This window comes from Chenopodium album, chromosome 26 (genome assembly GCF_948465745.1).
Source record: "Chenopodium album chromosome 26, dcCheAlbu1.1, whole genome shotgun sequence".
Lineage (NCBI taxonomy): Eukaryota > Viridiplantae > Streptophyta > Magnoliopsida > Caryophyllales > Amaranthaceae > Chenopodium > Chenopodium album.
Window position 1 is genome coordinate 2292695 of NC_137859.1, and position 142177 is coordinate 2434871.

At 33.9% G+C, this 142177-nt stretch overlaps 16 protein-coding genes, 1 long non-coding RNA gene and 1 pseudogene across 20 annotated transcripts; 10 read left to right on the forward strand and 8 right to left on the reverse strand.

Moving 5' to 3' along the window:
* Positions 1-4093: 4093 nt before the first annotated feature.
* On the reverse strand, positions 4094-6334 carry LOC145616146 (patellin-3-like). Its single transcript, XM_081670843.1, has 4 exons — positions 5888-6334; positions 5080-5171; positions 4614-4755; positions 4094-4483 (listed from the first exon to the last, which is right to left on the reverse strand). The coding sequence occupies exons 1-4, from the start codon at positions 6332-6334 to the stop codon at positions 4094-4096; spliced, it is 1071 nt and encodes a 356-aa protein (XP_081526969.1).
* A 2226-nt stretch (positions 6335-8560) lies between these two features.
* On the reverse strand, positions 8561-10420 carry LOC145617582 (fasciclin-like arabinogalactan protein 4 pseudogene; annotated as a pseudogene).
* A 2030-nt stretch (positions 10421-12450) lies between these two features.
* LOC145618435 (protein STRICTOSIDINE SYNTHASE-LIKE 10-like) lies at positions 12451-14071 on the forward strand. The gene is made up of 3 exons (XM_081673204.1): positions 12451-12797; positions 13231-13497; positions 13601-14071. Exons 1-3 carry the CDS (start codon positions 12514-12516, stop codon positions 14037-14039), a joined length of 990 nt encoding a protein of 329 aa, XP_081529330.1. The 5' UTR covers positions 12451-12513; the 3' UTR covers positions 14040-14071.
* Positions 14072-15727: 1656 nt separating this feature from the next.
* Positions 15728-18731, forward strand: LOC145617528 (protein TRM32-like). Of its 2 annotated transcripts, none has more exons than XM_081672236.1 (4): positions 15728-16162; positions 16235-16350; positions 16836-17823; positions 17929-18731. In XM_081672236.1, the coding sequence occupies exons 1-4, from the start codon at positions 15997-15999 to the stop codon at positions 18519-18521; spliced, it is 1863 nt and encodes a 620-aa protein (XP_081528362.1). In that variant the 5' UTR covers positions 15728-15996; the 3' UTR covers positions 18522-18731. The 2 variants fall into 2 exon arrangements, with proteins under 2 accessions (XP_081528362.1, XP_081528363.1); XM_081672237.1 differs by having other exon boundaries at positions 16265-16350.
* A 558-nt stretch (positions 18732-19289) lies between these two features.
* LOC145617653 (putative GTP-binding protein OBGM, mitochondrial) lies at positions 19290-22782 on the forward strand. The gene is made up of 6 exons (XM_081672377.1): positions 19290-19471; positions 20471-20637; positions 20760-20868; positions 20990-21072; positions 21183-21245; positions 21348-22782. Exons 2-6 carry the CDS (start codon positions 20488-20490, stop codon positions 22593-22595), a joined length of 1653 nt encoding a protein of 550 aa, XP_081528503.1. The 5' UTR covers positions 19290-19471; positions 20471-20487; the 3' UTR covers positions 22596-22782.
* A 5611-nt stretch (positions 22783-28393) lies between these two features.
* Positions 28394-29718, forward strand: LOC145616239 (uncharacterized). Its single transcript, XM_081670932.1, has 2 exons — positions 28394-28926; positions 29015-29718. Exons 1-2 carry the CDS (start codon positions 28531-28533, stop codon positions 29597-29599), a joined length of 981 nt encoding a protein of 326 aa, XP_081527058.1. The 5' UTR covers positions 28394-28530; the 3' UTR covers positions 29600-29718.
* A 4868-nt stretch (positions 29719-34586) lies between these two features.
* LOC145618320 (uncharacterized) lies at positions 34587-35828 on the forward strand. The gene is made up of 2 exons (XR_014107895.1): positions 34587-35007; positions 35495-35828. It is a non-coding gene; the product is annotated as an uncharacterized LOC145618320 (long non-coding RNA).
* Positions 35829-42062: 6234 nt separating this feature from the next.
* Positions 42063-46275, forward strand: LOC145617978 (pentatricopeptide repeat-containing protein At1g07590, mitochondrial-like). Its single transcript, XM_081672753.1, has 3 exons — positions 42063-42521; positions 43649-45059; positions 45711-46275. The coding sequence occupies exons 1-2, from the start codon at positions 42186-42188 to the stop codon at positions 44897-44899; spliced, it is 1587 nt and encodes a 528-aa protein (XP_081528879.1). The 5' UTR covers positions 42063-42185; the 3' UTR covers positions 44900-45059; positions 45711-46275.
* Positions 46276-54863: 8588 nt separating this feature from the next.
* LOC145616147 (protein FAR1-RELATED SEQUENCE 7-like) lies at positions 54864-55701 on the reverse strand. The gene is made up of 3 exons (XM_081670844.1): positions 55681-55701; positions 55332-55596; positions 54864-55126 (listed from the first exon to the last, which is right to left on the reverse strand). Exons 1-3 carry the CDS (start codon positions 55699-55701, stop codon positions 54864-54866), a joined length of 549 nt encoding a protein of 182 aa, XP_081526970.1.
* A 33-nt stretch (positions 55702-55734) lies between these two features.
* LOC145616148 (protein FAR1-RELATED SEQUENCE 5-like) lies at positions 55735-58398 on the reverse strand. Its single transcript, XM_081670846.1, has 2 exons — positions 58239-58398; positions 55735-56693 (listed from the first exon to the last, which is right to left on the reverse strand). Exons 1-2 carry the CDS (start codon positions 58396-58398, stop codon positions 55735-55737), a joined length of 1119 nt encoding a protein of 372 aa, XP_081526972.1.
* Positions 58399-60546: 2148 nt separating this feature from the next.
* Positions 60547-63909, reverse strand: LOC145616331 (glucan endo-1,3-beta-glucosidase-like). Its single transcript, XM_081671030.1, has 3 exons — positions 62780-63909; positions 61080-61368; positions 60547-60817 (listed from the first exon to the last, which is right to left on the reverse strand). The coding sequence occupies exons 1-3, from the start codon at positions 63812-63814 to the stop codon at positions 60789-60791; spliced, it is 1353 nt and encodes a 450-aa protein (XP_081527156.1). The 5' UTR covers positions 63815-63909; the 3' UTR covers positions 60547-60788.
* A 492-nt stretch (positions 63910-64401) lies between these two features.
* On the reverse strand, positions 64402-68564 carry LOC145616332 (bifunctional protein FolD 2-like). 3 transcript variants are annotated; one of them, XM_081671032.1, is made up of 6 exons: positions 68261-68564; positions 66748-67067; positions 65997-66233; positions 65737-65904; positions 65122-65293; positions 64402-64939 (listed from the first exon to the last, which is right to left on the reverse strand). In XM_081671032.1, the coding sequence occupies exons 1-5, from the start codon at positions 68439-68441 to the stop codon at positions 65123-65125; spliced, it is 1077 nt and encodes a 358-aa protein (XP_081527158.1). In that variant the 5' UTR covers positions 68442-68564; the 3' UTR covers positions 64402-64939; position 65122. The 3 variants fall into 3 exon arrangements, with proteins under 3 accessions (XP_081527158.1, XP_081527157.1, XP_081527159.1); XM_081671031.1 differs by having other exon boundaries at positions 64403-64939; positions 65113-65293; XM_081671033.1 differs by having other exon boundaries at positions 64404-64939; positions 65113-65293; positions 66748-67064.
* Positions 68565-70746: 2182 nt separating this feature from the next.
* On the forward strand, positions 70747-75797 carry LOC145617974 (methyl-CpG-binding domain-containing protein 6-like). Its single transcript, XM_081672750.1, has 3 exons — positions 70747-71273; positions 75107-75220; positions 75359-75797. Exons 1-3 carry the CDS (start codon positions 70950-70952, stop codon positions 75602-75604), a joined length of 684 nt encoding a protein of 227 aa, XP_081528876.1. The 5' UTR covers positions 70747-70949; the 3' UTR covers positions 75605-75797.
* A 28319-nt stretch (positions 75798-104116) lies between these two features.
* Positions 104117-108813, forward strand: LOC145616560 (triosephosphate isomerase, cytosolic-like). The gene is made up of 9 exons (XM_081671308.1): positions 104117-104265; positions 104859-104934; positions 105958-106081; positions 107253-107337; positions 107452-107584; positions 107712-107806; positions 108049-108127; positions 108400-108482; positions 108583-108813. Exons 1-9 carry the CDS (start codon positions 104227-104229, stop codon positions 108631-108633), a joined length of 765 nt encoding a protein of 254 aa, XP_081527434.1. The 5' UTR covers positions 104117-104226; the 3' UTR covers positions 108634-108813.
* Positions 108814-120101: 11288 nt separating this feature from the next.
* Positions 120102-123516, forward strand: LOC145618447 (putative serine/threonine-protein kinase PBL10). The gene is made up of 7 exons (XM_081673216.1): positions 120102-120257; positions 120432-120568; positions 121055-121353; positions 121652-121787; positions 121881-122023; positions 122151-122274; positions 122858-123516. Exons 2-7 carry the CDS (start codon positions 120517-120519, stop codon positions 123271-123273), a joined length of 1170 nt encoding a protein of 389 aa, XP_081529342.1. The 5' UTR covers positions 120102-120257; positions 120432-120516; the 3' UTR covers positions 123274-123516.
* Positions 123517-125457: 1941 nt separating this feature from the next.
* On the reverse strand, positions 125458-129956 carry LOC145617235 (serine/threonine-protein kinase PCRK1-like). The gene is made up of 5 exons (XM_081671926.1): positions 129813-129956; positions 129116-129773; positions 128063-128323; positions 126932-127054; positions 125458-126302 (listed from the first exon to the last, which is right to left on the reverse strand). The coding sequence occupies exons 2-5, from the start codon at positions 129557-129559 to the stop codon at positions 125742-125744; spliced, it is 1389 nt and encodes a 462-aa protein (XP_081528052.1). The 5' UTR covers positions 129560-129773; positions 129813-129956; the 3' UTR covers positions 125458-125741.
* A 2952-nt stretch (positions 129957-132908) lies between these two features.
* Positions 132909-136078, forward strand: LOC145616149 (protein INVOLVED IN DE NOVO 2-like). Its single transcript, XM_081670847.1, has 7 exons — positions 132909-133152; positions 133270-133935; positions 134086-134267; positions 134503-134571; positions 134686-134967; positions 135054-135266; positions 135830-136078. The coding sequence occupies exons 1-7, from the start codon at positions 132909-132911 to the stop codon at positions 136076-136078; spliced, it is 1905 nt and encodes a 634-aa protein (XP_081526973.1).
* Positions 136079-138130: 2052 nt separating this feature from the next.
* Positions 138131-141420, reverse strand: LOC145618507 (expansin-A4-like). The gene is made up of 3 exons (XM_081673282.1): positions 141162-141420; positions 140619-140937; positions 138131-139014 (listed from the first exon to the last, which is right to left on the reverse strand). The coding sequence occupies exons 1-3, from the start codon at positions 141319-141321 to the stop codon at positions 138705-138707; spliced, it is 789 nt and encodes a 262-aa protein (XP_081529408.1). The 5' UTR covers positions 141322-141420; the 3' UTR covers positions 138131-138704.
* Between the last annotated feature and the right edge of the window lie 757 nt (positions 141421-142177).

The window sequence follows — 142177 nt, forward strand, 5'->3', positions numbered from 1 at the left end:
TATAAATAAAATGGTGTATCTCTAATCTCTGTCTCAGATCTTTTGCCTCCTAATTCACGTTAGTACGTTACATACTGCTCAAAGAATAGATACACTGCTTATACTCCGTATTAATAATTTAATACTCCATACTTCATTACATCTTCTCTTTATTTTTATATTATTATTATTATTGACGGTTACCATTATTATCTGATAGATATTATTTTCGAGATAATATTTGTCGGATATATTTGTATATATTTTGTATAATTATCTTATTAGATTCCTAACGTAATTAGGAATCGCCTTGTAACATTATATAAAGTGATCAATGGTACACACTCCAATTTAAGGAGTTTTCCCGAAATCTAACATTATTATTACAAACTATTAACATTATTATTTGGGTCAAATTTTAATACTCCCTCCATCCCTTATTAATGGTCACTTTTGCCATTTTTGGTGACTCACAATGTTAGTCACATTTGCTTTTTTCAAGTATCATTAATATTATTTTTTTTACCAAAATTCTCTAACATTTGTAAAAATATTTGTGCAAATTTAACTTTCCCATGTACTTTAATTACTTTCTCTCTCTCTCTCTACTTTTTTGCATATCCAATGTAAATTTATTTTTTTAATTTACTTTCTTTATTTCTCCTTAATTCCCGTGATTTTTTAGCAAAAGTGACCATCAATAGGGGACGGAGGGAGTAGTTTTGACTATGGTTTGTACTTAAAATAAAAAATATATGCTCCATACATTGTAAATACAAAGTATGTTAGAGGCTTAGAGCCCAAAAAAAACTCAAATAAAACAAAAATAGATAAGGACATAAGGAGCATTTACTACGGAGTACTTACATTATTTAGGATTTAAACAATTGTACTTTTTTTTCATAATAAATTATGGTTTATCCCTTATTTATGTATTGATAGTAGCCCTTTTATAACTTTGGTAAAACTTTATATTTTCTAGCGCATATAAGTATACAAGTAAGGGCCTGTTCACATTTACTTAATTTCAGTTTAGTTCAGCTCAGTTCAGCTCCAATCAGTTCAGTTCAGCTCCAATCAGTTCAGTTCAGTTCAGCTCTTAATTCCCTTCTCACATAAAATATTCATTTCAGTTCAATTCAGTTCAGTTCCAATCAGTTCAGTTCAGTTCGGTTCAGCTCAGCTCAGTTCAGTAAATATGAACAGGCCCTAAATCAACTGGTAGGCTATGGTAATACCTGCTACCCTACTTCGTATAACTGTATAACTCAAGATATAATTTTTTTTTTAATTGAAATAAACCTTTGGATGTATTTGTGCTTAAGTGGAAATATAATAGTTGTACATTGCACTTATTTGTTGTCAAAATTAATTAAATCTCACTTGTTAAAAAAAAAAGTAAGATTTGTACACGCATAATGAAATATGAACAAAGGAACACGATATACCGATTAGATGAATGCACACTTATTTGTATTTTATTATTACTTTGGAATATTTTATATCTTACTAATAGTACCGACCCTAAAGTTACTACTCCGTAATAATTTGGACCGGAGGTAGTATATATACTTGTACTTCGTAAATATTAAAAAATGGAGCTCCAAGATAACTAGAACCTACAAGTCTAAAACCTCGGTAGATTGTTAGATACGCTATACACATCTAAGTTACAGTGCTACAGAGTAGGCATGCAACTTAATTAAATAATTTTCATCAAGTGTTGTTATAACAAGCTATTATTGTTTTGAATGATATACGAATTTGAGGCTTTGAGCCTTCTGCTCGTGGGACCTATGCAACCACCCCTAGGGATGTCAGTGGAGTGGGTTAAGTAGGAGACCCGTCCCATTGGGAGGCGATGGGTTTCAGTTTGGCGGGTGGTGGGGCGGTGATGGGGATAAAATCTAGAGTTGTTCATCGATTATCCGACTAGCTAGGCTCGGCTCATCTGGCTCGTTAAAATTTGGGCTTGGACACCTTTATTAAAAACAAATAAATTGATGAACGGCTAAGCCCGCCTTGTTTTTTGAAATGGGTGGGCATGGACAATGGTAAATATATTACGGGCCGGCCCATCTGGCCCGTTTTGTAAATTAATAAATAATATTTTGATTACGAAGTAGTAGGTACTAGATATCTTGAAGAGTCTTTATATATATGATTGTCATTTATCTTTCTCCACAACATAAACAAAAATACCCTTAAATCTAACATGTTCAATTTTTGATTACTTCTTAGTTCATATCATACATACTTTTTATATTTTGAGATTTTAAACCATCAATAATTATAGGTTGTAATTTTTTAAGAAATAAATATACCAAATATAACAAAAGTCATTAGGGCTGTTACATACTTACATTTAAGCGTTTTGTTGTCCTTTTTTTTACTCCCAAATGACGTAATTAGTGATTTTTTGGTTGTTTCAACAGTAATCTCTTACGTTGAAATTCAGTTCAGCTCCTGATTTCCTTCTATTATAAAATATTTATTTCAGTTCAGTTTAGTTAAGTTCAGGGAGTTCAGTCAATGAGAACAGGCCCTAAGAACTACTTCGTATTTAACTAATTAGATTTGACATGTGCAAGATGTAAGTTGATCGGTTAGAGAAAATATGAAAAATAGGCTAGTAAGTTCACATTAAGGCCTTTTTAGTCCTTTGTGGCTTTGTGCTCCCAAAATGCATAACTGGAGTATTTAATTTGTGGCTATTTTAACACTTACTCACTTAGGCATATTTTGATTTATTGAACTGAACTGAGATGAAATGAATTATATTTTATGAGATAAGAAAATTAGGAACTAAACTGAACTGAACTGGAATGAAATTTAGCTGAAAGGAACATGTCCTTAGACGCTTAGACCTCATAACTTATTATATTTGACATATTTTAGGTATTAGCTGATTCATTTGAAAGAGAATATGAAAGTAAGTTGACATTTATGCTATCTTATGTTAAAAAAGAAGTTGACATTTATGCTTTTTTTCAATCCTTTTTATCCCAAAATAACATAACTAGTGCATTTTTAGTTGGTTCAATAATTATAAGCGGTATATTTATAGCTAGTATATTTGACATAGTTTTGGTGTTAGTTGATTGATTTAAAAGAAAATATGAAAATTAGGCTAAGCCAACAAATTGATAGTTAGCCTTTTTTTTAGTCCTTTTTGCTCCAAAAATGACATAGTTATTAGTGGCATAATATTTTTTTTTCTCCTTCACTAATTAACGAGGGATCACATAACAAGCTAAGTAGGAAGTACTATTTATTACTACTTATTAGTAACGGTTTTTAGGTCGCTTTATCAGGAAATAGCAATATTTGCATCACTTTGAGTGACTGTAGTTATTACTTATTAGTGACTGATGAACACCAGTAATTAGCGAATGTTAAGCCGTCTTTAATTAGCGATTGATTGTGTAGCACTCACTAATTAGTGACGAATAAACCATCAATAATTATTGACATGGCTCCATAATCCACCTATTGTGACGGTTGTTGGAAGCATGGTAAACACAGAAATATATTTCAGGCGACAGTATAGAGAGGAAAACAAATGCACTAAACAATAACTCTTACAGTCTTACTCCATCCGTATTATCTTTCATAAATTGTGTGTCTTACTTTTTTTTTTCTTTCTTAGAATAAAATTAATTACTTATTTCATTTATATAATATTGTATGTTGAGCCTATTTTAGGTTGTTTAGCTTGTGGGCTGATGTTACGAGCCCTACTCTCTTTAGGTTGTATATACACACACTTGAATGAGGTACGGAAACATTATTCTCTCTATTTTGACATTGTATGCTAATAAATGAATGTTTCTCCTTAACATTTTCTCTTCCTCTTATAAAATGATGATCACATATATCCAATACATAGTATGAGATCCACTCATCATTATACAGGTGATAAATTGATAATGCACAGAAAAATACTTGGTACGGAGTAATATTAAGAGAATATTACTATGTATTATTTTCAATTTCAAATAAAAAAAATGAAATTCGCAAACCAAGTTTTTACCACAACATACTATACGTATTAGAAAATTTCACTAAAATGTATCAAGTAGAAGAATTCAGATAGGCGAATACGAAAACCATATCAAGTGTACTTGTATATTGCATCAGGCTCCACTACTTTCACTCGATTATAAATCTGAATCGCCTTCTTTTGAAGTCCTTGTAGATCGTTTAGCCCCTCTTTTCCTTTCCCTTTCTCTATTTTTATTTCCTTCAAGGAACCTTGTGATGAAAACCAAGTCAAAAGGTAGACTAGTGTCTTCTTTGAAAATAAGCTGTTATTATAAACACTAAGAAAAAGTATCCCATCTTCTTGGAGATTTTTTATCTTGAATTCATCATATGCTTTCTTAGACCAATACACTCGCTTAAGAGCCCAATATGTTTGTTGTGTGCTTTCACCAAAAAAGTTGACGCCATATAACACATCATCCCATTCTGTAATCTTTACTCGCAATGTCATTTCACTCTCCTACCAAAGAAAAAAAAATAGTAATTAAATGACATATGTTGCAATTTTAAGATAAATTTAAATGATAAGTATATAAAATATACACAAACTATATTATCTTAAACATATAGCATGAGGCATTATTGCTAACCTTATAACAGTAGAACACCACATCTTGTCGTGATGATGAAGATGAAATGTCTATATGGCGTGCTATAGTTTCATAACTTTTATCTTGTACAATTGGGGGGATGCCACCATATTCAACAGGAACATGCACAATAGGTACATACCTGCAACATACATATTTCACTATTTAATCATTTTTGTAAGATTATAAAGCCAACATTTACAGTCATTTAACCTTGGTAGATATTAATTACAAATAAAAGCATCAAGTAAGTATTTTTATTTTTTAACACAAGTATGTAAGAATAATTTAGACTCACTATTCGCAAAAATAAGGTGAAATTATAGAGATTTAAAACTTTATAGTATATGAATCAAAACAATTGATTCAAACATGAATTTTTTTCTTGGGTAAAATAGATTTCACAATTTACTCCTAGCTTAGAAGCCAAATTAAATACTTCGTAGATAGGAAGGAGTATACTCACTTGAAAATCTCTCGATGAGCAACTGATTTAAATACACAAGGGCTTCTTTTTCGGATACAGCGGGGAATGTTGAAGAATCCTCTTATGTAAATCTTAACGAAACAAAACATAAAATTTGTAAAATTAGTATAAGAAAGAAATTAAATACTAAAAAAAATATTAAAAATTAAATATAAAATATAAAATGTACTCCTTTCGTTAAAATCATACTGTATTATAAAGTTCTTTTCTCAATAGTTAGTGAAAAGTGGAATTATTTAATTTTAGGTTGGAGAAAAAAAATACTACGTATATTATTTACAAACATTAATATTAGCATATTGCAGTTTACTCTGTCAAAAAAAAAAAGAAATGTTAAAGATACTCTTAAATTAATCAACTTACAATAAAATTAACCTAAGGCCACCTTATCCAATAAATTTATTTGTCAAATTGTGATTTTTTTCACTATTTACGTACACAATAGCCTTTGACTAATGTTAGGGTTCTTTTTTATTTTTATTTTTATTTTATTTTATTTTTTATTTTTTTTTTTATAATAAAATTGGTAAGGAAAACTTAGACCAAACCTCAACCTCACAGTTTTTTAGTTTACTTTGACCAAGAATAAATAGATTTAGACCAAAGATTAAAAAAGTCAAATGACTATGTGATTACATATTGTAATTGTCACAGTAAATAATTTTCGAATATTAATTTTGTATAATATATTAAAAATTAAGACAATATTGATTAAATTAGCGCATCGACAACAAAACGAGTAGTATTATAAACTTAAATAAAGTAGTGGGTAGTCGAATATACGTACCTCATCCTTGACGATATTAGGGTAATATTGATCGGTGATTTGAAAAGCATGAAAAATAGATCGCTGTTGAGCCTTGGAAGATTGGCTAACATCAACAATCCTAAAGACAGTTGAATGTGTTTTCGAAAAAGTAAGAGTTCGAACTGCCCTTTCTAGCAATTGAACCCAACAACCAAAAATAGACAACATGTTCATGTTATCATCACACCAATCTGAAAGGGTAACATAGCAAACTGGTTGATCTTTGTAGTCCACACCATACACCTGAAACCCTGATTCCGATTTTCTATTAACCAAATTTTCGACCTCGATTTCTTCTCTCCATTCAATTGTTGACACTATTTTTTGCATTGTCTGATGAACCTTGAAATCTTCCGACTCTAAAAACTTGATCAATACTCCATCAGATTTTTCATTCTTGTCTAACACATTTACTCCCCATATCATAACTTTATCTCTACCTTGGTAACGTAGTTGAATACTCACCCTAAAATTTGAGACGAATTTTTTTGGGTTTAGTGTAAAAAGATTTTTGGACATGTTCATCATTATGAATGGTGTTGAATGAATGCGAAAAATTATGTAGGTTTTTTTTTTTTGTTTTTGTTTTTTGGTTGTGTTTAGTTCGTTGTTAGGTTAAGCTCACACACTTATCATTGTAGATTATATAAAATATTAATATAGTATACAAATTCAGGATAGAAATCTTACAAGATTACGAATTACCTAAACAAAGGATATTCCTTGTGAAACAAGGAATTTTATTTCCATAAATTAGACTCCAGATTTTTAATTTTTTTTTATAAAAATTATTAAGGATATAATTATGTCACACAAAATTAATGTTATTTTAATTATAATTGTCAATAATAAAGATAACAAATATATAACCTATTATTCAATAGACTGTAGATTCAAACCCATATTACGAGTTAAAATTTTAATAAATTTTATTACTTAGTAATTTTTAAAGGTGCCCCTTCTTAAGTCTAAGCTGAGAAGTGGTGAAGTTACAAGTATGAAAAAACTGTATAAATTAATAATTGACGATAAAACACACTTTCAAAGTTAAAAATGTAAAATTTGTATCATTTGTACCTTTGTATAACTTAGAATTTGGTAGAGTTGATCAATATCGGCCCGAAAATAGGGCGGGTTTGAACGAGCCTAAAAACACAAACATCCGAACCCAACCCGAAAAAGTCCACTTACGCCCGACAAGACTGCTACTTTTTTACTGGTTTGGCCATCTGGCCATGACATATGAATATATGATGTTAGGCCTAGCTCGGCTCGAAAGTTTAATTACTTCTAGATTTTGGAAAGGCATATGTGATAAGATAAGAAGTCTTTACTAGAAAACCATAGTCTCAAGATGGGCTTGAACAAAAGGGGAATGAAGCCTCATTCATGGGTCATGGCCCAAATATTTTGGGCTAATCTAACAAAGTTATTCCAGTAGTAATTGTTTTTCTTTTTCCTCAAAGAAGCAAGCCAAAAGAGTTTGTTTGATTATATATATATCCTTCATATATGTGGCATCCATGTCAAAAAAGATCTGGAAATTTGAACTAAACATGCATGTCACAAAACAAATTATTCAAATTGATTGGTAACAGCTGACAAATTTCCAAGTATTAACATAATCTCTTTGAACCGTGCTCCCAACAAGATTTGGAATACGGAGTAGATGATTAATTCTTAATTGTAATAAAAAAAATATATAGGAATCATATTATCACATTAGTCCATATGGTTTGCGTACAAAAAGTGTATATGTCCTAATTTCCAAAATATAGAAGATGAATTAATAAGTTTAAAAATCATATTATGACATTACAAGTATGAAAAACCGTATAATTTGATACTTGTCGATAAAATACATTCTAGAGTTAAAAATAAAAATTTCACTCCCTCCGTCCTAAAATTACATTCCTATTTCTAGCATATATTCCTCACATTATAGAGATAAACAGGAATGTAATTTAGGGACGGAGGGAGTAGGATTTTGAAAAGGCATATGTGACATTGTGACAAGGTGAGAAGTGATAAAATACAACTATACAAGTCTCAAGATGGGCTAAACAAAAGAGGATGAAGCCTCATTCATGGGCCATAGCCCAAATACCTTGGGCTAACCTAACAAAGCTACTCCCGTGGTAGGGCTTCTGCAACAAGTTAGTTGATGAACTGAACTCCTCATGTTGGCTATTAATCATTAACAACTTGTCCATTATCACCTCAGGCACACATCCATACTTCCATTCGAGTTCCATACGCCCATGTCAACCGTACACACAAGTAACACTAACACTAAACAAATTTGTTCGAGACGGGTGGAGAAACAATAATCCTCGTTTTAGTACACCGGAATGTATAATACAATTAGAACTTAAACGTACCGTACTAATCATACTTGTATATTTTACCAGAACCAAAATCTAATGAAAGATTTATACGAGTACTTTCGCATGTGTGAAGCCAAATGACATGAAAATTTTGTTGGGGTTACTGTACCTCAGGTGATACTGGGTGCCAGCAACAGCATCACCAAATGTAGTACTCATTTTTTAGAAAGAGAGAGACACCAAACACAAACACAAGGACATCGAAAATATAGTACAGTACTTGTACAATTTAGTGTCTCAAAGTCTTCATTCTTAAAAGCTGTCAACTTACAACATTTAAGATCCAACCTGTTCTTCCACTCTATCTATACACAAACACCCACTTTCTTAACCACCAAAATCAGCACCAGATTATCCCCAACTCAATTTGCATACATTGTGATCAATTTCATCATAATTCACTACTTAAATTACAGTACGTATAACAACAATAGTATGATAAGAATTTGAAATTGATTTCTCATGCTTTTATACAATCTCAATAACAAAGAATACAACAAAAATTGGAAGAAAATTCTTACCTGGGTTAATTAACAATTCTCAATAGAAATTGCTCCAACTTCCCCCAAATTTTATGCTACCTAAGCTATTATATCAACTCACATAATGTATATTGAAAAATAAATATAGTATCAAATCAAATAAATTATACTTGTATATAATTTACCAAGAAATGAAGGAGCCAAGGAGGATCAAAATCAATCAACCAAATTTCTTATGATATCAATACACACAACAATGCTATACAAAACATCATCCAACTCCAACTCCTTCCACTTCCTCCTTCCGATGTAAACCCGGGCGGCGACGACAAATGGCTCGGCCCACCATACCCATCACCGGGCGAATTCTCCGGTGCAGGTCCAACCACCGGCGGTTGGGCCCCCATATACGGCCCACTCCCACTTCCACCTCTCAAATTTACCTCTTTACCCTTTCCATCATCCCCAAAGATTTCCTTAGGCAACAATACACTAGAAACCCCAAAAATAGCAACAGGGTTCTGATCAAACACGGTTCGAGTCACCACAGCTTGAATTATCCCCGTGTTAATCGCAACCGAGCCGTTAACCCGGGATATATTAAGAGTAAAACTACCAGCACCGTTATCTTCCGTGGCTAGAGTGGGTTGAACCGGGTTCACAATCGACTCGAGCGAACCCAGAGGATAGTACGAATGTAGCACATGAAATTTGAGAATCAAAGCTTTCTTATCAGCCGATAATGCTTGCAATTGAACAGTCGGTGGAAGGTCAGCAAAGGCTTCATCAGTAGGGACAAAAAGGGTAATTCCAGCACCACCTTCATCATCTTCAAATTCCTGAACTACCCCTGAAGCTAGAAGCATCGAAGCTGCGACGTTAAAATCATGGCCGTCGAATAATGCCTTGGTGATGTTCAACCCCGGCGGAGGAGGGCGAGTCTCCGACGCCATCAGATCGAATCCGTACGGGACGAGGAGGGAATCAACGGTGAAGATTGAGAGATTATACGGCACCGTTTTGAGGAGAGAGAGAATGTTACAGGAAACAGAGTTGTTGTTAGGAGGGTGAAATGAAATGCCGCCATTAGAAGGGTTGAAGGTAGCGTTGAGAGATCCGAGGTTATCGGGGGCTCTTCCGGTGGTTTGGAGGAGGGTGGTCACTAGGGTTCCGGCGGGTTGGATTCGCCGGAGATCGGAGAAGGTGAGGTATTGGAGTAAGATGTGGTAGCGGATGACGTCAGCGAGGGTGGAGGGGGAATCGGAGGGGAGGTTAGGGGAGGAAGAGCGGAGGAAGGAGTTAGGGACGGCGAGGATAGTGAGGGAAGTGCGGCGGTTGAGGTCGGAGGAGATGCCGGAGTTTGAAAGAAGGGAGGTGAAATCGGAGAGATCTGGGTAATGAGAGAGAATCTGGGTGATGTTGAAGCTGTAAATTGGGAGGATGAAGAAGAAGATGATGAAGATGAATGTGGTGAGGGTAAAATTGGAAATTAGTGGGGGTTTAGGGAGTGATACCATTTTTTTGAGATTTTTAGTGGGAGTGAAGTGGAGAAGAGAGAGGAGAAAGAGTGAAAATGGATGAACAAAAGAAGATGTGATGATGATGATGGATGATGTTCATGAATGATGATGATGATGGTAAAACATCAAACTTGTAAAAAATATTATTATTAATAATTTATTATTATTGTTATGACTTATGAGTAATTATTAATTTGTTATTTTATGATTATAAATGAAATGAGTGGTGTGATTTGGTGCAAGTTGTAATAATATTAGAAGATTTAAGTTAATTAAATTATTACGATAGTGTGGAGGAGGAGGATAGAATGTGAGATGCTGTGCATGTGGTATGGACAATTGGACACCAGTCAATTTGGTGTTGATTGAGGACAAATATAAAGTACTTCCTAGAATATTTTTTGCCCCCTTTTTTTTATTTTTATTTTATGGAATGCTATTTTTTATTTTATGATCTTCACAATTAATTCAATGGCATGGTGCATAGTTTTTTTTTTTTTACAAAACTATGTAACTATGTAAGAGGTTGAAATTATTTTAAAGGATGTCTTTGGAATTGAATTACTAGTAGTAAGTCTTTATAATTAAGTTGTGGGAAAATCTTGAGACATCGATCTATTATTAAAATGGTGTGAAAATTTTAGAACATGATGTTGTCAATATTATAAACAAGTCTTAAGTTGGTATAGTGGTATGTAAATGAATGTTGTAAAGGTGTAGGGGAGGAAGGGCATGATCCGAGTGAAATAACAATTGGTTAATTTAAAACAAAATAAGTTAAATACAAAGTCAGATTTTAACTTTGATCATCTGAGAACTTCAACCTTGTACCTGGATCAAATTGTGTTATACATTGTTGTATTACTTGTATACAGATTTTAACTTTTTTTCAAAACAGTTTAGATCATTGAGACTACACTTAGAATCAAGAACATGTTCTCTTCTCATGAAATAGTTAAAACTTACAAGTAATACAGAGTATGTTTTAGTATGATTTTACTTAGTATTAAATAGGATTTGAAGTACTATCTGATATGAGTCCTATGACATTTTCTTCTCTAGCATACTATGATTCTAGTTAAATGTCCTACTCTTATACTTTGAGATCATTTTAGACACGCATTATATATTTCAGATCAAGATATTTCATTATTGACCTATAATTAAATATATTAAGCAAACAAGAGTAAGAAATACTATTATATTTAATTAGAATATTTATTTACACAACAAAAATAGGCAGTGTATGTTCTAAAATAGCTTGCGAAGAATAAGTTCTTAGCTAATGTGTCATCCATATTGTAGTTCGTTAATGAATCATCGTCATTTTCATGCTTGTTATAGTCCTCTTCTAATACGTAATACTTTGATAGTTTTTGTGGAAGGAGACATAGGGGAGGTAGGATGTGCGCTTAAATTATCCTTTTAAATCCGATTCTTCCAATATACTTCATACGTAATGTGATGTCATTAAAAGAGAAGGAAAATTAACTCATCTAATTCTATTACAAGTATTAGAATATCGTTAAACGAATTGGATCAAGTCAAACAAGAGCTTATGTGTAGGCTTTTTTTTTTTTTTTTTTTTTTTTTTTTTTTTGGATTTGGACAATAGTTAAACCACAGTTAAGTATTTGTAAAAGAAACTGAATTAATCTACAGAAGTTAGCTACTTGATGAGTAGGCATGAGTAGGCTCATTGAAGATCTAATGATACTTAATTCAATGATGTACATTTGTACTGGACTAATGGCTGTTGGTTATTGCTTTAATATAGGTTTTTGTGAAATTAAAAAACAGATTTTTTTTTTTAAAAAAAAAAAACATATTTTTGAACTATGGTTTCCACTTACAATAGAACATAGCTAATACTTCGTAGGACCTATTTCTTTAAAACTCGTTCTCAACCCTCAACCAATTTGGAATTGGGTCAAAAAATTCCAATTTTAGCTTTAATTGAAGGTAAGTCGTGCAAGACACTATTTCCTAAATAATGCATGCATAATTGCATACAAGTCGTATTATCTTAATTCGCCAATTGCTATATATAATTAGCCTTTACACTGCACAACATTTTATTGTTAGTTGTTAGCAATTAATGCTTTTTGAACAAAAATTAATGCACTTTCTTTGTTTATAAACTCTTCAGACGTTCGAGTTAAAATGCATAAAAACATAGTATATGTACCCCAATCTCATAGTTAAAATTAGCTATTATGAAGTTGCAACGTACAACAATTTGGGTCCTTTTATTCATACATTTTACTTGTCAACACATCTTCTTGGCTCAAGCAATCTTTCCCTTTACGGGACATTTGTTTGGATCGCAACCTCGTACGAGACATTATCATCGACTTCCTCTAGGACTCAATGCAGTTGGACCCGAGTCCATAGCATTCGATTGCCAAGGTACGGGTCCATACGTGGGAGTCTCTGATGGTCGAATACTCAAATGGGAAGGACGTAGTTGGAGTGTCTTTGCTATAACCAATTCAAACAGGTATGCCTAGCTATCTTCTTTGAAAATACTTTTCCCTTGGTTATTAACGATATATTTTTTTTTTTTTTTTGGTGAATATTAACGATATATTTAACACTAATTAATTTAAATGTCGGTTTTAATAGTTTTAATAATCTATACTACAGGATAATAATCATGCTAATTTAGACTTAATAGTTAATTCTATATTTGGTGCTAGCTGGCCTTATTATACAAGAGATGTTTGACAGGAAACTATAAACCTTTTTGCATGCAGTAACTAATTACTTTTGCTTAGTCTTTAAACTTTTTTCTTTTGTGTAATTATTTTGTTGCCGTGTAATTATTCAATTCCACTTTTGCATTGAAAAATAGTCTAATGACGTTGTATGTTTCTTTTTCTTTGTAATTTATTTTTTTTTAATACTTTGTATGTGTTATGATTTATCTATAGGTCAAATTTGTGTGACGGGACTAACAATTCACCAAATGAGCAAACTTGTGGCAGACCATTAGGCCTAAAGTTCGATATGGTAACATGTGAATTGTATATTGTGGACTCTAGTTATGGCTTGGTCAAGGTAAATCGTAATGGTGGTGTAGCCATTTCACTTGCAACTAGTGCCGAGGAGATTCCATTCAAATTTTTAAATGACCTAGACATAGACTCTGAGAATGGAGTTATTTATTTTACCGATACAAGTTCTACTTATCATCGATGGTATGCCTTTTCATGAACTTATAAAGTTAATATTTTCAAATCACCCATATTATTGTTCAACTTACATTTATTTATTTATTTTTTTTAAAAATGTATGTCACAGGGAATATCCGAAGGCAATAGCTACATTTGAGCGAAGTGGAAGATTGATAAAATATGATATGAAGACTAAAGCCTTGACAGTTTTGCTGAAAGATCTATATTTTGCAAATGGGGTAGCATTAAGCAGAAACAAGGATTTTATTCTTGTAGCTGAAACAAGTGCTTGCCGCATTTTAAGGTATTGGCTCAAGGGTCCTAAAGCTGGAATTAATGAGATTTTTCTCCAAGTTACTGGGCTACCTGATAATATTAACAGAAATGCCAATGGACAATTTTGGATTGCAAAAAATCCAACTAAACCAATTAAAGTTGATGAGTCTGGAATGATATTAGAAAGTTTGGATACATTTGAGATAGTAGATTCGAGTGAGGTTACAGAAATTCATGGTAATGTATGGATCGCTTCTGTTAATCAACCTTATGTTTTATACACCAGATGATGAGTTGTGTATTTAGGTGCGAACATTGTAGTTTTTGAAATTCATTTTCATGTATGTGTTAGTGTTCAATTCTCTTGTAATTGTACGAAGTAGTGATTTATGAATTTAAAATTTTGATCTGTAATCATATTCAAATCGAATGGTTAGTATTCGAGGTATGATTAAATTGAGGTTTTGCGCCTAAAAAGTTCTAATTTGGGCTTTGCAATGAGTCTAATTCAAAGCAAGCCATGAACGAACCAACATCTATTCTTGGTCATCATTTGTAAAATGAACAACTCTTAAAACTCTATAATCCCAAGCCCAAATTTATTCATATTCCATCTTTTCAAGAGAACTTGAATTTGGGCCAAATATATAGGCAGGGTCGGGTCGGAGTATCCCTCAGCCCGTTGAGCACGTCTAAAATATGTTGGGTTTGGTTGGTCAACTGAAGTAAGCAGTTCAACAATGAGATTCAGATAATGCACTTTCACCTTAATGCTATATCAATTACAAATGCATAACATAGTACCTGTAATATGTTACTTTATTGGTATGCATACTACTGTAATATAATATGAAGTAGAGTATAACAGTTACATTATACCTACTATTTGGCTTTTAGTCAAGATTATACACCATTCTTAATTAATCATATACTCAAATTTGCTACTTGAAAGAAGATTCTCTCTTTTTAATTACTGAAGTAGTTGAACAAATTGGCTTTCCAACAATCCAACTAATGTACAAATAAAGAGGTAGATGGGTAATTAGAAGCTAAGAGTAGTTAGTATTAGTATGACTGAGTAGTTAGTAATTAGTATGACTGTATGTGTGGTTTATTTAGAAATGTTTTTTGTGAAATAAATTGTTTAGCGAGCATAATGGATTGTAACGATAAAGGTAAGCATGTTCAACACTAGCTTTTGAGTAGTTTTTAATAGTTTGACTACTTAGATTTAAGTGTTTTGCAATATAAAGGTGAGAATATTACACCAAGGTAGAGCTAGCTTTTATTAAAAGCTAAAATAATTATGACAGTAAAAAAAAAAAAAAATTATTCTTACAACCTCTAATCAACAACTACTATATTGATAAACACTATTCATACTTTAATTACAAAGTATATATTTTTACAAGTAACAATTTGTTGATAGTTAGCTACTACCACAATTAATAGTTACTCTCATATTGACGTTTTTGACGAACATGGGTGCAGCTATAATCTATACAAGTATATCTTTAATTTACATGCGATTAGTTTGATTCTCAAGAGAAGAGAATCTGACTAATCTATAACGTCGTTAAATGTAACATTAGTTTTATTAACTTGAAAATTACCCATCACAAAAAAAAAAAAAAAAAAAAAAACACACAAAAAAACATTTGTTGGAAATCTAGCAATAAAAATAGGAACTTGGATGCCAAATAACAAAAAAAAGAAAAAAAAAAAGACTGACTTGGCAATGGCGCGTAAAAAAGGAAAGCCCCCCAACCCCAACTAACTTTTCTGGCGGGTCTTCGCTGGTAAATCTTAGTACTACTACTAGCTTTGAAGCAATAAAACAAAAACAAAAAACAAACCCAAAAAAAAAAAAGAGCAGACAAAGAAGACCTGGAGTCTCGTCTTCAATCTCCAACAAATCCTTCTTCTCTTTCAAAGATGAAGAATTGTTGAAGATTAACTTTTTCTCAGGTCAACCCTATTTACGTTAAAGCAACGTTTTTTTAATTATTTATTTTTATTTTCTAATGTTACCAACTCATTTCTTTTATTTTTATTTCTTCATTTAATTATAACATTAATTCCCTTTTTTCTCTCTCCTCTTAAACCCCCTCACAACTTCTTCACCATATTATTTCGATCAGGTTTCTTATTTATTCTCATTCTCTGATTATTATTGTTATATCCTCTGTTTTTCTTCCCAAATTTCATAATCCAATTTTCTTTTCCCGAAATTTATGATTTAAGAAGATGAGAAAATATATATGGCGAAAACATTCGTATGTAAAAGTAGAGGATGATCATCCAGGATGTATTTGGACCGTATTCCAAATGTTTAATTATCATCCTTGGCATAACGTCAAAAAATTGCTTCCTTACAACAAGCATAAATCCCATGATAATAAATCAACCAAAAGTAAGCCCCCTTTTTTTTTTTTTTTTTAATCTATTTATTTGTAATAGATATTGAAATAATTGAAATAAATAGCAAAGTATATGTGGTTTTTATTTTATGTAGGTAAAGGAATAAAGTCAGATGTCGAGCATGAAATCAACCTATCACAAGAATTGGAGGAGGATATGATGTTAAAGTACTCTGCTTCTGTAAGTTTTTCTTATTCAAATGATTATGTTTTGATTACAAATGAAAATTCTCATTTTGACATTATGTAGCTTCATAAATTAGTCGTATCCCCACGAGTACTCGTTAGAATTTCCTGTACTCTTAGATTATCACATCGTCTCAACCCTTATTTATTATTGGTGTTTATATGACATGGTTTTTTTTACAAAGAATAATTGTTCGACAATTTCAAGCTAATGGTTGGGCCCAAGAATACAACACAGGTCCACCCATACATGGTGCGAATTAATTCCACTTTTAAAGGAGGGATGGATGAGATTTGAACTCTGTTAGAGGACCATCTCAATTCTCAACCAAAAGCTTAAGCTTAAGCTAATGGTTGAGGTCCAGAATTATGTTACATACTCTATCAATTACGAATATCAATTACGAATTTGAATGGTTTGGATTGTTGTTATTACACTTTTCACAAGAGTATTTAAGTTGTAAATTGAATTATGAACAGGTGAATTCGGGCTCTTCAAGAAATGGTTCGGCTAGTAAGAGGTCTATCAAATCTAGAATCAGAGGTTTAATGAAAGAAAAAAACAACTCAAGAGAATTGGATTTGCCTGATCAAGAGACTGAATTATCCCAAGGAGACCTTAAGGATAAGTCATGTAATGATGATGATTATGCTCCAACTTTAATGTCTCTTCTTAAGGCAAACCCGAAGCTGATCAAAAGCATTAATCGCGTTGATGAATCGGGTAATATGAAACCGGAAACAAAGGTTAAGCACAAGGACTCGAAGATGGAAAATGATTATGTGGGTGTATTGGAGTTGTATAAAGTTGATCATGAGTTGTTCTTAAGAATTATGCAGAATAGTCCTCCAAAAAATATGAAGTTGGTTAAGTGTGGGACATTTCCTTCCTTAAATTCTTCGAATTCTGAAAGAGAAAGAAGACCTGCCAAAGTTGAACATAAGTACAATGAAGTTTGGCCTGTGTCTGGCACTGCGCGTCAGCTGAAGAAGGCAAAGTCACAGAACATTGCAAGATCATTATCTGTAACGGAGCACTCCTTGGATAAATATGGTTATTTGTTTGATAGTAGTAGTAATAAAGCGATTAAGAGTCATCTATCTAAGAGCTTGAGGTTAAGAAATGAGAAGGAATTCGGAACATTGAGTGATCTTCAAGGGCAGAGATCTTTTAAAGAGGGACTCTATATGTCTGAGATTGAATCTTCTTTGGTCACTACGAATGAACCATCTCGAGCTAGTCTTGAAAGATGGTACACCATGAATTATGGAGAAGCTAGAGGAATAAGGCTTGATTCCCCTACAGAAAATGTGAGTTTAGCCAAATTGCTTTCAAGAGGAAAGGAAAATAGGTTCATTGAGGAACAGTTTGATGCTATGGCAATAGCTAGCAGTTGCGAAATTAATCTAGAAATTTGTACTCAGAATGATGAGATTGAACATGTGGATTGGCCAATTTCATCAGAAGGTAATTTCTCAAAAGATTCAAGTACTAAAATTTCTGTTAGAAGTATATGTATTTTACTGAATTTAACAAGTTACAAGGTTATAACATTAGTCAATTTCTTTTCAGGATCACCATTGGAGTTAAACCGCCTGTCTACATTCTCTAAAAAAACGGAGGATGACACTCAAGACTTATACTTCAACGAGGACTTACAGTATGTGAAATATGTACTTGATATAGCAGGCTTGGCTACAGCAGAAAACCAACGCGAAGAATGGCATTCGCAAACTCAGCCACTTGATCCTGCACTATTTGATGGAATTGAGGTTTGCTGTCCTTTTGAGTCCAAATCATTAGACAAAGATGAAATTTTCATGTCAAGCTATCATCGCAAGCTCGTGTTTGATTTAATCAATGAGGCCTTGATTGATATTAATGAACGATCCTATGTATGCTACCCCAGATCTTTATCATTTTGGTGCCATGTTAGTCCTACAACAAAAGGAAAAAGGCGCGGTGTTGGGGAAGTTTGGAAATTTGTTAGGGAGTACTTAAGTTGGATGCCGGAGTTAGACCCTTCACTTGATGTTGCAGTGGCTCATGACTTATCAAAGGACAAAAATGGTTGGGTCAATCTTCAAATATATACTGAAGGTCTTGCTCTTGAATTGGAGGACTTGGTTTTCAATGAGTTGTTGGATGAAATTGTTAGTTATTGATTGTTATGCTTCTCGGTTGGCTCACCACTCACCTGCAATAATACTTCATGCAGGATGTATATTGTACTTGTATAAAGTAATGTGCCTTATTCTTTTGTTTATCATTGATTAGTTACTCCGTATATACTTAAGGTATAGGAGAACCGGAAGAGTGTAAGTTGTTATTAGATGTTACGTATCATAATTAATATAAAAGTATTACTTGTATTATATTCTAACTTACTTCATAATTGCAAATTTATTGAAATGCCTGATAGAGTACGCGCTTTTTCTTTGATAAATATGAAATTGTATACTAAAAAACATATCCGTCAAAAAAAAAAAATTAAAAAAACATAGATAAGGCAAAACTTTACACATACTATCAATCACTTTTTCTATCTCGCCCATTGTCCCACAAAATTTTCAAAGATCTAAAGCCCAAGTCATAATAACAATCCCAAATGGCTGGCATCGCCAATCAACCATCCGCACCAAGAGGCTTTGAATGTTTTCAATTAGGGACTTAACAAGGCTAGGTTAGGGTTACTTCCTTGCAATTGTGCTCCATTCACAACAATTAGTTAGATTGTTTTAGATTAAGCATAAAGCACATGACCAATGACTTTACTCGAGATTTAAAATAGGATAATTTTTTGTTTAAAGGAGGATGATACGTACAACTCTAAAAGTTACCTTTTTTTTTTTTGACAAAGTTTGAAATTTAAAAGCTTTTATAAGTGATTTCCAAGAGTAAAAACTCGATAATACACTAAAGAAAATCAGAAAATAAACAAGAAAACAAGCTATTCAAAAAGAGAGAGAACCTGTCAAAAAATAAAAAATAAAAAAAAAAAAAGAGAAAGAAAAACGGTGGAGCAGAGCAAAGGCTACACTTACAGTCATACACCATTTCAGCTGCCGAAGCCGAGCCCGAGTTTCCAATCACTAATCACAAGTTGCCCAGAAAAGTATGATTCTTGAATTTCTAATTATAATCGCAGTAACAAAGTTCTATAATAATCCCCCCTTTTTCCCTCTTTTCAATATATGTCTATATGATTGTGCTTTTCGACAATAGTTAGTTCTTTCAAATGTTCAAATTTAGTTAATTTATGATATTTTGATGATATAAAATTTGAATATCATTTGATTTAATCTGTTGGGGTATACCTTAATGTCATATTACTTATGCATACCACCTGTTTGATGAAATGCCTATGTTTATGTTTTCATCATCTTTGCAAGATTTGATTTAGTTTATTACTGAATGACATTAGCTTTAAACTTGCATTAACTGAATCTTATTTGTGACGGAGGCAAAAATTGAAATGTAATTCAATTGAATTAGAGGATAACTGTATTTTTTAACTTCTGTTGTGCACCATTATTAAGATGACATTTGTGGGTGTAAGGACTGTAAGCTAGCTTAAGGGTTTTATTTATTCTTGTTAAAAGTTTCTCAATTTATCTTTTTTATGACAAAGATTGGTCGATTGAAATGAATGTATAAATTGTGAGTTTGAACCTCTCAGAGGGAAGACATACTACTACTACTGAATGTCTTCAATCAATTAATTGTAAATAGAGGATTAGAGGCAAAAACATATATTCCGAGGCGAGAATTAATTTTAGTAGTCGTTGAATCACCTAAATATCTCTGTACATATGTGGGATTTGGAAGTTGGAATAGAGTAGAGAAAAAGTGATGAATGATAATTTATTGAAGAATTTTGACACCAATGGAAAAGTGCAATGCTTTTCTTAGTGTATGCCATTTTCTTAGGTTATTTGTTGTTCTTTGAGGTTTTAGAATCCTTTTGTATGTGTTAAAGAAAGGATGGATCTTTATGTCAAATTTAGTTTCTTGCTCTTATATGTTTTCTTTATCTAGTTTGAAGCAAGCTACCAAAAAGTCAGTACAAAAAAGATTGATATGTGGCATTGTTTATGTGTTATTGTTAATGCAGGGAGAGTGAAGACCAATATGTTAGCTTCGAGGACATTGTTATGCAAGACAAGATGCCTTCATCAGGAAGAATCTTTAAGGAAACTTTTTACATCACCGAGGCTTCTTTGGTCATTTGCTTTATATTCTAATGATTCTGGAAAGAATTTTAAAGCTACTCCTTTGCAGGTTTGTAACTTATATCCATAGGTATTTATTTCATTGTATGCTGAAGCTCATAGAAAAGAGTGGTTGCTCATCTTATTGTTCTATTAGGCATAGAGTTGAATTGAGGTTCTGATTTATTTCAGGAGAGGAGAATGATTGACCGATTTAGATTGCATGTTAAAGGAGGTGATGGTGGAAGTGGAAATGGCAGCTTGCGCCGTAGTCGAACTGATCGCTATGGCAGGCCTGATGGTGGGTTTGACTCTATCATGAGTTCTGAACCCTTGGTGATAGCAATTTTAGTTGAACATTTTCTAGTTAGAAGCATACTTTGACTAAATTACACACTCTATATACTCCTATATTTTTACAGGCGGAAATGGTGGAAGAGGTGGTGATGTGATTTTACGGTGCACCTCTGCAGTTTGGGACTTCCGTGGTCTGCAGCATCACATTGTATGTATCTGCTATTTGCTATAATTTGGGTCATTGAACAGTTAAATGCTGAAAAAATTAGTTTAGTCTAATTGTTTTACTTTTGATGATATCATCGTGGCTGATGGCAGACTGGAGGATATGGTGGGCATGGAGCCTCAAAGAATAAGATCGGCAGCCGTGGAGAAGACAAGGTTATGATCTATGGACTTTTTAATTTCTTATTGGTCATATCTGTTTATTAGTATTGGTGTGTTTGTGTATGGTCAATTGATTGCTCAAATCTTGTTCCACAGGTTGTGCAAGTACCTGTTGGTACTGTTATCCATCTGGTGGAGGGTGAAATCCCTTCAGCTGTGGAGAAACCGTCCTCTGTGACTCATCCTTGGGATCTTCCAGGTACTGTTACTTCTGATTTCCTTGAATCTGATCAGTTATCCACTTCTAGTTTGCGGGGTCCGGATATGGATCTGGTGGAGAGTGGTGCTCAAGTCTCACCTTCTTGTACTAATGATACTGCTAAGAGTTCGGCTTATATCAAGTCACCCTCTCTTGTATCACCTCTTCCTCCTTGTTCTCCACCTTCTCATAGTCGTGGTAAATCGACATATCGTGAGAATGTACATATTTTCCACTATGAGAATACAAGTGATTGTGAAAGTACATTGGCTGACGACAGTGATCTGGAAATTGATAGTGGTATGCTTGAAGAGGAGTTTCAAGAAGACGTGGAAGAAATACAATATAATGTTGCTGAATTGACTGAAGAGGGTCAGCAATTAATTGTTGCTCATGGGGGAGAAGGGGGTTTAGGCAGTGTGTCAGCTGGGAAGCGTCATCTAAAGAACTTAAAAAATGAGAGTCTTGTTATTGATAAAAATGATAACGTTGAAAGTTCTGATGATGATAATCAACCTAACATAAGAATTGGTTTGCCTGGGTCACAGGCCACTATAATACTGGAGCTAAAGAGTATTGCTGATGTAGGGCTAGTGGGAATGCCTAATGCAGGAAAATCCACTATTTTGGGTGCTATTTCTAGGGCCAAACCTGCTGTAGGACATTATGCTTTTACAACATTGAGACCTAATATAGGGAAGTTAAACTTTGATGAACTCTCTATATCAGTGGCTGACATTCCAGGACTCATTAAGGGTGCTCATGAGAATCGTGGTCTAGGACATGCTTTCTTGCGACACATAGAAAGGACAAAAATCCTGGCATATGTGGTTGACCTGGCTGCTGCACTTGATGGCCGCAAAGGAATTCCACCGTGGGAGCAGCTCAGAGATTTGGTCTTAGAGTTGGAGCATTATCAAGAAGGCTTATCTGACCGTCCTTCTATAGTGGTGGCAAATAAAACTGATGAGGCAGGGGCTGAATGTGTTTTGGAGGAGCTACAGAGAAGGGTGCGCGGTATTCCTATCTACCCAGTTTGTGCAGTTTTGGAGGAGGGGATACCAGATCTGAAAGCTGGGTTAAGAGTGCTTGTTAATGGTGGGGAACCTGCCAGTCTGAGACTAGATAATATCTTAGTTGATTAAACTTTTTATAATTAAGTCACCAAGGGGAGAGTTGGGAGTTGGGTTGGGATTAGGAAGAGGAAGAAAAGAATGTCTTAGTTGATATTAAGCCTAATTTCTGGTATTTAGAACTTTAGAACATAGCCTTCATATCTTTTACTATTATTCTTGGGATCGAATTGAATATATTGGCTAGCTCTTTTGAAAATTCATGTCAACACACCAAGTTTACTCCTTTCCCTAATTCCCTGCGGCGAGGAGCCTGGGGGCAGGGGCTCTTTCTTTCCAATTGTCTGACATGGTGGTTATTTCTGGTAGGCAGTGCTTAGATTTCTTATATAGTGCCATTCTGTTGGTATGGCTAGAGATTTGGATTTTGCTTCATCTTGAAGTCAATTGTCATTATATGATTCAGCTAATAAGACATGTTTTCCAGAAGTCTTTCTTCTTAGCTTTGATGCTTTAAACTACCAAATTTTCAATGTCAACTTGTAAAGAAGCAAGCTTCATGCTGTTTTAATATGTTGAAATTGCAGCATAAGGTCTTGTTGGGATAAGTCAATCTGGACTATGATTAGCTTTGAAAAAATCATCGTTAGCTATTCTTATAGTTATTTCAATCTAAAACTATATCATGACATAGGATGTTTCTGCACCTGAAATGTTAGGTGTCTGAAAGGCTCGCTCTGTCAGACATAGTCAATTGCTTCAGTTTATCTCTTAATTGCTTCATGACAGAAATCATCTAATATTCTGATCTTTGTGAAAATTAAAAGAAAAAAGGAGGGTAATTTTGGCTGCTTTGACAAAGCTTTAAACTTGTGAATGTATGTGATGCGTAATGATGATACGTGGTTGAATATGATCTTTGGAGCTACACCCCCAGAGTTTGCTCCAAATAAGTAGTCTATCTTTTCAAGATGAATGCGATCTCTTTTTAAAAATGAATATGATAGGTATTGTACTCAAAATGAGTATGCTATATACTCTGTATTTTTAATAGACATGCTGAATGTTAATCATTGATATCGATTTTGTTCATTTCAGATTTTTATTTTTATTTTATTTTATTTTTTTATTTTGTGTGTGTGTGTGGATTGTGTGTGTGTATATCTCTGAGCTTGACTTCATTTCTGTGTTATTTGTGCTTCATGCTCATTGGACACTCCATTTTCCCACCTCCCTCATTTGATTGAAAGAATCAAAATTAGAAATGTGGCTAAAATTCATTGACTTGTAAGTTGCTGCACTTGAGACGTATTCATCTTTCATTTGAGGTTTTATGTGTGTACAGAGTGTTTAATAAAGAGTGAAAGACTTGATGCAATGAGTGGTTGTCATTGATTTATTATGCAAGACGAAACATGTATTATATGAGAAATTAAAGTCTTATATGTAATTTTCAGCCGCCATGACCATATCATCCACCAATATATATATATATATATATATATATATATATATATATATATATATATATATATATATATATATATATATATTTTTAATATTATCAAGATCTTTGCTTACATTTCTTAGAGCTGAGATGTATGTGGGGTAGAGTTGACATGGTGAAGGGCCAAGATATTAGATATCAGACGTGTATGATTGGGATTTTTGCTAGGTACCTTCAAGGTTCTATATAAAGGTTTTTGCTCATCAATTCTGAATCATCCACATATTCATTTCTCTTTACAACATTTTCTTACAATCATTCTTTCCAAACGCTATTATTATTCACTGAGAAAGAAGATGGCCCGTAAAACCTGTGGCTGTGGCGACAACTGCAGCTGTGGTGACGACTGCAACTGCAACAGGTATATTTACTTCTTCATAAGTTCAATCTTGCTTTTGTAATCTAATATTGGAGTAAAGCTACGATATTTGTCTTACCGCTTTCCCCTATCTGTTAGTATCCTTAATGCCCTTAGACCTCTTCAGTTCATAAATTTGACTTAAACTGGTGCTCTTTTATATTTGTTGTATATCAATCGTTGTTCTCTGTGTCCATTATTAGGGGAAATTGGTTGCAACTTGCAAGAGTACATCATGACATGCTTTAAATTTTAATTTTTTTTCAGGATGTATTCAAGGACTGAGTGTGGTTGTGGAGATGACTGCAGCTGCGACCCATGCACTTGTGATTAAAGACGAGCAATTGTCTCATCTGTATTATGAACTAATTGTATGTGGTTTGCTAAGCTGTCAAAATCTACAATCAATCAATCAATCAATCAAAGCCTTAATCCCAAAAGTGGGGTCGGCTAACATGAACCAAATTTGATTATTCCGTGTAGTCATCAACATAAATCTTTCTCCTCCATCCCTTACGATCCAAAACTTCATCCTCACGTAAATCCATGCACTTCATATCCTTCCTCACTCCTTCCAACCAAGTCATCTTTGGTCTCCCTCTTCCTCGTTTAATCCCTCCATGATCCCACTCTTCCACTCTTCGCACCGGTGCACCCTCGGGTCTCCGTCAAAATCTACAAGAAAAGAAAAAAAATATGAGTGTCTTGTGAGTTGAATAAAAAGGCCATGGCGGCATGGCTTTTTCTGGTCCGGTGTATATCTATATTTGTAGATGTTTATGGCTTGCGTGACTGTCTATGTAATACTTCGTATTAATTTGTGACTTGAAAAAGGAAAAAGAAATACAGTTAAGTATATACAAGTATTTTCTAGTCTGCTTTGGTTTTTGAATTGTTGATGTTGTGATTTTGTGGAACTTTTTCCAATTTGGATGACCTTTGAAATGAAGTGGAAGAGGAGTTAGTTTTTTCCCGTTTGGCACCTCAATGATTAGGATTTTGGGTCTACCCGTGTCTTAGATTTTAGTGGTGCTCCCTTCTTCCCAAGTGCTCGGTTGCAGAGTTCGGATCGATCCTTGTTGACAACAGGAATTGGAAACTTGTTTGCATTTTGCCATCTCATTCCCAAAACCCATGGAATTTATGTGGTTTGGTGTCTATATAAATTCTATGGTGTATAAAAGGAAATCCCAACAACATTATAAATGAATAAGGAAAGGGAATTCAAGTTGTCTAAATGTCCCGTCAAAAAAAAAAAAAAAAAAAAAAAGTTGTCTAAATGGCACAACCAGCCCACAAGACACATATGACATATACTTTGTTTATTCATATTTGGTGCATCTAGTACACATATCAATATATCATTCAAATTCAATTTTGAAATTCATGTTAATAAATCTTGATTTGTAGAGGCTCATTAATTAATGAACCTAAAAGTGGCAGCAACATACTTAGACGGTTTTGGATGCATAATATAACTTACCACTATTAGGAAACAATCACCTTAACTCCTCGTATTTAGTTTTAGTCAATAATCAAATTAATTCAATACCAACGCAGAGATAGTTTGATACAACAAATGAAGTTGACAGAATCGGATTGTATATGATTGATCAACAAAGCTAATTTAAACTCTACTTAAAATAACAAGATTTGATATTGGCCTAAAACACAAGTTAATGTGTACAATACTAATGATTTACACTACTCTATATAATGAATAATATCACATAGTGCTGGATCGACCAAATCCAAAACCAAAACCAAACCAAACCAAACCAAACCAAATAACTCATCACCCATGTATAATACGATTTGAAATAGCCCTACCCAAAAATTACAAGTGTGTAAGTGTGTCACCTTGGAACCGTTTGGTTGACTATTGTTGTTAATTCCATTTCCCCAATTCTTTTTTTGAGTTCCCCCAAACCCTTGTATCGTACAGCGTAATTCCAACGCCCCAGACTTGAATTCCCTCATTCGCCTCAATTCGACAACCTCAAACTCTCACTCAAACCCTAGCCGTCGTCCTCACCTCCGGCAGTTCTCCGGCGATTTTCGCGGCGGTACGTAACTCTCACCTAATAATCCCAATCTTCTTTCATACAACATTTCTTTCTCTTAACTCCTTTTCTATTTCTCTTCTCGTATCTTCAGGTAAAACTTGGCGGTTTCCGGCAGAATTCCGGTGAACTTGTGATATCCTCTGCAAATTGTTCAAGGTATAAAATTTTGTCCCTTTTTTGTTGATTAACCTTGATGCTCATCTACTCATGCCATATACTTTGATTTCTATTTTTTTGGTGTTATTATTTTGACAATTATTGTGGAAAAGTTCGAATCTTTACCCTTTTTTTTCTTCCTATCTTTATTTGGTTTAAGTAATGCTTCTGAGAAATCTCTCTCTTTTTTTTTTTTTTTAGATTGATGAGTGTATTTAAGGAAAGAAATTTTTATTGCTGTGTACGTAGCATATGGTTAGGATTTAGGACCCTATATGTATCTCATTATTTTCATTTTACAGCAATGTAATGTGGTTTTTGCATGATGTAATTTATAATATATGTACAGAAATGGCTCGTCGTGGTCTTTCCTTGAAAAGGAGAAGAGAATTGGAGTTCCTTCAATATGTTATACTCATGATAAATGTTGTGGTTTTGGTTTATATGATGTGGTACTCGATGAAAGAGGCATCGAATAGTTCACAACGATTGGAAGGAAAGAAGAGGATGAGAAGGAGATTGAGATTGAGTAATTTAAATAGGTTTATAGGAGAGAGTGATGATTTGTGTAGGAAACATCTTCGTATGGATCGCTTTACTTTTAATAAGCTTTGTGAGATGGTTAAGGGGATTGGTGGTTTGAGTCGGACAAGACACATGAGTGTGGAGGAGATAGTTGCGATTTTCTTGTATATATTAGCACACCACAAGACGAATAGATATATTGGTGCTTACTTTTACAGAAGTGGTGAAACTGTGAGTAGGCAGTTTCATTTGTGCTTAAAGGCTGTGTTAAAGTTGCACACTGAGTTGCTTAAGAAACCTTCACCTATAACAGAAGATTGCTGTGATGATAAGTGGAAGTATTTTAAGGTACCACTAATGCAACCTCACTTTTAGATCACAACAATACCGCCATCACGCCATCTAAAGTTTTTTATTTGTTTTGTAGAATTGTGTAGGTGCAGTTGATTGCACATTGGTTAGTGTAAGTGTACCTCCTGAGGATCGATCTAAATATCGAACACGAAAAGGTAGCATTGCAATGAACGTTTTAGGAGCATGCTCACCTGATATGGAATTTGTTTATGTGTTACCCGGATGGGAGGGTTCAGTAGATGATGGTCGAGTACTATGTGATGCTATTTCTAGGCCTAATGGGTTAGTTGCTCCGCAAGGTAAAGTAATTGAAAGTAATTTTTTTTTTTAAGTCAAATACTTAATAGATGAGTACGTAATAAATGCATTTTTTTAATTCATTTTTTATGTGCAAAGGTTGTTACTATCTGTGTAACGCTGGATATAGTGGAGAGGGATTCCTTGCACCATTTAGAGGACATCCTTATAATCTTAGTGAGTGGAACAATGGATCTCGCCAACCACAAAGCGTGGAAGAGAATTTCAACTTAAGACATGCAATGGCTAGAAACGTGACGAAACAATGCTTCAGGTTACTTAAGGGAAGATGGAAGATTCTTAGAAGCCCTTCTTGGTTTAGTTTAAAAACTCATGGTCGTATTGTTTTGGCATTATGTTTATTGCATAACTTAATAAAGAGATACATGCCTCCTGGTTCTATTTATGAAGACATATCTGATGATGAGAATGGTGATGGTGATGGTGATGGTGATGGTGGTGGTGATGATGATGAAGACAGTGAGGTTGAATATATAAGTTCTATTGATACATTAATTCCGTGGACCAATTTTAGAAATTCATTGGCTCAAACTATGTTCAACAGTTGGCAAGCTGGAGGCCATGGAGAGTGACTATACTATTTTCATATTTTGTATTGGATGCTCTTGGCTTAAACTTGTAGTAGTGTGTTGTTTTATTGATGCCTTATTTTGATTATCATGTTTTATTGGATGTTATATTGTGCTATTTGAACTATGGCCTTTGGCTTTTTTCTGTTTGATTATGTTGGATTTTGCACATTTCATTATCTTTGATTCATATAATAGGATGGATGAAAGTACTAGTGCAATTGGTAGTCGAAGGGGTAGAAACAAGCGATTTTGGAATAGTGAAGAAGACAAGGCTCTCATTGACGCATTGCATGAATTATCCACCGATCCACGTTGGAAATGTGATTATGGATTTAGAAATGGCTATATGATTCGCTTGGAGGAGATGATAGGAAAGTCAGTTCCAGGGTGTGGGCTTAAAGCTTCGCCTCACATTGATTCTAGATTAAAAACTCTTGTGGGCAAATTTAGAGCTATCCTTCAAATGTTGGCAACAGAGGGATTTAAATGGGATGAGAAGAAGCACATGATATGTGTGGAGAGATCAGTGTATGAAGAATATTGCAAGGTAAACTTTCTTAATTTACTTTTTTGTATAGGCATGAATCTAATCTCAACTTTTCTTCTAATATATATGCTGTCTTTCTCTCCCATAGGCGCATCCTACTTGCAAAAATTTGTATGGAGTGTCTTTCCCTCACTTGCATGTTATGATGGAGATCTATGGTAAGGATTTTGCTACTGGAAAGCCTGCCGAGGGTTTTCTAGATGCTGTAGACAACATGGATAAAGAGGAAGTTGCGCAAGTTAACGTTGAATCAAGTGATGATGATGTGGGTGGTAGTGGAATCCTAACTACGGAATCTGCTCCTCCATTGAAGAAGGTGAAAAGAGACAAGACTTCTAAGAAAAAAGGAAGTGATAATGTGGCTCAGTGCTCCAGTGGTTTAGAGTTAGCATGCTTGCAGAATTTCATGAAAGATATGAATGCCCATCTTTCTACCATGGCTAATGTTTGGTCTCGTGCTGATGACCGTGAGCAAGATATAGCGGATAAGTGTAACAAAGTCTTGGGTGAACTATTACAGTTAGATGGCTTAACCCCAGCCGAGGCTTTGGAAGCAGCAAATATTTTAACCGCTCAACCAAATAAGCTCAATATTTTTTTTAATTGTCCCACCTATTTGAAAAAGCAGTATGTCAAAAGTCTCCTTGGCTCTAGTGATAATGGTAGTTCCTGAACTCTGTTGCAGACTTGCAGCTACCTTGTAGGAGAGAGGTCCTATGTATTTTCAAAATGATCTTGTAAATTTAAATTATATTCCTTCCATTTAATACAAAGTACATGTATAATTTATTACTTTTGCTTTCAGTTTTGCAGTTTGACTATTAATAACATTATTAAAGCATGCTAGGTGATAGTGATGTGGAGGTTGATAAGAGTTGCAGGAGACTGGGGGAAAAAAATTTACTGTATAATGTTTGAACATTTGATGAAGAGCAGCAAATAATTGCTGCTGACTGATGATGTAATTGTAGATGCTTTACGTAGTGTGTCGGTTAGGAGACACCTGATATGATTGGAATGGCTACTTTGAAAGTTTAAAGGTCCCTATGAGTTGGTTTGTCTGAGTCGGAGACCAGCTTCATGGTTGTGGTTGAAAGGGTTCAATGTGGGCTTTGTGGGAATGCTAGAGCTAGCAAAAGCACTATTTTGGGTGCTATATCCAGAGGCAACCTTAAATTTGGTCACTATGGTCTCTATGCCTATACATCCTCAAGGCTAAATGTAACTATGATGAGTTATGACTTATGAGGCTGAGGTTTAAGGCCATGGCTTCTGGGACTGGATCGATGTAAAGGAGACTACATGGCCTACTGTTTCTGTTCTGTTTTCTTTGTTCAACGTTGTTCTGGATTGAAGCTTTAGGTACCTACTGTTTCTGTTCTGTTTTCTTCTATCAATGTTGTTCTGGATTGATACTTAGGTACCTACTGTTTCTGTTCTGTTTTCTTTTATCAATGTTGTTGTGTTGATTCTGCCATCAACCTTACTTAATACGAAGTAGAAGTTTTTTTACTGTGCCTAGTTGTAGTATCAGTAGCATGGCCCTTCTCTTTTTGTGTATGCAGATGTCTGGTGTTCAGTATATGCTGTGTAATTCATATGTTAACTTCTAAATAATATCATTAAACATGTTAACCAACACGTTATTTCCCAATTAATCCAGTTTATCCAAAAAAACTGACACACGTTATATTATTATAAATTAGTTTATTTAGGGCTGTAACACCTGTTATGAATTATGGTAATCTTTATTTCAAGGCACATTGTTCCAAAAGAAATAAGACAGGTTGTAGCTCATATTTGTTTACAATGTTTATTTGATGCACTGAATAATTCTTTGATTGTAGGATCCAGACAGGGAATGTGGATTCCACTTAACGGGTGATGTATGTTTTGAAGAAGCTGTAAAGGTGGCATCTATAATCACCCCTGTTCCGGGTGGGCTGGGACCTGTAACAATCTCCATGCTGCTCTCCAATACTCTTGATTCAGCTAAACGTGCTTACAAATTTGTCTAATTTCTTAGGTATGTATCCTTAATAGTATCTCTCGCTCCTTCCTATAACGTCTGCTACCTGTCATATGGAATTCATTTAGCTCAACACACTTCTTAATTATTTGCAGTTGTAGTTTCTCTTGGATGTTGAAGGCTAATTTATTTGAACTGACCCGCAGCAGCTGAGGTTCTAATCTCCATGCAAATGTGATTTACTGTATTATGTTCTTTGTTTGGGTAGTAATACCAAATTAAAAACTGTAAAAATACTATTTGTGTTTCCTTAGTTGTGTATACCAAGGTTTTTAGTATGCATTGTCTATAAATTGTGAAAATACAAACCATCTCATTAGGGACAATATCCTTTTTTAGCATTAAGCTGTGTTTTCTTTCAATAACCTTGTGGAGTTGTGATAATCCATGGTGTAATTGTGATTCAGTACAACTTGTAAAGGTAGATTCAAACACGGCCAAATGGTTAAAGGTGGGTGTGCTAGAATAGAAGTATGTATACAAATTCGATTCAGGATTTTGAGCTTCTGAATTTATGTAGATTATGTAGTGATCCAATACTAAAATAAATAAATTTTAAATAAATCTTCTGAAAAGATTAACCAAATGATAGTTTTCAGCTCTTCAAAGTACAAGGTTATATAGGTTTGGTGAGGAGTTCCCATTATCATGGGCACAAACTAGTACACTAAGCACTACTGCAATATCAATCAATTTTTGATGGAATGACACCATGCTAGCTAGCTTGTAGCTGCCTTTTGTTTCCTGTTCTTATTGAAGTCCTCTTCTTGGGGGTTTTTTTTTTTTATTTTTTTTTTACTCTTCAGCAACTAATTACACCCTGTTTTGGTTAAGCTGAAAAATGCAGCTCATGGGATGGTGAAAGTCATTATTTTAGTCTTGCTCTAAAACCAGTACTTTGATAGTTAAACCTCGAGTAGCTAACGTATCTAAAATCTAGGCGTTAGTGTATGTATGATAGCTAACAAATGCTATAACAACTACTGCTGTCTTATGTTTGTTTTAATACTAGTTTTAGATATTGTACTTGCTTGATGAGCCTGATTAAAAGTTCAATTGCTTGCCTGATATAGGACTTATAGGGAATTTCTCACCATTTTGACATATTGTTTTTTCATATTGTTACCGTATCTATTTGTATATTTTTTAAGAGTGATCAATTAATGTGGAAGTTTTTGTCTGTAGACTAAAATTAAACACTTGATCATAACAATCCTTTTACATTGAGTTTCTTATGTTTGAGTTTATTATTTGTTGTTTTCTTGGTTGTCAATAAAAAATAAAGTTTTGGATTTGTTGAATCAGAACTCAGAAGCATATTGTAGTGAACATTAGGTGAATCTTGAGATTTCATGACTGAGAAGTCATACAAATGCCATATCAGTATGATGGAAAACTGTTTCGCCATGATTCCGTTGACTCATGAACAATGTATTGTAATAAGTGCTAGGATGGAGTGACTGATTAATCAGGTTTTAGTATGTGTAAATTATGAAATGAGAGTATGAGAGCACCCATTTCCCACCCGGTGTTCTGCTGGCTCATTATTTGTTATCATCTCTTAGACACAAGACAACGTTCTTCACATTTGTTGCTCGAATGAAAGCCTTACTCAACATTCCTTAACCTTCACCACACTCTTGAATGATGGACATTAGATAATGATCATAATGGTAGACTAAAATAAAGAAATGAAGTAGACTAATATTGAGGACATGGAGCCTTAAAGACTTACCCTGTTGCTGTGACAAAGTATTACATAAGCTCTTTTTCTTTTTTTTTTGGTTCACTTTTTCAAAGTGATGATTCTTTTTTTTTTTTTTAACTAGGGTCATTATATTGGTGATGTGGTTGATTCATCAAGTGAGTCAAGTCTTGTGCTGCAGGTTGTATTTACTCATATCTGTCAAGTAGAAAGTGAAATTTCTTTGGAAGCAGAGACTCCCTTGTTCTGGGGCTCTTTCTGGAGGTAATCCAATTGATTGCTGATGATTGTTGGGGTAGCATGTATATATGGTTTTGATAAGAATGACTATTAAATCCCATGATGAATATTAGCCTAACCTAAGAGTTGATTTGTATGAGACAGCCATTTTTACTTTGATTACTTTCATTAACAAATTACAACCTTGAGACTGTGCATGAAAATTTTAACTATGATGAGTTATGGCTGACACCGTAAGGCTATTGTGGCAGTGGGTAGGTACCACATCCAGCCCTTGTGGATTTGGTCTCATCTTGAGAGTCTGGATATGATACTTTTGCACCTGATAGATCTAGAATGGTTCTGCTTATGTTTCTTATACATAGTTCATCAGAATCATCACATTTGATTTTTTTTTTTTTTTGGTGTGTGTCACAGTGTCAGTGTGTGTGTGTGTGGTGTAGTGTGTGGGGCAAAGGTTTTGCAGTGATCATAATGCAATTTTTGGGAGTTTTGATTGACACATACTAATGAAACAGTGCCTGTTCTAGTAATTGGTGATTATGCCAGAAGTTTTTGTTCAGGTTTGTAAAATCTCATTATGTACTCTGGAACAAATATTCTAGTTATACGCCTATATTGTTGTATCAGGTCATGTTTCTGATGTTTACCATAATACGTGTATAAAATTATAAAATTGTAATTGCTGTACAGGACTACATAGCCTTACAAGAAGCAGCACTATAGCTTCTGATCTTAATTTTTAGTGTGCTTACTTATGATGAGATTCATGATTTTTATATGCATTTTCTAGCAAAGGACCAAAATTGGCATATGTGGCTGCTGCTCTTAAAGACAGCAAAAAAAAAAAACCAAAAAAAACTCTGCATTGAGCACAGCTCAAAAATTTGTTTCTGTACAAATAGGCGAAAGCCAAGTCTAGGATGAGATGGTCACACACTAACATATTGGGAGAGAGGCTGACTCTAACTATATTATGGTATATTGTGAAATAGGTTCACCAACAACAAGCTCATAGAGGAATTGCCCTGCTTAAACAAAGTAGTTTAGTTGATCATGTAACTTGTTTAGAGGAGAAGGGGCAGATCTGTTATATACCTCTCTTTCTTTCTTTCTTTTGTGCATTTTTTTAAATGAAAGATATTTAATTGCCACATTAAACCAATTATTTATGACAAGTTTACTAGTAATGGATAAAAGCATTTCAAAATTTTCTTATATTTGGGGCTTGTATCCAGAACTTTCCATCACAAATTGCAAAGAAGCATGTTTCATGCTGTTTTATGACAGTTACGTTGTATCAGAATTCAGAAGATTGAGTTAGAATATTTCAATGTTTTGACTTTGATTATTTTAAAAGCAATCAACATCACTTCATATTATATTCTTATAATTGAGTTTATCAATCTGGATACTACTTCTGTGGGATACTTAGCTTATTCAATTCGTAATAATTGTGCTGCACTGGTGCAAAAGATTCTGGTTGTATTAGAGTAAAAAACTAGAAATTTAGCTGCAAATGACTGATGTGCACCACTTCAGACTTATCTGCCTTTCAGCTGAGGGTTATATGTGGGTAAAACAAGAAGCTATCATTACGATATATATCTTCTGATTGGTATTTAATTGTCACATTGAAAATGTAATTTGAACTAGTAATGTGACAACAAAAGAATCCGGTCTTAGGTTGTATGACAGAAAAAGAAACATACATATATGGTAAGAAATGTGTACGACAGATTAATCTGTTAGAATCTTTTTAGCTCTGCAGACCATTTCTTCCCCTACTTTGTATAATATTTTAAGACTTACCCTTCATTACTTGTGCGACATTGATGTATGAAAGGTGACATCTTGGGGTCAGTTGACATTTTGAAAGGCCAGGATTCTTAGACGTGTATGATTGAAATTTTCAAATGTTGCCTCCTACATTCTATATATAGTTGTCAATGTTCATCATTCTGAATCATCTACAAATTGCATTGCTCTCATACCAATCCTTTGCAACATCTCTTCCCAATTGTAATCAGCAACTTCCAAGAAAGAAAATGGCCCAAAACTGTGGATGTGGTGACAACTGCAGCTGTGATGACTGCAACTGCAACAGGTATATTCCCTACTTGATGATTGGATTCTGAAGACTCTGAACATTCATACTAAAAAACTTTCAAGTATTAGTAACTTCTCGTGATTGTTATCTTTTCGTTGCTCTCTCCTTGTATCATTGTACACCTAGGCCTTTAACTTAATTGCTTTGTAGGCTTACATGAGTTAATACTCGTGTGATTTTTCTTTAAAGGATGAGCAAATTTTCATAAGCTTGATGGAATGCTGCACAAAGTCTGACCTGGTTTAATTGGGTTGGGTTTGGACATTAGGTCTCCAGCCTGAACTCCATTGGTCAGATTGTTTGTGTATGCTGCTTCCTAGCCAGCGAGAACTGATTAGCTCTAGCTCGTTGATATACTTGTCACGTATCTTGATTGGCCACTCAGTTTAGGTTGTGGATAATGATGTTCTTCTAAGAAAGTTGAATGTCTAAGAAACAAAATTTGCTTGTGTGAATAATATGCTGATTCATATTCATGTTGCAGGATGTACGGAAGGACTGAGTGTGGCTGTGGAGACGACTGCAGCTGTGACCCATGCAACTGCGATTAAACTTGCCTATCATCCTGTGCTACGATTATGTGTGATTTGCTTACTTGTCAAAAATGATTGTGCTGTGAGCTGAATAAATGGGCCATGGCATAATCAGATCCGGTGTATAACTAAATCTGTTGATGTTTCATGGTCCATGGATTTCTTACTGTGTGTAATACTGATTGCTGAATTAAAAGAAAGATCTAATTTGAATTTGTATTTTGCCTGTTCTGTTTCATAAACTATTGGCATGAATTTATAAAACTTCTACTGTTTGTGTGATTATTTCCTTCCTTCCTTCTAGTCTTTAAACTTTGATCCAAATTAATACAAGTATACAACAGATGATTATGTGGCCAAGAGACAATTTCAGTGAAGCCATATCCATACTTTATGATCAGAATCGTTTGACTATTTCACATCACTAAAATTCACTAAAAAATTTGGGGGCTACCAAATCATAATTGAACAAAAAGAAAAAATACAGTAATTTAAGTATATCATTGAGTTTGAGTTTAATTATTTAATTAGGTGGCTAAAGGGAGTAAAGGCTAACCAAATTAGCTTTAGTCAATAGTCAATACACTTGTTTATGCCAATACTTGTACAAAAATAAAAATAATTTCGCTGATTTAGTTGGTTAAACATAGTGACAAACAAAGTAGATACAAATATAATACACGAAATCAGAGAGATTTAAGAGGTGTCGGGAGCTGGTGTTGGAATTTCACAGAACATTACGGGATAAAATCCAAGATCGTATAATATTGTGTGGCCCCATATTGACCAATATCCGGCAACGTAAAGGCCCTGTTAGAGCTTATAGCCAATACAACTGACATGTATGAAAACGGGTAAATGGCCATTTAAAGGCAAATGGGATGGTTCCACCCACCCAATTAAACTTTCGGAGGGTATTAGGGACCATGGTAAACATTTCGGCAATTATTATTTTCGGGCCAAAAAAGGTAAATAAATTACAAATTGAAGGCTATTATCCAAAGTTTTTTAGGAAATTTTGAGGCATCAGGGCCCGGTGGCCAAAAGTGTTAAGACCCTAAAGCCGTAAAAAATTGACCCGACCCAAGGACCCGACCTTAATTGACAATGATCTTAACCCAGCCTGTACTCGAACAATGGGGTGGATTATAGCATTCAATTTTGCCACTTTTCACCACCGGGCCCCAAAACCTCAAGATTTCCTCCAAAAGCGTGGATTATAGCCTTTAATTTTGTAATTTTTTGACCTTTTTTCGCCTGGAAAAAAAAATTAACGAGATTTTTTCCATGGTCCATAATACCCTCCGGGAGTCCAATTAGGTCGGTAGAAACCCCAATATGCCCTTAAACGATAATTTTACCTGTTCACAACTTGTAGTGATTTCGTAAACTCAAGCCTACCACGGACATTTTTGACAATATATAATGATCATATATGGTTTCAAACGGCATTATATGACCCCGAGATATATCCCTTAGGGTCGCAAAGCTTTTCTCCACCAAGCCCCTGAACCTCAAAATTTCCTTAATAAATGTGGATTATAGCCTTCAATTTTGTAATTTTTTGACCTTTTTTGTCCGGAAATAAAAATTGTCGAGATGTTTACCATGATCCCTAATACCCCTCAAGAGTCCAATTGGGTCAGTGGGACCATCCAATATGTCCTGAAACAGTCATTTTACCCGTTCGCAACTTGCACCGATTTCGTAAATTAACTCAAGCCTACCACGGACGTTTATGACAACTTATAATGATCATATATGGTTTCAAACGGCATTATATGACCCCGAGATGTATCTCTTAGGGTCTCAAGTCTTTTCGCCACCGGACCCCAAAACCTCAAGACTTCCTCAAAAAACGTGGATTATAGCCTTCAATTTTGTATTTTTTTTTACCTTTTATCGCCCAAAAATAAAAATTTCCGAGATGTTTACCATAGTCCTGAATATCCTCCGGGGGTGCGATAGGGTCGGTGGAACCATCCAATATGCGTTTAAACGGTCATTTTACCCGTTCACAACTTGTAGTGATTTGGTAAACTCAAGACTACCACGGACGTTTTTGACAACATATAATGATTATATATGGTTTCAAACCGCATTATATGACCTCGAGATGGATCCATTAGGGTCTTAAGGCTTTTCGCCTCGAGGCCCTGAAACCTCAAAATTTCCTCTAAAAGCGTGGATTATAACCTTCAATTTTGAAAATTTTTGACCTTTTTTTCGCCAGAAAATAAAAATTGTCGAGATGTTTTCCATGGTACCTAATACCCTCTGGGAGTCCAATTGGGTCGGTGGAACTATCCAATATGCCTTTAAACGGTCATTTTACCCGTTCACAACTTGCAGTTATTTCGTAAACTCAAGCCTACCACGGACGTTTATGACAACATATAAATGATTATATATGGTTTCATACGGCATTATATGACACCGTGATGTATCCATTAGTGTCTCAAGGTTGTTCGCCACCGGGCCCTAAAACCTCAAATTTCCTTAAAAAGCGTGGATTATAGCCTTCTATTTTGTAATTTTTTTCACCTTTTTTCGCCCGGAAATAAAAATTAACGAGATTTTTACCATGATCCCTAATATTCTCTGGGAGTCTAATTGGGTCGGTAGAACCATCCAACATGCCCTTAAACGGTCATTTTACCTATTCACAACTTGTAGTGATTTCGTAAACCCAAGCCTACCACGGACGTTTATGACAACATATAATGATCATATATGGTTTCAAAACGGCATTATATGCCCCGAGATGTATTCCTTAGGGTTTCAAGGCTTTTCTCCACCAGTCCCTAAACCTCAAAATTTCCTTTAAAAATGTGAATTATAGCCTTCAATTTTGTAATTTTTTGACCTATTTTTGTCCGGATATAAAAATTTCCAAAATGTTTACCATGGTCGTCCCTAATACCCCCTAGGAGTCCAATTGGGTCGATGGAAGCATCCAATATGTTCTGAAACGGTCATTTACCCATTCGCAACTTGTATCGATTTCGTAAACTCAAGCCTACCACGGACGTTTATGACAACATATAATGATCGTAAATGGTTTCAAACGGCATTATATGATCTCGAGATGTATCCCTTAGGGTCTCCAGGGTTTTTCGCCACCGGGCCTCGAAACCTCAAGATTTCTTCAAAAAGCGTGGATTATAGCCTTCAATTTTGTAATTTTTTGACCTTTTATTCCCCGAAAATAAAAATATACGAGATGTTTACCATGGTCCCTAATACCCTCCGGGAGTCCAATAGGGTCGGTGGAACCATACAATATGCGCTTAAACGGTCATTTTACCCGTTCACAACTTGCACCGATTTTGTAAACTCAAGCCTACCATGGACGTTTATGACAACATATAATGATTATATATGATTTCAAATGTCATTATATTACCCCGAGATGTATCCCTAGGGTCTCAAGACTTTTCGTCACCGGGCCCCAAAACCTCAAAATTTTCTCAAAAAGCGTGGATTATAGCCTTCTAATTTGTAATTTTTGACCTTTTTTCGCCCAGAAATAAAAATTCCCGAGATGTTTACCATGGTCTCTAATACCCTTCGGGTGTCCAATTGGCTCGGTGGAACCATCTAATATGCCCTTAAACGGTCATTTTGCCTGTTCACAACTTGTTGTGATTTCGTAAACTCAAGCCTACCACGGACGTTTATGAAAACATATAATGATCATATATAGTTTAAAATGGTATTATATGACCCCGAGATGTATCCCTTAGGGTCTCAAGGCTTTTCTCCACCGGCCCCTAAACCTCAAAATTTCCTTAAAAAATGTGGATTATAACCTTCAATTTTGTAATTTTTTGACTTATTTTATTTTTTCCAGAAATAAAAATTGTTGAGATGTTTACCATGGTCCCTAATACCCCCAGGAGTCCAATTGGGTCGATGGAACCATCCAAAATATCCTGAAACGGTCATTTTACCCATTCGCAACTTGCACCGATTTCGTAAAATCAAGCCTACCACGGACGTTTATGACAACATATAATGATTATATATGGTTTCAAACGGCATTACATGACCCCGAGATGTATCCCTTAGTGTCTCAAGGCTTTTCGCCACCGGGCCCCGAAACCTCGAGATTTCCTTAAAAAGCGTGGATTATAGTCTTCAATTTTGTAATTTTTTGACCTTTTATCGCCCGGAAATAAAAATTGCCGAGATGTTTACCATGGTCCCTAATACCCTCCAGGTGTCTAATTGGGTCGGTGGAACCATCCATTATGCCCTTAAACGGTTATTTTACCTGTTCATAACTTGTAGTGATTTCGTAAACTCAAGCCTACCACGGACGTTGACAACATATAATGATCATATATATATAGTTTAAAACGGCATTATATGACCCCGAGATGTATCCCTTAGGGTGTAAAGGCTTTTCTCCACCGACCCCTAAACCTCAAAATTTCCTTAAAAAATGTGGATTATAACCTTCAATTTTGTAAATTTTTGACCTATTTTTGTCCGGAAATAAAAATTGCCAAGATATTTACCATGGTTTCTAATACACCTTAGGAGTCCAATTAAGTCGATGGAACCATCCAATATGTCCTGAAACGGTCATTTTACCCGTTCTCAAATTGCACCGATTTGTAAACTCAAGCCTACCACGGACGTTTATGACAATAAAAAATGATCATATATGGTTTCAAACGGCATGATATGACCCCGAGATGTATCCCTTAATAACTCAAGGCTTTTCGCCACCGGGCCCGAAACCTCAAGATTTTCTCAAAAAACGTGGATTATAGCCTTCAATTTTGTAATTGTTTGACCTTTTATCGCCGGTAAATAAAAATTGCCGAGATGTTTACCATGGTCCCTAATATCCTCCGGGGGGGTCCAATAGGGTCGGTGGAACCATCCAATATGCGCTTAAACGGTCAATTTACCCGTTCACAACTTACACCGATTTCGTAAACTCAAGCCTACCACGGAAGTTTATGACAACATATAATGATTATATATGGTTTCAAATGGCATTATATTACCCCGAGATATATCCCTTAGAGTCTCAAGGCTTTTCGCCACCGGACCCTAAAACCTCTAAATTTTCTCAAAAAGCGTGGATTATAGCCTTCTATTTTGTAATTTTTGACCTTTTTTCGCCCGGAAATAAAAATTGCCGAGATGTTTACCATGGTCTCTAATACCCTCCGGGTGTCCAATTGGGTCGGTGGAATCATTCAATATGCCCTTAAACGGTTATTTTACTAGTTCACAACATGCAGTGATACTCAAGCCTACCACGTACGTTTATAGCAATATATAATGATCATATATGGTTTCAAACAGCATTATATGACCCTGATATATAAAACCTAGGGTCTCAACACTTTTTACCATCGGGCTTCGAAACTTCAAAATTTCCTCAAAAAATGTGGATTATAGGCATACAATACCACTCAAAAAAAAATTAAATAAATAAAAATAAAAATAAAAGTAGATACAATACCAATAAGCAGAGTTTGAAGGACTACTTAGGGCCTGTTCATATTTACTGAACTGATTGGAGCTGAACTGAACTGAACTGAACTGATTGGAACTGAACTGAACTGAACTGAATTGAGCTGAAATGAATATTTTATGTGAGAGGGAAATTAAGAGCTGAACTGAACTGAACTGATTGGAACTGAACTGAACTGAGCTGAACTGAACTGATTGGAGCTGAACTGAACTAAACTGAACTGAAATTAAGTAAATATGAACATGCCCTTAGTGATTTTGAAAATTGACTTTACATACAAGTAACCAAACCTTGAAGAAAAACTATGGCAAAAAATATTACTAACTTTACTTAGTAATTTTGATTTAAGTTGTAATGTTGTATTGGGTTATATTTAAAAATCTTGTCTTATACTTAGTATAACTTATAATGCATTATTGATCTAAGTTATACGATAATTTATCATGTTAGAATGTTATAATTACATTCTGTTATAATTGTGCACATCGTGCTTAAATCCTGAATACACCACTAATTAGTTGTCTTTTTCTACAAGTTATCCTTCTAGAATTGGTAGTGGTCTTGAACTATACAAATAATTTACATTCAAATTTACAAAGAAACAAATGAAAAGTTTCACAATATTTTCGTAAAATGTTTTGTCACTTGGAACCTAATTAGGCTTGACTTTTAAACTTCAAACATAAAAAAATTGACTATGTGACTACGTCTACGCTACGGGAAACTGATTTTGGTAACCTTAGATTGATTTTGGCACACCTCTATGTGAGAAGAGCATAGAAATCAATTTGTGCTCTCACATAGGAGTGTGCCAAAATCAATTTAGGGTGTGCCAAAATCATTTCCCCTGCTCTATGCTCGCAGTTAGGCCCAGCACACTACAGTACTTCTTTGAATCTATGATTTGACCAACTAATCAAATTGGCTTCACATTTTGGTGGGATTTTATTCATTTAATCATCAAGATTTTATTAATTTAAGCATCAGCTTCTCTTTTTCACATTCACTTCTCACAAGTCAAGCTCAAAAAGAAAGAAGGCTAAAAACACATTAAACAAAAAACAAGGCGTTAATGCTGGTTAAATTTCTGTAGAAATCCTGAAACACCTCTCCAATGAACTGGGTTGGTCTTACATCTAACAAATATGAGAGCAATAGCCCTTGCTTTAGGGCGTTCGCTCACTGCGGCATTTCATCGAACAGGTGGTGTGCCTCTAAAAACAAGTAACAAACTAGCCCCATTTACATTCTGTACTCAAACAATCAGTGAGCAATCTGAATTGGGTTTGAAGAATTCGAGCTCTAATGGCGAAGAACCACCCAAGATGTTGTCTTTAAGAATAGAGAGGCTTCCGAGAGGAGAACCAATTGGGTATGTATTTCAGAAATGGATGGGTGAAGGTTTTCCTGTTCATAGGGGTGATATTTTTCATGCCATTAATCGTTTAAGGAAGCTCCAGTTGCATAAACGCGCTCTTGAGGTCGCTTCTCTCTTTCCCTCTTGCTTAATTTTATTGGGTTTATATCTTGCATTATTATTATGTGATATTCATTGTTAAAATTGGTTGAATTTCAGTTATTGAACTGGCATAAATTTGCTTAATTTTATTGGGTTTATATCTTGTAATATAATTATGTGATATTCATTGTTGAAATTGGTTGAACTTTAGTTATTGAACTTGCTTAAATTTGCTTGAATAGAGGTTTCCTGAATAGATGCTCAGATATTATGAGTAGTCAAGCATTGATTGAATGATAGCCGCCTTCGTGCAGACCATAGAGCTGGGTATTTTGATTGTGTTATTGAAATAACCATTTGTAAACTTACTTCTTAGTAAAAGTAAGGTGTGATAGGCAGCAGTATTTTCAGCCCAGAACCACATAGATTATCTATACATATGTCTAAGATAACCATCAACCTCTTAAGGCTTGAAATTATTCTTAAGGAGCTGAATCTGGATAGGCTCTTTTACTTAGAAACACATTATGCTACTCTAAGATGGCAAAGTAATCGTAAAAGGCATTGGAATTTGGAAAGGATCTTGGTATAACTGAAAGGGCTATTTAGACCCTTGCTGGTTTTCTGTATAGAATTCAAAAGTTTATTGGCTAAATCATGGGATGCTACTTCTGCTTTCTTTTATCATCATCTCGAGTGAGAAAATATCATATGACTTGCTTCTTTTCTGACAAACCATTTAAATCATACTACATCAGGATTGAATGTAATCACTCATCCTAGAGTGTTAAATCATACTTGCTGAGACATCAAGAATGTATAAATGAAGGATTATTTTGGCTGTTTACTTCTTTTCTGAACTGCTTTGTTCATGTGGGAAAATGACCATTGTTCAACATGTTTCCTCAGAGATCTGGCCTTGGGATTAATATAGTGCATGCGTTTTCAACAAGTTGCTAATGTCTGCGTGTTTGATTATCCCTCCAATTAGTAAAAAATTAATACAAATAGTAGAAGTAAATTCTGCCATCTGACATTGATTTGATTTTCTTATGATTTTGATAATTGCTGGTAATTAGTTAAGTAGAAAAAATCGTAGAAGTACCTTCTGCCGACTGTCATAAATGTAAGTTTTCTTATGTTTGACAGGTAATGGAGTGGGTGATTAGAGAGAAGCCATATAGGCCAAAGGAGTTGGATTATTCATATCTGCTGGAATTTACCATTAAACTTCACGGTATATCTCATGGTGAGAGACTGTTTACTAATATTCCTGTTGAATTCCAGAATGATTTACTCTACAACAATCTTGTAATTGCATGCTTGGATAAAGGGGTGGTCAGGCTCTCTTTAGAGTACATGAAGAAAATGAGAGAATTAGGCCATCCTATCTCTCACTTGATCTTCAACCGTCTCATTATTCTTCACTCCTCTCCTAGGCGTAGGAAAATGATCCCCAAAATCCTTGCTCAAATGAGGGCAGATAAGGTTTCCCCTCATGTCTCAACGTTCAACATTCTTTTGAAGATTGAAGCTAATGATCATAACATAGAAGGACTGATGAAAGTTTTTGGGGATATGAAGCGGGCAAACATTGAACCAAATGAAGTTACATATTGCATTCTAGCAACTGCACATGCAGTTGCAAGGTTGTACTGTGGATGTGAAACATATGTAGAGGCTGTTGAGAAGTCGAAAACAGGCAATAATTGGTCAACATTCGATGTCCTCATCATTTTGTATGGATATATGGGGAAGGCAAAGGAGATTGATCGGATCTGGCACATTGTGCAAGGCTTTCCTCATGTAAGGTCAAAGAGCTTTTTGCTGGCAATAGAGGCATTTGGTAGGATTGGACAGCTGAATCGTGCTGAAGAACTTTGGGAGGAGATAAAGTCGCGGGAGGGTATGAAATCAACCGAACATTATAACTCCATGGTATCTGTTTATGCCCAGAATGGATTTATTGATAAGGTTTCGGGTCTTTTTAAAGAGATGAAGATGAATGGATGCAAACCTAATGCCATAACCTATAGGCATCTTACTTTGGGCTGCTTAAAAGCTGGATTGACCAAGGAAGCATTGAAAACAATAGAAATGGGCTCGAAGCAATTCACCAGTAGCAAGGTGAAAAAATCAACCCCATGGCTGGAGACTACCTTGTCCATACTTGAGATGTTTGCCGAGAACGGAGATGTAGAGACTGCTGAGAATTTGTTTGAAGAGCTTAAGCAGGCTAACTATACTAGGTATACATTTGTGTACAACAGCTTAATAAAAGCTTATGTTCGTGCTAAGATTTATAATTCCAACCTTTTAAGAAGAATGATTCTCGGAGGGGCTAGGCCAGATGCTGAGACCTACAGCTTGATTAAGCTTGTTGAACAGTTTAAGACTTGAGTGGAAACTGCATCCTTTGCTTGGTTGTAGAATAACAAGCCACAATGATAAACCCTAATCATATGTTGGAATTATGCAGTAAATCAAATGGAAGAGGGGCTGGTGGAAGATTTGAATGATCTGGCCGATAGAAGATGACATCTTTGATCTTTAACTTCAGGTCTGTCCTAATTTCTTGAATCTTTAGGTTTGCACTTGTGAAGTAATTCTTGTTACAGGTTAAAGAATATTTGAAAAGGCAAATTTTTAAGACTTGTCAGCTTAATTCACTAATTTAATCAGTCAAATCATTGTAGTATTTTTTTTAAAATTGAATTCCTTCTAGGTTTTGTTTTCTCTGTTCTATTCAAACTAATGCTGGTTGATATTGAATTGTTATCATTATTCTTTGCATTTGAAAGATGGGTGTTGTATTTAGTTAAGTTTTGTGCCTTCAAGATTTTATTTGATGGTACATTGTTACTTTAAATATCAAGGAAATTTTGTTAATAGATACTGTATCTTATAAAACGTGAGAAAATTACCTTGTTTAGAATATGAACTGTAAAATTAAGTCCGGACCGAAAAGGGTTTTATAGGCTGAAGCCTGAAAAAGTTTATCCTAATTTTAAAGGAAATTAAATACTCCTTGTTCTATTAGAACTCTTAAAAAGGTGATTACCTTCAAGATTAAAAACTCTTAAGCATATGCGAAAATCATGTATCAGGAGATGAGTGTCGGCCCGGAAGTTGTCTCTTTTTTTTATTATTTAACGTTAGGCATGTTCAGCGCTATCGGTATCTCCTATCTCATATGTTCCTGCTTTTACAGATGCTGCATCCAGAATCGTTCCTACCGTGGTGTTGTTCATGTGTCTCCCAACCCAACACAACCTCAAGGTCGAGTCGTTCGGGAAGCCCAAAGTATATCAGTCAACCCAGGACAGCCTCGACGTCTAGGGGAAGTCCAACTGGAGGCCAAGCAAGATGTGGAGTCAATAATGTTAGACGTGGAGAAAATCTTGCGAAATTCTCAGAGTTGCAGTGATTGTGTAATATGTTTGGATAGTTTTGACGTTGTAAAAAACGACCATGATGTTGACAACGGTGGTGTTAAGGTATTGGAGCAATGTGGGCATAGGTTTCACAGTTTTTGTATTCAGAGATGGCTAACAAAGCACCAAACATGTCCTCTTTGTCGCATTTGTATATAGAATACAATCTAATGTACTTCCTCCGTTCACTTTTAAATGCAACATTTTGACTTTTACACTATTTATATAGTTTTTCCAATTTATAGTTAAGGAAAAATATTGTTACTTAAATAATGCATTGGCACACGTGTAATAGAAGTATCGTAGTAGGGTTTTTTTTTTTTTTTTATCAATTTTATTCTTTACAGTAGACGTGAATAGTTGTAGTTTTACCTAATTCTTATATGTGGCTGGCCACACCATGTGGCCAGCCATCATATAAGCCCAACTCGCTAGCCCAGTCCGTTCCGTATAACGGGCTCCGTTCCACCAAACGGTTCCGTTATTTTAATTTAAAAAAAAAAAAAAAAAAACAAAAAAAAACACGCGCCTTTCTTTTTTTTATTTTTTTATTTTATTACATCAAAACCTTCTTCTTGCCCAAACTTTTCTCATTTCTCTGTTTTCATTTTCTCTCTCCTCAAATTGTTCTTCCATTTTCTCTCTCCTCCAAATTCTGTTGCTCTAATTCTCTCTGTTCTTCAGATTTCTCTGTGAATTTCTTCATTTTTTCACATTCTCGTTCAATTTCGCTTGTTCGCTACTTGATAAAATGTGGTTCTCGTACTGAAGGATCGACTTCTACCAATTCAATTGTTGCTTCAGGTAGTTTCTAAACCCTAGATTTTGAATTTTTAATCACTTTAGACCTAAATTATGGTGTTTTTTTTGCTTTTTTGAACTTAAATTATGATTAACTGTTTGTTGAAACCCTAGATTTTCATTTTATGTTCTTATATTGATGAGCTTTGTTCTCGATTATATTTATTTTTCATTTTGATGTATTATTTGTCTTATTTTATTTTTGTTTTTAATTTATTGAACTATTTTTCATTTTTATGTCTTATTGCTTTTCATTTTCATTTCTCTATTCTTATTTTGCTTAATTTTGTTCTCGATTCATGTTGCTGTTTAATTTTGTCTTTTTTTGATGTATTTTCATGACTTTTGTGTCATTTTTCTTTCCTTATGAATCGATTATATGTATTTTCATTTGCATGTGTAATTATTCTCGATTTTATTTTTTGTTTATGTTTTATTTTGATGAATTTTGTGTTATTTTAATTTCTTATGAATCGATTATCATTTGCATGTGTAATTGATCTCATTTTTATGTTTGATTTTAGAGTTCTTATTTGATTAGTTAACTCTGAGTTACTTTATTCATTATGTAGGAGTTATTTCATTGATAATGATTGTAGGATCTACTATACTAGATTCATTATGTAGGATTTACTTATTAATTGAGTAGTTGTTACTTGATTCACTATGTAGGTGTTACTTGATTCATTCTGTAGGAGTTACTTGATGTATATTGTAGGTGTTACTTGCTGTATATTGTAGGTGTTACTTTATTCATTCTGTAGGTGTTACTTAGTGTATATTGTAGGTGTTACTTAATAAATTAAGTAGGAGTTACTTGATTCATTATGTATGAGTTACTTTATTGATAATGTACTAGTCACTTGTTTTATATTTTAGGATTTACTATACTTGATTTAATTAGTAGGTGTTACTTGATTTATTATGTAGGATTTACTTGCTTTATATTTGTAGGAGTTACTTAATATATTAAGTAGGAGTTACTTGATTGATTATGTAGAGTTACTTCTTTTATATTATAGGAGTTAGTTGATTGATTCCATAGGATTTATTTACTTAATTATGTAGCATGTATTTGTTTTATATTGTTGTAGTTATTTGTAGTAGCATGTATCGTGTAGTTGTTTTATATTGTTCCTTATGTTTCATGTAGTTGTTTTATATTAGAAGTTGCTTGTTTATTACATGATGTTGCTTCAGTGACTATTTAATTATCTTACTATATAATGTATGAGTGAGTTAATTGTATGATTATTTTGTTGTTTCATTATATGTTTTTATCAGTTTGTTTGTATGTCTATTATATTTATATTTTTTTTTTCATTGAAAAAGGTACTGCAAATCAGTTACAAAAGGAAGAAGTGGCTCCTAAAGAAGCAATAAGATATGTACTTGATGGTTCAGGGGCTATTGTTTCTGTAGAAAATGTATCCCAGTCAGAAATTGAAGCATCAAAGGCAGAACATATAGCATCAAATAAAAATGTTCTGGAACAGCTTGAAAATAATGATGAAAATAGTATAAATGATAATGATAAAGAATTTGTTGGGAGGCAGGGTGACATCAATGTTGCTGCTGATGATGGTGAAGATCCTGTTTCCTCTGTTCGACCAGAGGAAAATTTAATTGAAGTTCAATTATGTGATAAGGGTGGTAATGTTCTTCAAACTGAAGAGGAGGAGGAGGATGTGAAGCCATTGAAAAAGAAGAGGAAATTGATCATTCAAGAAGATGATGATGATTTGGAGGATGTTAAACCAGCTATTAGAAGAGGAAGATTGCCTAGATCTTCTAAAGCTGTTGCTGAAGTTGTTGAAGTTTTGAATGTGGATGAGGGGTAAATATCTCTTGTTCCCTTTCTTTTTATTTGTTATTTTTACGCTATATTCTTTTAATATCTTTTCTAATTTATTATAACTTTTGGTTTTAATAGGGATGAAGTTGTTCTTCGATGTAGACCTTCGGGTATTGTTCAGTTGATGAAACGTTTAACTGAGGAACAATTAAAAGCTGTAGAAGATATTGGCTTTGGCAGCTTGAGTTTGATACAATTAAATGAGTTCCCAAAGGAGATGATTAGGTGGTTGTGTGGCTGTTTTGTTCCCAGCAGTCGCATGTTTGTTATGCCGACGGGAAAGAAGTTTCAGTTAACTGCAAATGATGTTCATGATGTTTTTCAAATTCCAATTGGTCCTCTACCTGTTCCTATTTCTAGTGCTCATGCAGACAGTGAGTTGAAGAACACTTGGAAGGATTTATATGGGGGTGCAAAGCATGAAGTAACGGTTCCTCAATTGGTTGAAGTTATGACAAGTCAAGAAGGAATGCGAATGGGGAATGATGAGTTCAAGAAGTGCTTTGTAATGTATTCTATGATAACTTTGCTTGCTCCAACGTCAAATAGAAAAGCTTATTTCAAGTTGGTCTTGGCTTTGGAAAATGTTCATTTATTTCGAGAGTACAATTGGTGCCAATATGTTTTGGATGACTTGGCTGAAAAATTGTCAAGCTATTCTGCAAATCAAAAATATGTTCCTGGTTGTTTGTTGCTGTTGCAAATATGCTATTTTCATAGACTGCGATTTCGGGGTAATGTTTTACCTTCTACTTTGCCCCTAATTCAGCATTGGAGTGATAAGGATTTTAGGAGTCGATTGGCTGATGAAGATAAAGTCTATGGTATGGCAGATCTTGATAAAGTTACTTATCCTGTAACGAAGATATCCAATAAAAATTCAAAGGTTTTTGCTATTGAAGGTAAAAAGACAGAGGAAAAGATAGAAGAGATGAAATTGTTGGAAAATAAGAAATCTGCTGTTGAGGACAAGTCTGTCAATGATTTTCCTCGGGTTGTCACATTCAATTTGCCTGCTGGGATTGAATCAAATGAAGAGATTCATATGCTAGCAAAGAATGTGAGTACTCTTTTTTAATCATTATCATTTATCAATTTTTCTTTTACAAACAAAATACTTTAGTTTGTTATCATTTTAGCATATATGTTTTTTCCTTTTATGATATATATGTATTTATATAGCTGTAATTTGTACTATAAGGGTTACATGATGGTGGGTTAGGGGTTACTTGATGCCATATATAGGGGTTACTTGTTGGTTATATTTGTTGTTACTTGATGCCACATATAGGGGTTACTTGCTTTTATAAACTATGGTTACTTTCTTTTATAGGTGTTACTTGAAATTATATATGTGCATTTATACATGGGGATTACTTGATGAATTATTTATGGGTTACTTTCTGTTATATTTGTACTATAAGGGTTACCTGATGGTGTGCTAGGGGTTACTTGATGCCATATATAGGGGTTACTTGTTGATTATATTTGTTGTTACTTGATGCCATATATAGGGGTTACTTGCTTTTATAAACTGTGGTTACTTTCTTTTATACATGGGGATTACTTGATGAATTATTTATGGGTTACTTTCTGTTATATTTAGGGGTTACTTATGACATGTATAGATGTTACTTGCTGGTATATATTTATGGTTACTTGATGGTGTTTTAGGGGTTACTTGATGCCTATATAGGATTACTTGAAGACATGTATAGTTGTTAATTGTCATTATATATGGGGGTTAATTGATGAAACATTTATGGGTTACTTGCTATTATATATTGGGATTACTTGATGACTTGTATAGGTGTTACTTGGTTTGATATATGGGGGTTAATTGATGAGACATTCATGGGATATTTGTTGGTATGTATTGAGGTTACTTGATGACATGTATCGGTGTTACTTGATTATATATACTGTGATTAATTGGTGATATATATAGGGGTTCGTTGCTGGTATATATGTTGATTAAATTCTTTTACTTTAAATGATTTTAGGATGTTGAAGAGAAGTACATGCTGATCAAAAGAGATTTAAAGCTATTTTCTCACCAATTTGAACAACATATTCAGTCTGTAAGGTCACAATCTGAAGCTGTTCAAATTGATTCAAAGCTTCCAGAAAAAGAAAGGTCTCCTGTTTTAAGTCAGTTGGATCCAATCTTTAATGATTCGTCGTTTTGGGATCAAATTGACAAGATTACAAATCATGTTATTGCAATGAAGAAGTTAGAAGATGAATTGCCTTCTTTTGCTCTGTTTTCTTATACTAATCCTGATCTGGAGATGCCTATATCTCCAATACTGGGTCAGAACAAGGACATTTTTACTGAAATTAGTGCTCAACCAGTTCCAGATATTGATATGAGTTTGGGTGTTGATCCCAATTTAGTTGTGAATGATACATTGAAACTTGTTGAGCCTAATGCTGAAGGTTGTTCAGAGAAGCAATTGTTGCTTCTCTTGCTGATGTTTCTGAGAAGTCTGCTTCTAAGAAAGAACAAGTATGGATGGTTTCTTCTAAGAAGCAGGATGTTGGGAAAACAGAAAAGAAAGGAACAAAGGAAATGCTTCTGTCTTTTTCAAAGTTGAAAGTTCTGCATTCTGATTGTTTAAGTGATGGTGAGGAGTCTTCTAAAGATAATGAATGTAGTACTAGTTCTGAAGATCATTTAATATGTGATATTGATTGTGGTGCTGCTGGAGGTTATTCTTTACAGTTAATATCAAGGTTTTTGAGAGTTTATAATCCAAAAGCTAAGAGGATGAAGAGTTTAAGGCTTCAAGTTGCTGATTATTGCTTTGGTGACAATTATGAAGGTGTTGATATGATGTAAGTTTTAGGGTTCTAAAAGTGAATATATAGATTTTTTTTGAATTTTTCTTATTAAATAATTTTTTTAATTCTGTGAAACAGGGAAGTTTTGGTGTTTTTTTCTGAATTTTATAATTTGCCGCGTGAAGAATTAATGACATTGATTGAGGAAGAGCTTATTTCAAGTCGGGTTATGGACTGTTTTTTTGTGTTGATGAATTATCTTCAGTGTCAAAAAACAGCAACTGTTGCCAAGTTATATTTTGGTGGTGAACATATGGTAATTGCAATGTTATGCTTTGTTGAATTTTGTTATATTATTTAATATTTTATCTATTATTTTAACTTATTTCTATTTGTTCAGTTACCTCTTTTGCGCTGTATATTCAATGGAGAAGGATGCTCCTTTGAACAAGAAATTTTCGGGGCATGGGATCAATGGCTTGATGCTGTTAAAACTATTGCATTTTTTGATGCAAAGTTGGTATGTCATTTAATTTTATAACTCCAAGTTACTAGATAGCATATTTGCATTACTTGATATTATGTATAATGGTTAATTGATATTGTTTACTGTGCTTGCTTACTTGTGGTTACTTGATAGTATTCCTTCTTGTTATGTATTAGGGTTACTTCTTATGATTTATATGGGTTTTTCTTGTGATAAAAGTTACTTAGTTGTTGGTATGTATAGAGGTTACTTCTATTATTTATAGGGGTTACTTGATGGTATATAAGGGGTTACTTGATATTTATTAGGGTTCTTATTTATTGGGCTTATGTGTTGGTATATACAGGGTTACTTGTTGGTACACACAGGGGTTATTTCCTGTAATTTATTTGTGTTAATTGATGTTGTATATAGGGGTTTATTTATTATTACTTGTTTGCATATCATTAGTATGTATATAGGTTACTTCTGTCATTTATTGGGGTTACTTGATATTTATTAGGGTTACTTATTATTTATTGGGCTTATTTGTTGGTATATACAGGGGTTACTTGTTGGTACATACTGGGGTTACTCCTGTAATTTATTGGTGTTGATTGTTGTTATATATAGGGGTTTATTTATTATTACTTGTTTTCATATCATTAGTCATTAATTTAATGTTTCTTTTATGCAGATTTTTATTCCCATCTACTATTTCGATCATTATTCTGTTGTTGTGATAAACTTCATCAACAACTCTGTTGATTATCTCGACAACAGAAGGTATTTCTTGGGAGTTGGAAGGAATATCACTAGGACTTTTGATGAACATCACACATGTTATTATACTCTTGTTTGGTATTTGGTAAGTTTATTAATTAAGCATTATAGATTTGTTTATTCATACTTCGTTGTTTAACTGACCTCTTTTTATTGTTTATTTCAGAGACACTACTTTTCAAAATATCTGGTTTTAAAGAATCATGATCAAGGGGAACTTGTCAACAACTTCCCTATTAGAATGATTCCAATTGATTCTCAGCAGTGTTCAAAGAACAATGATTGTGGGGTTTTCTGTTTATATCATTGTTCTGTATACGAAGGCGAAGAATTTTATTGTAAAAATTTGACAAAGGTATTGCATGGTCATTTTGATATAATTATTAAAATTTTGTGTTTTTTTTTATTTGGGGTATATTGTTTATATTGTTTTCTTTGTTGGCATTGCAGTCATCAAATCGTCTTCGTTACAGAGCTGAAATCTGTGCATCATTGGTCCTATGTAATTTGAATCAATTACGGCTAGATGTTCTGGAGAAGATTAAAGTTTTTCTAGCCAACCATGATGCAATTTATGATGAAGTAATAATTAATGAAGAGGTTGATAAAGAAGAGCTTCGTGCCTTGGCTAAAGCTGAAAAGGAACAAAAGGCTAAAGAGAAATTGGCCAAAAAAGAAGCAAAACAGAAAGAAACTGAAGAAAAAGAAAAGGAAAAGTTGGTTAAAAAACCAGCCAAAAAAAGTTGATGAAGAAAAAGGAACAAAAAAGTTGTCTAAAGAAGAATCAAAAAACAAGGGAAATGAAGAAGCATCACTGGCATCAATTATGGCGGAAACTAAGGCAACTAAGGCAAAGTTGTCAAAGGTCAAAGCAGCAAGTCAATCAAAGCTCTAATCTCGTCAAAAGTAAGAAGTTTTTCAACAGATTCCTTAAAGGTATTCTTTTGAACTAAATATATAATGTTTCTTTATTTTGTTCAAATTGTGTTTTGATATATGTGAATATTTGTTAGTGTACTTTGCTTTATTGCTTTTTTTTTTTTATTAAAAGTGGTTACTTTTTTGATGACATAATAATATAGAAGTGGTTAATTCTGTAGTATTTTAGGGGTTTTTTGGATTAGTAATAAGGGTTACCTATTTATTGTTAGAGTAATTACTTGTATAGTATAATAGGTGTTACTTGTATAGTATAAAGGGGTTACTTCTTTTTATTTATTTGGTTAATTGATTGTATATATACAGGTGTTACTTGCATAGGATAATAAGGGTTACTTGAATAGGATAATAAGGGTTACTTCATTTTATTTATTGGGTAACTTGATGGTATATATAGGTGTTACTTGTATAGAATTATAGGGGTTACTTCATTTTATTTATTGGGTTACTTGATGGTATATATAGGTGTTACTTGTATAGAATTATAGGGGCTACTTATATGAGGGGTTACTGTTATAGGATAATAAGGGTTACCTGTCTGTATTAATTAGTGTTACTAGTTTGTATAATAGAAGTTACCTGTATACAATAAATATCATAAAAGAGATCTTAGCATAATATTAGAGTTTAATTACTTAGCATAATAAGGTTACTGAAAGCAAAAATGTCATTACATAGTTATATATTAAAGTAAAACTACATATGTGTTTTATTAAAACAATTTTGGATTTTGAATCGGTGTGGTTGTTCCAAATTCTCTGCTGTCTCCTTTAGCTTGCATTGCTTTTGTTTTTTTTTTGTGTTCTTTCCTTTCTCGAAATGCCCCTTTATTCTCTTGCTTCTTCCCTTTGTGTTTGCTCTGTCTGGATCCATTACTGTAGGAATTTGATTTTCTGTTTCCTTTCTTTTTTCTCCTGTTGATGAATTTTTGTTTTGTTGTTGTACTTCTCCTTCTGTGCCTTCTTGTTCCTGCCAAAAAAAAAAATTATAAATTTGTCTCTAATTGTCCCTGACATGTATAGTTAGGGGAGAAACATATTGTTACCCTTTCCAATTTTCTTTTTATTTCAACAGCTTGTGTTTCAATTTTTTTAAACTCTTCCTCTACCAACTTCCTTGTCTCTGAGTGTTCCTGACATGTTAATATCAAATTGTATCCTTTTCTTGCCATAATTTGTCTCCAAGGAATGTATTTTACTGGTACTCTTTCATTTGCTTCTGCTGTTTCATCTCTTTGTTTCCATAAATGTGTTTTTGCAAACTTTGTCCACCTTGTTGAGATATACTGTTCTGGTATTCTGGTTACAAAATGTTGCTGTAGCAGTGTAGCACACGTATAGCATGATAACATAACCACCCCACTTCCTCAAAATTTTTGCAAGAACATGCTACACTGTTGTCTGCTGAGTTGTATGTAACTTTCTGTTTTGATGCTTCATCATTCTCTATCTGCACTTCATAAAAGAAGTAACCTTGAGCTTCCAAATGAAGAAGTGTTATGCACCCAATTGAGTATGCAAATTCTGTTTCAAAATCTCTGAAAATTGTTTGTGTATAAACTTCTGCTGCATGTTTTAGCATTCCATAGAATGGTAAATGTGAATAAGGGTGAGAGTTTGAGCATTTGAAATCTGCATCAGATTCATTTTGCCTCCATCTTTTTATTGTCTGGTTGAATATCTTGAAAAAATCTGTCAAGCTTGTGTTTTTTTGTGGCTTTAAAACCTACAACATTATTGGTACTCTCACTTCTTTGAGAAGAGAGTATACCAGCTGAAAAGAAGTCTTTGCTTAGAGCTGTGCACCATTTCTCCCTTAGGTTGTAGAGTCTTTTGAACCAACTATTTTTCTCAAGCTTGTATGTTTTAATCATATTTTCCCAGCAAGTTTCAAACTCTTCTATTGTTACACAACCAGATAAACACTTGTTGAATGCATCCTTGAAAGTTGTGTCTCTTTTTAGGGCTCCAAACCTTGACACTGCATTCTTAATCAAGTGCCAAATGCAAAGCCTGTGTCTTGATTCAGGGAATACCTGCATACATTAACTTGTTAGGTTTTGTCATTTAATATAGACATAGGTATTTTACAGTGATATAATAGAAACATTAGCATTTACCTTATGAATTGCTATTGACATTGCCAGGTCTTGGTCTGTAAATATAGAAATAGGCTATGTTCCACCCATAGATTTCTTAAAAGTTTGCAACAACCACTCAAATGTATCAGCTGTTTCATCAGCAATAAATGCACATCCGAACATTACATTCAACCAATGATTGTTGATACCAACTATTGGAGCACAAATCAAGTTATATTTGTTCGTTCTATAAGTGATATAAAAAACAACTACATCTCCATAGATGCTATAGTCTTCTCTCATTTGTGAGTCCCTCCAAAAAATTGCTGTAAGTTTGCTTGAATTATCTCCACCGCCTACTTTGAATCTGTAAAAGAAACCAGGTTCATTTTCTTGTCTTTGGTATAGCCTGTCTATTACTGTCTGTGCATCACCTCCTTCAATTTCTTTCATTTTATTTCTTGTTATATAGTTGAAGTGATCTTTCATTGTGTGTGCTAACACGTTGTCACCACCAGCTTCATGAGACATTAGACGATAAGATTCTGCTGGCTTTAATCCACTTTCTGCCATCATGTCTATAACTTGTGTTTTTTCTTTTGTTATTTTTCTTTCTGATCTATGTAAATGCTGCCATTCTAGTCTTGTTAGTTCATGGTTGTGTTTCATCATATGCTCTTCAACTTCAAACATACCATCACTATTTTTTTTGGCTCTAATGAATGTTTTGCAGCCAGTTCTAGTAATAGGCACTTGCTTCACTCTCTTCTGTTTTTGGTCTGGTGGAGGTGGAGTTTTTCTCACTTTTGGTTTAACTCTGAATCCTTCCTTTGAACAAACAAAGTCTTTCCCTTTGATGGTTTTGGGTTCTCCTTGTGTGTATCTGGTTGTTGATTGTCTTACCCCAAATCCAATAGCGAAAGCATGTTTTTGATATACTTCATATATTTCATTCAAAGTTTTTGCAGTAAAGCCAACAAGGCAACCAGTGTAGTCCAATTCATGCTGGTCATCATGTTTACTTTCTTCTGTGAGAGTGCTTTTACTTGATTCTGTAAGAAAAAACAATCAAATGAGTGAGGGTTACTTCTTGTTGTTTATTTGAGTTACTTGTTGTTATAATGTAGGGTTACTTCTTGTTGTTTATTTGAGTTACTTGTTTATAATGTAGCTGTTTGATTATATGTTTGGTTACTGAATTTTCATAGGATGGGTTACCTGTTTATTGCTATAGGGGTTACTTGCTGTATATTCTAGTTGTTACTTGCTTTATATTGTAGGAGTTACTTGTTTTATATTGTAGGTGTTACTTAATAAATTACTGTGTGTATAGTAGAAGTTACTTGCATCAGCATAGTAGGGGTTACTGTGTGTTACTTGGATAGAATAGTGGGTATTACTTGTTTAAAATGGGGTTAATTACTTACATAGTATAGTAGGGGTTACTTGTATTACTTGAATAGTATACTGGGTGTTACTTGAAAAATATACTGTGTTACTTGTTTTATATTGGAGTTACTTGCATAGTATAGTAGGGGTTACCAATATTACTTGAATAGTATACTAGGTGTTACTTGAATAGAATACTAGGTATTACTTTTTTAAAATTGGGGTTACTTACATAGTATTGTAAGAGCTACCTGTATTACTTGAATAGTATATTGGGTGTTACTTAAAAATGTACTGTGTTATTTGTTTTAAATTGGAGTTACTTGCATAGTATAGAAGGGGTTACTGGGTGTTACTTGAATAGAATACTTGGTGTTACTTGAATAGAATAATGGGTGTTACTTGAATAGTATAGTAGGGGTTACTGTGTGTTACTTGAATAGAATAGTGGGTATTACTTGTTTAAAATAGGGTTACTTACATAGTATAGTAGGGGTTACTTGTATTACTTGAATAGTATACTGGGTGTTACTTGAAAAATATACTGTGTTACTTGTTTTTATATTGGAGTTACTTGCATAGTATAGTAGGGGTTACTGGGTGTTACTTCAATAGTATACTGGGTGTTACTTGAATAGAATACTGGGGTTACTTGTTTTAAATTGGGGATACTTGCATAGTATTGTAGGGGTTAACAATATTACTTAAATAGTATACTAAGTGTTACTTGAATAGAATACTAGGTATTACTTTTTTTAAATTAGGGTTACTTACATAGTATTGTAAGGTTTACCTGTATTACTTGAATAGTATATTGGGTGTTACTTAAAAATGTACTGTGTTACTTGTTTTAAATTGGAGTTACTTGCATAGTATAGTAGTGGTTACTGGGTGTTACTTGAATAGAATACTGGGTGTTACTTGAATAGAATACTGGGTGTTACTTGTTTTAAACTGCAATAGGGGGTACTTTTTATGTGGGTACTTGTTTTGACAATAGGGGTTACATGTGTTACTTTTATACGTAAGAGAGGTTACCTGCATGTGTAATAGGGGTTACTTAAATATTATGCTGTGTGATAGCTGTTTTTCTGTTGTACCTGATTTTCTAGTGGTTAATTTAACAGAAAAATAGGGGTTACTTTTATACTTAATAAGGGTTACTTGTATGAAATAGATGATTACTTGTTAAATTAGATGATTGTTACCTGGTAATTCATTGTTGTTTCTGTTATCTATACCCAGGTTCATTAATGAATCACCTATTTCTTCGATCTCCATACTTTCTTGTGAATCTGGAAAAATTTCTAACATAGGTTGAAAATTTTCTGATTCTTCAGGTTGAAATTTTTTTGATGATTCTGCCATGGAAGCTTCAAATTTGAAGGTCTGGAAGAAAATGATGGAAGCTTCAAGTTTGCAGGTCTGGAAGAAAATGTTAAAATTTGTGTAAATTTTTGTAAAGATCTGTAAATTTTTAGATGTAAATGGCGGCTTTTGTTTAGGGATTTGTGTAAATGTGGGTTTTTTATTATGTCAGCATTAGTCTTAATTTTGGCAACTGGATTATGTTATTTTTGGGAACTGGATCCCGTTATTTTTGATATGGCAGCTGGCCACATGGTGTGGCCAGCCATACCAGAGACCGGCTGAAGTTGATTACTTATGTGTTTCTAATAAAAAGCTAAGTGCTAATTAAAATTCTTCTCATAGGTTTATGATAATTTTTACCTAAATATCTTTAAAATTTTAAGATAATATTTTAGAAAAATAGTTAGGATTATCATTGTAATTTTTTTTTTTTTTTTTGAAGGAGCCGTTAGTCAGGATCATTGTAATTGTTAGTATTATTTTATTTTTAAGATCCACTAATTACCAACAATCTTCTTATTCTAAGTAGCGTAGGATCTCGAGGGAGGACGTTCAAGGTGTGGCTTTCCCACGCTTTGTTCCTCCTTGATAGGTTGCTAATTGTTTTGTTTTGTTTAGTTGTTTTTTCTATTTTTTTGCTTTCTTGGTCTTGTACCTCATCTGCATAAAAAAAATAAAAAATAAAAAAAAAAACTAATTACCGACTCTAACATCTTCCCTGTGTCTTAATTATTTTTAAGATATACCAAGTACAAGATAAATACTCCAAAACTATCTAACACTTTCCAAAGTTTCAAATTATATCCTGCTTTAAAATTAATATCTGAATAGGGAGGATTTTGATTGTGTTACAGAGATATATGTTGAATAGGGGACTTGTTTGTTCATATAAAAAATTATCGAGAAAGTGTCAAGGTTGAACATCTATATAATATGTGTCGTATATATAGATGGTGGAGAGACCTAGCATCTTAGCACACAACAATGGAACTAGTGAATTTCTTTTTCTTTGGTGCTTTAGTCTTCGTAGTAATTATAATAATCCGTGATTGTTGTAGCAAATGTTTTTTCCTTGGGGCGGCCCATAACAATCAGGATCAAAACCAAGCTATGCCTACTTTGCGTGCAATGCCTACAACCAACACAACACAACACAAATTCAAACCGACTACTTTTTCGAGGATGATCCAGTAATTTTACAAATTGATGAAGAGAGAATGAATGAAGTTACTCAAAATTGTTTGGATTATGCGATTTGTTTAGATAGTTTTGAATCATTTGACACAGAGCCGATAGAAGGAGATAGTGAAGTTATATGTAATAGTTTTCCTATAACAATTTTGAGTCATTGTGGACATAGATTTCACACTTATTGTATAAACAGATGGTTTTTAATGACGCATACTACTTGTCCTACTTGTCGCGGTCCTATAACATATAATGATTTAATTTCAGGAAACAACCCTATGAAGAACGAAGCATCTAGACTTTGCAACTGATATGAGCACCGTGGTTTTGTATTTTGTATGTATAGATTTAATGTTGAACAAGATGTTTATTATGGCATTTAAGGTATAGGGATATAGAATTGGTACTTTTTCTATGTTTAAATTCTATATGATGCAACATTGAACTTTGTTTGACACAATACACTAGGCTATAGAAATTTGATCACATTCCAATTCACTATACAGCTATAAAACTTTATATAAAACAATCTTAAATAGATTAAGATCTATACTTTACCATTTATTTTAATGGCGCTACTTGATATTTTTATTATATAATGATAATGATATATCTCTCATATTGAACCGATTAAGTCTGGTACATCACAAAGTCTTACATGTGGCTGGCCACACCGTGTGGCAGGGGTTACTTTATTAGTGTAATAGGGGTTACTTGATCAGTGTTAAAGGGGTTACTTCGTCAGTGCTATAGAGTTACTCAGTTAGTGTTATAGGGGTTACTCAATTAGTATTACAGGGGTTACTTGGTCATTTTTATATGGGTTACTTTGTTATTTTATAAGTGGTCACACGGTGTGGCTGGCCACACACAAGACGGGCTGCTTATACATAGCATTAGTCATAAAAAAAACCACACACATTATAACAAACACAAATCAAATCGTAGCATAACCATGCTAAAATTACTTTTTTATACATTTAAAGTAACATTCACAACAACATAATGTATCATCTGCAAGAATATTGCAGGGATACTCTCTCCGCTAACTACAACACATCCAACTCATCTTAAAGTACTAATTACTGACATTTTATGATTAACTAATAAAGATTAATGAACTACTAACCTAAATAATTTGAATATTATTAATAATATAATTCTGGAGCTCCCACGAATCCACGATCCCACCAATGTCGTTATGTCACATACTGACATGCTTCGTAGCCTTCATTAGAGGAAAAACAAATTAAATTAGAGTTTGAAATAAAATATTAAAAGATAATTTTACTAGCACTATTTGTACTAAAAAGATAATTTTAAATTTCTCATTAGATGATCCTCAATAAGTACCAATTTTTAAAATATTACTCGCAATTTCTAAAAACATACACGGTTAAAGTTATGCATAGACACTAGACACGATTCAAATAATGAAAGGGAAAAGGAACAGGAACGCGACTATAAGTAAAGAGTAGAGGAGGTCATACTAGGGTCACTGGAGGTGACAACACCGGTGCCATCAAAGAAACAATCGGAATCCAGCTGACCGTTAACATGGTAGTAAGCGTTCATCGCGTATGATGCGTGAGATCTAACGGTATTGGGATCGAAACAAGGTCCACCATCCTGTATTGGCTTACAGTCGATCCCTAAGCTACAAACATAATCTAAGTTCCCTTGTAATTTATCATCAGTTGCATCTGGTTTTGCCACGCACCATTTTCCACCTGATCCCGAGGGTGATTGAGCTGTTGGTGCCGTTGTGGGTCCTCCCGCCTAAAATTGTTTAAAAAACAATTGAATTGGTCAACATTAATCAAATTAATGAAATATTTCATAAACACTTGGGTGTACCATGCAGTAATCAAGCCAAAGTTAATTGATTATATGAAAAACAATCATTAAAACGCAAATAAAATATAATAAATGTACCGCGACCCAGTTATATAACAATCTCTCACATTAACGGATACTTTGTTTTGATTTTAAACATTAATCAAATTGATGGACATATTCATGTTTCTTCAAGTGTATAATATATTAATAAGCGTTTCAAAATTAATACTACGAGTGATTTAAATCTTCATTTAACATAACATCACATTAGCAAGATCTAAATTTTTAATGTATGGTTGGTGCACCCGGGTGTACCATGCGCATGGTGCACCCGGTTAAAAAAAAAGGCGGAAAGAACATTAGGTGTATGAAAAAGAACATTTAGTTTCTTGAAAAAGAACATGTTTGTTTTTAACAAAGAACATGCATTACTAAAGAACATAAAGGCATTACACAAAGAACGTGATAAAAACTTTATTAAATTTCATGAAAAATAACACATTAACGTAAAAATTCTCTACCAAAGATTTCAGTCTCCCAAAAATAGTTTTTTCTCTCTCCAAAAATTTAACTTTCCATAATAATTTTATTTTTCTCTCTTTAAATTATTTTCAACTAAAAATAATTCAAGATTTCATTTTACAATTAAATTTCAAATTTCAAAATAACATAAAAGAACATAAGTTAAAGAACATACGTTAAAAAATTCATTACCTTAAAGAGCATACGAGCCATTTTTCAAAAAAAAAAAAAATAAATAAAAAATAAAAAATACGAACCAAATTCAAAGAACATACGAACCAAAAAGAACATATTTTGTATTATTGAAAAACATGTTATCAAACATATATATGTTTGTCAAACACAAACATATTCTTTTGCCAAACACAAGATGTTCTTTTTCAAACACTAGTATGCATGTTCTTTTTCAAACACTAGTATGCATGTTCTTTTTCAAACACTAGCATGTTGTTTTTCCAACGCTAGTATGTTCTTTTTTTTTCCCATGTTCTTTAAAATATACCTAATGTTCTTTCCGGGTGCACCATGCAGTGCACTATACTATTTTCATTAAATTTTTATTTAACATAACATCACATTAGCAAGATCCTAAGTAATTTAGAGAAAAGGTTCCCGTTCTAGGGGGATGGGACCCATAGTACAGAAACCCGGGAAAACATTTTCCAATAAAACGACATGAAATTACAATACTACCCTTTATTTTCAAAAAAAGTAGCTTACCCTACACCTTACTGTACAACCTACAAAGGACGGTTTTTTTTTTTAATGTCAGCTTATTAATCAATGCAGCTACCACAAACAAGAAGCAAAAAGACAAAAATACCCATACCTGAGAAGGTGATTTCAAAACGCCGACGTCATAAACCGGGCTAAAATCCGGTCTAAACAACCCGTAATTCCTCTCACTAACACTCTCTTTAAGATTCTCATTAAACAAAGCGAAGATATAAGTATCGAAAGTACGATTCGGCATCAAAGGAGTTCCTTTACCAGACTTCAAATGCTTAACTAAATTTCCATTATAAGAAACCGCATTATCCAAAGTAGCAAACGGTTCAGTAGCCGGATCACCGGCTGAGGGCCAACCGGTTTCACCAACAGCTATATCCACGTCATCGTAACCCAGCCTTTTCATAGCAGAGTAAACCCCATCCATCAAGTAATCAAACATGTTGTAGTACTTTAACCCAGTTGCCTTGTCCAAAACGCCGTCGTTTTTCTTAAAGATAGCGAAATCGATCATTGAAGTATTGAACCCGAAGTAAGGGTAAGGGTTAACCATGAAGGGTGACTTAGTTTTTCTGTGGAATTCCAGCAGCGGGCCGAAGAAGACGTGGTCGTACCCTTTCTGGAAGTGTCCAGAACTTGGGGACATTAACGGGGGTAAGATGGCGAGAGAGTGTGGTGTGGTAACTTTGATGTCGGTTATCTTTGAGGATAGTAGTGCTTGGTGAATTGACTCCATTGCTTTGACCGTGTTCGCTATAAGGGCTTTGTCCCCGGAGAAGTGAACTTCATTACCGACCGCGATGTAGCGGATGATGGTTTGAGGGTGGTAAGGGAGGATGTTGGAGGAAACCCATGATTGGGCGGCGGAAGGGTCGGTGAGTTGGATGATGTTAGCGTTGGGAATATTGACAGTGAGAGAGATGTTGGTGTTAGCGAAAGCTTGGAGGATTTGAGGGTCGCAGTCGAAGAGTTTGACGGAGGTGAGGGTAGTTTGGGAAGTTAGGAAGTTAGCGACGGAGGAAGGTGGTGGGAGGTTGTCGGCGACGCGGCCGAAGTTGACGCCGATAAAAGAGGAAGTTGCGGTGGAAAGGAGGATGAGAGAGAAAATGAGGAGGAAGTGGATGTGATTCGTCATTTTTGGTTAGGGGAATAAAGGTGAAGAGTTTTTTGTTTGGAGGAAATGTGAAGGTATTTGTTCTCTTTAAGAGGTCAATAATGGAGGGTAATGTGGAGAGACAAAGACACGTCAATATAGTGATTGGAAATATACACGTGATAAAGTTTGATAAGTGGGGGGTTTATGTTCTTTGATTGTGGGTTGAAGCATCTAGAGGAAGACAATGAGGAATTTTAAGGTCAGTTGACGTATGGAGTTAAAAGGGTGAATAGTATGAGTATACGATTATCCATAGATTTAATCAATGGTCAATTTAGTACTCCGTCATTTACTTTTCCGAAACTTAAGTTAAACTTAATGATATTCTTGTAAAGACGATAAGTTCATGTAAGGGTTGATAAATTTAAGAGCAATTTCGTCTAAGATCTAGTGTTAAAAAAGGGAAATTAGGAAAGGATATGGGAAAGTTATAGTGTGGGACAAATATATCCTAAAAGAATTGAGACCTTTGCTGTAAAGGGAAATGCTGTCTATGCAATATGCGAACTCCACTATCAACAAGAACCTTGAAAACAAGGGCTTTCTAAATTAAAAAACAAACAAATGAAAACCGATTTGACAAGGAGAGGTCATAACCATTGAATGACTAGGCACCAAATATAGGGAGTAATCGTCCTTACATAGTTGTGCGGATATGATTAAAACAAACAACAGGAAAACAAAAGAGTAGCTATGAGCAATGAGTTAACATGATATGATTTCTACATACAAGACCAGCTTAATGTAACGGCGCTAAGTGATGAGACTGTAACCATATGTAGTTGGAAAAGTTCAGGATGTCATATGTTAAAGCTTTGCACGAGGGTTCTTAATCTTCTTATGTCATCTGTAGAACTTCGCATGATGGTTCTTATGTCAGGCTTAGTAGTTAGTACTGGATCACTACACGTAGTCTATGTTCTGACTCCTCAGCAGGATTAGTTTACAGGCTACACTAGTATACTTAGTTACTTACTGCCAGTCACCAGCACAGCTCAATATTTGCCATTGCATGTAGAAACTCGCGTTTATACACTGCTACCTGCCACTCTAAGCTTTATACTCCACAGCCACTTGAGAGAGCCAAACAAGTATTATTGATTCCTACAATCGCATAGTGAACCTCGACTGAGGATCAGTAGAACTACAGATTGACACAAAAAGCCTAAATAGCCTCCACAACTAAGAGTCCCAACAAAAAGAACGAGTTCAGTAAATGAATCCTAAATAAAAGTAAAACATGAAATAGCAGGTGCTGTGTCTTAGAGAACACATACCAATCAGACCTTACACAAATCCATAAGCGCGTTTAGCAGAATCGAGAGTGTTTGAGAGCAGCATGGAGATTGTTACAGGCCCCAAACCTCCAGGAACAGGGGTAATAGCAGATGCCACCCTTACAGCTTCTTCAAAGCATACATCACCAGTTAAGTGGAACCCATTTTTCCTATTTGGGTCCTGCAAAACACAGATACATCTCAGTATATCAAACAACATAATCCACCTTGAACATAGAGCTCATCAAAGTATCAAACTGGCCTGGCCATATTTTGGGGGACAGAATTTCCCATTGCATTGGGTAGGTGAAATTTTTGGGTGCAACTGACCCCAATGGAAAAATTAAGTCCAACTTTAAATTCGGCTTATAACTTACATGGCAATATCCCCAACCCGAAAACAGACTGAACTTTGCCAAAGCCCACCTTGTCTCGGCACATTATCTAAACTTGACATAAATAGCAGCTATTATCGATAAACAGGCATAATTAATACCAGGAACAAAACTAATAAGTAACACTCTGTAACTACAGCACAACTCTACAAGGCCACACTTGTTTTAATGGAAACAAAATAATGCAGTAATATATTTAAATTGCTGTAGGAAGTTGCAAGTGTTTTACCTTAACTGCATTGGTTCCTGCATCAATAACAACTGCACCTGATCTTAACCAATTGCCTCGAATCATGTTGGGCACACCTACATCTGTGATGATTATATCTGCCTCATGAGTTAATTCTTGTGCGTTCTTGGTGAATGAATGCACAAGACTCACTGTGGCATGGTGCCTCTTCCAGAAAAAAATGAAATTAACATTATCCGTAAATTCGTCTTTCACAAAAAGACGCATAAGTTTTATACCAAGTTATGTGACATAAGTACCTGCAGCAACAATGAAACAGGCAATCCAACAAGTTTGCTTCGCCCAATCACAACTGCATTCTTTCCTGCAATTTCATCACCAGACCTCAACAATAAATCAATGCAACTTTTGGCTGCGCATGGAATAAAAAAGGGCTCCCTTCCTTTCATTGCAAGACTTCCCATATTGAAGGGATGAAAACCATCGACATCCTTTTCAGGATCAACAACATTCAAAATCTTCTCCTCATCCAAATGCTGAGCAAAACAGGTCACCAGTTAGCAGAAGCTAATGAATTATACTCCAAAAATAATCCAACAAACCCTAGAAGCACCAAAATTAATGAAGATTTAATAGCTATGAAACCAAAAATATGGTATTACCCAATAACAGAACATAAGATGCTTGATTTAACAGTCAGTTGATATAACTGTTATGGTATTAACACAACTTGCTTGATTAATCACTAAGTATATACTTTTTAAAAGTGGGGCGAAACAATTTTAAACTTGGTACTTCCATGAGGTGTGAACATGCCTACATTTAGTTTTAGTAATGAACTTCCACTTCCTACCCCCAAGCACCCAGGCAAAGCTGTAGGAAGCTAGTAAGTTGACACTACGAGCTTGGTTTGTATGTTAGTTAATATTAGTAAGTGTATAAATAGGTTTAAGTCTCTCAATTAAGCATGTGTTAAGAAATCTACTACACACATTCTCATTAATAAATGACAGAGAGAGCTAGAAAAAAATAGATGATTCTAGAAATTACTTTTGGAAGAGGAAGCTGCACAAGGATACCATGAATCGATGGGTCTTTATTAAGATTTGAAACAACATGAAAGATTTCATCCTCTGTACAATCAGCATGCAGTTCAATCATTGATGAAGAAATCCCAACTTCATCACAAGCCTTCATCTTGGTGCGGACAAAAGTATGAGAATCACTTCTTTCACCTACTAAAACAACAGCCAAACCAGGTTGCTTCCCAACCGTGTCCTTCATCTTTAAAATTTCACTAGCTACTTGTGACTTAATTTTAGCGGCAATAGACTTCCCATCAATGATTTCAGCACTCGGCCCATCAACTGCTTCAAATGGCATAATTACACAATTTATTCTTCTTGAAGAATAAGCAAACAATCAACATACATTGTTCACACATTTCAAGTGCCTAATTAGTTCACGTGTAAACGGCTTGGAATTTCAATCCAGGAGAAGAATAATAAGGTTTATCGCTTGACTGACTTGCTAACATAGAACTTCAAACTATCTATAAGATTGGGTAATTCCAATGATATAGTGAAGTTTGCACCAAAGCAAGCAACAGAGATAGTTAACTGCACTCTTTCTAAATCAATAGTTACATTAGGTATAATTCGCAGATTTTTCAATACTAAATGTGAGCCAAGTTGTTTTTTTTTTTTCAAATACTTCCGAAGAAGTCAAATTCTGAGGAAAACAAAATTACCAATGAGATCTATTAAAAAAATCTTGCTTATTGTAGCTTTCTTTGAGTTTGAGTTTCATCAATTTACACATCAATCGGAACGTTGAAGAGCTTATTGTAGCAACAAAAGATTAGGATACTAGAGATTAACCACGCCAGAACGCAATTCGGGCAAACATCCCCATGGTTGGAAGGTTGCTAGAGTCAGATCACATACCAAAAAGGATGTCAAAATGAACTTAACAAAACAACAACTTTTTAGTAGCATTTATCCCACATTTCACTGCATATATGAACATTTTGGAGCCCCTTACCCAAGAAATGGCAAACCGTGTTTCACGTTAGGATCAACTAACCCAAAATTGAAAGATGTAGAACTGATCAAAATACACAAATCCTTCTAGTATACTAGAAACAACTTTTCTCTTCGAATCTCTTAACTTAGAAGTAATAAACAAGATAATCACCAAGGGTTGGAAACACAGTACAGAGTAATCTATAAGTCAATGCAAGACACTACTGCTAGTGGAGACTGAAGAGTGAACAAGTTCCAATAGAGCAAAAGCTGTAAATTCTACAATTACCCTCTCAAATTAACAAAATTCCAAGTAAGTAGCAGTTTCCAAGTACAAGATATTGATCAATCAAAACATTACTATTTGTAAAACCCATTTACCCAAAATCACTAATCATTCAAATTGAACAACCCAATTCACAAATAATCATAAAATTCACAAATTCAATTCTTAAAGCTTTAAGACAACATTCTAGAATATACCCAATAATCAATTAATCGATAAAAAGAAAATAAGAGAGAGAATAATTGAATATTACAGTGAGGTGTAATGGAAGTTTGAGAAAAGGTTGCACAAGGCCAGACATCAGGAAGATCAAAACCCAGATGTTTAAGTCTACCAAATTGATTTGAATGTGATGACTGAATTGAAGAAGAACTGAAAGCCCTGAAAACTGTGTTGTTGAAAACAGCCTTCAAAATCACTCGATCTCCTCGCATTTCAACTTCAATTGATGAACACTTTTCAGGATTTTGTTTTTCTCGACTAAAACTTCTCCTTGCTACAGTACCTGCCTATCTTTACCGTTTCTTCTTTCGGCTTGGCTTTTCTAATTTCTTGTCTCTTTTACTCGTATCTTTTGTTTATCCTTTAGTTTTTGTTGAGAGCTTAAGAGTAGGCGTTAGGGCGTTAGGGCAAGGATACGCCCAGTTGACCTTATTTTTTGTTTATGGTCTAATTTAATTTGAATTTATTTTTCCATCTGTTTTATGATAATCGCAATACTAGAGGATTTTTAATACTCCGTATAAAAGTATAATGGGTTAGTGTAAGTGGGTTAGTATGAGATGAGATAAAATAATAAAATATTTGTAAAAGTAGGATGAGTGGGATAAAAAAATACTCCCTCCGTTTCATAATGTTAGTCTTATATAGAATCAATCACATTAAATAAGAAAAGAAATATATTTGGAATCTAACATTACAGTACAACATACTTCATAATTAATTAGGTTACCTTATTTAACTTTTTTGATATTTTATTAGGAAAGCACAAGTCATAATTGTATAATTTAAGGTAAAAATTTCCTTACTTAGAGTCATATCATCAATCTACAACTAATTAATTCCAAAAAAATTAAATTATAAATGAAATATGTTCAATTGGGTAGATCTCTTTGAAACGCCCAAAATAGTATATGGGACTAACATTATAAAACGGAGGGAGTAATAAAATATTAGTAGATCTTTCCAAAATATAGAGGGAAAATAAAATTGTTGCGATTATTATGAAACGGAGGGTATATTGTGTATAAATAAAACACAAATTCATGTATGTGGGCAGTGTGGCTTGCCACACGCTGTCTTGGCAAATGGTAGACTATATTATCCAATAAAATATACGATGAAACAAATCCAATAAAATCTCATATGACTATATTATCTTTTAAGAATTAATGGGAATTTCTAGTCAAAGATTTTGAAATTGGACCCAAATATTAGCAATGGCATTAAATTAGTAATGGAAAGAGTAGGTGACCCTATTGAAAAAGCTATTGAATGTGATTGTTAAGCTTCAAATATTATTGTGGTATGAATTAACACCTCTTTAATTTGCATCAATTCCATTATATAGGGGTGAAATTACTCTATGAATACTCAACTATATAAGAAGAAAAGGTCGAAAACCATGTGGTAAATGATGAGCTATGTATATAAATACAACAATCCCGCGGCTACCATTTGCCAAGACACCAGGTTCAAAAGGTTAATTGTATTACTAAAACTCAAAAGTTTATCATATTAATGCGTCATACATGCCTCTTGTAAGTTGTAACCCTATATACTACCTCCGTTAACTATTATTTGCAACAAAGGAATATTTTATATCTCACAAATAACACCCCTTTATTGCAAATAATAATTAACGGAGGTAGTAATACAAAATCATTATGAGCTAGCCAATATAATTACTACAGCGAATCTAATGTCAACAATATGAAAGCAGACGGCCCATTATAGAATACAAATCTTTTAATTGTCGCCGCACTATCAAGACCTTGCTCAACAAGCAAATTATTTGCCTTCGTCTAACTGGCGGGTAATTGATCGGCTTGAATTGACGGGTAATTGACAAGCTTGAATTGGCGGGTAATTGATAAGCTTGAATTGGCGGGTAATGGACAAACTTGAATTGGCAAGTAATTGGTGAGCTTGAATTGGCGGGTAATGGATAAACTTGAATTGGCGGGTAATTGAAGAGCTTTAATTGGTAAGTAATTGATGAGCTTAAATTGGCTACACCATCTCGTACTGTGGTTGTGTTAATTGATACTGCTTCAAACTTCCCCTGTTTCACAACAGATGCATCATTCTAATAACAGATGCATCATTCCGGCCAGGTTCACATGCCATTGCACTAATATTTCAAAATAAATCATAAAATTAAAGTTTACATTCTAAGTATATCTTTATTATACTGATAAGCCTAATAACTTCGTGGCAGAGGACAATAATCCGATTCCATATCCGTGATATTCGGGCTTATGAAGCATTGAAGCTTCCTCATCAATTCAAATAAAGACCACTAGGAAATAAAGAGTGTACACATTAGGAAAATCACTTAGGATATCCTCCTAACAAACCACTCCTTATAAATCTAGAAACAAATCGTTTCTGATATTTCATCTCAAATTAGCAATAATTTAGGAAAATCCTGAAAATTATAAAAATATTCCATTCTATTTGTAGACAAAATAAACAGTCAAGTATCAAGTACAAACCAAATTGGTGTGGGTAATTAGCAACAATCAGTGAGTCAGATCCCTCTCTTTCTTCTTCTCCTTCTTCTTCCTATAAAGTATAGCCCCACTAAATTTCTCCTCGACATTCCCCCAAAAACACACACCTTCCTATTTAATACTCCCCTTTAATTCATATTTTCACCAATTAATCTCCAGCTCTTTTCTCAATAACCCCAGAACTTCTCTCACTTGTTTCTCTCTCTAATGGAGGATTTCGGCCTTTTTGAACCCGACCCGCTTCTGCAATCCGGAGCTTTCATTGATCCGAACCCGATCCCGTCAAATGGGTTCGTCCCTCCAACCGTTGATCCGGTTGCGGTGGATTCTCCGGCGAAGATTTCCGATGTGAAGGGCGGAGGAGTAACTTCGAATGGGAGTAAGAAGAAATCGGGTAAAAAAACTGGTGCCGGGGATGAATCTCAGCCGTCCGATTCTACTATTTTGCCGAATCCTGATTGGTTGCCTCCTGGTTGGGAGGTTGAAGAGCGTGTTAGGAATAACGGTGCTTCTAAAGGTTCTCGCGACAAGGTATTCTTTTTTAGATATTTAATTTGAATTTATATTTTATAGTTTTGTGATTGGATAAAGCTTATCTTAGAGTATGAATTTTGATTTAGTGGAGTTTTAATATTTGGGGGAAGGTTTGATTGATCAATTAATTAATTTGAATTGAAATGTTGGTGACTTTGTGGTACGTGTATTGGTAATCTACAATTATTTGGTTTATTGATGTTGTGTACTTGTGTTTGTTAGCTGTGGACTGTGGTTATTTCTTGGTGCTATTCCTTGATGTTGTACTGTTTTTTTATTTTCGAGTTTTTGTTAGAGATATGAGATATAATCAATTGAGTATAATTTTTAGACGTAGGCCTTGTTCACTCCACCATTTTTAGGCGTAGGCCTTGTTCACTCCACCTTACAAAAATAATACGAGTATCAGTTTTTGTAAAGAAGAAATATAACAGAGAATTAATAATATTTCAGTTCGTGAAAGTTAATTTCATTTCACTAAAATTAATTCCAGTTTAATAAAAACAAGGTGAAGTGAATAGGGCCTTAGTATTAATCCTTTTCTAATATTGGCGTTCAAGTTAGTTTGATAAATCGCTCATTCATCTACTCTAACAACTTCTAAAAAAGCATGTCAAAGAGGTGTGTTGCATTAAAAAAATGGAAGAAGTATGTACGAGTTTGTCATAACAATTAACTTTACACTTTGGTTCGTGTTGTCTCAATACTCAAAATGTAAGATTCCACATTTTTATGGGATGCTGCAAAAAGTGATTTTTGAAGAAAATTTTGGGACGGATAGAGTAGTTTTGATATTTTTTTTGGCATTATATTGTACCAGGGAAATACTCATTATCTTATTGACATAATTCCAGAGTTACTTTTTTTTTTTTTCATATGATAGTGTAGTAGCTCTATACTTATTGAGGTCCTTTATAATTGTTTAATTGAGTGTTTGTAACAAGTTGTTGCTTGTAGTGCCTGAAAGTTCCTTCTCTGGGAGGGTGGTGTTGTGATCCGGAATTGGATGAAAGCAATTGGTATTTTAGTCATTGTTTCATGATAGACGGACAGGGTATATAAGATTTGAGGTGTCATAATAAATGCTCACGAGATAGCATAAGAAAAGTAAATCATGACCTGTTATTGATAGTAAATCAGAAATGACTTATTAGGTTGGCTATACTGCTATAGAGGATGAAGAAACACGTTCCGTAGGATTCATGATTATTACATAATTAAGGAGATTCGATTGTATTGGAGTACTCATTAAACTGAGCTTAATTCAGGCCAAATCTTAGTGAAATAGTTTGGCACTTGGTAGATTCTGCAATTGTTGTATGCGTTGGTAGTTGAAGCTTCATAGTCTTTGCACTTTGCATACTATGGCCACATGGTGGTTGAAGGCTTGAAGCTTATTATTTTTTATTTTTTTTGCTTAATCTGGCTCCTCATGTATTTGAAGCTTTAAAGGGTTAAAGCAAAGCCAACAGTAGGAAGCATTTTCAACGAGATTATCAAGTAAACGTTTGGCTGGTAATCAGACTAATCACTAATCATTAAGGTTCTATTCAATGATTTCAATCTAGTTACGAAAAGTTACTCATAGGTGAACTAGGGATTTATGGGCTATTTATAACTTAGAACACACTTATTGTCATGGCTGCTCCTATCTTCAAGGAATGCATATTGATCAGTATGTTAATGTGGATTCAATAACTAATATATGCCATGGGTGCACGATGGTGTTGTACTTCACCAATTTCTAATTGTTCTGGGATTTTTGGCCCATACAAAATTGTCATATGTCCTGTGTTAGTACTTAAAGTTGAAATTGAAGTCCATATGTCAATGGCCCAACTAGGTAGAGGGCATACCATGCTTCATCATATCATTGTATATCTAGTAATTGGTAAAGAACTCCCTATTAAACTTTAGTTTATGGAACTCACTGCTTCAATCCAACCCTGGAGTGACGGAGGAAGAAATTAGCCTTTGTATCTGCCTCCTGAAATTCGGTTAAGATGAATAGTTATGGCAAGTAATCAGAAAATCATGTAGGAGCTAGTATTTAGACTTTTGGAGGTGAATTCAATCCTTAGACCTTTTTTTTTTTAAAAAAAAATCCTTTATTCTACAATTTTCACTTTTGTTCTGCCCTGATTCTAATTTTGTGTGTCCTACATCTACTGAATATTGTTTCGTATGTATCCTTTCCTGACAAAAATCTTTTCATTTGAAAATATTTACAAAGGTTATTTTTTGGTGCTCCTTTCCACATTCGTTTTCCTCTTACTCACATTCTCTTACTACTTAATGTGGCTTAAAATGATCAAATCAGTTTGTTTGGAAGTTCATCTATCTCTAAAAGGCATGCCTGGATTGGGAATAATAAGGTAATAAAAGTCAAATTAGAAAAAAAACATACTCCCTCCGTCCCTGAAAAAACGACTCATTTGGCCTAATTTTAGTCCCAAAAAGAATGACCCGTTTGCATTAAAACACCGCCAATTTGCAACAATATTTGTGCAAAATTAGCTTCCCCATATTAAAATTTGATTTTCCATCCAATTTTATTACTTTCTCTCTCTATTTTTTTACAAACCCCATGTAAATTTATCTTTTCAATATACTTTTACTTCTTTTTATTTAAATTTCTTAATACCCGCGTAATCAACCCAAATGGGTCATTCTTTTGGGGACAGAGGGAGTAATTGATTAGAGGTATTCTTGAAGGAGGTAAGGTTTTTACAAATAGAATTAGGTGGTTGTGACACGAGGAAAGAGAGATACGGAGAAATCATTACCCTCAAAATGAGGGTAATTATTACCCATCCTCCCCCTAGTGTAACTATTACCTCAAAATGAGGGTAATATATCCCTTTTCTTTACCTCTCATCACCCTGGCACTACATTATTCTCTTAAAGTCACACCATCACTTTTCTCATTTTCCCTAGTATTCACATTCTTTTTTTCAAGTTTGGTTTTTATTACCCTAGTAATACACCATAGATGTTAGGGCTGGCCTTTACTAAGTTGATACTTGCCTTAACTAGGTGTTTGCCAAACTTGGTTCGTTCTAGAGATAGACATTGTTAAAAGATCATTGCTTTTCAAAAATACTTTTAAAACTTGATTTTACATTTATTTGCTTGCCATAAATTTAATTGTGACAGTGTGACTTCACTAATAAAGTAGAAGATGTATAGTCCTCAACAGCCATAGATAAGCATTGCACTATTATAAATGTGAAAGGAACATATTTAGAGGGTCTAAGTAATATTCTTGACATCTTTTGCTTAGATCCATAAGATCATATGACTAAGTTTTTACACTGGCTGCCACAGACCTAGCGCAACTCTCCTTTTTATGGGCTTGAGACGCACTGTGAATGTCACAAATTAATACTCACACAGTCACACGCGAGTTAAGGATTTGTTGTTGTTATTGCTTAGTTCCAAGCAAGGGGGATCATTGGTTGAAAAAAGAGAAATATAAATGATTATGCAAACATTAGAGGATAATATAGATTTCACTTGCAATATTTAGAGGGTCTAGGCTATTATTTTGTATATTAGTGATGTACTGAACTGAACTGTCCATTACTATATTCTCTACTTATACTATCCTGTGCCATTTGCTCTTATATTTTATCTTTAGTCCAACTTGGTCTTTGTGCAAACAAAGCAAGAGGTTTCTCTTCTGATATGTTGAAAATTGAAATTATGTTCTACTCCTGAATGTCTCTGTATTTATATGCCAATATATTGTTCTCCTTGTCTCTTCTTCCCCTTTTTGGGGCTAATATTGACTCTTGTGAGCTAACCTACTTGGTCTTCTTCCTTGGCAGTACTATATAGAGAAAGCGACAAAGACAAGGCTCAGGTCAAAGAAGGAAGTGCTCCACTATATCCAAACAGGAAGCACCAAGAAGAGAAAGAATACAGATGATGCTAATGGTTCGGTAAGTTGAACATAATCTGCTTTAGAAACGAAAGAAAAATAAAGGGCGTTGACTATTGAGTATCATAATCTGCCCAAATCAGGTTATCAGAAACCTGGTGTCCTGGTGCTCATAATAGCTTTGATGTTGCTTTTGCAGCCTGTGCCTGACTCTGCCATCCCTAAGCGGAAGAAGTCTGAGTCAAAGGCAAAAGTTTCTTGGAAGAACTTCAATTTTCATGATGCCCCGGTGAAGGTGAAATGGGTCTTGTCAGATATCTATGAAGGGACGTGGAGGCCCTTGACCAACAGCGTTGAGAGGGTTCCTGAATCTTCCAAGCAAGAATGGAGTGCAGCTTTTACATACCTCTCTTTACCAAATGGTAGCAATGGAGCATTATTCTGAGAGTTATCTTCTCTCTCAATTGTGGGGTTAAAAAGCCTAGTTAAACATACTAACAAACCACAGAAGTGAACCATGTTTATATAGTGTGATAGTGTCTTTCCTTTTGCTTCTTTTTGAGATGATTTTTTGTGAATAATCTTAACATTTATGGTGCATGGTTCTGTTGACCCAATAGGACAAGTTAGATTGAAAATTAGCTAGTTTTCTTTTGTTATTAGAACTTAGTAATTCGAGTTCTCTGCATTTTGAAGTTACAGAGCCTTGGTTCTTACTGTTCTTTATATGTTCCTTTACAGTAGCAGATCTATACTCGTAATGACAAAAATGCCTTTCATTCTAGTGAGATTACCAAAATACTCGTAACACTAGTGAATTAGAGAAATTCCCAAAATATCCCAAGAGGTTGTTCCAAAGGCATTATTTTGGAGATGACTCTAGCAATGCATTGCCGCTTGTTTAGAGCAAGCATTTTTCCTTGTCATATCTTTATCTTTATTGCTTCTACACCAGTTTTAGGGGAACTCTCTTGCGTATAGTATAGAATATGCCCCTCTACACCGTCTTCATTCTTTGTCATATGGAATTCAAGATCGAAATCGACAAACTACAAAGTATAAACATCAAAAGCCAAGTGACAATAATCTTAGCTTTTTTCCTAACAGATATTGTGGTATAATTGTATAAATGATTTATTTTTGTAACATACAAATTGAAATTTTAATTTCATACTAATTCGAGGGATACATGCATATGCTACGGGCCTACAGTTGATTACATTTTTTAGAAAAAGAAATTGATGTTATACAATTATAGACTTATAGGTGAGACTTGAGAGATCCATTGTTCATAATTTTTACTTAGTAAATTGATCACCTCTCTTTAATAACTCTCATACGTAAATGAACTCACATATGGAAATGAACAAACAACATATCTTCATTTTTTAAATCTTTACTTTGTATAAAAGAAAAGCACTTTGTATAAAAGAAAAGCCTTCACTGATGACATTGGTTATTTTCAAATTTGGCATTATATATAGTTTTCATAAACTCCCACACCTATTTATTCTTCTCAATGTTTGCTTTTTTTCTCATTTGGTATATAAATACATGGCCAGCCACATGGCGATACATATAATTAACATAAGACAAATGAGGTTATCTGTATTGACTGTATAGGTGAGAGTTAATCTAACGGAAACATGAGGTTACACATAAATAAATAAATAAATAAATAAATAAATAAATAAATAGAATTATTGTTTAATAGTTGAAGGGAAAAAAAACATGGGTTACTCAAATGAACAAATTAAAAAAAAAAAAAATCAACTTATGTTACTTTTATAATGAGTTGGTGTTACTAGTACGTGTAGATAAAATAAGGTTATCTTTATAAAAGGGGTTACTCATCTAAATCAATAAGTATTATTCTTATAAACAAATGTGACCACACCACATGACTTGATGTTTAAATTTTTCTTAATACATTGTTTTAGAAATATTCTACTCCGTATCATTATTTGGTGAATATTTTAGTTTCTTATATGAGTGTCTCACACTCTCACAGTGGAAAAGAAAAGAGATGGTATCACTTCATAATTTAGAATTGTTATTCCTACTAATTTCTACATATTATAATTGGTTAGTTTGAACCTCTTTGGGCCTTGTTTATGAACCGATTCTTCCTCCTTTGTTTAGGTTGTCTATATTTAATTGCTATTGGATAAAGATTAACACATGGTCCCACTAATTAATGAGTCTACATTTATTACACTTTTCTCTTTTTTAAATAATTTTTAATAAGATTTCACTAATTAAATTTCTCCATGCATGATTCCAATTTTTTATCATCATTGTCTTTTCTCAATCACTACATTAATACGTTGTCCCTTTTTTCCCTGTCATTTTTTTTTGTTTTGAAAAGTTAAACTAATTGTATGTACATACTTTTTTCCAATGGAGTAGTATCGTATATATTGATTCATTTGAATACAAATGGTTTGAGCCAATTTGATATAGCTAGCAATAAATATATCAACATACTTAATCCACCTAGTCCAATCAAATGATCTATCCAAATCATATATGATATTTTCCACACCCAAATCAATTGTATTAAATACTCCAATAATGCATATGAACACATCTCTTTTACATGATATTCTACCTTATATGACATATACAACAAAGCCTTACATTATTTCTTTTACCATATCATATACCCTGGTCGATAGTATCCCTCATTTCCTTAGAAAACATAAATAGGTTCATCGTATTAGTAACCGTTACGAGCTTGACATCTCTCTTAGACATAAACTCAACGTGACCAATACATAAATACTAAAGCAAAATAGATATCACTAGCATAAAAGTGTGACTGAGTATTGTAAGAAAGAAAGACTCGCTTCAACGAGAAGAAAATGGCTGAACCAAAATGTTCATGGGATGATGTTGTGGTTGATAATCAGAACAATCAAAGGTGGCCTGATTGGCTTCCAAATGATTGGTGCATTCATCGCGACATTAGCACTCCAGAAAACCGAATGGTAATTATTTTCTCTTTATTTTAAATTGTAATTTACTTTGTATTAGATTGATTTAATTGTTTGTTTATAAAAAAAAATTAAAAAAAAAATAATCTTTCTGTCTATATACCATTAAAAAAAGACATTTTTTTTAAAAAAAAAATGTTTATTTACAATTGTTGATATAAAATTATTGTATTTGTATGAAAGAAGACATTTTTTAATTGTTGACATGTATCTTGATTATAATTAAGTTTTTAAAGCCATTAAACAAGTTTATCATCTCTGATTAATGCTTAGAAATGATGTTTTATTAGTCTAAATTCCCTCAATATATGTAGATCACATTTGAAAATTTAGGCTTTTACTGAAAGTTGATAATTATGATGAAACTTGATTAGAATTCTTAGGAATAAGGACCTTTTTTGCTAGCCAAAACCCCATCACCAAGCTAGGAATCTCAAATTTGTGCTAGAATGTGGATCAAGTATAAATAGTCGTTAAATTCATACCCGTATATAGATTGGATATGTACAACGTACGATACTTAATTTAGTTTTATTTAAAAAAAGGCGCGTAAAGTTCTTTTATTTAATTTTGGAGCCATTAGTTATTGCACGCCTTTTGTTATCCTTATTTGCTTCAATTAAATCTTTCAGTAATTGTCTTACATTTAATCATGCTTTTTTGGGTAGTCTTACTCAAATCCAAAAGGAAAAAGTTTTCACTCCATGGAGGAGGTTGTTCAATACCTAGCTAAAGAAGCAATGAAACCAATACCACCGGTGCCTAGGCGAACTAAGAGGAAACTTAATGGTAATTACATAGTTTTATTTGATTAGTAATTAATTAAATATTTTCTTGTATACTTAGAGGAATTTCTCCAAATAATAATGACATTTTTAATTAATGTAGCTATAATTAATTATATGGCTTAATATTTTCCATGAATTTTAATTGACAGATGAAGTTGAAGAACAAATACCCGCAGAAGAAAATGAAACACCGGTTACTGTCAATCCACCACAAGACTGGCCTGATTGGCTGCCACAAGACTGGTACATTGAGCGAAGTTTTGCAAACCCTACTAATGTGGTAATTAATTTTGTTAGTCCAATTCTATAATTTGTCATTTTTTAGCTAATTATTTTTTTCTAGTCAATGCAAACATTGTAGATTAAGTGTAACTTCAAGGCAAAATCAACTATTCATGAAATAATAAGATAGAAAAAAAATATTATTATGTGAAATAATATATAATCAGTGTAATATATATACAAGAAAAATAAATAATTACTTTAAATTGTTTATTTATTGGTAAAATAGTTTATTTATGTGGACCGTACCTTTTATCTAAAATTTATCATAAATTATATGAAGTTAATAATATGAATTTGTGCCTGACTTAGGTAAATTTGTATACAATGTAAATTGCAGTCTACATAATTAACTTTTTTTTATCACGATTATTAATTTCTTTAGGCTGTTTCATCACACTTCTATGATTGTACTGTGTACTAATCTATGCCAATTAATGATATAATTAGATGATTGTACGTGATTGTCAGATTTACTGTAGTCCTAAATGGAAGAGGTTTCAGTCCAAGGAAGAAGTTCTTCATCATCTCAATATCGAGGAGAAGAAGAAGAAACCAAGGATTGGATGAAGAAGGTTAGTTTCAAAGTCTAGTAACTATTGTTACATTGTATGCTTTGTATACTTTTCTTATACTTCATATATATGGAGTTTATCATTAGGTAATCATTTTTTGTAATTTTCTTTTCAGGCAAGGTGCATTGCCTGCATGCGAGATAAGAATAATCTAATATATATAAATAAAGTAGGCATTTTTGGAGAGCATTCGTCGCGCCACATAAGCAAAGGTATATTTTCGACCAATTAAAAATTAGATTTCTATTTTATTTTATAATTAAAATATTCACTTGCCTCCTAGATAAAACTGACGAATGAGATTTAAGAATTTTGCCACGTTATAAAAAAAACGAATAATGATTTATTAGATCAAAATTATTTAAAAAAAAACTAAAATTATCTTTTTTAAAAAAACGAATAGTGAATTATAAGGATTTAATTTATTTAAAAAACTAAAAATTATCTTTTTTTTTAAAAAAAAAAAAATCATCTATAGATATAGAACTATATCTAACATAATCTTGATAGTGTTTATGATAAGACATAAAAATTATTTCTTAATAATAATTAAATTAAATTTTTTTATGCCTACCAATATAAATTGACATATCCTACCACACCAATAAAATTTCATATCAATACAAAACCAAATCAAGAGAATATTGTATCATAATTTTTTGTTAGTTTTAGGTCATCAACGGCTGCGTCATTCTTAATTTAAATCTTATTTTAATTTGTGATTATTTCTTACATTGTGTTTATTTAAAATACTTAATGATTATATGTTTATGTTTTGTTTACTGAAATTTGTTTTTACATGCAGATCTAATTTAATCAGAGAATTAAATTTTGGCAAAAATGATTGGAAAATCAAAGTACGATGAGGTATTATATTTGTATAAATCGTTTACATGTATTAATTTTTTATAAATATTTTTAATTATTATTAATTATTTTATGATTAAAATAATATTTTGTGATTTAGGTAGCTTAATCAAGTCATCAAATTTAACTTAATTTTTATTTTTAATTACAAAGTGATTATGTTCATGCATCAATTAAAGCCAACTTTGTACAATTTCGTCCAAAATTAATTGAAAGAAAAGTTTACTCCATTATATACTTTTCAATCGTCACAACTAAGAAACGAGCGGCGATTGGGGACGATTAAGCTCCAATGCATAAATTTGATTTTGTACAATTGCAATTTTTGGATCAATTTCACAAAAAAAAAAAAAAAAAAAAAAAAAATTCACTTCATGATATATAAATACATTGATTTATTTTATAAGACTGTAAAGATTAATTTTATATAAATTTTATTTTTGCTAACATGTTTTATTTATCCAGTTTTATTAGATGGAGAGATATGGGTGTGAATGAAGAAATAGAAAAAAGTAGTATACATGTTTTTATTAATTTTTTTAATGTTTCTATTTTTTTAAAAAAACCAATGAATAATGATTAAGGGTTAAAATATGTAAACCAAAAAAAAAAAATCTTTTCACATTAAAGATTTTATCCTAATATGTAACCAATAAATTATCATGTTTACAATTTTTTTTGTTTTGAAGATATTATATTTACAATTTAGTCATATTTTTAAATTCAATTGTCATATAACTGATAACCACAAATAAAATACAAATTATACTTTTGTGATAGGCAATAACACTTTAATTAGATTATTATGTGTTTTTTTTTTTTTGGTCTGAAATTATTAAATAGTAAAATAATCAAATACAAAAATATCTTTTCGTGAGATTTATATATGAAAAACCGTGCATCGCACGGGCTTTCATCTAGTATTATAAATAAAGTAGGAATTTTTGGAGAGTATTCGGAGCGCCACGTAAGCAAAGGTATTATTTTAACCAATAAGAAATTAGATTTTTATTTTATTTTAGAATTAAAAAATTCACTCACCACCTAGATAAAAGTGACGAATTAGAATTGATTTATCTCCGATTTTAATGCCACGTAGATTGAAATCAACAACTTAAATTATTTTCATGGGAAAAAAGTAAAAATCCAATTACATAGATAAATTACAAGTACATCAAAAAGATAAATAAATAAATAAAACAAAAACCCACATTTCAACCCCAAAAGTCCAAAACCCAACCATCAAACCACGCAAATTACATATGAATATCTATCTTATTAATTCAATATTAGGATTTGATAAACATAACTATGGTTTTTTTTTTTATTATTTATAAGTAGTTTTAATTTATTTTAATAATAACCCAATAAAATTAGATGTGTGTCTTATATTAGAATTAATAATTTTACTTGCCAAAAAAACAACAATAATCTTCAATTTTTATCTTATCTAGCAACCCATATCATGATTAGATAATAAAAAAAAATTTATAAGAGATTTATTTGCTACACATATATACGTAGTATAAGATATGATGATATTAAAGATTTGTATACAACCTCTCAAAAATATTTATTTTTTTTCTATTATAAATAGACACTATATATATACTACACACGCACAACTAATCCACCATGAGCTTTAATTCATTAAAACTATATAATACAAAAATGCATAAATGTGAATATTATTTATCTACTCTTTTTCATGGTGTGAATTTTTTTTAGGACTAATTTGTTGATTAACAAATAATATTGGAAAAAAAATGTAAGTATATCAATGCTTTCTAATGGTAAACAAAATAAATTGATCGTCATTCATTATATTATAAGATGTATGTTTTGTTTATTCTACCTAATCTAATTGTGTTACTTATCATATTAAATTTTGTTAAACAATTTAATTATAATTTAATATTATTATTTTGTATTTGAAGGGATTATGTCCATGCACCAATTAAAGGAAATTTTGTCAAGTACTTATAAATCCAAAAGAAGAATGTGTAGATTGAAAAAGTAAGGCTGCAACTATAGTCTTATAATAGAAGGGGAAAAAAATTAAAAATTGTAAGAGATGTCTCTGACAGGCTAAAGTCGTATCACCTAATCAAAAGTAATTACCTAAGTCCACTAGCTTATGCAGATAGGGAAGTAGGGTCGAATCCACAGGGAAACTGATCTTTCTACTCCTAATTAATTATTATAATCTAAATTATTAAAGTAACCAATATTTTTGTGAATAAAAGTCTATACTACGAAGATTATGAGTAAGGAGAATAATTAAGGAAGAAATCAATAATAATAAAGCCTAGGGCATAGGTTCACTAATAAACAATATTCCAGGGTAAAACACAATAATCAATCATCAATGCATTAATTAATCAGATCATAAAGGGCTTTCGCTACGTATTACAATCACAGAATTAATTTACCGGTATTAAATCTCATCTCTCGAATCTCGACCTAACCATTTATAAATTAATCTGCCTATTGAAACTAAGCCTAAACATCAATTCTCATCTCTCGAATCTCGAATCAATATTGCTAAACTCATACAATTAAACCTGGCCAAATCTAATTGCATAGCATTAAAACAATCAACAGGAAATTAATTAAGCATTAATAATCAACAATCATAAAATTACCCTTTCATATTATTTATCAGATCCCCAAAAACCCTAGAAGTAAAACTACTCAGACATAATTAAAACTAAGCAAAACATAATATTTAAACAAGACATGAAAGACAAATAGAATGAATAAAATACTGAGATTAATTAAGAGAGAAATCGTACCAAGACGGCGGAATTACAATAGAGTTGAGGAACAAGAAAGAAAATAAAGTCTAGAGAGAGAAAGTTGAGTAGAGAGAAGGAAGAGAATAAAGACTAGAGTAAGAATAATGAAGAAGACCCCTAATCTTGCCTAATAATAACACATTAATACTAAGCAAGACAATCACCGCTAAACAAAACAAATCGGAAATCAAAACTCCCTAATTCTACACGCGCCCGGTCGGGCAATGGCTCGCCCGACCGGGCCCGCCTTTTTTTCCTCTCAAATGCTTTCTCGCGCCCGGCCGGGCAGTGGCTCGCCCGACCGGGCCCGCCTTTTTTTGCCACTGATGATTTCTCGTGCCCGGTCGGGCGCGTGCACCGGGCGCGTGTTGATCTGGCCCGCCCGGCCGGGCGCGCCTCCGGGCGGAGAAGGTAGCCTTGGGCGAGGCTTTTGGGCCTCGAAACCTCCAACTCTTGGGCCTCCGAACTTGGCCCGAGTCCTCAAATCTTCATAACCGAGCCCTTAATCACCGATTTGATCCCTCCAATCGGCCTTGGGCTATCGAACGCGGTCGCGGTCTTCCAATACTTGAAGATGCTCCTCGAAAAACCCGGGAAAATGCTCCAAGTACACAAATTCCTACAAAACTCAAGCAAAACTACCAAAGCACTGGAAAACACAAGTTAGTAATAAAAGTGGCTCGTAGGAGCCAAAAACACTACTAATTACGACCAAGGGACGGGGATAAAAAATATATATAAAATGAACACATCAAACTCCCCCAAGCCAAACCTTTGCTTGTCCCTAAGCAAAGAGCTCCTCAATGAACAAATAAAACATGCCTCACCCCAATATAAAAATCAAGCACAAACGATTCAAGGCAAATCAAGTGAACATGCTTCAAAATCAACCAATCCTATCCATCTAATCACCCTTCATCCCCAACAATTGTCAAGTAGAGCAAACCACAAGAGCATATAGAATTCAAGACTAGTGCTCACACACTCAACTCTCATTTATGTGGCGAGTAAAAGATGTACTCGATCGCTCTCCATCCCAACCCCTTTATGTGAACAATGCCCTCCCAAACTCACAACCTCGTGTGTTTAAAAAGACATACACTCAACCTATTAGTCGACTCGGAATATGTCAAGTCATAACTTGCATTGATAAACAACACTTTCACATTCACACAACTCTATGCACAAAGTCGAAAGGTCTTTTAAAGCTTGTAATGTAAGGCTAGGGCAAAGGGTAGGATAAATTTGGGGAAATGTGAGAGAAAAGCTATGCTAAAAGGGAGCCATATCCTAATAAACCCATGACCAAATATAATGATCATACACATCTCCAACAAAACTAACTCCAACACAAACCCACCAAATATACTCCAATCATAAAAACCAACCCAATACTTACAAAATTCACTCATAAAAATATGATAATATAAACTAGAGTGAATAAACAAAATCAAACTCAAATATTTACAAAGAAACTCAACTTTTTTTTTTCTTTCTTTTCTTTTGATAAACCTTCACTTAGATAATTTGAACATGAAACACTTTTTCTTCTCTTTTTGCTCTTTTTTTTCAATTTTTTTTTCTCTTCTTTTTTTTTCATTAGAAGTTCACTTTTTTTTCCTTTGAACTTCTTTTTTTTCATCACACTTTTATTTTTCAAATATATACACAATAAAACTCATCAAATAAAAATATGATCAAGAACAAATAACTTCTCAAACCCACCCAAATTGTGCAAATAATGTGCACACTACAAACTCCCTCACCTCACTCACTAATAGCTCCCCCAAGCCAAGCTTGGGACTAGTAACCAGTGGGGCAAACATGGCTTGTAATGTGGCTAAAAACAATAAAAGGTCAAGGCAACAACATGGGTAGCAAGAAGGGAACAAATGTATCTAAATAAATCTGAAGGCTACCTAAAAGAACAAATGCCTTCGTCCTCCACATGTGCATAATAATGAGCCATGAAACACTACTCATAGTTGCAAACCAATACTCAAATTCATTGACATACCAGGAACTAATCACACATTCCTAACCAAATCAACTAGTCAAGCACTATATTCACAAGTAGTTGGACAAAATTGACGCATGTTTCGGAATCCAAGTAACTAAACTTCAAATCATGATCAACTAATCCACAATGCTCAAAATCAGATACCAAGAATCAAAACAATTTTTCTCAAGTATGGGGCATAGGGAAGCATGATTTACAGTTCATTGGTTCGTATTTTTTTATTTTTTGATTGTTTTTTTCAATTTTTTTGTATTTTTCATATAAGGAAAGCAATAAACTAATCTAAAAAGCAATAAATCTAAACTAACAAAACACACCAAAAATAATCAAAAAGGAAGAAGAAGAAAAAAAATATATACCAAATCCAGAAATCTCCCCCAAGCCAAGATCGGACAATGTCCTCATTGGCTCGAAAGTAGCCCAGCTGGCTACTCATCCTCATCCTGGTCCATCCGAGAGGACCCACCTGCTCCACCACTGGAACCTGCACCATCTGCACCAAAAGAGCTACCACCAAAATAGTTAGCTTGAAAAGTCCCCCCCCCGGCGGTCCCCCAAAAGGAATGTCCTGGCCGTACCCATGAAACGAGGAATAGTCTGTGTAAATACCATGGGCAGTGGGATCCCTATCGTATCCCTGAGGTGGGGGCTGGAACCAGTCTGGGTAAACAGCATCGTCGGGAATGTTGCCCCGACGAGCATAATCATCATAAATGGGGTAGAGTCCCCTACCCTGGTTCCGCTCTAGGTAGCCTAGCCTCTGGTCGACAGAACCAATCATCTGTCTGAACTCGGTCTGGGTCTGCTCTATGCGACCTATGGCCTGGCCAATACTCTGCAAGTCCCAAACTGGGTCAGAGTCACCGTGAGGGACGGAATGGGACTGTCGGGGTGGTGATGGTGGCTGTGGAATGGGTTGAACTACAAGCTGTGGTTGGGCCTGGGCCTGCTGTGGATCCTCACCCCTAGCATGGGCAACTAACAGGGCGTAAGTGTAGGACTCTTGCCCTGGGGGGAAGGCGGTCAGGTCTGGGTTGGGCAAAGGAAAAATGGGCAAGGGTTGTTCAGTCCCTGTCCTAATGCACCAATGGGTGACCTGGTTCTCGTCTACCCGCAACCACCCAAGCTCCTCAAGGTACCTAGAGGTCATGTAAGTGTCGGGTCCCATGTTAGTCATCCGGTGGGGTCCACTCTCTACAAAATCGGCCTTCTTGATGGCTATCCTAGTGATAAGGCCACCAAGACGGATGGGGGTAGTGTGGTGGTTGCTGGCCGTAGCGTGCCTACCTAGGTGGTGGATGATATACCGGGTTATGTTCAATTTCTCATACCCAAACATGTAATGGCCAATTACAGCTAGTTCATTGGTCTGACAGTTATGGGGTTCATTCCTACCTAGGAAACATACACCGGCAAACCTTTGCCACATTTTAGGGACGGGGTGGTGGATAGGCCTAGCACTAGCATGTTGTGCAGAAACATGAGGAATACCAGTCAAAGCTAAATACACATCCTCCATTTTAAACTCAGCATGCCATTGTCTGTTTAATTCCGGTTCAAGTTCAAACAATTTACAAAATTCCACAAAAGAAATAGTGATGTTTTTATTGTTAAGCCTAAAAATTAATTTTGGACCACTTTTATGGTTTTGAATAACAAGAGATGACAAGAATTCACAGGTTAATTCACGGTATGTCGAATAATGCATATCTACAAATTTGCGCATACCAATATCATTCAAAAATCTCCTAACAAAGCCATAAATACCTAAAGCCTCTAAAGTGGGACGGTGTAACCACCGTGGGGGAATTACCTCTCGTCCGTAGAGCACCTCCAATTTCTCCCGTTGCTCCGCCGTCGCGATCTTGATCGTCGGCCACTGAATGAGTTGAAGAGCCGGGTCATAATGTTGGGATAACCCGCTTGAGCTTCCCCCGAGAAAATTCCTCGCCCTTTTAGCCGCCATTATGAGTGGTCAAAGATTAAATTTTGTGGAGTTTGAAAATTTTTGATGTAGGAGTGTAGAGGATGAAGAGAGGAGTAAAAATATGTGAAAAGTTTTGGATTTGGGTAAGAGATGAAGGAGAAATCTTAGAGAGAAGTCAGAGAAAAATAAGAGTTTTAGAGAGAGAAAGTGAAGGAAAAGAAGGAAAATGAAGGAAAGAAGAAGAAGAAAGGAGAAGAAGAAAGAAAAGAAAGACGGTGAGGGCGTCGCGCCCGGTCGGGCGATCTGTTTGATTACACGCGCCCGGTCGGGCGCCCATCCCGCCCGATCGGGCGACAAAATTCGTCTTCAAAATTTCTTCTCGCGCCCGGTCGGGTGGTCCTTCGCCCGGTCGGGCGATTATTAAACAAATTTTAGGCAACTCTCGCGCCCGGTCGGGCGAAACCCCGCCCAGCCGGGCCAATTTAAAGTCCGTATACGTCAACTCTCGCGCCCGGTCGGGCGAAGCTCCGCCCGGCCGGGCCCGAGAGTAAGGGTTGACGATTCTTCTTTCTTCAAATTTTGCTAACTCTTTTCCTGTAAACTGTACCAAAAAACTCATAAAACTCATTAAATTCCCTCCTCTCTCCTCTCATAAGAAAAAGAAGAAAAATAAAAAAAAAAAAAAAATAAAAAAAAAAACAAGTAAAATACGGGTTGCCTCCCGCAAAGCGCTGGTTTATCTAGGTCCCGCACGACCTACTTACCATAATTTTCTCAAGGTGAGCTGGAACTAGTCAGGTGTAGTAGTTCAACTGCACCAATCGTAGCCCCGTCATGATAAATCTTAAGCCTCTGACCATTTACCTTGAACTCATTACCATGCTCGTCAACCAACTCTACAGAACCGAACTTGTTGGCCCTTTTCACTGTGAAAGGACCCGACCACCTTGACTTCAACTTTCCTGGGAAAAGTTTAAGCATAGAGTTGAACAACAACACCTTGTCACCCTCTTTGAATTCTCTCGGAAGGATCATCTTGTCGTGCCATCTCCTAGTCTTCTCCTTGTAGACTCGCGCACTATCATAGGCCATCAACCTAAACTCATCAAGCTGGTTAAGTTGTAGAAGCCTCTTTTCTCCCGCTAGCTTAGCGTCCAAATTGAGCTCTTTAATAGCCCAATATGCCTTGTATTCTAACTCCACCGGAAGATGACATGCTTTACCATACACAAGTCTATAGGGAGTGGTACCTATAGGGGTCTTAAATGCGGTTCTGTATGCCCAAAGGGTGTCATCCAACTTATCGCTCCAATCTTTCCTAGATTTTGCTACCACCTTCTCTAAGATGACCTTAATCTCGCGATTAGATACTTCGACTTGGCCACTAGTTTGGGGATGGTAGGCTAGCCCTGTCCTATGGTAAACACCATACTTCTTTAGGAGGGTATCTAACTTCCGCTCATGAAAGTGGGATCCTCTGTCACTGATTATGGCTCTAGGCACTCCAAATCTAGGAAAAATAGTTTTCTTGAAAAGGCTATGAACCACCTTGGCATCATTGGTAGGAGTGGCAATGGCTTCTACCCACTTGGATACATAATCTACGGCGACTAGTATATAACGGTTCCCTCTAGAGGAAGGGAACGGTCCCATGTAATCAACACCCCAAACATCAAAAATTTCTACTTCCAAGATCCCAGTTTGAGGCATCTCGTGCCGCCGCGAAATGTTGTCGGTCCTCTGGCAAGAGTCACAAGCCTGCACAAAAATGTTAGCATCCTTGAACATGGTGGGCCAATAGAATCCTAACTCGTTTATCTTGGCCACTGTTTTAGAGGGACCATGATGTCCTCCATAAGGTGAAGTGTGGCAGCTAGTGAGAATACCATGTACCTCCCATTCGGGGACACACCTGCGAAATAATCCATCTGCACACTCACGAAACAAAAAAGGATCATCCCAAAAATAATGTTTAACATCATACAGGAATTTCTTTTTTTGTTGGTAGGACAAGTCAAGAGGTAGAGTGCCACCCACTAAATAATTTGCAAAATCGGCGTACCAGGGGTGTTGCTCTACAACTGCATACAGGTTGTCATCAGGGAATGAGTCATCTATAGGGAGAAAATCCTTACCCTCATCATACCTGATTCGTGACAAGTGATCTGCCACAACGTTCTCTGCACCCTTTTTATCCCTTATTTCAATGTTGAAGTCCTGGAGCAAGAGAACCCACCGGAGTAGCCTAGGCTTTGATTCAGCTTTGGCTATCAGGTACTTTAAAGCTGCATGGTCAGTAAAAACAATAACTTTAGAACCAACTAGATATGATCTAAATTTTTCTAAAGCATAAATGACAGCTAAAAACTCCTTCTCCGTAGTGGCATAGTTGACTTGAGCCTCATCCAAAGTTTTACTAGCATAGTAGATAGCATGTAAAACTTTGTCCTTCCTCTGTCCAAGCACGACTCCTAGAGCAAAATCGCTTGCATCACACATGATCTCGAAAGGAAGATTCCAATCGGGAGAACATATGATGGGCGCCGATATTAAAGCCTGCTTAATCCTGTTGAAAGACTCAAGACACTCATCAGTAAAAATAAAAGGGGCATCCTTGAGTAAAAGCTGAGTCAGTGGTTTGGCAATTTTAGAAAAATCTTTGATAAAACGGCGATAAAACCCCGCATGACCCAAGAAACTCCTAACTCCCTTAACATTAACTGGGGGAGGTAATTGCTCAATCACTGAAATTTTAGCTTTATCTACCTGTATGCCCTTATCAGATACAATATGACCTAGGACTACTCCCTCCGTCACCATAAAGTGACACTTCTCCCAATTTAAGACCAAGTTGCATTCTTCACATCTTTTAAGGATTTTAGCTAAATTTATTAGACATGAATCGAATGAAGAACCATAGACACTAAAATCATCCATAAAGACTTCCATGATAGACTCTATGAAATCAGAAAAGATGCTCATCATGCAACGTTGAAAAGTAGCAGGTGCATTACACAAACCAAAAGGCATTCTACGATATGCAAAAGTGCCATAAGGGCATGTAAATGTTGTCTTTTCCTGATCTTCAGGATGGATTGGAATTTGGAAAAATCCTGAATACCCATCCAGATAGCAAAAGAACTTATGGTTAGCTAACCTCTCAAGCATTTGATCAATAAAGGGGAGGGGGAAATGGTCCTTTTTAGTGGCGACATTTAATCTACGATAATCAATGCACATACGCCACCCTGTAACAGTTCTGGTGGGAATTAATTCATTTTTTTCGTTTCTAACCACGGTCATCCCACCCTTCTTAGGAACCACCTGAACAGGACTTACCCATTTAGAGTCAGAAATAGGATAGATAATACCTGCATCAAGTAATTTCATAACCTCTTTCTTGACTACCTCTTGCATATTGGGATTCAACCTCCTCTGGGGTTGAATGCAGGGCTTGTAGTTGTCCTCTAGGTGTATCCTGTGCATACAAAAATCTGGGCTTATACCCTTGAGATCATCAATACTGTACCCTATTGCCCTTTTGTGGGTTCGGAGAACCTCTAGAAGTTGGGAAGTTTGTGGGTCATCAAGTGCAGTACTAATGATCACAGGGTGCATTTCCTGCTTATCAAGAAAAACATATTTTAAATGAGAAGGGAGAGGTTTTAGTTCAGGTTTCTTTACCTCTGCAGGTTTCGATTCCTGAACTAATTTTACTACCTTCTTATTTTCTTTGTCATCAAGTTCTTCCATGACAAGTGCTTTCTCAATAATATCCACCTCCTTGCTCCAGATACTCGCATCATCTGCAGACAAATGACCACAAAGTATTTCTTCCAAGGGATCCCTTGCAAGAATCTGTGTCAAGCTATCATCACAAATATCATCCATTATATCTATAACATCAATCAAACAACAGTTTTCCTCAAGCATAGGACCTTTTAAAACCTTCCCTAAATTAAAAGTAATATTATCATCACCAACAGATAGGGTTAGTTTACCATTTTTAACATCTATAATGGCTCCTGCAGTATGGAGAAAAGGCCTACCTAATATAATGGGTATTTGTGTGTCCTCAGCCATGTCTAATACAACAAAATCAACAGGGATGAAAAATTTACCAACTCTAACAGGGACGTCCTCTAAAATACCTAGGGGATATTTAACAGAACGGTCTGCCATTTGCAAAGTGATATTAGTAATTTTTAAATCACCCATATTTAATTTAGCACAAACAGACGATGGCATTACACTAACAGAAGCACCCAAATCACATAATGCTTTATCTATGAAGACATTACCAATATGACAAGGGATAGAAAAACTACCAGGATCCTTTAATTTAGGAGGAGATTTATTTTGTAACAATGCACTACACTCCTCAGTAAAAGCTACAGTTTCTACTTCATTAAAGGCCCTCTTCCTAGTCAAAATATCTTTCATAAATTTAGCGTATGCAGGAACCTGTGTAATAAGTTCAGTAAAAGGAACCGTTACCTGCAAATTTTTAACAACCTCTAGAAACTTACCAAACTGCTTGTCCAACTTAGTCTTTAGTTGGCGATTAGGGAATGGTAATTTGATAACTGGTGGTGCTTCCCTACCCTTCCCCTGGGGTACATCCTTCCCTGGGGTTGTACCCTGCAATGAATCATCAAAAATATTAGCATCAGGAATTTTACCCTGCAGCCCTGCAGGGGAAATTGGTACAACGGAATCAGGATTAGCAATATTAGATAATTCAGGTTCATCCTCTTTGGGCATCTGGGGCCCATCGTAGTGTGAACCACTCCTTAGGGTGATTGCATTTGCATGATCCGTGGGTTGAATTCCCTGCGCTGGTAGAGCTCCCTGCTGACGAGATTGAAGGGTAGAGGACAATTGTGCTATTTGGGTGTCCATGACTTTATTATGGGCTATAATAGAGTCAATCTGTTGGTCTCTACTCTCCATATGTTTTTGCATGTTGGTCAGCATTGCCCGAATTTCTGATAAAGCAGGGTCAGAAGATGTAGTAGGGGGCTGTGATGGGGGTTTCTGATTAGCATGAGGATGGTAATATTTCTGCTGTGGAGGGGGTGCTTGTTGTGGTTGTTGTGGAGGTGGAGGATTTTGAACATTGGTGCTACGGTAAGATAGGTAGGGATGGTTCCGGTAGCCAGGATTGTAGGAATTGGAGTATGGGTTATTCTGTTTGTAAGTTTGAAAAGCATTAACTTGCTCCATTGAACTCCTGCAATCTTGTTCAAAATGACCTACACTTCCACAATTTTCACAGAAAGCATCATTAGCATTATTAGAAACAGCAGAAACATTAGCAACAGAATTAGGATTGTTAGTAGTAAGATTATCTAGTTTCTGACAAATAGAAGTAAGCTGGGCTTGCAATAAAGTGACTGAATCAACATGATGCTTGCCCTTGTTAGCAAAGCCTCTAGCATTCCCATATTGGGAATTATGGATTGCCATATCTTCGATAACCTGACCTGCATCATCAACATTTAAACTCATAAATCTACCGCTAGCTGCGGAATCTAAAATTGTCCTAGATGCATTTCCTAAACCATTGTAAAAAGCTTGAATCAACTGCCACTTCGCCAAATTGTGGTGGGGACACTCCCTCTGCAGATCCTTGAATCTTTCCCAAGCTTCATATAATGCTTCATCTGCCTCTTGGGCAAAATTCTGGATGGCGCTTCTCAATAAAGCTGTTTTCTCTGCAGGGTAATATTTATTATAAAAATTCAACGCAAGAGTCTCCCATTTAGTAATACCAAGTGCAGCTCTATTCAAACCATTAAACCATAATTTAGCTTTTCCACATAAAGAAAAGGGAAAAAGAATCTCCCTGATTTGATCCTGCGTTACCCCATTCTGCCTAATAGTATTGCAGTATTGACAGAAATCTGCAATGTGAAGATTAGGATCTTCACCCTTTGCTCCACTGAATTGCTTTCTTTCTATCATCGTTATGAACTGGGGCTTGATCTCGAACTGGACTCCCTCGAGGTCGGGCGTAGGAGAAAGATGTGGAAAATCCGTCAGCGATGGTTGCGAATAATCGCTAAGCTTGCGAGGTGGAGGTGGTGGTGGTGTACCCATTTCTAGTTCTGAATCAGAAGAATGCTCTGAATCACTAGAAGTAGGTAATGGATCTCTAGGAATATTATTACTCCCAGAATCTGCTGAGATCTGCCTGTAGAAATTCTTCTGTCTATGAAACGAGCGTTCGATCTCAGGATCGAATGGAATGTAACCTGATCTGGAACACCTGGGCATAAACAAAGAACTAAAAAGACAGATATTAGAACTACCTCAAAGAACTAATGTCCTTTGAGGCAAAAGAAAAATAATCTAGACTACAAAAAACAATTAGAAATAAAAATAAAACCGTCTCCCCGGCAACGGCGCCAAATTTTGACAGGCTAAAGTCGTATCACCTAATCAAAAGTAATTACCTAAGTCCACTAGCTTATGCAGATAGGGAAGTAGGGTCGAATCCACAGGGAAACTGATCTTTCTACTCCTAATTAATTATTTTAATCTAAATTATTAAAGTAACCAATATTTTTGTGAATAAAAGTCTATACTACGAAGATTATGAGTAAGGAGAATAATTAAGGAAGAAATCAATAATAATAAAGCCTAGGGCATAGGTTCAGTAATAAACAATATTCCAGGGTAAAACACAATAATCAATCATCAATGCATTAATTAATCAGATCATAAAGGGCTTTCGCTACGTATTACAATCACAGAATTAATTTACCGGTATTAAATCTCATCTCTCGAATCTCGACCTAACCATTTATAAATTAATCTGCCTATTGAAACTAAGCCTAAACATCAATTCTCATCTCTCGAATCTCGAATCAATATTGCTAAACTCATACAATTAAACCTGGCCAAATCTAATTGCATAGCATTAAAACAATCAACAGGAAATTAATTAAGCATTAATAATCAACAATCATAAAATTACCCTTTCATATTATTTATCAGATCCCCAAAAACCCTAGAAGTAAAACTACTCAGACATAATTAAAACTAAGCAAAACATAATATTTAAACAAGACATGAAAGACAAATAGAATGAATAAAATACTGAGATTAATTAAGAGAGAAATCGTACCAAGACGGCGGAATTACAATAGAGTTGAGGAACAAGAAAGAAAATAAAGTCTAGAGAGAGAAAGTTGAGTAGAGAGAAGGAAGAGAATAAAGACTAGAGTAAGAATAATGAAGAAGACCCCTAATCTTGCCTAATAATAACACATTAATACTAAGCAAGACAATCACCGCTAAACAAAACAAATCGGAAATCAAAACTCCCTAATTCTACACGCGCCCGGTCGGGCAATGGCTCGCCCGACCGGGCCCGCCTTTTTTTCCTCTCAAATGCTTTCTCGCGCCCGGCCGGGCAGTGGCTCGCCCGACCGGGCCCGCCTTTTTTTGCCACTGATGATTTCTCGTGCCCGGTCGGGCGCGTGCACCGGGCGCGTGTTGATCTGGCCCGCCCGGCCGGGCGCGCCTCCGGGCGGAGAAGGTAGCCTTGGGCGAGGCTTTTGGGCCTCGAAACCTCCAACTCTTGGGCCTCCGAACTTGGCCCGAGTCCTCAAATCTTCATAACCGAGCCCTTAATCACCGATTTGATCCCTCTAATCGGTCTTGGGCTATCGAACGCGGTCGCGATCTTCCAATACTTGAAGATGCTCCTCGAAAAACCCGGGAAAATGCTCCAAGTACACAAATTCCTACAAAACTCAAGCAAAACTACCAAAGCACTGGAAAACACAAATTAGTAATAAAAGTGGCTCGTAGGAGCCAAAAACACTACTAATTACGACCAAGGGACGGGGATAAAAAATATATATAAAATGAACACATCAGTCTCTAATCTAATATATATAAATAAAGTAGGCATTTTTGGAGAGCATTCGGTGCGCCACATAAGATTAGGTATTATTTTGTCCAATGAAAAATTAGATTAATAATTTATTTTAGAATTAATAAATTTATTCGCCACTTAAGCAAAAGTGATGAATAAAAATTAAGAATTTTGACACATAGGTAAAAACATCGAATAAAGAATAATTAAATTTTAAATTATTTTTTAAAACCAATAATTATATTCTCACCAAAAAAAAAAAAAAAAGTAATATCTTTTTTACATTTATGGATGCAAATTTTTGATCGCAAATATCTTTAATCTCTCCCTAGCAAATATTATTAAACTTTGATTTTAATATTGTACTCATCGAGACGAATAAAACTAAATCTTAGATGACTATCTTCCCATAATTTTTAATAGTTAAACAATTATACAGTACATGAGACTAACATTTTAAACAAAACGAGTATATTAAATAAACACATAAGCAAAAGACTTATTTTGGTCAATAAAAAAAACAAGATTTGTCATTACATTTTTGAATTAAAAATTTAACTTGTCACATAAGCAAAATTAGTGAATAAGGTTTGAGATTTAAATCCAAGCATCACGTAAAATAAATAAAAACAACAAAAGATAACAATAGTGTTAATATTAAAAAAATTATCTTATGATATTAAGAATTTTATCCATAAATCTAATGAATGATCTTCATAAATATACAAAATTTTAAATTAAATTAAAATGATTTACTAGAATCGTGCATCGCACGGGCTTACATCTAGTAGGGTTTTATTTGTAAGACTATATATTGGTTGATTTAAGGAGTTTTTGAACATGATAAAAAAAATATATATTATTGAAACTGTGATTTAAGTTGTATGTGTAATCTAATTTTGTTTTCATTATGAGAAAACAAACCAAAGCTTTATATGCCTGTTTATCATGAGATTTTTGTTTTTGCATTGTGCATGTGTAATACTTCCTCCGATTTTTTAGTTGGCACCATTTGACTTTTTTACTATTCACAAACTACATTTTGACTAGCTTTTGTGGTTTCTAGCTGCGATAAAACGTAGTCAAGTAAGATTTTGTTCGAATCGTTTCAATGTATATTTTATTACTATCCACTTTTTATAATTTTACAATATTGAGAATTAGAGATATTAATAGTTAAAATAGTGTGTTGGCAAGGGTGATAAAAGAAAGGCGTCAACTAAATAAAAACGAAGGTAGTATATATCACAGAGCTAAAAATAGTAGTGGTGCTGACAAAAATCATGATGTTCTCATGATCATAGATGCATGGAAAAAGAAATGTGTGATTTTAAGGTTTTATTTGGTCTTTAGGATTATATTGAGACTCTTGAAATTATACACCTATCTAGCTAATTACAATTATCAGTTTTATACAAATTTCACATAAGTTATTTTTTTCTTTTCTTTTAGTGAATCTAGCTTTCAATGTTATAGCACCAAAAAAAAAGGGTTTGATGATACAAAATAATTTACATAATTAATATATAATCAACCAGTTTTTTGCTCAATTTTGTTCACGAGACTTCTATTATGACTGAGAAGTCCTTTTTTTTTTTTTCCTTTGTTATTAAAGTTTATAGTACATACATCAAAAATGAGAAAATCTATCTAATATAACCTATGGAGTAAATGGAAATATATCAAATAATAAGCTATAAAATTAGCTTAGTGATTCATTTTTTGCACCTAAGCTTTCATTAAATGAATATAGCTTTCATTGCTATATAGTACAATGACTATCATCTAGAATGAGAAAAGAATCAGCCATATTTTTTCCTAGCTAGGCTACTATAATTAGTGAGAAGATGTCTTAAGGATTTATTTTTATTTTTTTACATGAAAAAATTAAATGTGATAATGAATTAAAATGGATAGATTCAACTCAAATACATTATGCTATGTTTATTAGCACATTTCAAACCTTAAATTATGAGGTGATGAAAATTAAATTTAGGGCACCTTAAGGGTGTGTTCTATTCACCCGACTTTCACTTATCTGAATTTACCTGAACTTATCTGAACTTATATGAACTTATTAGACCTTATTTAAACTGTGATTTGTACTTGGGTAACCTGTATCAGAACTTATCAAACCTGCTCTGAACTTATTTAACCTGCTCTGAACTTATCTGAACTTATTACACCTGAAATAAGTGATAATAAGGTGAACAGAACATACTCTTAATTAGAGTTGTTTGGCAAGCACCTTATTGAAGTATGTATATTTTAAGGTGATGAAACGACATAATTTATTTATAATATAATTGAGATTGTCCTCTAAATGTCATCTCAAATTTAGGTATTGGAAAATTTAATATTTATATGTATATAATTATTAAGTACAATAATTAAACCACTAAGTTATCTTTAGTTGGCTTAGCTTATTATTGCTGAGATTAATTTATGTTGAACTTATTTGTCCTAAATATACTTAGGCTTAGGTAGATCCACTAATTAATTTTTGATGAATATAACTTAATTAATATTACTAAACTTGACTTTATATTGTTGAAATTATTTTTTTTTGTTGAACTTAACTTATTATAGTTGTTTTCGCAATCCAAATGGTTCTTGCATCATCATGCTTTCTATGTTCTCTTTTAGTAGGTACATCTTGACTTTCACACTTGTCAACGCATAATTTCAACTCGTTATTATATCTCTAATTATAGATACAGGTAAAATAATATAACACTTTAATATTGTGAAAATGTAAATCTAGACGAATTAACAAAATCCCACATGAAACATGACTATATCTCGCCCACCAGATAAAATAGTGCATGCCATTTTATAAACGTTGCAACTAAACTAAATGGTGGAAGTATCTATTCAAAAAAAAAAAAAATGGCGGAAGTATGAATCTTTCACCAAATTTGAATTTCAACGATCACCGTTGATATAGAAATAATCAACCTCATTTTATTGCCCATGATATTTATCCACGCGGCTTAATTATAGAGGTTTTTCCACATCAAAATATCTTGACCAAAATGGACAGAAAATCATATAACGCATACAATTACAAGTTATATAACGAGTAATTCTGCTTGTACTCTTATAATTCAGCCAAGCAAATTTTGCAATAAAAAAAAAACCTCGGGAGGTCAAAATTCTTAGTTCTAAGGTTGTCATTTTCTTTTTCAAAAACGAGGGAAGGAAAGGAAACAATTCATAGGTTGAGAAATTGAAAGGAAACGCTCGAATTTTGATTTCCATCCAGTTCGATTAATCCAAGAGAAGAATTGGCTTATCCAGGTAAAAGAAAATTTGATCCCTCCATTTTTTGATTTAAAATCCATAAAAGGTTTAAGTAATTTATTTTTTCTATTAAAAAAAAAGGACAAAACTTTACAAGTTTGGTGTAAAGACTGATATATATATATATATATATATATATATATATATATATATATATATATATATATATATATATATATATATATATATATATATATATATATATATATATATATATATATATATATATATATATATATATATATATATATATATATATATATATATATATATATATATTATTGTCTCATAATTTAGCTTTAGGGCTTGTTTAGTTTGCCTTATTTTTGCTTGTTTGAACCGATCTAAACTAATATGTTCTGATCTGATCCGATCCGATCTACTCTGATATGATCTAATCTGGTTTGATTTGATCAGATCTGATTGTCTGATTTGACCAGATTTTCACTACGATAATCTACATTTTTTTAGTTGAAATTTGTTAAATTCGTAATACTGTATATTTTATTAGTACGTAATTTTTTTGTAATTTTTAATTACAAAATTAAAGATATTTAGCGATAAAAAACTCACTTAAAACGATAAAGTATGTCAAAGCTTATTTTTTCTGATCTAATTTGACCTTATTTTTTCTAATCTGATCTGAAATAAATTTATATAAGATAAAGTAAACATGACACGAGTCTCATCTTTTTTTTTCCAAATTAAAAGATATTGTTTTAGTAGTCATCGTATCATTTAATTTACTTCATGTTGTTCTTATACAATTTGATTTACATGCAGTCTTGGAGAAGGAAGTTTGGGAAGACACATATCATATATAAATAAATTAGAGGTACAAAATTAAAGCCAGAAATGTGATTTTTCATTTTCTTTTTAGATCAATTAAATTGTGGAATGAATTGGTTTATTTGAGAGATAGAAAAGTTGACCCCCTTCAATTTTCTTCCTTTCTATGACCATGTTTGATGAAGGAGAATGAATTTTTTGATAATTCAAACACATTATTACAATTTATTTGGATAATGATGATACTGGAGGGGAAGGGAAGGATCGAAACAAGAATTCAAGGGATGGATTTGTAGTAGTAAACATGTGTTTTCATTTCAAATCTATCCACCTTTTTTAAACAGTTTGATTATTATTATAAGAGAAACAAGATCCCTCAAATTCCTATTCCTTCTCTGCTTTTCTTCCCCCTAATTAATATCTAATTAAAAGAAACAAGATCCATCACCCTCTTACGTTTTTTTTTTCTCTCTTCACAACACGTTGTTAGTGCTCTTACATTATTACTAGCCGTTATTACATAACTAATGACACAAAATTATTGATGCTAATATGACGTAATTGATGAGATAATCACTTTTAATGTAGTGGTAAATTCTTTACCACCTCATTAACAGTGGTGATACTAACTTAATGTGAACATACATGCATTATGCTGCACTTTGATTTAATTATTTCTTGTTATTATTCATTTATTGCAATACAAAATCAAAATAGGATTCTTTATTTATGGCATTGATGCATTAATTTGATACCATATTTATTAATTTGATATCATATTAATTATATGTGATATCACTGATATGTTACCATATTATATGATATGTTACCATATTTTATTAATTATTATGAATTTGATATCATATTAATTATATGTGATATCACTGATATATTACCATATTATATTAATTATTACGAATTTGATATCATATTAATTATATGTGATATGTTACCATATTATATGATATATTACCATATTATATTAATTATTATGTTAGTTACCATATATTATATTATAATGTTAGTTACCATATATTATGTTATTATGTTAATTACCATATTATTTTGACATGTTACTATATCAATTTGATATTATTGCTAGGAGCTTAATGAAAATTTATAATTCATACACTGAATGTTTACTATAGGCTGAACTTAAGTTTAGTTTTGTTGTGAGGATGAATAATTCAAGAAAAAACGATGTAGTTTAAGAATGGGGAGTAATATAATGATTTTGATTTTTATATTTATATATTAAATTGTAGTTTAGATACATACATACAGAAAATAATTTTTAAAAAAAACAATTTAAAGGAGGATACATAATACATTTATTTGAACTTATTAGAAAAAAAAATTAGTAAAGGGAAAATATTGTAAGGTTAAGGGTGTGTCTATTTGAACTTACCGGAACTTATTATACCTTATCTATATCAAAACTTATTTTAGTTGTAATTTTTACTTGTTTAACCCTTGGAACTTATTTTTTCTAACTAAACAGAACTTATTACACCTGAAATAAGTGAAAATAAGCTGAATAGAATAGGCTCTTATAGCTTGATATGGTAGTCAACCAATGAACCTTGATAACTCTTTCAACTATATATTCAACTTAAATTAATAATAACTTCTAATAATAATAATAATAATAAACCTTTTAACCAAAACTAGTTAGTCCTTTTTCTCTATATATATATATCTACTTTCAATCCATTTTGTTTTATGTTCTCTATGAAATTGATAACAATTTTGTACTCTTAAATCCTTACACCACTATAAAATTCATTACAAAATTTAATTTTTCTTTGATTCATCTTGTTTCTCAAAATATTCTTCCACACACCACTTATTTAATCAAATTCTCTCCTCCCAAAAAAAAATCATTCATCATTATTCAATACATTGCTAAGGATGAATAATAATAAAAATGTTGATGGTAAAAGTTCATTTTTTAAATGAAGCATGAAAACATGTCTAATTTTGAACCATTTACTTTTGATGATCTAGATATAATTTTAAATGACGACTTTATAGTTGATTTGGCGCGAGATATTCGACTTGCTTTTTATGCTGCAAATCCAAGTGCTTCTACGACAAAGGAAGCATCGGAAACTAACTCTTTTTTCAATTTTGAAACTTTAGATAATATCAAGCGCAGAATCATGATACAGAGAGGTTCAAGCTCAACCACCATGCAAGACGCAACCCAAAAAACTACACCACCTTTATCAAATGTGCCGATTGCAAACCCTAACCCGGTTGAGCAAGCCCATAACCCCATCCAAATTCAATTGAATGAACCCTATGTAAGCACATTCAAACCCATGGACTCATCCTTATGCCAACCAAATGGGACCGTTGTTGTAAACCCAATAACCCTCCCACTCCGAGTTGCACCCATGCAACCAATTTTAAACCCCATCTCGTCCTTTCAGGTTGTCTCACCTTTTCAAATGAATGCGATCGTTACATACACCAACCTGATTTCAGCCCATGCTATTGCACCAGCTTATCAACCAAATCATATTGATAATCCTTATGCAAATTTGTGTTGGCAAGTCAGACAAGAAGCAACCTTTGTGGATGAGCCTGCTACAAACCTTTGCCTTTCAACTCCTATTCAAGATGCCCCAACTATTGCGGCCCCAATAATTGATGTGCCTCCTCGTCCTTGTCGTGGCCGCAAAAGGAAGCCCACTGGTCTGCCGGACAACTGGGTTGTCACGGAAACCACAAGGAAAAGTGGAAAGACTAAGGGAGTTGTTGACAAGGTTTGTACAAAAAATTAATAAAAAATTAAATAATACATTTTGTGTAATTATTTTAGTACTATGTAATAATTAAACTTGTAAATTTTTAATGTGATGCAGATGTACAGAAGCCCAGATGGTAAGAATTTTCGATCTTTGAAGAAGGCATTAGTTTACTACATGAACACTGATGGGAAAGTTGATAAGGTATACGCTCCTTTATATATCTATACATACATATTGATGTGTAATTGTATAGCCATCCTTATTAGTATTCGGCGTAAGATGATCAAAATCTAATTTTTGATTAATTATAACACACGACTTGCTAAACAATTAATTAGATAGTGTATTAATATCATGTGAAATTTTATGTGCCTATTGAGTATATATATATGCTTATACGTACATTTATTACAGATAAAAAATTGATGCACGTGCGTACTTGTTACGTGATAAAAATGTAATAAAAAACTTAATCGCATATATATAATTTTACTAATTTATATGTTTATATATATGGTCTTTAATTTACAGGGCGAAGGAGGTTCATCAAGTGGTGGACAAGCGGCGGCTTGAAAACATCGCGTCTTTAATCATTTACAACGGTGATTCATGTGGAGTCAATGGAGGTAGAGAGAAACATATGGGCAATATAATGAAGAAAGATATTTATGTTTAATTTATTAGTATGAATAGTTCTCAATTTCTTTCATAGTCTCATTTGAATTTATTGTAAATGGTGGTGAAAACAATTTTCGTTTATTGTTGTACTATTCCTAGCTAGTAGCTACCATTTCATGAGATATATATTTGGTAGATGACTTTGTTGTTGCTGCTTGTTTATTTATCATTGTAATAATTTGTAATGTTATTTGGATACACCGACCTTTATTCTAGCAATACCAGTTATTTAGATCTTCCATTTCTTCTTATAGTCTTCAATATTATATGTGTCACTTACATTATTGATACATAAAGATTGATTAATATTCAATGAGAACTTGATTATATTGATACATAAAGTTTAGGAAAATTTGAAATTTTAGCTAGGAATCCTTTGATGAAGATGTCAAACTACTTTAAACAAGCTTTTTTCACTTCGAAATTTAACTCACGAATAGCTTGATATTTATAATGGCGGATCTAGATATTTAACAGGGTGAAAATACATTAGATAAAATTTTAATGGGGTCAAGTGGGTAATTTTATGAAAAAAAACTCAATTTTATAACAAAAATTTTATAGGAAAAATATTATTTATTTATGTTGACGTGGGGTCACTTGACCTCACTTGGTTGTACATGCATCCACCACTTACTCATATAGTATGATATATGAACTTTATGGATAAAGATTGTATTTATTCAAATACCTATTCAATTTAATTAATAACTCGGCCAATGAAAATATTAAATTTTCATATGATCATGACTTCAACTTCGTACTACTTTATTGAAAGAGGGTTATATTTGTCATTTTAGCTCTTCTTCTTTAATGGTTACAGAGTACATTTCAATTATTTCCTAATTAAAAATATTGTTTTTTTTACACATATACCCCTAGATACATATTTTTTTACAATTATCCCCATTTATCAAAATATTTATATACTTTTAGTGCAACTACTTTTATTTACAAAGATAATTACCTACTCCCAATTTAACTATTTCTATTATCAAATTAATTTAATGTCTTAATAATATATATTTTTTTTTTTTGAAATAAATGTCTTAATAATACTTGATCTTTTTTTAAAAAAATAATTTGATATATCTAATACTCTGTAATTATTTTTCACTATCTTATTTTACTTATTTTCCTTATTAACTGTGTAAAAGAATGGATGACCTTCTTTTCCTTCTTTTTTTTTATTTTTTTTTTTTTAATATTTTTTATTTTATATTGGTAAAAAAAAAATTTAAAAAAAAAAAAATTAAAAAATGAAACTTTAGTTGTCTTGGAGAACAAACAAACATCTAAAATAACATTAACAGTTTAAACACTAGTTTCAAAGCATCAATCTTCTACTTGACTCTCTCTTCTTCTCCCAAATTCCATCTCTTTCTCCCGAATTCTCAAAAATGTCTAGAAAATTCTTCGTCGGCGGCAACTGGAAATGCGTAAGTTTTTCTCTTTTTGTTTTTCACAAAATCATTCATCATCAATTCACTTTAATCTCCACTGCTAAATTTTTTCCATTGATCATATTATTATGTTAATTTTTTGTTTGCTATAATCTGAATTACATATGCAGTGGATTATGATTATCAATCTGAATTGTAAGTTTCATTAATTGGCTTTAATTTGAAGTTAAAGATTGATAATTTCTAATTCAGGATGCTCCCAGATTAATTAGGGTGCTAATCATGCCTTAATATGATTATAATCTCTGTGTGTGACAAAATTTCATCATTAATATGAAGATATTAACCTTGTTTGGTTAATTAGCTAAGATATACTACTATAATTTGATGGTATGTTGATAATGAATTATAGGGGCCGTAGGCGAAATGATGAATAATTTGTGTTACATTGATAGATGCTTAGGGTTGAATTAGGAGTTTAAGAAAGAATTGTTCATGTGGCAGAAAAGAGGGCATTCTGAAGAAAGAAGAAAAGAAAAAAGGTTTTAGTCCTGTTTGTGATGACTTGATTATTGATCATGGTAATTATATTGCTAAATTTGGGGCTGAAAGTGACTTAATTTTTCCAGAATGGAACCACTGAGGAAGTGAAGAAACTTGTGACCATGTTGAATGAGGCCGAAGTTCCCTCGGAAGAGGAAGTGGGTGAGTGTATTACATTCTTACTTCTGATAGTTCTTGGAATGTGACATTATTGTAATGTTATGGTTGAACGTTGTATTGATGATTAAGTTAGTTTGGAAGCTTAAAATATTATATGTATGAGTGAAGTCAGTCATCGGTTGTTTTCTTTCCTGTTGTGGTGGTGAGGGCTTCATTAAAACATTACCATCTAAAAAGGGACAGTGGATGCTACAGACTCATCATGTACAGCAGGTAGAGCCTGTAGGGCTAATTGTGATTGCTAGATGTTGTAAATGGCTTATGGTTTAGTGTTGTTGGATGTTTCATAAGTTTATTTTAATGCTACCAATGAATCAGATTACACCATGTCATTGCTATAGTTATGCTTTGATTAATTAATGATGAATTAGCAATTTTTCTTTTTTTTTTTGGGTTTTAAATGATTATGAATTTATATTGCTTTTAGTTTTTGTTCCTCTTTTTCATCTATGATTGTATGATCATCAGATTTCTTGGAGTCTCATGCTAGTTTACTCTTCTACTTGATATTGTTTAGATTGACATTTAGGAATTTTAGCTTTTATGGGAGTGCCACATGATTTATACAGTGTTCTTGACTACATGATTAGTGTTGGTCATTCTTGTTTGTTTGTGAATCCTGTTCTTGCCTCGTGCAATCTGTTAAAACTTCAATTACCTATAAGATCTTTTCAATGTACTTTTTTTTGTTTCCTTAAGTACTATTGGACCTTTTTATACAGTCTTATTGTGAATTTGTGATTGAACTAGCCTTTTCTATGCTCTACCATATGTAGCTTCAGAAGGTTTTCTATATATCTATATGCTAAATGTGTTTGATTTATCTTTACAGCAACTAGGTTGAAGGGAAGGAAGTGTATTTAATTTCATCTTTGTTGTGTTTCTTTATTTCTTTGGATTTGTTATAAAGGGTCTGCAATTATTGTCTTATCTCAAATAAGCTTCTGATTAATAGAAAAATGCAATTCTCTCTTTACTATATGATGCCTTTGCTTTTCCTTGCAGAGGTGGTTGTCAGTCCTCCATTTGTATTTCTTACTCTGGTGAAAAATTTATTGAGGCCTGATTTCCATATGGCTGCACAAAACTGTTGGGTGCGAAAAGGTGGTGCCTTCACGGGTGAAATCAGGTATACATATTCTGATCTGTACCTTTGCTCTGTCATAATAATTTTTCAGGCAGGATATTGTTATGCTGCATTGTAAACTGTATCACTCTGCTGCTTCTTTAGTTTGTCTCGTAGGTTTTTAGTTGATGTCCTAAGTCAATCTTTTAGCATACAAATATAAATTAGTACTAATATGTTTTGCTGTCTTGTTGATGTATGGTGAATTCTATACTGACTAGGATTAATGTACTCAAATTCCTGTCTAACATTTATGATGTCTTCTCAAACATGTATATAGTGTATCCCTTTACATTCTCCTCGTATGTATAATCATTATCTTCCTATTAGATATGAAAACTCTACTTGTATGTTTATCTAATGTTTCAACATGCTTCAGTGTCAACATAAATCTCTTAGTCTTTCTGGTTTTCCAACCTGTATCAATCATGTATTTAACTCCTAAAATAGGCACAAGTTCTGCAGTCCTTGAACTTTCGTATGAAATGTGATGGATATCTTACACTTCTTTAGTTTTCCAACCTGGATCAGACATGTACTTGACACCTAAAGTGGGTGCAATTTCTTAAATGTGATCCTTGAACTTTTGTATGAAAACATTTGCCTAGTGAGCTGAGTCTAAGTGAAACCCTCAGATTACAGGAGTCATCACTCAGGGTTAAGAGCATTGTCAGTGTTGTTTCAGTTCATTTTTGTTCAATATGAATCCCATCTTTTATGCTGAGGAATATTTTACCTCCTCATTTCATCTACCTTGGTGCTTTGATTGATAGTATAGCATTCTATGAAATAGATGTTGCTTTATGCGAATCATGGTATTTTTCAAAGCAATTACTATATTAAAAGAGAGTCTTTGGGTTGTTCATTTTCTCCTACCCTAAACAGTAGCATTCATGTTAAGCATGTGCCTGTGTTTCTTATCAAGAAGTTTTTAAGGTTTAAACTTTGATCTAGACTTCTTGCTTTGGGCTTTGAGAAAAACATCAACTTTTATGTACAGATTATAATCATCTTCGACAATTTCACATTGTATTTAGTTTGCTTGGTCCTTTTATGTTTGATGTTTGCAAATTTTTTGTTCACATGAAAAGTGTATTATGATTTTGGATTTTATGTGTTGGGCTGATGTTTAACATCCTCTGTCTTACTCTGTTTTCTCTATTCATTGTTGCAGTGCAGATATGCTTGTCAATTTGGGTATTAACTGGGTTATCCTGGGTCATTCAGAGAGAAGAGCCTTGTTAAATGAGACAAACGATGTATGATGTGTCACCTTCAGAATCTTCTATGCCTATTTGATGCCTTATATACTATGTTTTGCTTTGCTTACATAAGTGCTGATATCTGATTAATGCTCCTGTGTTTCCTCTTAGTTTGTTGCGGACAAGGTATCACATGCACTCACCCAGGGCCTGAAAGTGATAGCTTGTGTAGGTGAGACTTTGGAGCAGCGTGAAGCAGGAACTACCATGGAGGTGGTTGCAGCTCAGACAAAAGCTATTGCTGGTAAACTACTGCTATATGTTTTCAAACAAACTGCATTTGTATAAGCATTATATGGAAGATTATTCTGTCTCTAATCCTCATCAGCATAAACTTGCAACTAATAATTTGTTTATTACTGTGTTGATAGACCGCATAATGAATTGGGACAATGTTGTTGTGGCTTATGAACCAGTCTGGGCCATTGGAACTGGAAAAGTTGCAACTCCTGCTCAGGCTCAGGAAGTAAGTCTAGTTTCAAGACAGCGTTGACTATTTTATTTTATTTTTGCCAACTTCTTGTAAGAATTATGATGTTTGATTAAATTTAATGTGACATGCACACTAATGCTGAGTGATTGCTGTTCTTAACTTCTATGTTACTTGTCTGTTTATGAAGTGTTATGCAAAGAGCCAAGAGAAAATTTAGATATGTAATACAGAATTACAATTGATTTATATATTTCATTGTCTCCCATCATTTACAGGTTCATTTAGAACTGAGGAAGTGGCTCAAGGAGAATGTCAGTTCCCAAGTTGCTGAAACAACCAGAATTATTTATGGAGGTATTTTAATGGCTTTAAGACAACCGATAAACTAATTGGAGATTTGGACTTTGTCAGTGTCGGAGTTGGTTTATCCAGTAATTGGCATTGATGATAGGTCCATACTCTATACATCTTGTATCAGAACTCTTATGTACTTATCCCAGCTTTCTATTCTACCTTCAGGAAAATTAACCCCCCATGCCTCAGATACACACACTCAGATGCCCATATTATGTAACTCATGTACACACCTTTCATACTGTTTTCAAATTTTGCATGGTTCACTGCAGGCTCAGTAAATGCAGGTAACTGCAAAGAGTTGGCAGGACAGCCTGATGTTGATGGATTTTTGGTCGGTGGTGCTTCCCTTAAGGTAGTGTTTTTAAGCACTTCGAATTTTATTATATTACATTTTCTGTACATCAGATAAAAGATTTGCTGCCTGATATTCTTCTTCCTTTTTGTCCATTCAGCCGGAGTTTGTAGACATAATCAAGTCTGCTACAGTGAAGAAAGGTGCTTAACATTGATCCAGTCTAATTTCAGAAAACACTTCTAGATATTTTTGCTTTTAGGTGTTCTTTGGCCTCTTTTACAAGATTTACATGAAGAGAATGTCAAAACTCGAAAACAACTGACATATAATAATGTGCCTCAAGTTGTGCTTCTTTTTCAGTCAATATGAATGTATAAGCTTATCTTAAGTTATTTTCTTTGCCGTTTGTTCATATTGTGTGAAACTACGGTGTGTGTTATTATTCATTAGAGATCAAGATCACAATAACATGATATAGTAGGTAAATAACTTCATCAGAATCAAATCTCTTTGTGTCTGAAACGAGGATTAAAATTAGTAGTCAAGAGTTGCCAAAGTTGTCTTAATTAATAATATGTCCTCGTGATTAAAGCATGATTTGTCACTAGAAGTTGTTCTTCCCTCAAGATTGACCTCATGATTTTGATTCTTTGTTGAAAAATATGCCTCGTACTATAATATTTTAGTCGAATTAGATCCAATCATAGTCTCCTGAAAATTGCAAATAACATTATTATAGTCATAAAAAGGATTTCGTATAGATTTGTATTGCCAATTAGGACTTATTAGTTATGATTTTACTTTCTTTATACTAATGATGTAAGAAGTTCTGTTGGGGACGTTATAATACGACCTCACAAACTTACCAACCCAAATCACCTAATTGTTTATATTTTACCCGATTTCCTATTGTATCTAAAATTAGATGAATTGTTTTAATACAAATCAAATTGATTCAACCTGTACTAATAGTAACGAATTTTTTATTTGTAATAAACTCGACAATAAAATCAATCATGACTAAAAGAACACATGTGGTAAAAGATTAAAAGTAAACTTGATCCAAACAACTTATGTTTTACCTATTCTAACCTAAATAAAATGGTACTCATATTGTACCTTGTACCTTGTAATGAAGAAATAATTGTTTTGAAATAAAATGATGTAATTAATGATAATTTGAATCTAAATATAGATAAACAGTTGTTATACTCATGGAATGAATGATTGACTGAATGACGTAGCAAAAAATCCTAACAATAGTCGAGGTGGGCATGCAACAGTACAACACCCGTCAAAAGACAAAGCAGAAACTGGGTCAAAAGAGTGATAAAAGTCAACAATCTGATGAACAATAACAAAACTTATATTCAATTTTAAGGTAACAACTTGCACTGATGATAAGGTATTAAGGTCCCCCCTTACCAATTACACGAAAAACATTATTTTCTTCAACCCACATGATTGTTATCTCTCCTTTATTTCACATTATTCATTCATCTATATTGTTGAATCTCATAATAATAATACTCCTATATTTGGTTTATTCACTTTTTTTCCTTTTTTCTTAAAACTAGTGTGAAGGAAAATTCATTTGTTTTTAAGTTATTACAATGTACGGCGTATGATATTTATATCGCATATATGGAGAGAGTAAGGGATCGATAATTGTTCACACTATATATATATATATATATATATATATATATATATATATATATATATATATATATATATATATATATATATATATATGAAACTATACATGGAGAATTGTTGAGCCTTTTAGGTTTGATTGACTTTTTTTTCTTTTTCTTTTTCTTTTTCTTTTTTTTACACCAATAAGAAAGTAAACATATAAGATAGTAACATAATCAATTTGTTGGAAAATGATAAAAATAATTCAATGCAATAATAATTCATAATATATTTATTTTGATTTTTCATTTTAATAAATAGTGTTGCTATCGGAATATTAACAGAATTAATTATTAGTTCTTGTTTATTTGACGTTGAATGACCCAAAAGGTAAACACAAGTCCTTTACCAGAACCGCCATCACCTCTGAATCTCCGATGACACAGCCATGTAAATATATATGCAATTGGACCTTGAGATGTGAAATACATCATTACATAGATATATAGTGATATGGCTAGAGATGATATCTAATTGCAATTTGGCATGTTAGTATTATGACCTTTACAATTGCAATTTGAGCTATATATGAGTTGCCACCCGTGATTTGTTTGTTATCTCTTAGGAGTTAATATAAATCAATTAGCCTAAGCTTGCTAGGCAGATATTTATTATCTTACATGCTTGATTCCATCAACCTAAATAAAATAAAATAAAAATCATCTAGTGGGTGCTAGATGTTTGGACAAATTGAACAAGCTAAGCTTATCTACATACAAATCAAAGTAGATAATCCAAAACGTGACCTTGAAACTTGAAAGTACAGGTTGTTAATTAATCTCTTAATTAATTAATGAGGCTCAGCTACTAATTTTATAAATATCCTGAAATTGACTAATGCATAAAAATTGACCACAAATGCAAATACATTGGCGTCTAAGGTCAACCGAGTTCAGTGTTAAGTTCCACTCAACAAATATTTTATGCTCCGTACCATTTATTTCAATACAAACTAGTTAGGTTATTGTAGATTTGTAGAGTAGTTAGTAGCCATGTAAAGTACAAGCTAAGTATTAATACTACCCAAAAGTCAACCATGCATTTATTTTGACCAAATTTAAATGGGAGTTGGGAGCTTGGGACCAAATTTCTCATATGCTCTTTACCCTAAAAATTACATTAAATTATTTGTGTGTGCTATGCTAGTATCTTCACCAAAAGAAGAAAGTGCAAGTTATTCTCTCAACTACTTCTAGTACATTTTCTTTATGTACCCATGTTAGTACGTTACTAGTGTTTCATAGCCACCAATTTGATTGTCACATGTCTCGTTTGGGAAAATTATGACCATTCGGTTACTCGGTTGTTTGCCAGTTCACTTCCATTGCTTGTTTATATACGTGGTATTGTGTTAATGTATCTTATTATATGTTGTCAATACATGTATAATTGAGAGAATAAGTTTGTGTAACGCAACTGACACACATTCATGTTTCGAGAAATTAGCTAGAATATTGTCCACTTACGTGTTGAATACTTCCTCTGTTTTCTTTTACTTGCAACAATTCCCTAAAAAGGAAATGTCACAATACTTACAACACACTATAAAAGGAAAGTTACTTTAGGGAAAAACTATACTATATCCCTTATTTAAAGCACATGGTTCACTGAATTACACTCCTAACAACCACTCATCCTATCTTAAAGTTTATTATATCATGTAAACCCCACCTTTCTTAATTACCGCGCTAAAGGGTGTGTTGCATCTAAAAGAAAACGGAGAAAGTATATGATTACCTCAAATTGGTGTGGCTTGATTACCTACACGACTACACATGTAGACATGTCGTAGACTCATACTCCCTCCGTCCCAAAAAAAACGACCCATTTGGCCAAAACTTTGTCCCAAAAAGAATGACCCATTTGCATTAAAACACCCACCAATTTGCTACAATATTTGTGCAAAATTAACTTCCCTATATCAAAATTTGATTTTCCATGTTATTTTGTTACTTTCTCTCTCTATTTTTTTTACAAACCCCATGTAAATTTATCTTTCCAATATACTTTTACCTCTTTTTACTTAACTTCCTTAATATCCGCGTAATCAACCCAAATAGGTCGTTCTTTTTGGGACAGAGGGAGTAGTATAACATTTATATGAAATATATATATAATATATCATTGGTTTGCTTGATTACCTCAAATTTTGTACTTTATATTTTTTAGTTCAACTTTAATTTATAAGTGCTACATGTTTTTTATTGTCAGTTTGTCACATCACTTCATAAATCTCGGCCATATATTTAAACAATTTAATTCTATTAAGAACTAATATTTACATGCAATATCTTATCAAATTGGTGTCGATGTGAATTTTCATAATATTAGTTTTTTTTATATATAAATTAATCATTGCATATACAAGATTGATCGAATTTGATCAATTATAATTATTATAATAATTATTATTATTATGATTATTATGTGTCGACATGAATAAATCAAGGCAACCTAGGTAGAAGTTGGGTGAACATCAACTAATGAGTAATGATCAGATAGTTGACCTCCCTCCCAAAGCAATTTGTGCAGGTACATGAGCGAGTGCATAATGTACAGCTAGGTTGTTTTACGTACTTTGTTTATTCAACCAATATACTGATGACTTGTAACTCAGCCAAATTTACATAACACTTGTTTTTTACTATGCTCCTCTGCCAAATTATATGGACATTAAATTAAAATTTAAAATTTTTAATTTCTACATATTTTTTTTTTATAAAAAAAACAACTAACAAAACATACAAAAAAGAAAGTATGTAATTGTAATTTTATTTTCATAATTTCTTGATTGTTGAGTTGAAACTTTGCCTATGCTAGAAATATAACGAGTAGCCTTACAAGAGATTCTAAGCTTATTAGGAATTTGTTTGATACAAATGTTGACATGTGGGATCCTTTTAAATTTGTCTCAATAAATACAATCACAATATATACTTTTATAATATTCACTCATAGAGAATTAAGGTTATTGATCGATAAAGCTATAAATGATTTGGTAGTATTTTGAGAGTTGATTGTAAACTCAAAACTGAAAAATGAAAACAGTTTTTAAAAACAAAGAATCAAAAATTGAAATCAGTTTTCAGTTTTGAAAAAACAAAAAACTGAAAACTGAAAACGATGCCAAACGAACCCTTATTTATTTATTTTTTAAAGTATCAAAATTGGTCCAAATTAAGTTATAAAATAAAGTCAAAATGGATAAAAAAAAAAAAAAATTATACAAAGTAATACAACTATGTTTGGTTCATGCTATTTAAGCTCTATAAGTACCTTACGACTTATTTAAAATCAAGCCAGCAAAATATGTTCGGATTAATAATATTAAAAATAAAAATAAATAAAAAAAAATCATACATTTATATGCTATGGAGTATTAATGATTTTTTTTATATACACTTTTTATCATGCAATGGAAAATTATGAAAATTATATATATATATATATATATATATATATATATATATATATATATATATATATATATATATATATATATTTTGACAAGGAAAATTATACGTTTATATTTAAAATACACATAATTCAAATCTAATAACCTTATTTTGTTTCCTGCGAAGTACTTCTACAGTTCTACTGGTATAAGTTAAGGTAAATATTAGTCAAATGATATACTGATACTATCAAATTACTGTACAAAAACAGCTTGAAATAAGCAGAAAAAGAGGGTGAAAGTAAATTAGTAAAGGCAGTTGAGGTGATAGGCTAGCCGGGAAGTCGGCAACTCCAATTGGCTGAAGAAACAATACGGGCTCCACATTCATGTGACGCTTACACTTGGCTTACATGCATAGCCGACGATTTTTTTGTCTTCAATTATCCGGCATATTTAAATTGGCTTAAATTCACACGTTAAGTGCACCCCAAATATAACAGTGAGGGTCTATTTTTAAATGAACTTAATATTTTATGAGAGAATGAAACTAGGAACTGAATTAAACTTAATTTGAAGAGAATAGACCCTAAAATTAATCTTTGAAAAAAAAAAAAAAAAAGTTGTTATGCTATTGTATTAAAAATTAAATTTGTGTAACTAAATAATTTCCATTGTAAAATGAACTAATAAGAATATAGTACTAATAAAGTAATAAGGAGTATACAGTTTTCAGTCATTTTCTATTATCATGGAATTGAAACAAATCTTGTGACAATTTATACGTTCACAAATAATATACTTTTTTTTTGACAAATAATATACTTCGAACAAAGTATTTTTATTAAAAAAAAAAAACAATAGTATGAGTATTAATTTTCAAATTATGATTTCCTCAAAAAAAAAAAAAAAAAAAAAAAAAAAAAAAAAAAAAAAAAAAAAAATTATGAATGAGTAACCCACAGATTACGGGCGTCAACCTAAGATCATTATCCCATTCACATCAACATAAAAACGGTCCAATTAGTTTGTAATTTAGTTGAAGGAATATGGTATGTGAAACAAACTAAGACGTCAAGATCAACGGATGATGTGAGAAGATCAACACAAAATTGAGGGCCCTGATTTAATCAAGTAAAATGATTGGTTGTTGTGTAACGTAAGCTATGCGAAGAAATGACGTCATGGAAAATTGATCTAGAAGCTTAATACTTCAATTTATAAGTGTGAAAGAAAGTGTGATGTGTAGTTTGGTATGGGTCTCCATTGGGGGGGCATATAAGTTTATGTTTGGCTTCAAAAATTAACCATTAATTCAAATCCTCACGGATTCCTTAACTCCAACCTCATGCCCTTCACGTTCTCCTTTTAATTTTTTTTCCTTGCTTTTAAATTTGTTGAAAATTATTCCAATCGAAAATTATGTGAATAGTGTGATGTGTGTAATTAAGATTCGATGTCAGGTTTTAGGTTATATTTTATAACTTTTATCGGCTGGCCTAATTGACATCTATAAATCAACTGTTATAATATGTAATATGTGATTACGAATACATTTTTAGATTAGTTTCTTCATTAATCTAAAAAAAAGATTAATTTGTTTCTTCATTAGTTTCTTCTTTTATATCCCTTCATAATTTAAAGCAAAGAGAGTACTATCATCATAAAAGGTACGAAGTATATTAGCTTTCTACTTTAGAATATATATGGATCGATGTATCTTCCAAAACTAGTTAGACACACGTTTACTTCAATAAGAGCAAATAGTATAGGGTTTTGATCATCAATATACACATATTTGAGTGTGGGATTATAGTCCATTCTCAAATGCATTTTAGTATATTTTAAGAAATTTCCAATCAAACGGAGTTATTTTTTCAGACATGTATAATAAATAAGAGTAAATTGCATCATGTCCTAGTGAGTTGTAATGTTCACTGTATCATAGTCGTCATCTTAATTAACACTAAGCTAGGTAGGTCCATGTTGATGTTCAAGGAAACATCATGTTAGATTACTTGCTTTAAGTTCATATAGTAGTATTTGATTAGAAATCTGTAATTTCAAAAATAACATGGAAATTCTGACTATCTTTTTGTGCAATTTCGCAACAAAAAAATATACTACTTTATTTGGATTTGACGCATATATTTTTACTTTATTTGCGTGGGACATCAAGATCAATTGTTGATTATAGTTTGAGCGGCTTCATTAATTTGACTAATTGTGCTTCCTTTGATTGCAATTACACGACTAGATGCATGGTTTACTTGATTATCCCACATTGATTAGATCTTTATGGACTTTTTCACTTTATTCAAAATGATTAAGACAACATGACTTTCTTTTTTAACGGGATGATTAATAATACTTGTACATCATTTATCAGAATATCATTGTACAATGTATCAATATACTCAACTAGAAAGACCAGACATACACAATTATATAGAGTATTACAAAATATGTATATCCCCTTTAAGGGCATGTTCATATTTACTGAACTGAGCTGAACTGAACTGATTGGAGCTGAACTGAACTGAACTGATTAGAACTGAACTGAACTGAACTGAACTGAATTGAGCTGAAATGAATATTTTATGTGAGAGGGAAATTAAGAGCTGAACTGAACTGAACTGAACTGAAATTAAGTAAATATGAACAGGCCCTAAGGCTCTAAGCCTATACTAAAATATAATACTCGTACTATTGGTGTAAAGCACATATTTAGTAAAAAAAATTCTATATAGTCAAATTCTATCCAAAAAATTAAACAATCATAGTTAATGAAAAAGCATGCTTCTTTTACCTTATTCTTTAAACTTTTTATAAAGTTTAATAATGCTAAAAAAAGGCTAGCAACAAAGTCTTATGCTCCGTATTATTAGTTGTTCAAACTAAAGGATTGGTAAATAAAGTATGATGAGTTTTTGTTTTTGTTTTTTTTTGTTTTTTGTTTTTTTTTTTAAAAAAATTAGATGTCATTTTTTTATAACTTCAATTCTTTTTTTCTTTAATATAGAAAAATAACTTTAGATAAAATAAGTAGAAAAATAATTTTAGACAAAATTATTTCAGAATAAGGGCATGTTTATATTACTTAATTTCAGTTCACTTCAGCTCCAATTAGTTCAGTTCAGTTCAGCTCTTAATTTTTTTTTCTCATAAGATATTCATTTCAGCCCAGCTTAGTTAAGTTCAGCTCAGCTCCAATCGGTTCAGTTCAGTTAAATCTAGTTCAGTAAATGACTAAATGTGAACACACCCTAAGTTCAAATAAATTAAGGTATAAATAGATTTAGATAATTCAAAGTAATTATTTTTTTTCTTATTACTCCGTATTATATATCTAGAGAGTGTTAGATCTCATTTCCATTAAAATTCAAATAGATCAATCTCTTAGAAATAAAAGAAAGCACATAACTAGAATTGTCATCTCAATAACAACATTTTCCTCAAAATGTTTACTCTGTTGTAAAAAAAATAAGGGGACCTTTAAAATGCTTGAAGCCTTGAACTAACACATACTGATACAGTGATAGAGGTACATAACATAGCCAATTTCCGAAGTGAGCCATCAACTTCCCACATTAATAACTCCTGTCATTTTAAAATTAACGTTAAAATTGTGTTTCAAAAAAAAAAAAAATAACGTTAAATTGAGGCAATTTATACAATTAAATGGAAACTCTATAAAAAATGTGGGAACTTCCCACATTAATAACTCCTGTCATTTTAAAATTAACGTTAAATTGAGGCAATTTATACAATTAAACGGAATCTCTAAAAAATCGGACGGTCCAATAAATCGGCAGCCTTCAAAAAGTTTTATACGGTCGTAAAACCATTGACTCGTGGCGATCCCCCCTAGATTGTTTTGTTTTGTTTTTTTTTTTAAAAAAAAAAATAAATAAAAATAATTCCAGTAGTATCTTGTTTTACTTTATTGCTGATTGCCAATATTTTAAATTTTTTATACCGCACTAACGTTATTTTTGCACAAACTCAACTATTCTAAGCAACCAACACGACACTATATAATCATAGATGATTAGATGATGATAGAACATTTTATTATAACTAATCTATCTAACAATTTTTTTAAAAAAAGTACTTAATAATATTTAAATCATTGGTATCGTAAGTAGTACTCAATATCTATTGTTATATTTATAGAGTTGTAAAACGGGTTGAAATACTACACTACTTCGGAATATTTCATAGTAAATTAGTAACATTTGATATTATTAATTATTATAACATGGCTTATAAAAGAAAAATTACTAAATAGCTTAATTTAAATTTATTTCATTATCCAATAAACAAAGATTCTCATTCTTAATCTCAACAGGTTGATTACTATATACATTTACTTGCCTTGCTGGCAATAACAGATATCGTAAGCTGTCAATGACTACTTTCACCTCCTTGTTGAGTGTTGACACTAGAAATCGAACACATTGCCTACCTTTGACATTCAAGACACACTAGACATTACAATCCTAACAAAACCACACTCATTTCAATACTCTACGTTGTCAAATGATAATCATACATATTAAAATTGGATCCCGCTAAGGAGCATCCCAGCTTTAGATAACTAATTAATTTTGCTATGTATGTCAAAATTACACGCCAATCAGTGTAATTAATCTTTATTTTACCTTAATATTTCCATTTTTAGTTCTCACATCTAATATTTCGATCTTATTAGCTTTGCTATTAACATTTACATTTACTTATATACTCATTTCATTTCACAATTTCTTTACATTTCCCCCTTCAGCTGCATTAATAAAAGGAAAATTTCACATTTGCTACCGGGGAAAGGACCCTAATTTACATTTGCTACCCCTTTAATTTTTTTATTTTATATTACTACCACCTAAATCACCGTTTTTTAAAAATCACTACCACTTAACACTTTCCGTTACAATTTCCGTTAGTGACATCAACCACCCTCACTGCCACCCCTCCCTCCTCGGACACCCTCACTGCCACCCTGCTTGCCACCTTCGACCACCATCCACCCTTCCCCCACCCAAAACAGCCACCCCAACCCTTAAACACCAACCCCGAAACCACCCTTCCCCCACCCAAAACAGCCACCCCTACCCTTAAACACCAGCCCCGAAAACCACCTTTCCCCCACCCAAAACAGCCACCCCAAACCCGAAACCACCCTTCCCCCACCCAAAGCAGCCACCCCTACCCTTAAACACCAGCCCCGAAACCACCCTTCCCCCACCCAAAACAGCCACCCCAAACCCGAAACCACCCTTCCCCCACCCAAAGCAGCCACCCCTACCCTTAAACACCAGCCCCGAAACCACCCTTCCCCCACCCAAAACAGCCACCCCTACCCTTAAACACCAGCCCCGAAACCACCCTTCCCCCACCCAAAACAGCCACCCCAAACCTTAAGCACCAACCCCGACATCACCCCAACTGGAATCGAGCCTGAAACGGCCGATTTCCCCTTCCCCCTACCTGAATCGAGCAAAAAACGATCGATTTCCCCCACCCCAACCTGAATCGAGCCGGAAACGAAACCCTAAATTCAATTTGGGTGATTTTGGGGTGGTGGACGAGTGGTTTAGGGTTTGTGAAGGCCGAGAATAGTAGGGGAAGGGGAGGGGGGTCGATTCGGTGGGGGAACGGGGCTGGCAGGGGCGGATTCCGGTGGGGGGAAGGGGAAAGGGGAAAGGGGTGGTGTTGGTTCGGGGTGGGGATCAACGGGAAATGGAAGGGGGAGTTCGTTTGGCTGCGTAGGGGTGGGTGAAAGGGATGGGGGTGGGTATGCGCCGGCGCCGGCCGAAGCTTTGAGCGCCGGCCGCCGGCAGGGGGGGAGGGCAGGGTGGTGGTGGTTGAGGGGAGGGGTGGCAGGGTAGGGGGGAGGGTGGTTTATATATTTTTTTTATTTTTCAATTAATTTTTTATATTTTAATTAATTTTTTTATTTTTTTTAATAAACTTAACGGAAATCCTAACGGATTCCGTTAAGTGGTAGTGATTTTTAAAAAACGATGATTTAGGTGGTAGTAATATAAAATAAAAAATTAAAGCGGTAGCAAATGTGAATTAGGGCCCTTTCCCCGGTAGCAAATGTGAAATTTTCCTTAATAAAAAGAAGTTTTGCTCACATTATTACATCTCAACTTGATTCATAAAGAAGATACTTTATTCATATTTCTAAATACGCGAAATAACAATAAGTGAGAAGAACTTCAGAAAACGAGTAAAGTCCTGTTCTTATTGACTGAACTCAGCTAAACTGAACTTATTAGAGCTAAATTGAACTGAACTTAACTGAATATTTTATAAGAGAAGGAAATAAGAAGCTGAACTGAACTAAACTGAATTGAGGTGAGCTGAACTTATTAGAACTAAACTAAACTGAAAATAATCGTATGAGAACAGGCCTTAAGTAAGCCGAGTACAAATCGTACCCAAAAAAAAAAAAAAAAAACAATAATGATGATCCTAGTTTGAAAGGTATAGCAAGAAGTACAAGAAAAAAAACGGGGTGAGGGTTGAAAGGGGGGCCAACCCGCCATTTATTAGCCTTTGGTCCTCTGCTTCCTTCCTTCTCTATCTCAATCTCTCTCTAACTCACACACTTTCTCTCTCTATCTTCTCTAATACTCCGTACTAGTACTCGTAATACTAAGAAAAACTTCACTAATTCTAAACATACATACTCTTTTCTGTTCAATTCTCTATTATCTTCAGTCAAAGAGGTGTTGCTCACCACTGATCTTTGCTTCCTTCTTTTTCGCTTTCTTCTTTTTATGATGTTTCTCTTTTCTTTCTTTTATATTTTTTTATTCGTGTGATTATATGATAAAGTTATTATGTTGGAAAGTCCTCAAATTATGAGCTTATAACAGTACTAATAATTTCCTTTGATCCAGGTTGCAGGTTCTGTTTTCTGGGTTTCAAAGATCCTGCTATTTTCATCAAAACAAGTGATTTGAGTGAAATTGTTACTGGGTTTTAATGGGTATTTGTCTTAGTGCTCGAATCAAGGCGGAAAGTCCTTCTCACACAGGTCCATTTCTTACTTCATTTTTTTTTTTTGGAATTTTGAAATTTTGTTAATAACACCATTAAAAATTGAGTTAATGTCTTGGTATAAAGTGTGTTTTTGGGTGTACCCTTTGTTTCTTTGCTAAATGTTGGGTACTTTAATTATCGACGCTTTTTTTTCCCTTTGTTTGGTGCGTCAAATTATCCTTTTCCCACTTGATAAAGCTTTCATTTTTTTAGGTGAATTTTGTTAGGCGAAAAGTTTCTGAAAATTTTGTACAAATAATTAAAATTAGTATGCTTTATAGAAATTATCTTCTAGATTAAGTGTATTACTAGCATAAAATCAAAATCCACCAAATCTGTATGATCATATACAAATTTTCACTAAAATAAAAAATGAAAATTTTGAAATTGTATTACTAGAAAATGCTTATTATTATTGGCCAAAATTGGATGAATGTATAGTTTGGTGTAATTAGCTGATTTGGGATTTTGATTTGTTTAGGGATAAACTCGAAATATGTTAGCTCGGATGTTAGTAAGGTCTCATCAGCACCTTTGACACCAAGGAGTGAGGGTGAGATTTTGCAATCTTCTAATTTAAAAAGTTTCAGCTTCTCTGAGCTTAAAGCGGCTACCAGGAACTTCAGGCCTGATAGTGTGCTCGGGGAAGGCGGTTTCGGGTCCGTTTTCAAGGGTTGGATTGATGAGAACTCGTATGCCGCCACCAAGCCTGGTACCGGCATGGTTATTGCTGTGAAACGGCTTAATCAAGAGAGCTTTCAAGGTCATAGGGAATGGCTGGTGAGTTTCATGACATCCTTTAGTTAGCTAAAAGTTTATGGCTGTTTTTTCATTGTCTAAATTGTTAATTAATGTTAAATTGTTAGATGATTAAATCGCGGTACTATTCATTAATGATACTTAGGAATAGGAATGATTGTTGAAGTATTGATTGCCTTGGAAACAAGATTGTTCTTAATGGCTTAATTTGTTAGGATTATGAACAATGTTAGGATTATCTAATATTGGAGATGTAGTGATATTGAAAATGTGACATGTTTTATGTTATTGATGGCTTCTCCGATTCTGGTTTTGTTAGGCGGAGGTGAACTACCTCGGGCAGCTCTATCATCCTAATCTTGTGAAATTGATAGGATATTGTGTGGAAGATGAACATCGCCTTCTAGTGTATGAGTTCATGCCTAGGGGCAGCTTGGAGAACCATCTTTTTAGAAGTATGCTTCCCATTTTGTGTTAAAATTAACTCAAGTAATGCAAATGTATTAAGCTTTTTACATCATTTTAATCGGTTAATGATGTGATTGTAGGAGGTTCGTACTTTCAGCCTCTTTCTTGGAACCTTCGAATGAAAGTTGCTCTTGGAGCTGCTAAGGGGCTAGCCTTTCTCCACAGTGCTGAAACAAAAGTTATATACCGCGATTTTAAGACCTCTAATGTCCTACTGGACTCGGTGAGTGACTGTCAAGAATAAACTTCACTTGTACTTGTAATTACTTCATTAGATGCTTCTTCAACATTCTGTTAAACATTTTAAATTTAGGAAGTGATAATGATATATGATTCTCTACTGATTACAGAACTACACTGCAAAACTTTCGGACTTTGGGTTGGCCAAGGATGGGCCAACAGGTGATAAAAGTCACGTATCAACTCGCGTAATGGGCACTTACGGATATGCAGCACCAGAGTATCTAGCCACAGGTATTTTAGATGCACATGCCCCTGTGTTCGTTTCTTTTTGCGTTTCTTCTTGTTTCTTTCCACAATTAGATGCCAGATTCTTTTCCTTGGAAGTATTAATGTCCACTATGAAAATAAAAACTATGTCCTATTTGGACAAATGGCATTCTTGGATAACTCTTAACTTCGGATCTTGCTCACCCCTGCTTTGTTGTATACTAATATTTTTGTCGTTCTAGTTCATCGCAGAATATAAATATGTCGTATTTGGACAAACGGTTTTCTTGAATAGCTAGCTTCTTCGTTACCTTGAATCTTAGATTGCTGCTTTGTTATGTATTATATTCATTATCTTTAATTTTATTGCTGAATCATTGCAATTTATTTAATAGTTGCCTCAACTTGTTACAATGTCTATCCTTACCATTTGGCTCTCCTCACATGCAATTTGTTTGATGTGGTGGAGGCGAGAGTTTACCCCATACATAGGGCATCCAACCCCATGCTCTGAATCCCGTTACAATATAATGAAAAAGTACACTTTGTTTCCTTAATCTAGTATTAAAGTAAGTCGTTTTCTAAGCTTCGCTTTCCTATTTTGTAGGTCACTTGACCACCAAGAGCGATGTGTATAGCTTTGGAGTTGTACTTCTTGAGATGCTCTCAGGCCGAAGGGCAATGGACAAAAACCGGCCATCAGGAGAACACAATTTGGTTGAGTGGGCCCGTCCTTACCTTACAAACAAGAGGAAAATCTTCCGCATCTTAGATAATCGTCTAGAGGGTCAGTATAGTTTGGATGCCGCTTTCAGAGTATCCAGCCTTGCATTCCGATGCCTATCTACTGAGCCCAAGTTCAGGCCTTTGATGAACGAGATAGTAAAAGAATTAGACCAGCTGCAAGATCCCTCCAAGGAAGCTCGTAGCAGCTCTAGCACTGGAGGCCGGGCTAGGAGACGAAGTTCACAAGAAAGTAGCACAAAGAGATCAATATCTGCCGTATCATATCCTAGACCTTAGAACACCTCGTTCTACACCTTAGTATCTTGCAGCTAAGATGACAAAATCCCTTAATATTTGGCCCAAATTTAGGGGAATTGTGTTCTGATGTAAGTATTGGTCAGTTGAGATCCAAAGTTACCCTATAGTATATTTTTGGTTGTGAATGTACAGCTCTTGTTTCAACTAATGTAATTCCGCAGGATATTTTGATGTCAAAAAGTGACTCTTCAGGTATAAAATTAAGTTGCTATCTCCTATATACATCCGATGTTCATATAATTTATGGTCCGTTTACCTTCTCTAATCCTAAAAATTACGTTTGTACAGAAAAAGAAAACGGTGGGAGTTAGATAAATAATCTTGACAAAATAAAGAAATTTCTATCTAATATTAGGTTGAAAAAAAAGGAAAAGCATGATTTGAAAAGTGAAGTATTTCCAAGTTCACACGTGAAGTGAAAACATTGCAACCTTTTTGTCGGGATTTTATGTTCACCTAGTAACACTAGATACAGTACAGCATCTTTCTCATTAAACACCTAAAAAGCTGTTTTTGGATTTTGGGTAAAAAAAGAAAAAGGGAAAAAAGAGGAAAACAGTAGAGTACATCCTTTCTCTTTCAAATCTTCTCTAGTTCTTTCTTGAATGACCTAAAGTCTGGACCCCGGTCTACTGATCGATAGAGGTAGCGCATGCTCTAATCATCCATCTATGCATTTCTGATTTTAACATAAGCTAAGAATTGGTGCAATTGCTTAACAATTACCCATTTATTCACATGTATATTAAGACGTATGAATACGAGTACTTGAACGGATTACAAGTTTACAACATACCATACCATATCAATACGGATATATGTAATGGACCGAAGATTTTTTATGTGACTCGAGATGACACTAACAAATATAAGGGTGACTAAGATCGTTAATCATAAAAGACTAATCCGTAGCTATATCCTATATATCAAACGTTTTAGTGTAATCGAACAAAGGCTACAACATAAAAATGGGTCTAGAACTCATCATAAATCGAAAATATAGTGGACTTGGATGTGAACAATGAATGGTAAGTGGACCATGAAAGACAGCCCATATCACGGTATGGCTTTAAACAGAGATAAAAGATTCACTCATTTCATGACTTGATCAGATTACCCATTTGCATTGCTTGGGCCTTTGGCTCAGTTATGGATTGTAGAACTTGTCATCTTTACTTATTTCAAAACTTGTACTCCGGTCTCCGTATCTTTTTATCTGTCAAATCATACTTCATATTCAGTATCAAATTAGATTAAATCATAAAGATTTAAACCAAATAAGATCAAATTTCTTATCTGTTCATACTTGAAACTAAAAATCATTATACCAATATTGGGTATAAAAATATAATGGAGTAAAAATATAAGTTCATCTTCGTGATAAACAAAATTTGTTTTTCTCGTAAATATATCAATAAAACATCGATTAAAAAAATCTTTTAATATTTATACATTGACTCATCGAGTCAAATGACCAATATGCAGCGGATACATGGTACAACGTACAATTGTACAACTGTATGATGCTATATTGAGGCAAGTTTTTTTTGTTTGTTGGAACTTGAATTTTATACTTATTTCAATGCAATTCGTTTTTTGATCACCCAAGATCCTCATAAATTGATTACATTTTCCTTTTCTTCCTCTTTGTTTTACTAGATTAAGTATTCCTAACTTCTAATGCTCCATACAATACATTTTTGTGTACTTCAAGTGTTCAATAATTACTCTACAACGGTCTATATTAGGGTAACTTTTAATCAGTTTCGGACTATACTGTAATTTTACTACAGTGTATCCAATATGTTTAACGTGGGGATAAAAAGAAGGTAAAAATATCTAAGTTGATCCATACGACCATACTATAGAAATCCCAAGGCCAAGGCTCTTTTACTAGCTCCATCACAGATTATGCAGAACTATCAGAAACAAACTGAACAAAAGTCCCCATGCCCAGTCTCATGCATGCCCTTTTATATTTATCCAACTCTCCCATAAAATAAATGAAACTTTTGCTGTATGTGAAAACAAATGACATTACAATTAAACAAGAATAGAGAATGGTGAACCAAATGCAGGGAAAAAACATCACAAGTACAGTCTTGTTTTACAGCACCAGGCCTTAGAATTACATATTCAACTGCAGTATTCATGCAGAAAAAAGAGACAAAATTACATCTTACTCGTCAACTAAAATGCAAAGCAAGCCTCAACGTCGAAGCTTTCCTTCGCACCGAGTTACACCTAATATCTACATATACAATTACCCTCACTTTCCCATCAAGGCAGTCAAGGAAGGAGGATTTTTGAACAAATTAAGTAAATCATAAAAACAAAATTTGCATCTAACCTATTAATGGAAAATTTTTCGATACAAATTTTAACATAAGCTATCACCCAAAACTCGAAAAGGGCGACTTTTCCTCTTCTCCAAGGGTGATTTTATATCACAAAGTTTTGACTAAACCAGGAGTCCAATTTTTCCAATCTAGTTTCCCAATAGATTTGTTCTTCAAATTGACCTTTTCTTTTATTTCCCGCACCTTTCTCAGGTACTTTTTCCCTGGCTTGGTGGGCTCAGTATCTGCTTCCTGTTCTTCACTCTCATCTTCAGCTGCTTGGACAGGCTTGGACTCAGTTTCTTCCTCTGAAGATGCCTCATCCATGATACTACCTAGTACCTCTACAACTTCGCTCATTTTAGGGCGGGCTTTGGGATGCTTGGCAAGACACTTGTTTGCTAATGACGCTAATCTTTGAGCTGATTTTTTGCAGTATTGCCCCTCCAGCCGTGAATCAACAATCAGGTGGAACTTCTTTGAATCTGATACAAAGGGTCTAACCCACTCCAAGAGCTTCTGCTCTCCCCGTGGAAGGTTTTTCTCAACTGCTCGTCTTCCTGTTATAAGCTCATACAGAACCACACCAAAACTCCATACATCACTCTTGATTGTTAATTTTCCAGTAAGGACATATTCAGGTGCTGCATAACCCACTGTTCCTACAACCTATATATGACACAGTTTATCCGTTAGAAGGCTTTACACTTGAAACATCCTAATCCCAAGAAATTGAAGTTAGGTAACTCAAGCTACATATCTGAGCTGCATGGTTTATAATGATTAATTCCAGTTTCCAGGCCATCAAAATCATTACTACGTAAACTACTAGCAAACACCCCTTATAGTAAGATATTTCAGAAATAAACACCTATAGGTTTCCAACCATGCAACTACTAGAGAGAGGTAGATGACTACGTTGACTGTTTAAGCTTTTCTTTTCATATATCTGAGTCTGAAAATCAACAGATTAGTAAAATAGGCTCAGTCACTTAGAGAACGAGACTAGGTAATGGATTCAATGATATGCTCCACTGTTCCAGAATCTCGTCAAAAAAAAAAAAAAAAACGTAATAAGCCCTTGAAACACATATGTTTCAGAATAAATCAACTGAAGGCTTCCAAATAATGTAATATGTACAGCTAAAGATTTGGTGATGCCTTGAGCAAACTAGCATTTATATTGACCAAGCATTAAAATATGAACTCTTAGCTAACATTTAGTAATATAATACGGAGTACTTGTCAAATTATGTAGGCCCCAGAGCATAGGCTTACGAATTAGTTTATGGACTTACCGCAGTTGAAATATGACTATATCCCTCTGCCGGCCCCAGCCTAGCAAGTCCAAAATCTGAGAGCTTGGCATTAAAGTCTTCATCCAACAAAACATTTGATGTTTTAAAATCTCGGAATATTAGCTGCATGAAGCCGATTACCAAACATAATCAACATCAGATTCTTTATGAATAATTGTGATGAACGTGAAGGCATATATTAATTTTTTTAAAGAAAATGAAGCTGCGAAGTACCAACCATGTCATACTCACCACCAAACATGAAGAAATAAAATATTCCATCAGTCACCATTGGTAACTTGGGTGAACAATTTTCTCAAACCAATGATAGCAATATCTGTTATTGTAAAGAATTTTCCATATAATAACCCATCTAATCAAGTAGATCTAAGATTTCTAGGATGGGAATAAAAAAGAAAAATGCGACGATTAAGAACATATGCACTTCCAACAAATTATTATTTTTTTCTAATAAATGTTTTAATCTTAGCATAATTTGGGGGTAAGGCCTAACCTGACTCCCTGAGTACCAAGCTAGATCCCCAATGTGCCAAAACTCTAGTACCATATCGTATCATCAACAACAACTGATTCTAGCTTTAACTTCTCTATCCCCACATGGTCATACCCTTAGGACTATAAAAAGTTGAAATCTCTCACATGTTCTTGAAGTTCAAAACATAGTTGGTAAAGAATATGAAATTTAAAGGCAAATTCAGTTTAGTTATGAGCATTTCTTGCAGAAAATGGAGCATCTACCCATCTAATAGATACAGGTCAGCAACATCTTTGTCATGCACACGGAAACAGAATAGCTAGCAAAGTATTCTGAACAGCTTTGTCAAGCAAAATGAATTTTTAAAAGTCAACCAACTCCGCCATATTAAACTCTTAAGTATTAGCATTAAACTGCAGGCGGCATCTAAACAAGAGCAGAGAGGAGAGCCTGCCTTTTGTCTATTACAGACATTACAATTAATAATCGTGTGAGATTTCATCAGCCATCACTAACAGCCAAAAAGCATTAAGAATTTAAGCCATCTAGATGCTGGAATCTATTAAGATATTCCAAGAGTAAAAACAAAATTCATGAAAACTATTGAAAAGGGTATAGAACTAAGAATTTGGTACCTGAAAATCCATTTCTTCATGCAAATACGCCAATCCACGTGCTGCATCCTGCGCAATTTTCAGTCTCGTCATCCATGGCAAGGGTGATGGCAACCGACCCAATAGGTGATCTTCCAGGCTTTTGTTCTTCATGAGTTCATACACCAAAAGCCTTTGCATTCCTCTTTCATCATCTTCGGCACAATATCCAACTAATTTGACAAGATTCGGGTGCTTAATTACACCTAACCAATTCACTTCATTGATCCACTCTTTATGCCCCTGCAACTAGAATGGTAAATCAAAGCAACCCCATAAAAGGCACACCATGTTAGACATCACATACATCAATACACTTTACACATTACAAAGGATGCAAATCTCAAGTCACACGAAAACATAATAGCAAATAATCACTGTAAACTGAAATGTGAACCAACATTCAGCTACTCCAACACACAATTATTCTTTATGAATGATACTAATTTTGGTGTAACAAGTTATTTCATCACAAATTAACCGGTCAATAATACACCAAGAACAATACCCAAATAAACAAAAAAAACTACACAAAACAATGAATAAGTCCAAGTCCCAAATTCATACATTTTCTCTTGGGCTTCCAACTGAGCCAACATCTCCATTTTCTTCTCCCTAGACAAACACAATACCTTTATTCCCACTCCTAACCCCCATTAAATTAAAATAATCAAATGATTTCTCTTCTTGTTGTGTGTATTCTAAGTTAAGACATAGTATAATCACTATAATAGCAATAATGATGTTCCCAAATCAACATAATCACTCAAAATTCACACATTCACCATTTTCTCAATTGAAAAAATAAAACAAATAATGATACCGTGTAATACAACGCTACAAGTACACTCCGTAACATTAATTACACCGATAGACACGTGATTTTACGAATTCAAAAATCAACACCAACGCATATATTTGCAATTAAACTTTCCAAAACTCTAAAATAACACATTTACTGCATAAATTAACAATGCATTTCAAAATAAAATGAAATTCATAAATCAAAATAAGAAAGGAGGTGAGATGACATGCCTGGGAACCATAACGATTAAGCTGCTTAACAGCAACATCAATTTTAGAATTCACAGAATCATCAAACTCAAAATCATCACAATCAAAAACCCTAACATTATCAACAACACCTCTATAAACACACCCAAATCCTCCTTCACCAATCAACAAGCCTCGACTAAACCCACGAGTTGCCGATTTCAACTCAGCAAAAGTAAACGCTTTCAGATCGTTACAAACTCGGCGATTCTGAGCTAGTAGAGAGAAAAACCCGGCTGACTCGCCGGAAAACTCCGAGTCTCCGGCGAACTCCGACCGCCGTACTTCGGTGGTACTTGAACTTGTAGTACTACTAGCTATACTTAAAGAACGAGCCCATGAAACTCTTGCTCTTACTGATGAAACGACGTCGTCTTCTCCTTCTTCGGATCTTCTTTCACCATTTGTGAAATGGAAGCACTTCATTATTATTAAAGTTTTAATCTTTTTTAATTTATTTGATTAATTTAGTTAAAATGAGAAAATGGGGAAGAAGAAGAAGAAAAATATGAGAGAGAAAAAAAGAAGAGAGGGTGGTTGAAGAGTGGAGGTGAGGGGATCAACTAACATTGGATGTTTTAATGGAGAGATTAATAAAATAGTGATTCATAATTAGTTGGAATAATAATAATTAACAAACCTTAATAATGTCCCGTCAAAAAAAAAAAAAAAAACAAACCTTAATAATGAAGGAAATATGAGTAGTGTATTAATAATGTCAGATGATTTGTAGTTTAAAAGAATAAAATGCAGAATTTGAGTAAAAAAAATGGGATTTTTGATTTTTAAAAAAAGAAAGAAAGGAATTGAAAAGATCACGAGGGTGCAGAGGAGGAGGGAGGATGAAGGAGAGAACTAGAGAAGTAGGCAAACAATGTCAGATGTTACCGAACGGTTCCTTGTGGTAGGACCTATCTATGTGCCCCGGCAGTTATATTGGGTTTTGGGTATATTCTTCATTTTTCTTTTTCGACTTGCTTTCTCCGTTCCTATTTGTTTGTCCCGTATACTCTGGTTATTATGAATGGTTGTACGAGTATAAAAATTGTCGAGTCGTATTTATTTTGAGCTAACTTTAGAATGCTTCATTATGGGTGGTAACGTGTCTCCTATCTGCGTCGTTTATCTCAATAATATATGTTCATAAAAGTTGAAAAGAACAGAGATACCGTCGTCATTCACTTGCATATATTTGGTTTATTTCTCAATAAAAAAGCACAATTTGGCCATATGAGGCAAATAAATAGGATGGATGAAGTATGTATATTTTTAAAAAAATATACACGTAATAATTTTGAAATTTTCTACTTCGATGTCTTTAGGCATGGCAATTTGGCAAAATGATGTAGTACTTTGGTGACTCGGCCATAAAAACTAAAAAAAAAAAAATACTTGTACTAAGTACTTTGGTGACTAGTGTTTGTCATTCATTAATATTAGTAGCTCGAGATTTCAATTATTAAATGCAATGTTAATGTAGTGTTGCTTACACATATGTTATAAGTTGATGATGATGTGACATGCCTTAAAATCAAACCTTTATTCAAATTTATTATCTTGTCACAACTTAATACAATGTTGATTTGTGAGTTGTGACTCCTTGAAACAATATCCATACAATTGTTCATAAGATGAACAATACAAGTACTATAATTAAGCTACCCTAACATATCTTTCAAATTGATACGTATGTCATAATGGATTTTTGCAATAGCACGTTTTACTTGTAAGATTATAACCAAAGTAAACCATCAAAGTTGCGCATTACCAAACACACGTGCAAAGAAGACGACATCCATGACACGAACATAAGATGTTGCCAATCTTGGCATGTCAAATGGGAGAAGTTGAGCCATTCACATTGGGTATCCCTTCAATTTAAAAGAGTGCCAACATTGGTTTTGGGCTGAGTCTAATCATCAACACCAACTTCAATATCTAGCCCAAATTGACTTGACCAATTGACCATTTTACAATTTAAAGACTTCATTGATTAGACTCCAATAATACGTGTCAAATGAACATTTGTCGAAAAACCTTCCATTTTCTGCAACAAAACACTCACACCTCCCGCTCAAAAACAGTCTCTGTTCCGTTTCCACTTCTGATCACACACCCCGCCTCGTCACCTCCTTCCTCACACTATCTGTACTATATTCCTCCATTTTCTCTCTCCTCTCTCTACAAAAAAACACTATCTGTACTATATTCCTCCATTTTCTCTTCTCTATCATACAAAAAATATGAGTTATTTTGACACCAAAGTTCACAACTTTATCAACCTCCATTAAAATCACTACAAACCTTTCTTCAAAAGTTTATTAGGGTTTTTCTCCGCTCTCCATTTCTCGTCAAATCACAGTGGTAGGTTTCAAAAAATCTAAACTTTTGCACATTTTCTTACATGGGTTTTGTTGGGGTTTTTGGTTTTCCTATAATTTCACAATTTTTTCTCTATTTAATCGCCTTTTGTTATTATTTTAACATTTTTTTCTTATTTTTCCGGTTTGAAGACCGAAGCTCCGCCGCCGGAACCGTCGAAGCTACCAGAAGCCGTCGAAAGCACTGCAATCACAGTCAACAGAGGTAAACTCAAACCCCTCTTATCACTATCTCTCCTACCTCACATTTTATTTAATAACTCCGCTAAATAAGGAAATTTTCTTTGCATTTTTAGTTATATTACATTTCATTGCTAGAAGTTTGTGGGCTTATGCAATTTAAACTAAGTTAGAAGTTTGTGTTACTTGTAATTTGATAAATAATTTCAGATTATGTATGGATTTTGTTTATATTCTTTAAAATAAGATAAAAAGATGTCATATTGGGCGCAGAATAATTTTTGTTCCGCAGAAATGTGTGTGTGCGCTGAAATAAATAAATATTTTGTGGGTGCTGATTAATTTATGTTCCTCAGAAATGTGTGTGTGTGTGTGTGTGTGTGTGCGCAGAAATGAGTAAAAAGTTTTTGTTTTTTAATTTTAAATTTAATTTTAGCATTTTAAAGTAAATTTTCATGTTTAATGAACTTCAAATTCTTATATCACTGTGTGTGGGTGTTTTTGTGCTTCCAGTATAAGCATTTACTGCGGATAGAACACCAATTGACTGCGAAAATGTCACGAAAGGTATCTTCTGTCTTTCTATTCTGCACTTTTGATGCATTTGAATAAGCAAGTTATAAGTTAGACATTATATCCTTATGGTTTTTATATATGATGTTTGATGATTTTTGATCAAGACCTTGAGTTGTATGATTTACTGCATGATTAAAATTGATACTCGTAGTCGTGATTGTTTAGTACTCCTAGTTGGTATTACATGTCAATATACTTGTGTTTGAGTAGGTTTAAATTGTGAGGGTGTAAATCATGGTGTTTGTGTGTTAGTTGCTGAGAAGTCTGTGAACTTTTCTTAAACTGAATAATTGTTGTTTAGTTTAAGGGGTTTTCTCTTCTTGTTCTACCTTCACTTGGATATCAATGCTTTACTATCATGTATGTGCTGCATATTAGGCTGAAATTGTTGTTTTGCTCTACTGCTGTCATAACTTAATACTCTGTAGAAAACTTGTGAACATCGAACATTTGAAAATTTGGTACCTGGAAAGCTCTTAAACTCGATTGATTCATAGCAGCTCGTAGTACTATTTCTTCATACCTAAAGACTAGAGTAAGGAGTAGTTTTTGTGGTTCTATGGCGCTAACTGAATCTTTTATTTTGTTTTTTCTGGTTATTGGTATTGCAATCGATCTGATGGCATTTTCATCTGAAGATGAAGCACTCAAATTCTGATATAAGTGAATCAGAACTAGATGATTATATAGATGATGTCTACTATCGACTGAAGAAAGATAGATACGAAGTGAAGTTATCAAATAATACATTCAGGTGTCCATTTTGTGATGAAAAGGAGAAAAAGGACTATTACTTTTATGATCTTCTGGATCATGCTAGAGCTTTAGGAAAAGGCCCTAGTAGGGATGGTGTTAAGCTTAAGGGGAAGCATAAAGCCCTTGGTTACTACCTGGATAAGTATCATCGTCCTAGAGTATCATCTTCTGGCAAAGGCATTTCACAGGTGAAGCATGATGACAGGGACAGTCCAAGAGTATCATCAATGTCCTCTGGAAAAGGCACTTCTCTGGTGAAGTATGATGACAAATACAGTCCTAGAGTATCATCAAGACCCTCTGAAAGAAGCATTTCACGGCTCAATGATCGTGATGACACTGAAAAATATGTCTGGCCATGGAAAGGCATTGTGGCTAATCTCCCTGTTGAACTAAAAAATGGAAGGTATGTTGGGGATAGTGGAAGCAAGTTACGAGATGAACTTGCTAAAAAAGGTTTTAACCCGTTGAAGGTGATACCTTTGTGGAGTGTTCATGGCCATTCTGGATTTGCCATTGTGAATTTCAGCAAGGATTATCAGGGATTTGAAAATGCTATATTTTTTGACAAGGACTTTGAGGTAAATTACCAAGGCAGGCGAGAATGGTATTCAACGAGGGCTGATGCTCGCGGGGACAAACTTTATGGATGGATAGCAAGGGAGAAAGACTATCTCATGAATGATCTGGTTGGGAAGCATCTGCGTGACAATGGAGATGTCAAAACTTTGGCTGACCTTGTCGCTGAAGAAAAAAGGAAGGGAAACTGCCTAGTTTCAAACCTCAGCCAGACCAAGGAAGTGAAGGATAAGCAGGAAAAAGAAATAAAGAAAAAGCTCAGTGAGACATGTGCTTCTTTAGAGAAGGTAATCGAGGAAACAGATAAAATGACCCACGCTTACAATGAAGGTATGTATATGAACATCTATGCATAATCCGTTTCAATGTATTTTGATTTCTGTTCTTTTAGTTTTGCAAATGCAGGGTAATGTGTTCTTTTCCATGTTTTTTGTGTTGAAGTTTAAAAGCAATCTCTTGTTTCTTTCTTTTCCTGGGCAGAGATGGAGAGGATGAGAAAACGGACAGTTAAGGATAAGGAGAAGATTTTGCGTGAGCATGAGAACTTTAAGCGCAACCTAAAATCTCAGAAGGATGAGCTGGAGAAACATGAAATCTTGTTGGAGAAACGTGAAGCTGATTATGACAACAAATTAATCAAGCTTCGACGCCAGAGGAAAATGGTACTGTCTACTGTTTTGAGCTTTAAGCTGGTTATACCAGCTAATTAGCGACTTTATTACTTTAGTATAAGTTAAAGCAATTGAATTCTGAAACCTTTTCTTTCTGGTTAATGAACACTGAGCTTTATTGTATAATTCTTGAATATTTGAATGTTGTTTCATCCTGAATTACATACCTGTGAAGCATGTTTTTGGTTCTTTGTTGATATAAGTGATTAGTTTTCCTTGATTTCAGAATGAGTTAGCAACACAGGAACAACATCGGTCAGAACAGAAAGTACTAAGGCTTGTTGAGGGGCATGAGGTAAAGTCACTAACTCATATCCCTATTCTTGTATGAGAATCGATACATCAATCTTGTGATGAATACTTACTGTGCTAATCTGCCTTGTACACTATTTATACACTGATTTTCCAGAGGGAAAAGGAGGCGCTTCACAAGAAAATCATTGATCTGGAAAAGCAGATTGATCAGAGGCAAGCATTAGAGTTGCAGATAGAACAATTGAAAGGAGCTGCTCAAGTTATGGAACATATGGGAAGGGATACTGAAACCAAGAAAAAGATGGAAGAAATCAATGAAGAGCTGAAGGAAAAGGTAGAAGAACTGGAAGATATAGAGGCTCTAACTCAGGCTCTGGTAATTAAGGATCGGAAATGCAATGATGAGTTGCAGGAAGCACGCAAGGAATTGATAACTGTAAGTGTATAAATCTTTTGATTATCATATAGTGAAGTTTGTGCTTGTGTTAGTGCTTAAAGCTTGAAATTCTATATTTATTGTAGGGGTTGAAGGAAAGGAAAGCTGTCCGTGCTAACATTGGTGTAAAAGCAATGGGTTGTCTTGATAAAAAAGTTTTCGAAAGTGTGGCCAAAGAGAAGTACTCCAAAGAAGAAGCACCAGCCAAAGCCGATGAACTTTATAATTTGTGCTTAGAATACATTGGAGATCATGACTGGCATCCTTACAAAGTTATTACTGAGTATGGAAAACCCAAGGTATATCTGTCTTATGCTTTTGTCTAATATTTATATTTTTGGTCTTGTTGCATAGGCCATGGATCTTTTTTTGAAAGATTGGGGTGGAAATTTCACATGTTTCAATGGTTGGGGTTTTGCTACTGTTATAAAATGTTGTGGTTGGAAGTAACTTAGAACCATGAAGAACACATTATTGGGGTCGGATCAGAAGTGTAGTCTTATGTCTTCATCCTTTTTTGATGTGTCCTTAAAGAAACAGAAAGGGCAATGGAAGATCGAGATTGATTTCAGGTTCTGCAGTAACTGTCCTAAGCATTATAAAACCTAGATTACATAAATATCAGCAAATCTATTAGTTCCTTGAAAAACTAGTAGCACTCAATTTATCAAGATTCAAGTTGTATGACTATATACTTGGTGCAGAAGTCCCCTAATGGTAGCCTTAACATATCAAAATGATAGTCATAAACTCATAATGGCTATTTGTATAATGATACAATAGTAAATTTAAGCTTATTACATGTTTTTTCATTTTTAATGCTGCCTTTTACTAAGTACATGTACTTTGTCTGCCTACTTAGGAGGTTATAAATGAAGAAGATGAGAGACTAATTATGTTGAGGAATGAACACGGAGAGAAGGTTTGGCAGGCTGTTAGCACTGTGATGAGCGAGCTTAATGAATACAATCCTAGTGGTCGATATCAAGTACCGGAGCTTTGGAACATGAAGGATGACAGAAAGGCAACATTGGGAGAAGCTACAGAGTATGTGGTGAACCTTTGGAGATCACACAAGAAGAAAAAATTGCTGAATTTTCTGCATGTCTAGGAAACCTTTTTTTTGTGCTAACTTAACCACATTACCAAAGCAGTGCATAAACTAAAAACACATGAAACTCTCATCTAAAGTGGTATTAACTGTTTAGTAAGATACACTTAACTCTGAAAATCTGAAGTTGACATTCTTGTGAAAAGGCGGTATGCTTATGTAATTAAGCCTTTACTCCTATGTTTTGAAAATTCTACATTTCTAATTAGAATTACAGGTTTTGAGTTGTGATGAGGCAAATTGGCACATGGTATTAGGCCCAATAATATCTTAACTCAGGAACTTCTGTTCCTTCCTTGCAGCCCATACTAGCTTACCTGGGCCGGATTGGGCCCGGCCCAATCTTGTTAAAGGGACATCCTAGACAAAGACTAAGAGAGGTTTTGGCATTAACTTTTTACCTTTGGTGGTGAAAGTAACTGCAAAAGAAGGTAGAAGATTGTCGAGGGCATCCAATGTGTTCATAACCCCCTTTTTTTTTTTCTTTTTTTTTGTTAATTTTATTGGTAGAATCCAAAGAATTGAAGCTACCAAAAGAGTGTGGAAAACAGCTTCTCATAACCAAACACCATGGTCACAAAATTATTACTTTGAACCCCACCTCCCATGTGCTTGTTTTGGGTAACAGACATTTCTCCATTTCAATTTTCCTTTGGACTTGACATTACTTACAAGGTCATCATATAGTATAAAAATTCAAACCCTGGTCCAGTAAATCTTTGTTACTCTTTTTCTCTATACTTAGTAATGTATAGTTTTCCTTAATTGATTTTTCTATACTTCAAGTTAAGGCTTGTACAAAGTTGTGTATAGGAACTAACAAATCGTGAACATGAGAGAAAATTAGAAAGAAAGGAGTATTAAATTAGGTACCGAACAATCAATATGACCATATAGGGCAGATGGAGTAGCTTTTTTTCACTAATGAGATTGACTTAATGTTGCTTAAAATTCAAACAATCTACTCCTATAACTCTATTTTTTTTTTTTTTATCAACTCCTTTATCTAGCTTGCAAATGCATCAATTGCCATTTTTGTTGAAGGAGAAAATATTGTCTAACTACCATGTTGAGGAATGAGTCTTGTGCTATATACTTACTATTTCTAAAAAGGCTAGATTGGAATATCTCTCTAACTGTTCAATCTTCCTTTGCAAATTGATGATAAGTTTCCCATTTTATGAACAAAAGAAAGTGTGAGTGATTGAGCTTTCTTCGTCGGCCATTTTAGTGCTGCCTATCTATACTTTCAACATGTTTCATTTTCATCTTTTCGCAATTTGGATATTTCATAACCGACTCTTTACTATTTAGTAAATGTATGCACTTTCTTCATGTGAAATTAATGATCTATCAGAAAATGTCTAAAAAGGTCGTTATGATTTCTTTTATAAATACAAAGTAGTGGTTTAAAATTTATTTTTCTTGATGTAAGAAAAATAAGTTACACAAAAGTGATCATACAATATGTCTATCTCACTAACATGAGGTAATTAAAGTCGCATATTTAACCCTATTTGTAAAATTAGTTAGCATGGCATGATAAGTGATCTTTATAAATAAATTAACATAAAAGTGGTAGTATCACATTTTTGATACAATGACTTCTTGTTGTTCTTGGGATAAATTTAAATGTCTCTTAACACAACGTTTATAATAAAGTTTACGCTAAATTGAGATATGTTATGTGTAAATGATCTTTAGATTAACAATATTCTGTTTGGTTTAATAAATTTACAAGTTAAACATTTACATTCAAGCTCATTTTATATCCTTCTTTCTCTTACACCAAAATTATATTCCTATCTTATGTAACAAATATGAATATTGTCCATTTAGTATGATTCCAATCGCAACCCATATACCCACGACTCTAACATTCACGAAATTAACTTCTCAAAACCAATTCGACGAAGTTTCTCAAAATTAATGCTGTCTTGTCAAATTATATTACTAAGTATAGCTAAAATATGCTCTTGGCCTTTCATTGACACTTTACTATAGACAAAAACTAGTAGAAATAATAAAACAACCAATAAAGAGAAAGAAATATAAAGGCAAACAAAGTTCATTCCATTGAACCAAAAGCCCAAGAGTTACAATAACATAAAGTTTAGAAACCATATTACACTCCACTAAAACTATATATTATCATAAGTAATATTCATATACCATTTTCCTTCCATCTTAATCTTAATAATATAATTAGCACATCATTAGGCTGCGGGCTACACCTTTCTGCAGTCGCTTCAGCCTTTTTTTTTCACCTTTCCCTCTATACCCTCTCCCCTTTTTCAAAATTACACTTTCCCACACTTCCATTTCCCTCCAAACCCAAAACTTTAAACCCCAAAATTAAAACAAGAAAAAAAAACTTCAAATTGACGAATTCACCCCCTCCCTCCAAAACCTACATTGAGAAAAGTCTTTTTAAAAACCCAAATTTTCTCATTCTTCTCTTTTTACCCCCCACTTACCTCAATTTTGAGGTCGGGTTTAAAAAAAGAAAAAAACCATTAAAATAAGGTTTTTTTAAACGATAAGATAAAGTAAAATAAAATAAAACCTAAACTATGCCGGAAATTCGTTTTTTTCCTTCTTCAGTGGTTAAAAGGGGTAAATATTTTTAAACCCTGAAATTTTTGCCGGTAAAAGTTTGTCCAAATTGCCAATGAGCGGGAGCAATGTTCCAAGAAGTGGAAGACCTCCTGTCACTGGCTACAACCCTAAAGGAGAGTGCTTGTCCAACCAAAACCGAGTTCGATTGCCAGTTTTGACCCCAGTTACGGCTCATTGGCATCCAGTTAGTCCTTGATCCTTTAACATAAGTCCTCACAATATCCCCTGCACCCGCGACATTGGTGATCAAAACCAAGTTGAAGTAACGGAACCCGTTGATTGTGAACCTGATTCCTCCACGCTTACGGCATGGTACCCTGCATTAATTAAACAATAAACGACATCGTCGTTAGAAGGGCATTTTAGATATTTTAGGTACGTAAAAACGGTGTATGAATGTGATTAAATCAGGGCCGTAGAATTGGTGGGAGTATTGAAGACTGTGCATGGGAACATGCGAGTGGAAGACCGCAACTAATAAATCTCTCCTGAAATTGTGGACAAAATGGGGTGGGTATTGGGTTTTGTTTTCACATTGGATCCGGATTTTAATCTGGTTAAAGTTTTGGCCCATTAGTCTTGAATTTGGGTACATTAGTAGTACTACTTTAATTTGACTTTTTAGTCTTCTAGGAAATCATAAAGCTGCTACATTTTCACATGTTTTTGACATACATATTCAACAATTCTAGCTCAGCAATTTGACACTAGTGAATTTCATCGAGATTCCACTCATGCATTGTTTGAATTATAGACGAATATTAGTTAAATCGTTCACATTTCCAAGAACAAAATGATGCCTATATACTGAAGTAGTTAGAATTCCACTTCTATTAGACAGTTCACTCGTCATAGGAAAAATTTACGAGTAACTATTACTGATCTATACACTAGTAGAACACATACAACTATCAAATCTTTTCGGGGATAAGTAGTGATTGCACAAAGATTATAAAGAAAAATGCGGGAAAGACCAACATTGCATATGCTCTTAGGTATAAATTGTACAAGTCATGTTTCATAATCCTACAATCAAATGAAGGTGCTTAAGAGTTAAGTGATTGAAAAGGCTAAACAATCTTATTGGTACTGTTACTAACACACTCATTTGACCAATATACGGTAGTACACTCTGCTTCTAACATTATAAAATGTTCCTTCCAAGATATTTTTAAGGCACAAAACCTAACACTTTTAAGTTTTAACTACAGTACAAATAATGTCACATTTTTAGTCCTACCTTTATTACTTTCTTTAAGCACTCTGTTTAAGTCTAAACCAATGAACACTTGTTGCAAACCATACTAGTCACTACCCAGTATACCCAATATTACTCAACTTTATACACTGTCTGTCAACCTTTTTAAAAATACCATATCTTCCTAATTACTTTATTAATTTATAATTAAAGTAATTAGGACTAAAACAACTACGTTCCAAACCAAAAAGTCACAATTCCGTACTCCGTTGTTTACTTGACAATACAAGATAAAACTAACACTCCACGAAGGTTAGACCTAGACCATTACTAGGATTAATTACGAAAATGACCCGTAACTGTCTAAGAGCATCCACAATGGTGGTTTTTCCTTGCATTTATTCTCATTCTTCTTAAAAAAAAAATCAACTCAACCATCAAATTGTTCCTTAATTTTTTTTAATCAACAACAAATTAGCTATTCAATTTTATAAGCATTATAATTCTAACCAAAATATTTTTTTTTTTTTAAAAAAAAAGTACTTCATCCAAGGAATTAAAATACTAAGCATTAAATACATTCTCTAAAATAGAACAAGTTTAGAAATGCACGACAAAATCACACGTCAATAAGTAATATCAAGAGCTACATTTATCATTTTCAGCGGAAAAAAAAAAAAAAAAAAAAAAAACAGGGGAAGAGATAAAAAAAAGAAGGCAAACCTGCGGTAAGAGACGGGAACAATGCCAGCACGGTACTGAGCAAGCTTAAGGAACATGGGCATAGCGAGGTCAAAGTGAGGGCGAGGAGGGTTGCACCACCCACCGTTGTCGCTAGCCTGGGCGAAGTTAGGCGGGCAAAAGTTAGTAGCCGTGACTAGAATAGATGGGCTACCAGGGTGACACCAGCTAGGGTCATCGGCGCACTTGATTTCAAAGCAAGCACCGCAACTAAGACCGTTGTTGAACAACGCTGTGCTTAGTGCTGCTGTGTTCACACCGTAACCCTGGCTATACAAGTTCCCATAACCGCATGCTCCTCCTATTAAACATCAAAAAAAATTTAAAAATTAGAAAAGGGTATTTTTGGTATTTAAAAAATGACTAAATTGCCCTTGAGGGTACCCACATATTGGATTAGATTAGAGAAAGTGGGTACTAATTATTTTAGAAAGTTAAGCATGTTTAAGGAGGTACATTATGGTTAAGTTTGTTATTAATCATGATTAGAAGAAGGGTGGGGGAGAAAGGAAAAGACGAGCATACCCATGGTGCCAGAAGCATCAGCGCCACCATAAAAAGTAGCATGAGCAGTTTGCCAAGAACCACCTTGGTAATTTCCGGGAATTCTAGCATCAACCAATGTTAATGAAACCAATAATGTAATTAATGGAATTATGTTAATAATATTACTAAACAGTGCCATTTTTCTTTCTTTCTCTCACTCTTTTGTTTTTTTTTTCTAGAGAGAGAAAATTAAAGAGAGAGGAGAGAGAAAGAGGGTTTGTGTTGTTCGTGAGGAGTGAGTGAGTTGTGGAATGGTAAGAGGTCAGGAAGGTCAGGTACTTATGGAGGGAAGGGGTTCAGGGTAATAGGGGTATTTTCGACTTTTCAAGTGTATTAAAAAAAAAGGAAAAAATGGAGATGAAATGAGTGTAATGTGGAAGGGAGGTAGGGATTGTGGGCACTCGCATTGAATGCGCGTCAAAAAGAGTCTCTAATTAGGACAGATTGAAATTAATTACCCAATCTTGGTGGGGTTGTATTGTTTGATACTTCTCTCACTCTCTCTTATTTTTTCATACGACATATTTCATGCTCTATCTTACTTCTATTGCGGTCCCATGTGATCGTATTATGTCATTTATTCACCACATAAATTGGGAAATAGGTTTACCTTAATTTACTGTACAAATCATCAAATGTAGATTTTGGATAATTGGATATTGTAACCATGAATGGTTGTGTGTTGAAAAGATGGCATTGGATTAGGTTGGTCGAATTGAAGATTGTTATGCATTTTACATTATGTCTATGCTTTAGCCATCTTAGTTAAATATAACACTAGTTACACGACATAACATCAGCAAGTAAAGAATAGAATGCAAAATGATCGGAACTTTGTCAAAAAAAAAAATGATCGGAAAATAGGTCACGATATACAACATTGACCCACACGTGGGTTCGGGGCATGCATGTGTGGGCTACTTGTTTGAAAATGTGACACAATACATGTATAACCTTATTGTTAATAAAATTCATTATACTCGAAAACAATCGAA

Bases quoted from the DNA above. Each gene is read 5' to 3' on its own strand.
- LOC145616146 (XM_081670843.1), bottom strand. From the start codon at position 6,334: ATGATATGGGGAGTAAATGTGTTAGACAAGAATGAAAAATCTGATGGA. The intron at 4,756-5,079 runs GTGAGTATACTC...TGTATGTTGCAG, and splicing joins GCTCATCGAGAGATTTTCAA to GTATGTACCTATTGTGCATG. The intron at 4,484-4,613 runs GTTAGCAATAAT...TTTCTTTGGTAG, and splicing joins TGGTGTTCTACTGTTATAAG to GAGAGTGAAATGACATTGCG.
- LOC145618435 (XM_081673204.1), top strand. From the start codon at position 12,514: ATGAAGTTGCAACGTACAACAATTTGGGTCCTTTTATTCATACATTTT. The intron at 12,798-13,230 runs GTATGCCTAGCT...ATTTATCTATAG, and splicing joins GCTATAACCAATTCAAACAG to GTCAAATTTGTGTGACGGGA. The intron at 13,498-13,600 runs GTATGCCTTTTC...TGTATGTCACAG, and splicing joins AGTTCTACTTATCATCGATG to GGAATATCCGAAGGCAATAG.
- LOC145617528 (XM_081672236.1), top strand. From the start codon at position 15,997: ATGAGAAAATATATATGGCGAAAACATTCGTATGTAAAAGTAGAGGAT. The intron at 16,351-16,835 runs GTAAGTTTTTCT...AATTATGAACAG, and splicing joins TGTTAAAGTACTCTGCTTCT to GTGAATTCGGGCTCTTCAAG. The intron at 17,824-17,928 runs GTAATTTCTCAA...ATTTCTTTTCAG, and splicing joins TTGGCCAATTTCATCAGAAG to GATCACCATTGGAGTTAAAC.
- LOC145617653 (XM_081672377.1), top strand. From the start codon at position 20,488: ATGTTAGCTTCGAGGACATTGTTATGCAAGACAAGATGCCTTCATCAG. The intron at 21,073-21,182 runs GTATGTATCTGC...GGCTGATGGCAG, and splicing joins GTGGTCTGCAGCATCACATT to ACTGGAGGATATGGTGGGCA. The intron at 21,246-21,347 runs GTTATGATCTAT...CTTGTTCCACAG, and splicing joins GCAGCCGTGGAGAAGACAAG to GTTGTGCAAGTACCTGTTGG.
- LOC145616239 (XM_081670932.1), top strand. From the start codon at position 28,531: ATGTTGGATTTTGCACATTTCATTATCTTTGATTCATATAATAGGATG. The intron at 28,927-29,014 runs GTAAACTTTCTT...TCTCTCCCATAG, and splicing joins TGTATGAAGAATATTGCAAG to GCGCATCCTACTTGCAAAAA.
- LOC145617978 (XM_081672753.1), top strand. From the start codon at position 42,186: ATGAGAGCAATAGCCCTTGCTTTAGGGCGTTCGCTCACTGCGGCATTT. The intron at 42,522-43,648 runs GTCGCTTCTCTC...TATGTTTGACAG, and splicing joins TGCATAAACGCGCTCTTGAG to GTAATGGAGTGGGTGATTAG.
- LOC145616147 (XM_081670844.1), bottom strand. From the start codon at position 55,701: ATGTCAATAGCAATTCATAAG. The intron at 55,597-55,680 runs GTAAATGCTAAT...TAATGTATGCAG, and splicing joins TGTCAATAGCAATTCATAAG to GTATTCCCTGAATCAAGACA. The intron at 55,127-55,331 runs GTATACTCTCTT...TAAAACATGCAG, and splicing joins CAAAGACTTCTTTTCAGCTG to CAGAAGTTTATACACAAACA.
- LOC145616148 (XM_081670846.1), bottom strand. From the start codon at position 58,398: ATGGCAGAATCATCAAAAAAATTTCAACCTGAAGAATCAGAAAATTTT. The intron at 56,694-58,238 runs GTAACAATCATC...TTTTTCTTACAG, and splicing joins AAACAACAATGAATTACCAG to AATCAAGTAAAAGCACTCTC.
- LOC145616331 (XM_081671030.1), bottom strand. From the start codon at position 63,814: ATGACGAATCACATCCACTTCCTCCTCATTTTCTCTCTCATCCTCCTT. The intron at 61,369-62,779 runs GTATGGGTATTT...AAACAATTTTAG, and splicing joins TTTTGAAATCACCTTCTCAG to GCGGGAGGACCCACAACGGC. The intron at 60,818-61,079 runs GTATGACCTCCT...CCTCTAATGAAG, and splicing joins TGTCACCTCCAGTGACCCTA to GCTACGAAGCATGTCAGTAT.
- LOC145616332 (XM_081671032.1), bottom strand. From the start codon at position 68,441: ATGCGAGGAGATCGAGTGATTTTGAAGGCTGTTTTCAACAACACAGTT. The intron at 65,905-65,996 runs GTACTTATGTCA...TTTTTCTGGAAG, and splicing joins CTGTTTCATTGTTGCTGCAG to AGGCACCATGCCACAGTGAG. The intron at 65,294-65,736 runs GTAAAACACTTG...TGTGTTTTGCAG, and splicing joins CAGGAACCAATGCAGTTAAG to GACCCAAATAGGAAAAATGG.
- LOC145617974 (XM_081672750.1), top strand. From the start codon at position 70,950: ATGGAGGATTTCGGCCTTTTTGAACCCGACCCGCTTCTGCAATCCGGA. The intron at 71,274-75,106 runs GTATTCTTTTTT...CTTCCTTGGCAG, and splicing joins CTAAAGGTTCTCGCGACAAG to TACTATATAGAGAAAGCGAC. The intron at 75,221-75,358 runs GTAAGTTGAACA...TTGCTTTTGCAG, and splicing joins CAGATGATGCTAATGGTTCG to CCTGTGCCTGACTCTGCCAT.
- LOC145616560 (XM_081671308.1), top strand. From the start codon at position 104,227: ATGTCTAGAAAATTCTTCGTCGGCGGCAACTGGAAATGC. The intron at 104,266-104,858 runs GTAAGTTTTTCT...TAATTTTTCCAG, and splicing joins TCGGCGGCAACTGGAAATGC to AATGGAACCACTGAGGAAGT. The intron at 108,128-108,399 runs GTATTTTAATGG...GGTTCACTGCAG, and splicing joins AACCAGAATTATTTATGGAG to GCTCAGTAAATGCAGGTAAC.
- LOC145618447 (XM_081673216.1), top strand. From the start codon at position 120,517: ATGGGTATTTGTCTTAGTGCTCGAATCAAGGCGGAAAGTCCTTCTCAC. The intron at 120,569-121,054 runs GTCCATTTCTTA...TGATTTGTTTAG, and splicing joins GGAAAGTCCTTCTCACACAG to GGATAAACTCGAAATATGTT. The intron at 121,788-121,880 runs GTATGCTTCCCA...ATGTGATTGTAG, and splicing joins GGAGAACCATCTTTTTAGAA to GAGGTTCGTACTTTCAGCCT.
- LOC145617235 (XM_081671926.1), bottom strand. From the start codon at position 129,559: ATGAAGTGCTTCCATTTCACAAATGGTGAAAGAAGATCCGAAGAAGGA. The intron at 127,055-128,062 runs GTACCAAATTCT...GGCTTCATGCAG, and splicing joins ATGAAGAAATGGATTTTCAG to CTAATATTCCGAGATTTTAA. The intron at 126,303-126,931 runs GTAAGTCCATAA...TGTCATATATAG, and splicing joins ATAGTCATATTTCAACTGCG to GTTGTAGGAACAGTGGGTTA.
- LOC145616149 (XM_081670847.1), top strand. From the start codon at position 132,909: ATGAAGCACTCAAATTCTGATATAAGTGAATCAGAACTAGATGATTAT. The intron at 134,268-134,502 runs GTACTGTCTACT...CCTTGATTTCAG, and splicing joins TTCGACGCCAGAGGAAAATG to AATGAGTTAGCAACACAGGA. The intron at 134,572-134,685 runs GTAAAGTCACTA...CTGATTTTCCAG, and splicing joins GGCTTGTTGAGGGGCATGAG to AGGGAAAAGGAGGCGCTTCA.
- LOC145618507 (XM_081673282.1), bottom strand. From the start codon at position 141,321: ATGGCACTGTTTAGTAATATTATTAACATAATTCCATTAATTACATTA. The intron at 140,938-141,161 runs GTATGCTCGTCT...GATGTTTAATAG, and splicing joins TGATGCTTCTGGCACCATGG to GAGGAGCATGCGGTTATGGG. The intron at 139,015-140,618 runs GTTTGCCTTCTT...TAATTAATGCAG, and splicing joins GTTCCCGTCTCTTACCGCAG to GGTACCATGCCGTAAGCGTG.